Source organism: Pinus tabuliformis, chromosome 3_2 (genome assembly GCF_031772625.1).
Source record: "Pinus tabuliformis cultivar Carrire ecotype Pingquan chromosome 3_2, CPIR1, whole genome shotgun sequence".
Taxonomy (NCBI): domain Eukaryota; kingdom Viridiplantae; phylum Streptophyta; class Pinopsida; order Pinales; family Pinaceae; genus Pinus; species Pinus tabuliformis.
The window spans coordinates 1,076,908,821-1,077,052,999 of NC_142302.1; the positions used below are offsets into that span (position 1 = coordinate 1,076,908,821).

A 144,179-nucleotide genomic window follows, 5' to 3' on the forward strand; every position below is an offset into this window, starting at 1 on the left:
TATCAAACAATAAATAAATAAATAATATCAAACCATAAATAAATAAATAATACAATTGTAAGTTCAAAATATTTGTATTAAATAAAATTTACAATGGTTGTGTTGCCTTGGCTTGTGAGCTAAAATCCCTCAGAATGAGCCATGGGTTTACAGAGGGTATGAATCCAGAGTACAACACGAGTCTGCATAAGAAAGAAAGCCGAGGGCCATGAGCTAGATCTATACAACAAGACTCTGCATAAGAAAGAAAGTCGAGGGCCATGAGCTAGTTCTAAGATTGAATGTTTCACAAAAGAAATGACGCATGGCCTGCTTCATAGAGAGCCAAAAGAAAAAAATAGAGACAAAGCCAAAACACCCAAGGTCGTGGGCCATGAGCTAGATTTAAGACAAAAGGTTTGACAAAAGAGATGAGACATGGTCGGATTCATAGAAAGCCAAAAGACAAAAATAGAGGACACAAATACAGAAGACCTAGTCACGGTGGCTTCAGTATGACAGATATCTCTTCCTTGACATCGCTTATGCTCACAGTGATTTAAAGGTTTACAGGTAACATTAAATGGGGATTTAAAATACCACATACAAATAGTTTTTCCATTAATTTTATCTGATAAGAAATTAAGAATTCTGAATTTTAAAAATTTGAAAATATATTTTTAAATTTTAAATTAATAAAATAACATTCACATTCTAGTCAATGCTCATTTGAAATAGACTAATTACCATATTACTGTTATAGACATTTTTGTGCCTTACAGCTATAAGCATGAAATGTCCATAAACCAAGGGATCCTAAGTCCCTAAAGATGTTGTTCCAGCTCCTAAAGAAACAAGGTCAACCAATGACAGCTTCTCCCAGAAGTTCTCCACCAAAAACCACTCAAAAATAGTCAAATCAGGATCAATTCAGAGGCTCCACTAGCTGCCTGCATTGAAATGCAGAGGCTACACTGGCTAGGTGCACTGCAACGCAGGTGGAAGCACTACCAGGGTGCGCTGAGCGGGAAATGACAAATGGCAAGCTCATTCAACGAGGTGGAAAGACCCTGGAAGCTTCCAGAATCTTCTCCAATGACACTTGCCTCAATGAATTCGACTAGTGATGAGTAAGAGGCTCTCAACCTCCAAGTGGAAGCAAGAACTGACAGAGAGAAGCCACAAGTCAAAACATAAGCTGACTCATCCTCTCTACTTACATCTATATATGGATCTCTCACCCAGAGGTTCTGGAGGCTGGAATTTTGTACTTTGCAGAGAATTGTTGTTGGTTTGAGATTGAGATTAGTACATTGGGTGATTTATGCTTTGTTGGAGGAGAGGAAGGGATTCCTTTGCTGGGAGGTAGATGCTGGATCGGGACTCACTTGGTTGTATCTCCTCTTGAACCTTGTTATCATATCAATAAAGCTATTTGAGTTTCTCATATATGCTTGTATTTCAATGATGTTTTGTTATATTTGCATATTTAGTTTATATCTGATCCTAAACTAGTTATGAATGTGAATCTATGTCTTTTGTGTAGTTTTCCTGTCTTGTGATCTTGCAGGAACTGGGTGAAGCTGGACCAGTGAAAGAGCAGGTAGCGGGAAGCGAACAAAAGGGAGAGTGATTGGATCGACAAACTAGCAGAAGACACCGGTTAGTTACATCCTTCTTTCTCTATTTACATCTCATAAAGAAGAATACTCAGATAGTTTTCCTTGTTTGTTGCTAAGGCACTATCACCTCTTAGAGTGGGATAGGGACATTTCGAATTGGATACTTTTCCCAACAACAAATTGGCGACCCCGCTGGGGAGAGTATCTTGTTAGTTTATTTGTGTTTCTATTGCTATTCATTTCATAAACTCAAGAGTGCCAAATCGAACTGCATTTGCCATTTACAAATGCAAAGTAGAGATCAGCTACTCTAGTCCATTCGCTGGGCCTGTTTATGATCTGAACAACTGATCCACAAGTGCTCTAACAGCCCTTTGTGATAGATCTTAGTCCTCCTTTAAATCATCCTTCTAATTATACCTAATTGATAGCTTTTATCTGGCCAGAAACTGTAGATTAAACTGCAAACCATGACCCAGAACCCAGAAACCATTCTCGTTTCTGCTTCAGCGCAGACTCTGTGAAGAGGTTCTGCATTTCAACGCAGGTCCCGTGAAGGCTACCTGCGCTGAAGTTCAGTTTCTCTGTGCTGAGGGTGCGCTGATCAGTCTTTGCCTTGTGCGGCTGTGGTTCCTTGCTTCCTTTTGCTCAGTTTTATCTCTGTTTTTGCAGCCTGTTATTAGTCAGTGTACCTATCTGAAACCCCTTTTCTTTGCCTCAATTCCGCCCCAGTTGTATAAAGAAACTGTATTTGTTCTTTGTGTATTTGTTACATCATTTGCAGTTTCCCATTACAAAAGTAAACTAGTCATACTGTCGCCCTTAGATCTAGACCTGACGTAAGTGTCGTTTTGATCTTAGGAGTGAGTTTTTTTGCTATTCACAGTTGATTTAGCTTTTACTTTTGTCTTTTGGTTTGAATTTATGCATTTCTAGTGTCGAAACAAGTAAATCATAAAGTGTCGTAATCGTCTTTTTGATTTCGAAAAAGGGAACTTGTTTGTGTTTTTCACTTGAAATCGAATTCAAATTTATACAACAGCTTTCTTTTTAGGCATCAATATTAAGAAAGTGAAAACAAATACATGCATATGTGCATTTGCATTTTGACAGTTTGTATGTTGATTTAGGAAAAGTGCATTACAGTGTGCTCTATGCTCTTTGAGAAAAGATGGTGTCTTTTTTTTCCCCTTGTAGCTAGGATTTTCATTGTTGAAAAGATATAAAAGCTTGCTTATCATCTTTAGACTGCATTTAGGAATTGTATCATACATCTCGTGGTGATCCAAAAAGGCAAACTTCTAAGAAAGATCAACCTAAAATAAATTGAATGAACTTAACAACGCTTTGTAACTTGATGCACAACATAGAGGTCTAGGCTAGAGACGTGTTCCAGCGTCGTAAAACCTGGTCACTGGTCACCTCGCTGATGGTTGGGTGATTCCTCCTGAGAGACGATAAGTGCCAGTACGGATTGTGCTCCCACGTACCGTCGAGTATATATTGGGAGACCCCTATAGGCATAAAACCTTTATCCATAGGAAGCTGTGTCGGGCGCCCTACTGATCGCAATGCACTGAACACAGCATTCAGGAAGATTGACCGCCCGTACCCTAAAAAGTATTCTACGGTTTTGCGATTGGTTTGGCACACCCTCTACCTAGAACTCCAGAGCAGTCCCTTTCATTCCTTTTCAGACTCCTTAACGGAAAAGGTCCATCTGAGCACTTGTCACTTCAGGCTCATTAAAAATCGAAGGAGACTAGAGTCATCTTTTGCTTTTTCTCGACTCTTTAAAATTGAAAAAGCAAGTTGTGTCCAAGCTTCGTTAAAATTTATTTTAAACGGAATAATCATCACCTTTCCCTCGTTGATCTTCGAAGTTAGTCTCCCTTCGTCACAAGTTCTTGTAGAATCGCTAGGAAATCTTTTGGATAGACTAGATATGTCTGAACAACCATCAACATCCAGGACTGTGTCATCCGACGCAGCAGCGGCAGAGCCTCCTGCTGCTACTCCAATGATGTTCGCTGGTATACCATCTGTCCTGGCAAATTGTCAAGAACAAGCTGGAGTCCAATCAGAGACTGTTTCGACGACATGGTTAGTTCCTATTTCTTCACCTGGATTATCATCCGGTATTTCTTATGTTGAAACTCAAAAAATTGATCCAATGTGTCTTCAAAGGCTAATCTACCCTTTAAGTACTGGATTTCCACCATATGGAGGGCAGTATGCCTTTTCATTGTTCCCTCCCAGAGAACAACCATATGAGAGTTTACAACAAAGTTCAGGTCAAACTGGAATTACATCCAGCGGTTGGGTACCAATACTGCCTTAACAACCAAGGGTTGTATATTCAACGCAACCAGTCCACCCTGTGTCGAATATTCCCACTATACCTGCTATGGTGACTGCGTCGCAAGTACAAGCGCTACCTGTTGTATGTCGACCCCAAGTTCCTCAGGTTGCAATACAACAGCCTCTTGTCTCAACGACTCAATCACAACCTCAGGTTAGTGACTCCTTATCTGGAGTGACTCAGGCTCAAACAAGTACTATGACTCCTCATCTTGGTCAATCATCCAGTATTGGACAACAGCAAATGGTCCAAAAACCAGGGCTGGTTCAATCTCAACAACCGCAATTCCAGCAATCATATCAAGGACCTGAGCAACAAGTCTTTGTAAGTAATGGGCAACCGCATTTCCAAAGCGATTATCAACAACCATATTATAATGGTTATGCCCATCAACCTTGTCAAAGTTGCCAACATCAAATACATTATGCTGGTATGCAAAGACCCATTGCTCAGGCAATTCCATCTTATCCTGGGTATGCTTCGCCTAACCTGAATCAACAGTTGCCCTTTGTAGCAACTCTAGAATTACCAGATCTAAACCGGCTGACGAATGATCCAATTGCTTATGCCCCTTGGTGGCCAGCGATTCCGCATAAACTTCCGTCAGATATTCCTAAATTTAATGGAAATCCAAGTGAAGATCCGTCGAATCATGTGATGACATTTCATCTATGGCGTTCATCAAACACCCTAAACGATGATTCGATTAGGCTTCACCTTTTTCAGAGGACGTTAACTGGGCCGGCAGCAAAATGGTATATCGAATTGCCTAGAGCTTCATTTGACAACTTCAGTACCCTAGCCATAACCTTTTTAACACATTTTCAATTACCGATAAGGTATGAAACGGGAACGGAACTCCTTACCAACTTCAAACAAACGACGGCCACTCACATATCTGATCATATACATGAGTGGCGACGTCGTCGTAGAATGGTAAAAACATATGTTCCTGATCAGCTTTTAGCTGAATGGTTTATCAAGTCATTACTACCTTCCATCACGGAAGATGTGGCAAAGTGGGGAGTCGTAACGGAAGAGCAAGTTATAGCTCGTGCACAATATTTGGACTTGATCTATACTCAGTCTGGCACGCTCTACAACAAAATACCTAACACCCCTAGACCGGAATTCTCAATTCCTCCTCCTCCTAAATCAAACAATGACTCTCACGTCGGCGATGGCATGATGGGCACGACAGACGCGAAATCGACAAAGGCTACATCCAAGAAAGCCCGTAAGCTTTCAGATCAAAATGCAAAAGAGGAACTTCTTGCCTCAGAAGTAAATGTCGTGTCGACTGACAAGGGCAGACAACTGAAGCAACCAAGGGGCAAGAAGAAAAAGAAAGGGAGAAAAAGGAAGCAGGATGAGTCATCTCCTGAAAAACCTTCTACAAACCCTTCTGGGCAAAGGAAACCCCCTGCGGGGTGTCATATATGCGATGAGGATCATCGGACGAGAGATTGTCCACATAAAGCTGAAGTTAAGAAACTCTTTAGGAGTTCAAAAACCTCAGCAGTATTGACTGATCCGTTTCCAAGCCCGGGAACCAAACTGGGATTTGTTTCATTTTTTAAATGAGGTTGACACAATAAAAGAACTATCCTCATGACTCCTTGTTTCATTTTTTAATGAGGTTGACACGAGATACGAACCGTCCTCGGAATCCACCGTATTTACAGTATTTGATAGAAAATCAAAAAACTGAAGGATGATTAAGGTTGCTGGAATAATCTTCGTGGTAATCCGGAAGATGGGAGCGATGGTGGTAATCTTCCCATGGTGCCTCTCCTATCATCATTGAGGAGGTGCCATATTCCTTAGACCTATCTATCCAAACACTCGATGAGCGTTGATTTGGGTTTGCCCCCCAAGCCAAGAAAATTGATTGCTACAATATTTATATTATGGCGATGATCCATGCTGACAAAATGTTTAGGAATCTTCCGAATCCATTAGATATAGAAGATTTCATATTGTAGGTTTCCATTGTGGCCACTTCCGCCAGATTACTTGGAGGCGGTAGGGAAAAAGTACCCATTAAGGCAGGGTCTTTTAGGAGGCCTACTCCAATATTTTGAAGCGAATGATCGCTTCCATGGATCATTGGAATGCTTCCCGTAACTTGTGAACTGTTGGGGAGAAATGTTTGTTGGTCGACGATTGTAATTCCTCCTTGAAAGGGAAATGCAATCTTCCTGAAGTATGTTGACACAACTGCAGCCATGGAATATATCCAGGGCCTTCCCAGTAGGATGTTGTAATCGAGGTTTCCATCGATTACTTCAACATCAATTTCTACTGTTTTTCCCCCCAGTTCAACTTGCAGGTTACTTAAAATCCCGTATGGAGTGTATGATCCTCCATCAAATGCTTTTAATGTCGTTGATGATCTCGACAAGGGTGGTGACCCTAAATTTTTCCAGCAACTCATCGACATAATACATGTAGATGCCCCCTCATCAATAATTGTTCGATGAACAGTTTTGTTGAGGGCTTTCACTTGAATAAGGAAAGCTAGTTGAGCTGGTAACTGAGGGTCATATCCTTTATGATCAAAGGCCACAAGATTGGAATCCATTGGGTCAATCCCACCTATTGCTGATAATAAAGCTTGCTCTTGGGAGGGGCAGTTTTGCGGTACCTCAAGTATCGACATAGTGGACGGCGATTGGGCTAGGTCCTCTACTATATTATAATTCTGTTCTACTTTGGCACGAGGATTAAATGTCGATTTATGTACTACTCACTTTGTCTGCTTTATCATTGGTTCAGGAATGATGGGTGGCACAACTTTGGTCAAAGTTGTTGTTGAACTACTAGGTTGTTCATTAGCCTTGTTATTCGACACCTGTGGATTCCCGTAATCTTTATTCCTTGCCAAAGCATCATTTTGCTGCTTTGAGATAGACAACATAAGCACTTGGGACCGGGAAGCATTTTGATTAGCAACCAGTTTGGTTCCCGGGCTTGGAAACGGATCAGTCAATACTGCTGAGGTTTTTGAACTCCTAAAGAGTTTCTTAACTTCAGCTTTATGTGGACAATCTCTCGTCCGATGATCCTCATCGCGTATATGACACCCCGCAGGGGGTTTCCTTTGCCCAGAAGGGTTTGTAGAAGGTTTTTCAGGAGATGACTCATCCTGCTTCCTTTTTCTCCCTTTCTTTTTCTTCTTGCCCCCTGGTTGCTTCAGTTGTCTGCCCTTGTCAGTCGACACGGCATTTACTTCCGAGGCAAGAAGTTCCTATTTTGCATTTTGATCTGAAATCTTGCGGGCTTGGACACAACTTGCTTTTTCAATTTTAAAGAGTCGAGAAAAAGTAAAAGATGACTCTAGTCTCCTTCGATTTTTAATGAGCCTGAAGTGACAAGTGCTCAGATGGACATTTTCCGTTAAGGAGTCTGAAAAGGAACGAAAGGGACTGCTCTGGAGTTCTAGGTAGAGGGTGTGCCAAACCAATCGCAAAACCGCAGAATACTTTTTAGGGTACGGGCGGTCAATCTTCCTGAATGCTGTGTTCAGTGCATTGCGATCAGTAGGGCGGCTGACATGGCTTCCTATGGATAAAGGTTTTATGCCTATAGGGGTCTCCCAATATATACTCGATGGTACGTGGGAGCACAATTCGTACTGGCACTTATCGTCTCTCAGGAGGAATCACCCAACCATCAGCGAGGCGACCAGTGACCAGGTTTTACGACGCCGGAACACGTCTCTAGCCTAGACCTCTATGTTGTGCGTCAAGTTACAAAGCGTTGTTAAGTTCATTCAATTTATTTTAGGTTGATCTTTCTTAGAAGTTTGCCTTTTTGGATCACCACAAGATGTATGATACAATTCCTAAATGCAGTCTAAAGATGATAAGCAAGATTTTATATCTTTTCAACAATGAAAATCCTAGCTACAAGGGGAAAAGAAAGACACCATCTTTTCCTTATCTCGTGTCAACCTCGTTAAAAAATGAAACAAGGAGTCATGAGGATAGTTCTTTTACTGTGTCAACCTCATTTAAAAAATGAAACAAATCCCCTTTTCAAGTCTCAAAGGTAAGCCTTCATTCCAACTACCGAGTTGAATGCAATGAAGCTTGGGGGGCATGCACCTCGATTTGCATTATTATGTTGGGGGCATGCAAACATAAGATCGAGCAGTTTTAGCACATAGTTCATGCTCGTTAAAAAATAAACATAATATCGAGCAAGTGTTTCAATCCGTGTTCAAGCTCGTTAAAAAATGAACTACCCGGTAAATAACCACTGCGAATGTAGAGTTATCAGCCATTAAAGCCTTGGTCGTGTTCGCACCATCACCTCCACTTTTCCATTGGCCGATCATTCACCTCCATTTGATTATTTACCCATTTTGAGGAACAGCTGCGAAGAGTGATTTCACTAGCCATCCTTGTGATACTGTCGTGATTGGAGAATTCCAACCCTTACCTGGAATCAGCTGCTAACCCGTTTTATCACTCGTTCCTCAAAAGACGAGTCTTCTTTAAGCTCTTTTCATCTCACTCGTAAAATATGAAAATATTGCTGAGTTTTGGCCTTCCAGCTCGTTAAAGCGACCGGAAGTGCTATCCCTCCTCTAGATTTTAATCTTTTTGGACCTGAGGGATTATTGCACAAAAAGATCGAGCGCTTGTTTTGTTCGGCTCATTAAAACTATTGAAAATCCATCCCTTCTGTATTGTTTTATACTTTTTTGGACTTAAGGGATTAGATGACGAAAAAGGAACTTTGGAGTTATATTTACGTACCTTTTCAGACTCTCTAAAATTGAAAAGGACTGAGTTATCTTTGTCGTTAGACTCGTTAAAAAACATTAATAGCGACAAACTTGTCTTTAGACGAGAACGAGTTTCACTATCGCTAGGCTCGTTAAAACATAGCGATGGGTTTGCCCGAAGGGAAAATTATAGAACAAGCATATGTTATCCTCCTCAATCTTGACAAAAATAAAGAGGTACTGGTCAGAAATGACTGGGGAAAATTGGGAAGAAACTCAAAGAACTTTTATTGGTAGCAAGTCGCTCTTGAACATGACACTTCCACTTCGTGCCTGAGTCGGGTTGGGTTGTTTCATTCACCGGTCACATCACCATGGTCTCGCCATACCATCCACCTTTGGGGTAAATGCTACCAATCCATCACACAAGTGTCGCCGATATGTTCAAGAGAAGTCATCCAGAGAAGTCAACCGTGTCCCATCCACTACCATACATTATCCTTCATCCTTTCATGACCGCCACATTGAACCATATATCATCAGATCGTTTTCACCTCCATCAAAATCATTTGCTCCGTTCCGTGTCACTGATGTGGGATACATTAAGGCCCTCCTTTGACGGATCGCTTCTTGTCGACATCAGCTCATTATCCAAGAAGTTGATCTAGGAACACCCCCTTCAGTACTTTGAAGCTTGCAAGCCTCAATGGCAAGTTTCTCACTTTCGGCGACAGGTATACATCAATGAACTTCAACCGAAAGATTTTGCGTGGTGTTCGACGCCAAGTCCTTTATTCACACCACGTGAATTGTACTGCAGTACCTTGAGGGTCATTATCATTATCGGTGATTCCTCTCGCGCTTGTTAACAGTTTACATCATTGACTGGTAATCAAGCGATGTCTTTCCATGTTCGACTTCAGAACATTTCTCACATGGATCGACTTGTACTTAAAGTGAAGATCGGACGAGATTGAAGACCCCGGATCTAGTTTCATCCATCCGGGCTGCGATATATATTCAGGAAAAATAAAGACATTGACATGTACAGCATTACAACAGATAATCATCCTACCAAAAGGATGATGATTTCATCAAAATCATCAGTCTACCATCAGACGATTGTCTGTTCTATGTACAGAAAAATGGATTTATAAAGCTGAGCATCGGAATGCCAGCCTCAGCTAGATCATGAAAGCAGTATGAAAAATAATGTATTGTATTGTATCTTATTACAGGTCTCCTCCCAGCATTGGAAGAATTTCGGATCCTCCTAATAAAGCATTTCACCCGATAAACGGCCTCATACTTTAGGGGGCAACTGTTATAGACATTTTTGTGCCTTACAGCATTGAGCATGAAATGTCCATAATCCAAGGGATCCAAAGTCCCTAAATTACTTGTTCCTACCCCTAAAGGAACAAGGTCAACCAATGACAGCTTCTCCCAGAAGTTCTCCGCCAAAAACAACTCAGAAATAGTCAATTCAGGATCAATTCAGAGGCTCCACTAGCTGTCTGCGCTGAAATGCAGAGGTTACACTGGCTAGGTTAACTGCAACGCAGGTAGAAGCACTACCAGGGTGCGCTGAGCGGGAAATGACAAATGGCAAGCTCATTCAACGAGGTCGAAAGACCCTGGAAGCTTCCAGAATCTTCTCCAATGACACTTGCCTCAATGAATTCGACTAGTGATGAGTAAGAGGTTCTCAACCTCCAAGTGGAAGCAAGAACTGACAGATAGAAGCCACAAGTCAAAACATAAGCTTACTCATCCTCTCTGCTTACATCTATATATGGATCTCTCACCCAGAGGTTCAGGGGGCTGGAATTTTGTACTTTGCAGAGAATTGTTGTTGGTTTGAGATTGAGATTAGTACATTGGGTGATTTATGCTTTGTTGGAGGAGAGGAAGGGATTCCTTTGCTGGGAGGTAGATGCTGGATCGGGACTCACTTGGTTGTATCTCCTCTTGAACCTTGTTATCATATCAATAAAGCTATTTGAGTTTCTCCTATATGCTTGTATTTCAATGATGTTTTGTTATATTTACATATTTAGTTTATATCTGATCCTAAACTAGTTATGAATGTGAATCTATGTCTTTTGTGTAGTTTTCCTCTCTTGTGATCTTGTAGGAACTGGGTGAAGCTGGACCAGTGAAAGAGCAGGCAGCGGGAAGCGAACAAAAGAGAGAGTGATTGGATCGACAAACTAGTGGAAGACACCGGTTAGTTACATCCTTCTTTCTCTATTTACATCTCATAAAGAAGAATACTCAGATAGTTTTCCTTGTTTGTTGCTAAGGCACTATCAACTCTTAGAGTGGGATAGGGGCATTCCGAATTGGATACTTTTCCCTACAACAAATTGGCGACTTATTGCTAATCAAAATGCTTCCCGGTCCCAAGTGCTTATGTTTTCTATCTCAAAGCAGCAAAATGATGCTTTGGCAAGGAATAAAGATTACGGGAATCCACAGGTGTCGAATAACAAGGCTAATGAACAACCTAGTAGTTCAACAACAACTTTGACCAAAGTTGTGCCACCCATCATTCCTGAACCAATGATAAAGCAGACAAAGGGAGTAGTACATAAATCGACATTTAATCCTTGTGCCAAAGTAGCACAGAATTATAATATAGTAGAGGACCTGGCCCAATCGCCATCCACTATGTCGATACTTGAGGTACCGCAAAACTGCCCCTCCCAAGAGCAAGCTTTATTATCAGCAATAGGTGGGATTGACCCAATGGATTCCAATCTTGTGGCCTTTGATCATAAAGGATATGACCCCCAGTTACCAGCTCAACTAGCTTTCCTTATTCAAGTGAAAGCCCTCAACAAAACTGTACATCGAACAATTATTGATGAGGGGGAATCTACATGTATTATGTCGATGAGTTGCTGGAAAAATTTAGGGTCACCACCCTTGTCGAGATCGTCAACGACATTAAAAGCATTTGATGGACGATCATACACTCCATACGGGATTTTAAGTAACCTGCAAGTTGAACTGGGGGGCAAAACAGTAGAAATTGATGTTGAAGTAATCGATGGAAACCTCGATTACAACATCCTACTGGGAAGGCCTCGGATATATGCCATGGCTGCAGTTGTGTCGACATACTTCAGGAAGATTGCATTTCCCTTTCAAGGAGGAATTACAATCGTCGACCAACAAACATTTCTCCCCAACAATTCACAAGTTACGAGAAGCATTCCAATGATCCATGGAAGCGATCATTCACTTCAAAATATTGGAGTAGGCCTCCTAAAAGACCCTGCCTTAATGGGTACTTTTTCCCTACCGCCTCCAAGTAATCTGGCGGAAGTGGCCACAGTGGAAACCTACAATATGAAATCTTCTATATCTAATGGATTCGGAAGATTCCTAAACATTTTGTCAGCATGGATCATCGCCATAATAGAAATATTGTAGCAATCAATTTTCTTGGCTTGGGGGGCAAACCCAAATCAACGCTCATCGAGTGTTTGGATAGATAGGTCTAAGGAATATGGCACCTCTTCAATGATGATAGGAGAGGCACCATGGGAAGATTACCACCATCGCTCCCATCTTCCGGATTACCACGAAGATTATTCCAGCAACCTTAATCATCCTTCAGTTTTTTGATTTTCTATCAAATACTGTAAATACGATGGATTCCGAGGACGGTTCGTATCTCGTGTCAACCTCGTTAAAAAATGAAACAAGGAGTCATGAGGATAGTTCTTTTACTGTGTCAACCTCATTTAAAAAATGAAACAAATCCCCTTTTCAAGTCTCAAAGGTAAGCCTTCATTCCAACCACCGAGTTGAATGCAATGAAGCTTGGGGGGCATGCACCTCGATTTGCATTATTATGCTGGGGGCATGCAAACATAAGATCGAGTAGTTTTAAGCACCTCGATTTGCATTATTATGCTGGGGGCATGCAAACATAAGATCGAGCAGTTTTAACACATAGTTCATGCTCGTTAAAAAATAAACATAAGATCGAGCAAGTGTTTCAATCCGCGTTTAAGCTCGTTAAAAAATGAACTACCCTCCAGTAAATAACTACCGTGAATGTAACATTATCAGCCATTAAAGCCTTGGTCATGTTTGCACCGTCACCTCCACTTTTCCATTGGCCGATCATTCACCTCCATTTCATTGTTTACCCATTTTGAGGAACAGTTGCGAAGAGTGATTTCACTAGCCATCCTTGTGACACTGCCGTGATTGGAAAATTCCAACCCTTACCTGGACTCAGCTGCTACCCGTTTTATCACTCGTTCCTCAAAAGACAAGTCTTCTTTAAGCTCTTTTCATCTGACTTGTAAAATATGAAAAGATTGCCGAGTTTTGGCCTTCCAGCACGTTAAAGCGACCGGAAGTGCTATCCCTCCTCTAGATTTTAATCTTTTTGGACCTGAGGGACCTGTTTTGTTCGGCTCGTTAAAACTATCAAAAATTCATCCCTTCTGTATTGTTTTATACTTTTTCGGACTTAAGGGATTAGATGACAAAAAAGGAACTTTGGAGTTATCTTTACATACCTTTTCAGACTCTCTAAAAATGAAAAGGACCGAGTTATCTTTGTCGTTAGACTCGTTAAAAAACATTAATAGTGACAAACTTGTCTTTAGACGAGAACGAGTTTCATTATCGCTAGGCTCGTTAAAACATAGCGATGGGTTTGCCCGAAGGGCAAATTATAGAACAAGCATATGTTATCCTCCTCAAGCTTGACAAAAATAAAGAGGTACTGGTCAGCAATGACTGGGGAAAATTGGGAAGAAACTCAAAGAACTTTTATTGGTAGCAAGCTGCTCTTGAACATGACACTTCCACTCTGTGCCTGAGTCGGGTTGGGTTGTTTCATTCACCGGTCACATCACCATGGTCTCGCCATACCATCCACCTTTGGGGTAAATGCTACCGATCCATCACACAAGTGTTGCCGATATGTTCAAGAGAATTCAACCAGAGAAATCAACCGTGTCCCATCCACTACCATACATTATCCTTCATCCTTTCATGACCGCCACCCTGAACCATATATCATCAGATCGTTTTCACCTCCATCAAAATCATTTGCTCCGTTCCGTGTCACTGATGTGGGATACATTAAGGCCCTCCTTTAACGGATCGCTTCTTGTCGACATCAGCTCACTATCCAAGAAGTTGATCTAGGAACACCCCCTTCAGTACTTTGAAGCTTGCATGCCTCAATGGCAAGTTTCTCACTTCCGGCGACAGGTATACATCAATGACCTTCGACCGAAAGATTTTGCGTGGTGTTCGACACCAAGTCCTTTATTCACACCACGTGAATTGTACTGCAGTACCTTGAGGGTCATTATCATTATCGGTGATTCCTCTCGCGCTTGTTAACATTTTACATCATTGACTGGTAATTGAGCGATGTCTTTCCATGTTCGACTTCAGAACATTTCTCACATGGATCGACTTGTACTTAGAGTGAAGATCGAATGAGATTGAAGACCCCGGATCTAGTTTCATCCATCCGGGCTGCGATATATATTCAGGAAAAATAAAGACATTGACATGTACAGCATTACAGCACAGATAATCATCCTACCAAAAGGATGATGATTTCATCAAGATCATCAGTCTACCATCAGACGATTGTCTGTCCTATGTACATCAAAATGAATTTATAAAGCTGAGCATGGGAATGCCCACCTCAGCTAGATCATGAAAACAGTATGAAAAATAATGTATTGTATTGTATCTTATTACAGGTCTCCTCCCAGCATTGGAAGAACTTCGGATCCTCCTAATAAAGCATTTCACCCGATAAACGGCCTCATACTTTAGGGGGCAACTGTTATAGACATTTTTGTGCCTTACAACATTGAGCATGAAATGTCCATAATCCAAGGGATCCAAAGTCCCTAAATTACTTGTTCCTACCCCTAAAGGAACAAGGTCAACCAATGACAGCTTCTCCCAGAAGTTCTCCACCAAAAACCACTCAAAAATAGTCAAATCAGGATCAATTCAGAGGCTCCACTAGCTGCCTGCGTTGAAATGCAGAGGCTACACTTGCTAGGTGCACTGCAACGCAGGTGGAAGCACTACCAGGGTGCGCTGAGCGGGAAATGACAAATGGAAAGCTCATTCAACGAGGTGGAAAGACCCTGGAAGCTTCCAGAATCTTCTCCAATGACACTTGCCTCAATGAATTCGACTAGTGATGAGTAAGAGGCTCTCAACCTCCAAGTGGAAGCAAGAACTGACAGAGAGAAGCCACAAGTCAAAACATAAGCTGACTCATCCTCTCTACTTACATCTATATATGGATCTCTCACCCAGAGGTTCTGGAGGCTGGAATTTTGTACTTTACAGAGAATTGTTGTTGGTTTGAGATTAAGATTAGTAAATTGGGTGATTTATGCTTTGTTGGAGGAGAGGAAGGGATTCCTTTGCTGGGAGGTAGATGCTGGATCGGGACTCACTTGGTTGTATCTCCTCTTGAACCTTTTTATCATATCAATAAAGCTATTTGAGTTTCTCCTATATGCTTGTATTTCAATGATGTTTTGTTATATTTGCATATTTAGTTTATATCTGATCCTAAACTAGTTATGAATGTGAATCTATGTCTTTTGTGTAGTTTTCCTCTCTTGTGATCTTGCAGGAACTAGGTGATGCTGGACCAGTGAAAGAGCAAGCAGCGGGAAGCGAACAAAAGAGAGAGTGATTGGATCGACAAACTAGCGGAAGACACCGGTTAGTTACATCCTTCTTTCTCTATTTACATCTCATAAAGAAGAATACTCAGATAGTTTTCCTTGTTTGTTGCTAAGGCACTATCACCTCTTAGAGTGGGATAGGGACATTCCGAATTGGATACTTTTCCCAACAACAATTACCTAAATGAAGTATAACTGAATGTTAAATTGAAATAGACTAATTACAATATTACCTGAATGAAAGTATAATAAGGATTGCATGCAATGGTAGTCCCTGCCGATTTGAAAGCACATTTTATGGCCTGTAAAATTTAAATACCATTGGAACAATAATTTCTCAGACATTTTGTTTTCTCCCGAACTGTATCAACTACATTGTGTAGTAGACAGAAAACATTATTTAACCAAACATATCTTACTGCAAAATGTCGTTAATTTGTCCATATTGTAGTAGATATAGCAGGCCACCAGATCCACGTGATGGTGTCCATCTGGTACTTTAAACAGAAGCCATGCACGTGCAGGTTTTTGTATTTCTAAAAGCGACAACCCCATTAATTCTTGGTGTGGCGCTAGGCATGTGCATGTTCACCATGGCATAATCAGATGAGTTGAAAATGCATGCTATGGAACAGATCAAGGGATCGGTTCTATATATTGGATCACTTGCCCTTGAACTTTCCAACGGGAAAAGTCTCTGGCTTTGCAGCTCTGTTCATTTTTCATTTGATCTTATTCAACTGTTATGCAAGTCCTTCATTTCTTTAAAGTAGCTACTATGCATTAAATTGATTTTTCTAAGCGAGGATTCTAGTCATTGGATTGATGAGTTTGTTTGGCTGCAGACTAATGGTGCAGTTACACAACATTGAGCTAATTTCATTGCAGGGATTCCTATGGATGGTTTCTCAAGCTTCTGGATACGGTGGCTGGCAATCTGGCCATGCCACGTTCTACGATGGCAGCGAGAACTATGGGTACGTAGGACATTTGGTTGGAACACACTTCAAAATTTTGTTTCAAAATTTGGTAGATTTGGGAAATTTTGTGAAATTTAATAGATAATTGGTAAATATGTTGGAAATTTACATACAAAAAGACGCAATCTATATATATTTGTAAATATTTTGGAGTTTTGGAATTTGAAGTGAAACAATTAACTTCTGCATAAAATCTTATTTTAAAATATTCTACCAATCTACAATTAAATTAATCTGTCATAAAGAAACTATACAATTCTGGTAAAAAGATTATTCTCCAACCTCAATAAGTAACTATAAAATTCAGGTAAAAGTATATTGTCCAACGTCTTGGACTTATAAAATTCAGGTAAAGGTATATTGTCCAAAGGTATCCTACGAAATCCAAAATGAGATCGTAACTTAGTGGCGAACAAGCAACCCACCCAGGTAGATCTTCGGTTCTGTTGATAAAATCAAATGGAAAATAATTCCCAAAGCTTGAGGCTATAAGTATCATTGTAGTTTGGTTTTAGGAACTGTTTGAAATTCCAATACAGGCTCCCAAATGGATAGTCATTCATATAACGGGATAACGGGATGGCTGAAGCAGTCTCCTAGCATGGCCTAAGTCTACACGACATTCACTTTCTGGCTTCATTCTGGTTTCTGCTTTATCTTTTGAATATAAATTAGTTGTACCCTGATTTTTCATATATGCTTGTTTGCAGGAGGTGCGTGTGGATAAAGGAATATGTACAACCAAGGTTATGGCACTAATTCTTCTTCTTTGAGTATTGTGCTTTTCAACAATGGACTCAGCTGCGGAGTTTGCTACGAAATGAAATGTAACAATGATCCCCAGTGATGTTTGCCTGGGATAGTGAGGGTCACAGCCACTAACTTCTGCCCGCCAAACTATGCTCTCCCAGACAACAATGGTGGCTGGTGCAACCCACCCCTGCAACATTTCGATATGGCTGAGGCATATGGAGTTTGTGCTTGGCTAGGAAGTGTTGACCTTTTAGGACCAAACAAAAAAGACTATGGTATTAGGTACCTCGCTCGAGGGGATTGAATCAAGCACTATAGGAAGAGACCCAGCTCAGGTATTAGGGGTTAGCCCGACCATACACCGTAGATATATACCTATCACCTTCTATACGTCTAGCATAATGATTTATTCAGGGTAGTTTTCTCGCAATTCCGAACTAAACCAAGCCAGGCTGATAGATCTCGGGGAATTAGCAAGATCAAATCTTGATCAACACAACAAGAGATGGTGTTTATCTGGCAGAATCATAACTAGTGTCAATCGATTCAGTTCCAATCCAGTTCTCAGTCAAGCAAGAGAAGTACTAGGTCAGGTAATTAATTAGGTTTTTCTAAAACACACTTGATTTTTTGTGAGCTTCAGTCTTCCCTCCTTCTGTATCCTTTACCAGTTGAAATCAACCCATACACTCTCGCGCCTTTGGTCTTGCATGTTTACTGGTTACAAGTTCAAGCTTCTGCGAATTTTTCTGGAACAGGTTTAAGTTTACGGGTTGCAACATGAGAGAGAGAGCATGAGAGCACGAGCATGTGAGCCAGCTGGAGCCTATTCCCAGAATCCAGTTTCCAAGGAAACTCTAATGAGTGATAGTTGTTGCATTTAGGGTTCTCTAGATGTAAGTCTAAGATCGCCTAGGGAAAGGATCCACCATATATATTTCATTGAATATTTCCAGGCTGAAAACAAAGAAAATACCCTGTGTTTAGCAAATTAGGATATGTTAAAAGGCACAATTGGATATGAAAATAAAACCCTGCAATAAGACCTCCAAAACAAAACTTTGGATAAACTTTTCTTTTTGTCTCTGAGGTTTCTGCAAGTTTCATGATTATGTAGATTATCTTCCGGATACATCGCATTAGGTTTCTTTTTAATCGACATTTCAAACTAGCAATGATGGTTCATCTTCAGGATGTGAAAGATTGTTGAAAGACTAGTCTCATTTTTCCAGATATATAGAGATGTATGAGATGTTTAGCCGACATGTATTAGGATTTGTTAATTATAATTTTAATTGTTTTATTATATTTTTTTAATTTAATTGTATTTGTGAAATTTAGGGTTTAAAAATGTGACATATTTAATTTAATTTTTAAAAAATTATTATAGAATTGCTATTTTTATTAGGGTTATGGTTATGTTAATTGTATTTGTATTAATCATTTCATATTTTAATTATATTCATTTTGATTAACTTTATAATTATTTTAATTATTTATTTATTTTGATTATTTTAATTTTAATTAATTAATTATTTTAATTGTTCTAATTCTATTTATTTATTATTTATTTATTAATTATATTTACTCTAATTATTTGTTGTGGCTAATCCATTCCTCTTATTCTATTTGTTTTCATTAATATGTTTTATTGTAATTTTTTTTACTTTGTCTTTATATTAATTTTAATCATGTTGAATATTAATTAGAATAAATTTTTATGTTTTATTGTAATCATTTTAATGTCTATTCTAGGGTTATGGTTATATTAATTATTTTCATTAGGGTGGTTATATTAATTGAATTTGTATTAATCATTACACATTAGCAACTAGAGCCCTTAGAATCTCTGACAAGGAACACCTAGAAAAAGAAATAGAACACCTTATTAAAGTTTTCCTAAAAAACGGATACAACAAACATCAAGCCATCAAAGCCATAAATAAGGCAAACACTCGACCTAACAAAAATAAAAACTTTGATAACATAATAGGAAAAGTCAACCTCCCTTACATACTAGGGACTACAGACAAAATCTCCCGCATCCTGAAAAATAATGGAATTCTAACTACTTTCAAACCCTTAAACACTATCCGTAACTGCCTTAATCCTGTCAAAGACAAAATTGATCCTAAATGCCATAAAGGGGTCTACTTAGTTCCCTGCTCATGCGGCAAACCCTATGTAGGTGAGACTGGGAGATCCTTCAACACAAGAATCCAGGAACACGCAGCTGACATTAAACACAATCGTTCCAAATCCTCAGCTCTAGCTGAACATTCTGATAAAACTAAGCACCAAATCTGTATAGAAGATACCCGTATCTTAGCTAGAAGTGAACACTACTTCATAAGGAAATTCAAAGAAGCCATAGAAATTAGCAAACACCCTAATAACCTCAATAGAGACGATGGATGGACCATAAGTGAAAACTGGATTCCAATCCTATCATCCAAATCTACCTCTACCTAACTATAATCCTCCTCTAATTAACCTAGAACAAACATAAAAGATCTAATCCATTATAATTAAAATAATTAGAATAAATATAATTAATAAATAAATTAAAATAATTATAATTATAACAATTAAAATTAATAGGTGTTGTGAGGCGATGTTGAGGTTCTGGAGCTCTGTCCGCTAGGGTTTTTACGCTCTCTGCGACGACAGCCTGCTACAGACAAACAGCGCTCTGCAAACTCTGACGAAATCACGTACCTAGGCCTCCTGCCAGAGGGTCTAGCTAACCATGGACCCCCCTCAGGGGGAGGGTGCAGCGCCTCCCCCGCAAGACGAAGCTGCGCGGCAAGGGAATCAAGAAAACGATAAACCGGCTCATCAGAGTGAAGACGGTGAGGATCTGGACCAACAACAAGCAAGACAAAACAATAAACATCCCAAGGTTAGCTCGGCTACATGCAAACCTGTAGCATCTGAGCGTCCAAGGGTAGAACTCCCAGGACACAGGATCAATGCACAGATTCAGTTCATGAGAGACCATGCCTTAATCGGTAAGTTCATTGGGCTTTGGCCGACTGAGAAGGCGCTGAGGAGCTGGATTGCTGCGAAATGGAACCCAAAGGGACATATAACCCTGCAACTGGGACCAAAAGGCTTTTTCACTGCCATTTTCAACTGCTTGGAGGACAGGAATAGAGTGCTAGATGGAGGGCCTTACTTCTTTAATGTCGTCGGTCTGTATCTCAGAGGCTGGGTAGAGTGGTTCAACCCTGACAAGGAGGATCTCAGCTGGGCTCCAGTTTGGATCCGACTTTATTCACTCCCAGTGGAGTATTGGGAGGAAGAATCCCTACAAGCGATTGGAAATGTTCTGGGAGAATTTGTCAAGGTTGCTGAGGAAACAAAAATCCGCAAATACACTTCATTTGCAAGAATATGCGTCTACATGCATCTCAATCAGGCGCTCCCAGATGCGGTAAGTGTCTCTCATGATGATATTGAATGGGTTCAGTTGATTGATTACGAACATGTACCATTTAGATGCTGAAGATGTCATGCCCTAGGACATTTATTCAGGGATTGTCCTTTAGTTCCAAAACCTTCTCCTGTTGCTGGATCTGATTCATCTGGGGCAGATGGATTCACCAAAGTAACCAATCGCAGGAAAAATCACAAGAAACAGGCTTCAAATGCTAGAGCGCCTCCAGCCAGTTCCTCCAGGCCACCAACAAGGAATAGCTTCGAAGCTTTAGCTCAACAAAATGATACGAGCCTGGAAATTCCTGCCCCCACAGAGATGGCGGTGATGAAGGTCAAACCGCAGAGGCAGGCAAATCCCAAAGGATCTCAAACAGAACCCCTGCTCACAGGGGCCTCTACCTCAGAGAAACAAAAAGCCCCAGTATGGAATACACAAGGAATGGACGTGGACAATTTAAACTCAAATACCAGATTAGCAGAAGAGGAATATGAGGAACTCAATGACACTCAGATTATGGAGGAGGAAACAGAGGCTATAGATATGGGGGAACTGGATATCCCAGGTTTAGAACAGGCCTGCACTACAAATAATTTTGAAAATATTCCAGATAGACAACTTGAGAATCTGGAGGAGATCCTAAATCGAGCGTAGAGGCAAAAATCTTTAGGTATTCAAACAGGCGGCCCCTGGGATGGGAAATTCATCACTAAAGATATCAAAAAGCGAGGAAGGAAAACAGACCTCCAGCGAACAATAAGAATAGGTAAAATGCTAGTGGAGTCGGGCAGGTACTCCAAGCTAACTAAGTACTATAACACTGATCACAACCCTTCCCCATGAAGTTAATATCCTGGAACATAAGAGGGCTTAATAGCCCAGGGAAGAGAAGAATTCTTAAAAACATGATGAGGCAAGAAAAACCACAAATCCTTTTCTTGCAAGAAACTAAATGCAATTCACATACAGTGGAAAGTATTGCAGCTAAAATCTGGCCAGGGAGTCTCAATGTGGCGGTGGATGCTCAGGGGGCTTCTGGAGGCCTGGCAATATTATGGGACTCTCGAACTATCAGACTAGACAAAATGCATGCAAACAAGAACTTTATCCAAGCAACATTTCACATCATTGGGACAAATATACACGGGCTCTTAACCAATGTATATTTCCCCCAAGAGGCTCCACATAAAGCAGAAATACTCAGCACTCTCTCTGCAATTAACCACAACAGGGAACATCCTCTATGGATTTGTGGAGGAGACTTTAACATGATTACTAGGCTGGAAGAGAAGAGGGGTGGAAGATGCAGAGGGAGTCAGGAAGGGAAACCTCTAAAAGACTTCATTCAAAACAACTGGCTCATGGATCTACCTTTCAACAATGGTTTATACACATGGAGTAACAGGAGAGCAGGAACTCAGCAGGTGGCTTCTCGTCTGGACAGATTCTTGCTCTCAGATAATGCTATTCATATGGGTGGAGACTTTGCAGCTTCCATCCTGCCTCTGTCGGGATCTGATCACTGGCCCATCTCCCTTCAGTGGTCGCGTCCTGGCAATCTGACCCGGAGACCATTCCGCTTTGAGGAGTTTTGGCTGTCTCATCCGGATTTTCAAGAACTAATCACTTCAGAATGGAACAAGTTCTCCCCCCCAACAGGATCTAAGATGTTTCAATTTCAGCAGAAGCTAAAGCACCTTAAAAGCAAGATCAAAAGCTGGAATCACAATTCTTTTGGTAATATTTTCCAAGTCTGGAGCACCCTGGAGACAGAAATGAAGCAGCTGCAACAGAGGATTATTGATGAAGGCCGATCAGATGATATGTTAGAACGGGAAAAAATTCTTGAAGCGCAAATCACAGAAAGGGCTAAGCAGGAAGAAACGTTATGGAGACAAAAATCTCGAATCAGATGGCTCAAAGACGGAGAGAAAAATACAAAGTTCTTTCATAGCACCACAATCCAGCGCAGAATGAATAATAACATAACTCACCTTCAGAATGAGCAGGGAGTCAAGGTGGAAGCGCATGAGGAGATTGAAAGCGAACTCCTCAACTATTTCAAGCAAATGCACAGCGAACCAGATGTCGATAGATCGAGGGCCATAGACAAAGTTACTCAAAACATCCCTAAAATTGTTTCAGAAGAGCATAACCAACTCCTCCTTAAACCTGTTGACTTACAGGAGGTGGAATTGGCAGTACGTCAGCTGAAAGCGGGAAAGGCTCCAGGCCCGGATGGATTCACTTCTAACTTTTTTCATAGCTTCTGGGATTTGATCAAGTTGGAAGTCTGGCAGGTGGTGGAGGAATCGCGATCCTTGAGATGGATGTTTCCGGGAGTGAATGCCACATTCATTGCTCTCGTTCCCAAGGTAGATATGCCTAGCAAGCCTGACAAATATAGACCTATTGCTCTGTGTAATATAATCTACAAGATAGTTTCCAAGGTCATTGCTTCCAGGCTTAAAATGCTGCTTCCTCTCATCATCTCGCCTGAGCAGTCTGGATATGTTGAAGGCAGGCAGATTACTGATGGTATAATCCTAACTCATGAAATAATTCACTCCTTGAAGCAATCAAAAAAGCCAGGTATGCTCCTCAAACTTGATCTATCGAAGGCTTTTGACAGTCTAAGCTGGTTATATATTAAAAAAGTTTTAATCGCTTTTGGCTTTGCTCCACCCTGGGTTAGATGGGTCATGAGTCTCATCTCATCTTCATTCTTCTCTGTTTTAGTCAATGGCATCCCCTCCTCCACTTTCCATCCATCTCGGGGCATCAGACAGGGAGACCCTCTCTCCCCTTTCTTATTTGTTATTATGGCGGAAGGATTAGGCAGGAGTATTAAGCTAGCCCAGCAGTCCCATCGCCTCAGAGGCTTGTCTTTTCATAATTCTTCAGCCTTCACTCACCAGCAGTTCATTGATGACACCATGCTCTTTGGGCATCCCTCGGTCCAGGAAGCCCGGCAGCTCAAATCTCTTCTATCGGACTTTTCGGATGCCTCAGGTGCTTCCATCAATAAGTCCAAATCTCAGATCTTCTTCTTCCACACCCCGGCTACCACTCAAGCAGCCATAGCACGCATTTTGGGCTTCACCATTGCTAACCTCCCTTCCACTTATTTAGGGGCTCCTCTGATTGCCTCGGCCCTCAAACACTCCTCATGGAAAGTCCTCTTGGAAAAATTAGAGACTCGTCTCACCTCCTGGACTCACAGATCTCTAAATATGGCGAGCCGGTTGGTACTTATAAAAGCAATCCTTCAGGCCATGCCGCTGTATCTTTTCTCCATCCTAGCAGCGCCCAAATGGGTGCTCAAAGAAATCAAGTTGCTCCAACGATCCTTCCTATGGGGCAGCAACGGTCTCAAGCGTAAATGGGCTCTTGTCAAATGGGAAAAAGCCTGTCTCCCAAAGAATGGGGGTGGGGTTGGATTAAGGGACCCTTCTCACAGCAACGAAGTCATGGGTGCTAGAATTTGGTGGAAATGGCTAACTGCACCTCTCACCCCATGGGCTTCTCTATGGACAGCCAAGTATGCAAGCCATTGCCCAGTGGAGGAACGAATAAGAATTTCAGAAGTTAGCATGGGTTCTCTCATCTGGAACTCGGCCAAGCAGCATAGAAGTCTCATTCAGCAGCACAACTTTTGGGAGGTGAAGAATGGAGACACTGCAAAGTTCTGGGAAGATTCATGGCAGCAGATGCCCAAATTAAAGGAACAATTTTCTCACCTGCAACCACCGGAGCAGAATATGCAAGCACAGGATAAAGTTAAAAACTTCTGGAAGCTCTCATCAACTCAAGAATACAAGGAATGGCTCAAGGCGGATCAGTTCTTGAGTCAAGAAACACCACAAGTTCAACAAATGATAGACACAGAATTAAAGAAAAGGAGAATTCTACCTTCCGAGGAAGAGGACATACTCAGATGGGGATATGAAGAAAAAGGTACCTTCAATACAAGAGAGGCTTACAACATCATTATTAAAGATCATTTAGTGAAAGATCCTATTTGGAGCAAAGTCTGGGACCCTTCCCTATGGCCGAAAATCTCCACCTTTCTTTGGCTCCTGTGTCATAACAAGATTCTTACCTGGGACAATCTCAGGAAGCGGCATTTTCATGGGCCCTCAATATGCCCCAACTGCAGACAAGATGAGGAAACCATAGAGCATCTCATGCACTCCTGCCAATTAGCGCAAAAGCTATGGGAAAAGGTTAGTTTCCGCTGCCAGAGGGAAGGAAGAGTTCACGGAGATGTCATTAACACAGTGCGCAACTGGGAGCGGACACCTTACCAAAGCAAGATTTTAAATTTACTATGGAAGCTCATTCCAGGCTTTCTTATGTGGGCCATATGGAAGGAGAGAAACAACAGAATTTTCAAAGATCATTCTATGCCTCTGGAGAATATATGGAAAATAATTTTCCAAAACATTGAAGAAACCATTTCTCTCAAAACCTGGTACCAGGAGGACCTCCCAAACAGCCCCCAAGAACAATCAATATGGGCCAATTGGAACCTTAACTTGAAACAAGAACAGATAATCAGAGGAACACAGCCTCCGAGAAATCAGTCACCTGAGAAATGGTTGCCTCCTCCAATGCATATGTACCAGCTTAACTTTGATGGGGCCTCGAAGGGCAATCCGGGCAATTCAGGCTTCGGAGGGATTTTCAGAGATCATAAGGGTACCCCCCTTTTAAACTTTCTAGGATCCAAGGGATGGGATACCAATAATTCGGCAGAATTGGAAGGTCTCTGGCAGGGCCTTCTCCTTGCGCAAAGCAATGGATTCTTTCCGCTTATAATAGAGGGTGATTCTCAGATCATCATCAATATGATCTCCAAAATCTTGCAAGGAACTCCCTCTCACAAAGTTGGCAATAGCTGGAGGATGGCTAAAAGGCTCGAACTCATTGAATGTTGGCTCTTCTCTCACAGAGCAGTCACGCTGAAGCACATTCGCAGAGCAGGAAATAAGGTAGCGGATTTATTAGCAAACATTGGAGTTGATTGTGGGGTGAACCTTCATGCTGGATCCTTATCCAGGCTAGCCTCTGAATCACAACTCCTGGACTATAAAAATCTTGTGGAAAATGAAATGCATCAGGAAGGAGAAGCACACCCGGATGCGGGTGAAATCAATGTGTAATTATGGTTCAAAGGACAGGTGGAGGTGCTAGGTACTGCCAGACGCAGACCTGCGCGATTATCCAGGAGCTAATTCGGTTGATGGGAGTGATGTTCAAGTGGTTCGCTCGGTTCTTGAAGGATCATTTGCAGAGCAGAAGATTTGGCACGCTCTCTGCATTTACTGCTTGTTCTGTTCAAGGTATGGCTTTGGTTATTTTATCCATGGCGTCCAGGGATTTCATTACCATTGTAAGCGCCCTGCCTTCGTGTCTCTGGTTAAAGCTGGAAGTGGGTCTCAAACGTTGCCTGTACCTTGCAAACAAAGGTGAGTTTCCTCTGTGTATTTCGTTTCTTGTTCATCTCTGGCTTGGGAAAGTGTGGCGTTTAGTTAGCGGTCTGGTCTCTGGAAACTTGGGCAAGCTTTCGATTTCCCCTGCTACTTCTCCTACGTCGCTCTCCCTGCAATTACAGTCTGACCGCCAGTGTCTTAATTTGTTTCATGTGCTGTGTAACCTATCTCTGGGCTCTGCTTTTGGTTTCTTGGATTGTTTTTCCTCCCTCTGGTCTCGGCCTCTGTGGACTCCCCTCAGCATGGTGCGCCACAGCAAGAGGAGTCGTTCCGGGGGAAGTCGGGGAGGGCGTGGAAAGCAGCCGGCTACCAGCTCTGTGGATCCTGTTCACAATCCAATTCTGTATCATGGGTTCCAAACAACTCATTTCACTTTTCAGAGCAATTTGCATAGACCTGTAATTACTGCCAATATCACCATTCTCTTCTCTGAAGAAGAAGCTCCGCCCCCAATTTGGGTGCGCCTGATGTCTGAGCCCTCTCTAGAAGCTTTCCAAGGAGTCAACAGTCAAAGCAATAAACAGGACAATGCAGGGGAAAGTCTGGAGAAAGATCAGGGGGAGAGACCTGAAAGGAGCGAGGCTCCCAGTGCCTCTCGGCCTCCGGAAACTGTTGTCTTGAGGATTCGGGAAGAGATGGATAGTGACACGCGCCCCCTGATGAGGCACCCAGGTGAGGAAGATGCTGGACATGAGGATGCATGGAAGGATAACGTCTGTCCGGTGGTGGAGGAACCTCAGCATGGAGACGATGCATTTTAAGGCCATCTGGGCCTTCTCCTTTTTTTGTTTTTTGAATGACTAAAATGATCAAGCTCAAGCGGTTTTGGACGCGGCTCGGGTCGGCTATCTTCAGACATGCAGACTCAATTCTCTCTGTGTGGCTTAGAAATGTAAAACTCTTCTGGTTTTTTGAGCATTGTAATGGTCTCTGGAATTTTGAGCAATGTAATGGTCTCATGCTCTGGTCACATGCTCTCGACAGACGGTTTTCTCCTCCTCTTCATGTTTCCTTGGTTAATTCCTGGTGGCAATATCTGTTCTCTTGCTTTTGTATCTGGTTCTTCCCTCACAAGGGATAGTTTCTGTTGTTCTGAGTGTCTTCGGAGGATGATTCCCGAGGCCTCGCCCCCTTGTATTTTTACTTTGTTTTACAGTTAATAGAATTAGCATTTGCCGAGAAAAAAAAACAATTAAAATTAATAACTAATTAAAATAATTAAAAGTAAAATAGTTAAAATTAAATAATTAATTTAAAATAAATATAATTAAAACAATTATAAAATTAATCAAAATAAATATAATTAAAATACGAAATGATTAATACAAATTTAATTAATATAACCACCCTAATGAAAATAATTAATATAACCATAACCCTAGAATAGACATTAAAATGATTACAATAAAACATAAAAATGTATTCTAATTAATATTCAACATGATTAAAATTAATATAAAGACAAAGTAAAAACAATTACAATAAAACATATTAATGAAAACAAATAGAATAAGAAAAATGGATTAGCCACAACAAATATTTAGAATAAATATAATTAATAAATAAATTAAAATAAATAGAATTAAAACCATTAAAATAAATAATTAATTAAAATTAAAATAATTAAAATAATCAAACTAATTAATTAATTAAAATAATTACAAAATTAATCAAAATGAATATAATTAAAATACGAAATGATTAATACAAATACAATTAACATAACCATAACCCTAATAAAAATAATAATTCTATAATAATTTTTTAAAAATTAAATTAATTCTGTCACATTTTTAAACCCTAAATTTCACAAATACAATTAAATTAACAAAATATAATAAAACAATTAAAATTATAATTAACAAATCCTAATACCTGTCAGCTAAACATCTCATACATCTCTATATATCTGGAAAAATGAGACCAGTCTTTCAACAATCTTTCACATCCTGAACATGAACCACCGTTGCTGGTTCGAAACGTCGATTAAAAAGAAACCTAATGCGATGTATCCGGAAGATAATCTATTTTGATAAAATATTTTTTAAAAACATTGATTAAATAGATTGGTCCACCCAAATTAATATGAAAACAATCGACTATTGATCGCTATAGTCCCGTGGCAGGGACTAACAAGTTATAGAGTAATTACGATAAGTTATATTTTATATTTATACTTGTTTTTCTGGATGCATTAAATTTGTTACTTAGTTCCAACCAGGCTTAATACCTTGTAGAACCCAAAATGATTAAAGGTTTCTGCATTATTTTTTTTTACTAAGATCACATTAAGACTTTCTGGATTGTTGTGGCGTTAAAAATAATGAGTTGAGATGTGCACAATTGTTGAATCGCTTAATACAGATGCCACAAATTAGGTTTGTTTACAATTTTGTGGCTAAAATCCAATAATAAAAAAGTTTAGAAATCAGATTGTTGGAGTGTTTGAATAGTTTTTAATGACGGAGATAGATTCAGCACAATCAAAAACTTTGAAACACCCAAAATCTTGAAATTTGATAATTGTAATTTAGATTTTCAAAAATTTATACAAATTTTTATATTAATTTTATGGAAATTTGCATTATTTTCGACGTCATTCTCCACTGTTCAATAAAATTTCAAATAACTATTATTATTATTATTTTTTCTCAGTAATGAAGAAGCCTCATAGCCGTATATAGAACCCTTTTTCAGGATTATTCAACATAGTCATGTGTCGTGAATGGAACCTGGGTGGGGAGGTTATCATTAAACCCTCCCAACCACCCAGTGTATGCATCATTGACTTCATATATATATATATATATATATATATATATATATATATATAACTTTTTTTAAAATCGGCACACAAAACCTGTGATCTCGGAAATTATGCTTAAGATTTTAGTACAATGGATGACGCCCATATGCCGCCCCATATAGGGCACAAATACCCAACGTAATTTTCAATATTCTGCATTTTCCAATGTAATTTCAAATAATTATTTTTAAAAATATAATAATAATTAAAAGAACAAAAGTACGATTCTTGCAAATGGATTTCAAACAGCGAAGTTCCAGAAGCAAAACAGCAATTCTGCATCGAGTCAAGAAGTGATAATAGGTATATGGAAATTAAATTGGAACCTTCACTTTTCGAGGTTCTTGATGTTTTTTCTCTATTGAGCAATTCTGCGCCGAGTGAGGAAGTGATAGTATGTGAACCTTCACTTCACCATGTATTTTTTTGTGGGATAAAAAAGTCGGAACCTTCACTTTTCGAGGTTCTCAATGTTTTTCACTTTTTAAGGTTTTCCATGTTTTTTCATTATTGATCACTGGCCACTGCATTATTCATAGCGGTTGTATGGTAAAAAAAATTATTGGAATTGAAAAAAAATAAAAATAAAAATCAGAATGTTGTAATGTTTGAATAGTTTTTTTATAGTGGAAATGGATTCAGCGTTGTGAAGAATTTTTAGGTACCTAGGTTTGACAACTATAACCTAATTTTTAAAATTTTCTGCCAAATTTATCTTAATCTTGTCAAAATTTCTATTATTTTCCCAACTACTTTGTGGATTTCTTTTAAACTACCCTTTATTCATAGATTCCTAAATTTGTAATCAATTCTTTCCCCCATAGATTCCTAAATTTGTAATCAATTCTTTCCGCCACTTTATTCATATATTCCTAAATTTGTAGTCAATTCTTTCAGCTTGGAATTGTAAACTGTGTACTTAGCTTTCCTAAGAAGCAACACATATTATGTCATTGTATCAGTCCATCCCAATTTCTCTGCACAAAATAAATTTGTCTAATATGTAACTATGTACCACATGGTATAATATGCAAGAATATCAACTCCCAACTTTGGGCCATATTAGTCTGCACTGTAATCATCTATTATCTACATCGAAAACACGCTATGTACAGGAAAAGAAAAACAAAAAGTGTCATATGTGTGCTCTTCCAAAGCTTGGATATTATCCGGGAAGTGGAAGTACCCCGACCTCTACCATAGTATAGCCCATCTTAATTTCTATGTGCATCCCATCCAATTCATCCTGCAGCCCCCTCTTAGAAAGACGGGCTACATTTTGATTGAATTCTCGCCCAATATGCCTCATCATAGAGTTCCTGAATGTGGCCCAAAGATTCTAAATTTGCCTAAGCCATCCATGTAGCAATGGCTGATATACTTTTTTGCATCCCATTATATGTTCGATGATGATCTGAGAGTCTCCAAAAATGTGAATGGAATGGATGTTTAGATAAATCGAGAACCAGAGAAGGCCCCATAGTGCTACCGCTTTGTCCTTCATATTCGTGCCCCTGCCAGCACCCCAATGTACCCAAAATTTCTGCTCCTCTCATATAGCAATTCAAAATCCGCATCCACAGTTATTACTTTGAGCCGCACCATCAAAAAATATGGTTGGATACTCAGTCTCAGGGCCTGTCTTTTTGTTGTTATTCTTCTTAGTCCCTGTGTTATGTTGTTTACCAATTGTATACCACTATATAAAACGGTCCTTTACCCGCACATCATTATCCTTGCAGTTATCATAAATTATTTTATTGCGCCATCTCCATATTTCTCAGAAAAAAGCAAGTGGGATGTACCGCCATGAGGGATTTTGATTTCTCCACCATCTTAAGCATTCATAATTATTGTCATATTGGTTGTATGTGAAACCAATGGAACTAGAAATGTAACTCCAAATCTAAACAGTTATAGGACACTTTAGAAAGAGGCGGCCATTATCCTCCTTCGCATTCCTGCACATAATACAAATCCCCGGCCCCTACCAATTCCTATTATGAAGGTTCCCCCATGTTAGATTTTTATTTTTCCAGACCAACCAAAGAAAGAGTATGATCTTAATGGGAATTTTAGTTTTCCAGAATGTATAGAACCAACATACCTCATTGTTGTGTGCCTCCTGGTAGCAGAGGGCATTGTACACATCAGCTACCATAACAACACCTTCCTTCATTTTTCTAGTCCATGCAATCTGGTCCCCGCTTGCCTCACGACAGACCCCAACTAATTTCATTTATGTTCGAATTTGATCCCACTCACGAGCCAACTGCCCATCCAGTCCCATTTCCCATGCCCGTTTCCAAATCGGAACATGACCCCGCCATTCGGATATGGCCAATGGACAAGGCCTTCTGAGATATTATTGTCTATTTCTGTGCCAAGTATATGATCAATCCTGATTATTATCCGATGTCCAATCCCCAGTCTCCAACATAGGTTCTGGAAGATCCATTTATTGATTTTTCGGAAACTAAGCCAAATGGTTGATCCCGATGCAATCCCAATACTTCCTTTGTGCATCCAAGTAGTAAACTCATGGTCCTTTTGATACTTGTGTCTCATGATCTTGCCCCATATTCCATCCCCAAATATACCCCTCCATAATGACTTCTGCAATAACGCCCTTCCAAAACGCCGCAGATTCAATATCCCCCAGCCACCCAAGCGTTTAGGAAGGGATATATGCTCCAATTTAGCCAGGTGGAATTTGGTATGGTGTATCGCACCAAACCAGATGTATTTTGCCATAATATGATTCAGAGACTGGATAATGGTGTGGGGGAGATAATATAAATGTGCCCAGTATACTCCCAGCTGTGTGATCACCGATTGGGTCAGTGTGATACGACCACCCAAGGATAAACATCTGAATTCCCATCCAGTGATATTTTTATAGAAATGGTCCACAAGCCACATCCAATCATTTATCTTGTAACTACAGGGCTTAATATGATAACCAAGATATTTCATGCCCCCCATCAATGTGTCAGTTGCCACCCCAAAAATTCTATGGATGTATGCAATAACCTCTGGATCACACGTACCGTGTAGGATGATAGACTTTTGAAGGTTCATGTATAGTCTGGTTGCACTCCCAAATTTTGAAAAAATATGAAATAAAGTGAGCCATGCAAACCTATTGATCATCCCCATGATGAGCACATCGTCAAACAAAAAACTATGTGATATCCTGATATCTCTGCCCAGGGCTAGTGCCTCAAAGTGTCCTTCTGACACAACTTTTTTGATGTGTAAGTTGAACCCGTCCATTGCTAATATGAATAATAATGGCAACAGTGAGCAACCTTGTCTGAGTCCCTGCCCTGCCCTGAAAAAGTTAGTGGGATAACCATTAATAATAACAACATATCGAACATTTGTGACGCAAGCCATGATCCACTCAGCACACCTGACCTAGACTCCAATTTTGAGGAGAACCATCCTCAAGTATCCCCAGTCTAGGCAGTCATATGTCTTCTGGAGATCGACCTTCATGATAGCAGCATTTAATTTTTTTGTATGAATCGAATGTAAGCTATCTTGGGAAATAGCCATTGCATCATGAATTTGTCTGTTCTTCAAGAACCCAAACTGCTCAGGAGAAATATGCTTTGACAGTGTGTGCTTAATCTTGGTAACATTAGTTTTAGAGATGATCTTATAAATAAGATTACAGAGAGAAATGGGCCTAAAATCTGAAAAGGTAGTCGAGGATGTCCTTTTTGGAATGAGAGCAATATAGGTAGAATTTATATACGAATGAATGTAGCCCCTCGTTCTCGATTCCTCCGTCATATTGAGCAGATCATGTTGAAAGATGTCAAAAAAGTGAGTAAACATTTCAACCTTCCACCCATCTGGACCGGGGCTCTTGTCTCCCTTTAAGGATTTGAGCACCCACGGGAGTTCCTCCAAGAATACTGCTTTGAAAAGGTTCGAGTTTGCCTCCTCGTCAAACATGGATGGATATAAATCCACCCCCCATATTTGGTCCTCAGCATTGACATAATCTCTACGACAATATGCCCTCTCAAAATGATGTACTGCAACACTACTAATATCCTGCTACATCTGAAATCGAATCCCATCTACATCAGTGATCTCCCATATAGAGTTGATCTTCCTTCTATGATTAGCAAATCTGTGGAAGAATTTAGTGTTTCTATCACCTTCCCGGATCCATATAGCTCTACTCTTTAAGTGCCAGGTTGTCTCATTTATTTGTAGAATTTGTTTCCTTTTAAGTTCCAATGATTGAATATGATTCCTGAGTGCATCCGGGGGATTGTGCATTAACATCTGAGGCCGCATAGCATCCAACTCCGCCGAAATATCATTTAGCTCTTTTTTCAATTGACCCCGTTTCCTCCTCTCCCATGCTTTGACCTCCACCTTAAGGGCCCAAAGTTTCAACAGAATATGTGTCATGGGAGAGTTATTCCGAACCTTGTCCTGATTCCAAACTTCTCGCACAAGATTGTTAAAATCTGGGTCTTCTAGACACACACGGTTAAACTTAAAAGGCATCCCACTTCTAAGATCCCCTCGTCTCCAGAGAAGGATAATGGGACGATGGTTTGAGATATAACTATTCACAATATCCTATTGTACATACCTGAGCCACTCAACTAACTTTTCATGTAATAGGAAATGATCAAGCCTTTTCGCCACATATCCGTCCCCCAACTTGCCATTGTCCCAAGTAGGAACAATCAAAGGAGGGCATATATCAACAAGGTTAAAGTCAAAAATGATGTCTTTAATCGGTGCAGCCAAAGCATCCACCTTTCTGAAACTCCCTCATACCTCGTCCATATCAATTGTACAGTTCAGGTCCCTAGCGATAATAAGGGAAGCCAATCCCAAAATATCTGATGTAACAATTTTATTCCAAAAGGAGGTTTCGTTTGTGTATGGTGCATATACATTTAATATATGTATCTGACCTGGTAAACCTCTGATGTAACCAACAAGGAGAATGCCCACAAAACATGAGTATGCCTTCACCCTAACACAACGTGGATCCCAAAGAGCCACCGACCCCCCGAGAGGCCTGCAACGTCAGTGGATGCCATGTACCGATCAGGGAGCATCTTCCTAAAATATTCAATCACATGAAGTGAAAAATGCATAGTTTCTTGTAGAAGAATGATATAGGGACAAGATGAAAGAAAAATTTCCTTGAGAGCTAAATATTTTGGAGCAGCCCCCACACCCCGAATGTTCATTGACAAGATGAAGTTCATGTTAGCTCAGTAACGGGCATCTGTGCTCTAAGGGCCTGAGGGGAGGTAGTAGATGCAACAGGAACGTTAATGAGGGCATGAGAATCGAATGAACCAAATGGAGGAGGCCGTGTGCGTCCTCGGAAGTGTCTACTTTCCCGATTTTGTTTCCGACAGACGGTGATATTGCCCGCCGAGGATGGACTGATGTGGGGGGTCGGTGTGCCCGGAGGTTTGTGCATGGTGAGGGTACGTAGGTCCAAGGTCTTCTTCTAGAGAAGGAAATCTATGTCACTATCCACTGAGTTGGTGGGAGAATATAAGGGCGAAATAGGTGATGTAGGTCGGGTCCTATTCCTGGAGGTAGGTTGAGAGGCACGTGTAGGGGAGGTCGCAAGAATATACATAATATGTGATGTGGAGGGTACGTCATATGACATCGAAGGGGGTGGTACAATATTCGGAAGAGCTGAGTCAACATGAGAGGGAAGGGGAATCCGGTCCAATAGGGGTGGTGAGCTGTCATCAGCCGTAGGAGTACCAGAACCTTTTGGGGTCCAGGGGGAGGAAGGAGAGAGTAAGCGGGAAGATTCGTCGTGTTTCACAGAATGAAAATCAATGGAAGGGAAAGGGTGGGAATAGAGCAGAGTACCTGATAATCGTCGAGCATCGCTCGGGTAATAAGCCTCCCCTTGACTGTTCATAGGAATAGTATAATGAGCATCCACCTTCTCCCTCGAAACGGAACCATGTCTCTTGTGTCGCATACACCTGCCACCCAATCTGCGTGGACACTATGCCATAAGATGCCTAGTATGATGACAGATAAGACACCAGAATGGAACACCCCAAAAATCGAGCTGTTGCACCTGGTGGGTGTTCTCCCATTGTAGCTCAATGTGATCCGTAAATCCACCTCTGTATTCCTTTTCATCAGGATCCATGCAATTCTCTTATCATGTGCACCCAAACAGTGTGGGTCAACATATACAAACTTACCAATTGCATTGCTGATATCCATGAATGCTTGGCGAGTCCAAAATTCAATGGGCAACCCTGGCATTTTTACCCAAATTATTTTTTTGTGGCGTCTCTTTCAAGGGGTTAAACCCAACATACCAAGAATGCAGTGCCAGAAATCTCCTCCCCCTTATCCAAGGAATGACCTTGATCTTTAGTAAATCATCCTATCTAAGGAAATGGAAGTTGTATCAGTGGTTCAATAACCGCACCATCGTAGGCATTAACCCAATAGTGATTTCCATTTAGTTTCCACCCATATCCTCATTTCGACTTCACTTAATTCAATGAAATACCATTTGCCAACAAGTGCCCTGTTCTGTAGACTATTAACCCGATCAATCAATACATCATGGCCAAAACAGAGCATAGGCATCGAGGTGGTAATTTTAATAGATCGTGTTTGTTTCCTGGTTCGACGTCCTTTTACGTCGTGGAAAACCGCATGAGATCTAGACCCAGTATGTCCACCACCTGGTATGTACATCGAGGCGCCCAACGAGCGCCATGTGTCCAGGTCATTGGGACCCCCCCCCCCCCCGCTTCGACCCAGAAAATTGGCGATAGTTTGATTCAGCTTCTAGCATGGCACAGATATAGGCCTCGTGCACTGATGTGTCTGATGCCAGCAGATCCATAGTGTCACAAGAATCCAAGATGTGATGGGAGTGAATATTGAGAGAAGAGAATTAAAAACAACCTTTAAACCCCCTCAGAGCGATAGGTTAGAAATAGGTGTATCCTGCAGAAAATCCCTGCCAGGAATGTCTTGGGATCCATAAACCTCCAGACCTGAAATCAGAACCTGTGGAACATAAACCCACATCCCGCCAAAAGAGATATGTCGTCGTTGAAACTCATCCTAAAAGGGAATGATACGGATGAATTGAAATATAAAATGGAATGCTCGATACGAATTAACGCCAAGAAATCTCCAATATCCAGGATGTCAGTAGACTTGTGATAGAGAATAATGTGTGATGCAGACCCAAGTCATCTCAAAAGAGAGTGATCCAAACAACCATCGACAGAAAATTCAAAAACCGCCGAGAAAGTAAGATCCGACACCATATAAACCAATACCCCCCGGTGCACCAACGCCTGTAGCCGAGCCACCAAGAGATACAAAAACCAACCAGAGACAACGGCCAAGTGACCAGATCTATACTCTTTCACAACAACAGTAGCAACAACACCCCAAACAATTCAACCACCTGTTACAAACCCGAAAACCAAATGCCTTGCAAGGCCTGGAAATGATGAAAGAATTAACCCAACGTTGCCAGAGTGGATAGAAAATTTTTGGACGTAAACAAGATCCCTCTTCTTGGTTATGTTGAGAACAGACAAGTGTGAGAATCTCAGTCCAAATAGACATTAGGACGTCAGAAGGGAGATGTCATGTGAGTCCGAAAAATATAGATAAAAATGTATATAAGAATACAGAGAATCATCAGAATGTGAAAGATTTCCGATATAAAAAGGAAGAGAATGTCATCCAGGAGTATGGGCATTCTAAAGGGAGAGTATGAATGGAAGCCAACAAAGAGAAACCCAAGTTTAAACCCCACGTCCAAGGACGGATATCAGAGGAGAGTGAACCATCCAATCCAAAGGCAAATACCTTAAGCGATTTACCCGGGCTGTAGTAATATCGGTAGATTTACCAAAATGCCTAACAATACATCCACCCCAGGAATGAAAGAATACCAGGAAACTCAAGCAAATATACAGTGACCTAAAGTTATGATAAATCAAAACCAAAATCACATCGTGAGGACCTGTGAGAGCAAACCAGAGAGACCAAATGATTTCTACCTTAGAAATACCGCTATGAGGAGGGTCGATGCTTTGAGGCTGATAGAGAGCCACCCTACCTCCATGTCATCTATAGTCCATTGAATCTACAAATCAACGCGGCCTCTGAGAAAACCTTTTCCTTGCTCAAAGCTGCCACCTCTTTACATGCATATTCTGTTCTGCTCCGCATTTCACATTCATTGCTTCTGCCACATTTTCGCCATTGGGAAATGTCATTTCGAACCATACAGATCCAGTAAGAAATGGGGTTGCAGAGTCTCTTTCCTCTGTTTCGAAATCTACATAGGCCTTGAGATCATACTCGCATTACACATAATTCAGTTCAAACTCATCAACCTTTTTCCCATAATTTGGGAAACCACATACAAATAGTTTTTCTATTGATTTTATCCAATAAAAAAATAAGAATTATGAATTTTATAAATTTCAAAATATATTTTTAATTTTAAAAAATGTAAAATTAATTAAAAAAAACATTCACATTCTAATCAATGCTAATTTGAAATAGACTAATTACAATATTACCTAAATGCGAGTATAATAAGTTATAGAGTAATTGCAATATTACCTAAATGCAAGTATGATAAGTTATATTTCATATTTATACTTGTTTTTCTGAATGCATTAAATTTGTTACTCAGGTCAAACCAGGCTTAGTACTTTGTAGAACCCAAAATGATTAAAGGTTTCTGCATTAAATGTTTTTACTAAGATCATATTAAAACTTTCTGGATGGCTGTGGTGTAAAAAATAATGAGTTGAGATGTGCACAATTGTTGAATCGCTTTTGAGCTCGTTCCCTATTTTGTGGCAGGATCGCTTAGTGTTGGCATTGTCTACAGATTTCACAGAAGTGTTTTGTTGTTTGAATTGGGTAAAAAAAATTAAAATATTAAATGGTTAGAGTGTGAATTATTTTTTATAATGGAAATAGATTTAACATAATCAAAAAAATTTAGATACAAAAAAAACTTAAAATTTAAGTAATGTAAGTTATGACCGCGACATAACTTATTGGTTCAGGCAGCGCTCCATTGGGTCCGCCAATGGCTCAATCATTTGGAGAGGGTTTAAAAAATTGGAGCCATTCTTCAGGAAAAATTTGATATGGAAATTCCAAACTGGGTCCAACATTATTATGGGTTATGATGAGTTTGCAGGTTCAGGTGAATCGATCCACTTCTCCCAACATCTCCTAAGATATCTTCATTGCAGGGGACATTATTTCTGGGCCAGTGTTATCAAAAAATGGGACGGCGCCATCCCAATTTGGAAATCTGCAAATGAGTTACAGCTGAACGGTGTACTTGCGGCCCAATGGAAAGACATCACTCTTTCATTACAAACGCGTGGTCTCTATCGTTCTTTGGACAGGGATGGCATCATTTGGAAAGGACTTAGTGGATCCTCGGTTGTATGTGCAAGACACATATACTCCCAGATTTTACTTACAGAATCTGATACCTCTGATCATATCTTTCCGCCAATTTTCTGGAAATCTGGTTGCCCTATTAAAATCAACATTTTTGCATGGCTGGTATTTCATAACCGGAATCTCACTTGGGAGAATCTCCAGAGGCGTCATTGGTTTGGACCTGCTATTTGCCCCCTCTGCAGATCAAATTCTGAAAACAATGTTCACATATTTCTACAATGTCCCCAAACCCTACTGATTTGGCAGCAAGTATCTGCACACTTTGGATTCACTTATGCCAACTCGCCTACAATCTACGAGGCCTTCTATATATGGAGCAACATGTGTAACAAGAAGTGGCCGATCCCTTTGATCACTATATGGACCATCTGGAAATGGCGCAATCAGTTGATCTTTGATTCCAAAAGGAGCCCGATTAATTTGGTCTTCGAATCTATCCTTCATCTATATGAAGCGCTTGACCAGCCCCGTCTTCCCAAAATCAAGCATGGAGTGAATCAGCGACCCATAGATAAATTCGAATATCCTTATGCTTTTTTTGACGGCGCTGCTCAGCTGGACATTTGCACCTGTGGCTTTTATATTATTCCAGTGGAAGGTCAAGCTTTTGATATTCATTGGAATGGAGGACCTGGAACCAATAACAAAGCGGAAATCATGGCTCTGGCTAGTCTCATCATTTTCTCTGATTTCCTTGGTCTCAAAAATCTTCACATTTTTGGAGACTCCAAAGTCACCATTGACCATGTTTTGTCCAAAAATCGCATTAAAAATATTCACCTATCAGGCTGGTTGGACAGGCTTGAGGCTTTGTGGCTTAACAGGAAGGACTACACAATCTCCCACATCGACAGAGGAAAAAACCAGAGAGCTGATGCATTGTCAAAGCAGGGACTGTCAGCGCCGCAAGGAATATGGAGGCTGCTGATTTCAGTTGACAACTCCTCCCACCAGATCCAAGACTTTTCTATGCAGGGTTCTTCTTTCACTATTTCACTATTTTGTGAGAACTTCACTGATAGGAATTTTGCTCCCCATCTTTTGTCTCATTTTTTGTTGATATTTCACTCATAACTCCGGCTCATGGGACTGTTTATTAGTTTTTCTATATGAAGATATCCCCAATATATATCTTTTTCCTCATGGCTGCTATGAAGCAGATCTGCCTAGGAGGCACATATCCTTTCTCCTGGAGGTCTTATGCCTTCTTTCTTTTCTCGAATCAGATGTCCACATGTTCTCATTGCTGTATTTTTCATGATATTTTTTGGACAAACATAATATAACTATAGAGCTTTTTATTCGTGCTGGAAAAAAAGCTAAAAATTCTATTATTTTCCAAATTAATTTATAAGTTTTTTTAAACTACATTCTTAAAAATAAATAATAAAAAAATTCAACGCACAGTCAGAAACGCTCTAGAAAACTATTCGCGAGATTTTAACACGATGGATAATGTCTATTCTCCACTGTTCAATAAAATTTCAAATAAATATTTATAAAAAATAAAATAAAATATACTAGCATTTGCACCTTATGTTGCAAAGGAAACGCCGTAAGGCATAGAGTGGTAAGGCATAGAGTGGGGAAGAATAGCGACATGTGAATGGGCATTGTTGAAAGCAAGGGTGGACGATAATGTGTATTCTGAAAATGGATATTTTGTTATGGTCAACCTAATGCATTCATTAATTAGATGACAACAAAAAAGTTTCGAGCCCAGGTTGAACCAACACAAATCTTTTCAACCAACACAAATCTTTTCTACAAGACTGAAATTGCCTAAATGATTCCTCAATTAATGGAAATAACCATTTCCCTCCTCTAATACCTAAAATACATTGTAGGGGACCGATTTTTCAAGTAACTTAATATAACTAGCAATTGCCCCAAAAAGTGCAAAGAGAGGTCGATTACAAACAAGTTTTTTTATGTATAAAGTGTTGAGAATGGAGGATCTCGGATTAGACTTTAGTTGGACTCTGTTGGTTTGGGAGATGTATCATGTGTTACCATTTGTGCATATTATGGGCATAAAGTTGGTTATGATGATGGAGATTATTTTCAACCAATTGTGTGTTGGCAACAACTTTTGTGAATTCCTTGGGTAAGATTCGATCTTCTGGATAACGGAAATTCCAGTGTCCATTTAGTCTATACTAGAGTACAATGATTGTTGGCAAAGCTAAAGAAACTGCCATCAATGTATAGAGCCAATGTAACTGGTAGTCATCATTTTTATCCATACAGGGCTATGATTATAGGTACCAACCATTTGAGCAGGCAGGGGGTGTATTTGCTAAATAGGGATCATGTTATCCTCGTGGAGTTATTGGTTGCACTTAGAAAATATAAAGTAGGATTGAGCATCGACTATTTGGCTGGATGGAATTTTTGATAAGCGCTGGCCAATTTTATCTATTGTGTAATCATTTCCCTGATTTAAAGGCTGCTCTGAGTTACTAATAGAGACGGTTCTAAAAGATAAGGCTTCGAGAACCTTACTTTAGTTGGTGGAGGCTTAGTACATTTTCTTCTGAAGCTTTGGCCTCAAACTCGAAAGCTACTTGTAAAGCATTCTCCAAAGCATTTATACTAAGCAGGTCCATTTTTCTTTGGATATTTTGGTTGAGAGTCCTCTGAGAAGTGAGTCGAGGAACTTCCAATTCGTCACCATGGACTTGAAGCCATCAAAAATATTGTTTGATGCCTTTGACTAGGTACTTGCCTTACATGAATCCACTGCTTCATGATTTCCTCTGCTTTCCCCTTCAGGTATAACCTATCTTGTATTTCTTGCTTGAAGCATATCAAAGTTTGTGTAGGAGGTGAATTTGAGTTGACTAAGTCTCGTACAAGAGCCCACCGCCATGTTAAGGGTTGGTCGCTCCATACTGACTTCTTTTAGTATCAACTTCTATGCATCATTCAGTTGTTATATTTGAAAGAAGGCTTCTCGTACAAGAGCCCACCACCATGTTATGGGTTGGTCACTCCATACGGACTTCTATTAGCATCAACTTATGTGCATCATCCAATTGTTACATTTGAAAGAAGACTTCTAGGCTTTGTAATGAAGCATCCATCACTTATATTTTAGGATTAAAAGCTTGATATATAGTTCATATATCAGTGATGTTATTGTCCCATAATACCATAAGACTGAAAGATTCATATCTGGTTGGAATTTCGATGATAATGACGGCCTCACATTCTGCTAGACTCCACATTTTCTGAAAGGCCGGGAACATATTTTTCATTTTAGATGCAATTGTTGGTTGTCAAATATGTCTTATACATTATTTTTATTGGACTTCATGCCTGTAGAGATATTTACTCTTGGCTACTTCCCCAGCCATGATAGAGAAAAGGAGCCCAAACACTTGTGAAGCTTCTTCCTCTGCATAGGTGGTGTGTCAAAATGGGTTCTCTTTTTCGCAGACATTTGAGTAACGGTCTTCCGCCAATATAAGATTCTGGTATGCAAGTATAATTTCAACATAGAATTGCCTACATGAACTTAGACCTGAACATTGCCTGAGAATAGAGACTTCAAAGCTAGTTCTTCAAGCGCATGTAATGTAGATTCATTTAGAAAAAGGATGCGTGAAGACAATTGTAATGTTGAAGACAGACTTTGATCACCATATTGAGGAACTAACATTGTGCCCGAGCCCTACTGGCTTGAGAGTTTTGACAGGGTTTGTGTTCGACTAATATAGTCAACGAAGGTGAGTACTGAATAGGTTCTGATTGGACCACAAAACCATGATGAGTCTCAATGATTCCTCAGCAAGGCATCAACCAAAACAAAGCAGGAATTACATAAGCCTTTCGGGATGCTCTCTAAAGAAGCATGAAACTTCTCATTGTGTTCAGCAACATTTCTATTGAAGGTCAAGTTGGCTCATGTAAAGCAAGGGAAGTTTTGCATCTTCCACAACTTCACATTGTCAAAGACAGTGGTATTCTCTTGTCCAATGTAAGAAGAGAGAACACTTACAATGCAATATATTCATAAAAACATACTAAGAAATGATAGTTATCAAGATAGAATCTGAATTCAAATGTGGATACCGTACAATACAGAAAACAATTGGCCCATAAAACTACAGTTCAGAAAATTTTAGGAGTACTCAGTATACATATTATTAAAGCAAAAACATGCACTTCTTCAAATTTATTGAAAAAAATAGGCATGTGGATAGTCCAGACTAATTTTATCAAAAATTTTAATGATTGTATAACATAAACCCCTACAAAAATGCTCAAAGGTCCGTTGAGCCTTCTGATGCAATCCCTTCAAGAAATGTATTTCCTTATGATACACTATAAACTGTATGAAACCCAACAAAAACTAGAGTAGCAGGTCTTCTCTAAAGAACATTAGATTTATTATTGAGATTATTACAAGTTTGATTTAAAAAAGTTGATAGCCATCACACTATTTTCTTGTGCTTGGTGGGCGTATGTATTTGTTTGCGTGTGTTGTGATTCTACTTTTGATAATGCAAATGATGTAACCTATTCTAGGTGTTCTGGAAGTAAGAAGGATATGCACAGACATTAGGTACACCCTTTCAAGTTGAAAAATAAAAAATAAATAAGCACATATCAAACAGAGAATATATGACTAAATACCTAGTGGAAGCTACTTATTTAGTATGTTGGCTCGGTTGGCATGCTTCATTTGAATGTAACTTTGTTTATGAAGGTCTAAGCAGGCCTTTAAGGTGCAGGCAACAGTGTCCCAACTACAAATGCAGTCTCCTCGAGACTTCACACATGAACAAAATAGACAAACCTCTCTAGGCATCAGCAGCAGCATAGTCTTCTGAAATCTCCCATGGCTAGCTCCTAAAACGTCGTTAAACCATGCACTGAATCATTGTAAACGCTCACTGTATCTTAAAAAATTATTATTACTTGTAAAATTTGTCATTGAAAACAGAATTTTTGTGCGATAGGATAAACAAATTAGTGCAGCACGGACAATCAAGTGAGGATCCGCAGGTTGTTAAAAGGCGAGCCCGTTCGAAAATGCACCTCCCCTTTGAACTTTCTCATTAAATAATTTTAGGTCGAGGGGACCCATGTGAAGGCTTCATAGCAGCACGGATTAAGAGCATATGGATGCTGGTTATATGGATCTTTCAATTTTTGTAACATGTCAAAGGCTGTACTTGAATGGAGTGGTGTTCATTTTTTATGAAATGAAATAAAGTGCGAGGTTGAACTGCAGGGAAAATGGACACCATTTTTTCCAATAGAATTAATTTAGATTTATTTTAAATATAAATCTAACATGAGTTTAGAGGGATTTAATTTATTTAACAAATATTATTTTAATGTTTTGTGTGGTTATTTTTTTTATTTTTGTTTTTGTAAAGTTTTATTTTTTATTTTATTTTGGTGGATATGAGCAAAATTTCAACTTTGATGATGGAGGGACACCCTTACACATCATACTCGATCGGTTTAATGAGACAAGTAAGAAACTTGCAAACTAATGACACTAAGTAAGTTAAAAGACAGGAGAATGGAAAAAAGGGATGCATGGAAGGTGTTGAGTATGAAATGATATAGCCACTCTATTTTAATTTATTTAGGCTTATTATTCTTAATGAGGTTGGACAAGTCCCTATATGGTTACACTTCACTAGAAGGAGGATATAACCACAAAAATGAAATAATGCAACAAGTATAAGTTCCAAGCATCATGATTCATTTCCAACTCCAACCCACAATCTTTACATCCCAATATACTAAATGAAAAATATTCTTATGAATAAATGACTAATGTACCTCATGCGTGTTGAGTCTCCATCATTGGATGAGTACACTTATTTCAAAAAATGACCTGAGCATATGAGAAAGATGCATCACAAGAGTTGTGTATGTGGATAATGTCAATTATTATTTCTATAATGTGAATCATGGAGGGATGATGATTATTATCTCATGATGCCCATGGCTTCTTTCAGCCTGCCCTTCACCAGGTATCACCACGAGGACTCCCAAATGAATGGCAGAACGAAGATGCAATACACGGCCGAGGGGATCGAACCCGCGACGTACATATATCTCCAGTTGCTGGAAAAGTAGGACAGAGCCGGCAGCACTGCTATGCCGAGAGAAAAGAAGTAGAAAGTCGACATGCCAACCGGTGCTCTCTTGGACGGTCCGACGGCTTCCGTCGCCAAGACGAACGACGACAACCCCAGGCCACCATTGCTAATTCCCGTCAATAGACGGAGAATTAAATAAACCCAGAAATTCGGCGACATTGCCGTCAAGAAACCAAAAAATGGCATTGCAGATGCAGACCAACTTCAGGACACCCTCACGCCCCAGCGAAGAATCCGATAGATGCCCAGATATCCCTGCACCTGTATCAAAAAATAAATCAGAAACTGAAAGAAAATCTTAATGGCGATCAGCCGTCAGATATAAAAGCGCACAGGGGCTGAAAATATCAATTACCGAGCAAACACCCGACAAAGAACGCAGACTGCAAAAACCCAACTTTGTATTTCTGGCCGCAGACGAGATCCCATCCGCAGACCGTCGAAACCCCGGGGCCTCCGTCCCAGTCCCATGAGGCCGGGTCCATGGAGCATATAGATCCCGTCGGGCTGCAGGATTCGAACCTTGGCTTCACGGAAAGGAAATCCTCTGGAGTTTTCCCTCCATTGCAATGCCAATGGGGTTCATAGTCGGCGAAAATCATGACCATCGTAGGAAAGGCCTCCAGTGTCCGTGCGAGGCTCGACAGCAAGAAATGCTTAATCTGCCACCGCCCGAACAATAACTCAGAAGACACAGAGGCCATTGGGTTGGGAGACAAAAGCACAATGTGAGGATCAACGACCAAACTTCCTTCAATCGTCTAACACCACAAATCTACGGTCAACAATAAGACACGGCATCGGCTAGGGCAATTCATTTCAAAGGGAAATGCCTTACGGCGTAATGAATTGAATTTTGTATCCCAAACTCGGTCAACAATAAGACACGGCATCGGCTGGGGCAATTCATTTCAAAGGGAAACGCCTTACGGCGTAATGAATTGAATTTTGTATCCCAAACTGTTTTCGAAATTATATCCATATGGATTAACTGTTAATAGTTGTTGTGAAGATCTATGATAAACACTTCACTGTTTTTGTGGAGATCTATGATAAAGATCTATGATAAACACTTCATTGTTTTTGTGGAGATCTATGATAAACACTTGCACTAGTGGATCACTTTGAAGAATACCTGCAACCAGGGCAAAGCCATGTCCAAATGAGTTGGTCAGCTAGCCAAATAATGCTAGAACATAAATTATAAACTAATGAATATATTCTCTATTCTCAGGAATCCTCTGCTTTTTATATTCGGATCATATAGATAATGAGATCAACATATATGAATCAGAATAAGTGATTAATAAACCAACACAAATCCACAATACAACGAAAGTCACCTTCCTGATCTTAAAATGACCTTGCATTCTGCCACCAACCAGCGTTTTCTATTAATTAATTTAACAAGAGTTCTCTCCTGTTTATTTAAACTGCATGACTCCATTCCATTAGGCCTGCACAAAATTTAATTTGAATATTATTAAATGCAGGCCTGCTAATGGTGATGGAGTAGTTGATGGCCACCATTTCCAAATCTTATATTAAGTCGTAGAGATGGAAATCGTGCTATAAATATATATATATAGTTAGTCACATTAGCAATTATAATTCAATGGTGCTGGCTTGGGCATTGATTTTGAGAATATCATCATTCAAATTCAAAATTCAAGTAAGCAACCTGCCTACTACTGCCTACTCTTTCCGAATCAAAAAGGGAAGTTATTGGTTTTTTCTCATTTCAAGGATAATCTGTGTTATGAACTCACAAAGAGTTTATTATAGATAATAGAATTTTTCGTCCAATTTCTGTGTTGCAGGGTTTTTTTCTTTTCTTTTCTTAGTGTTGTTCCCTGCAATTGGAAGTTATATTGAGTGGTAGATTCATCGTAACTGCTATGTATTAATCATGGATAGGGATCATTATGAATAATATGTACATGTGCATGGGAAATGATAAGCTCTTGCTGCTTGCTCTATTAATGATGAAGGGAAAGCATGAACTTTCACAGGAAGTCCTCAATTTTTGGAATATTTGATGGCGTCTAAGCTGGCGGTAGAGGATAACTTTGACTTTCTCCATCCATGGCACTGAAATTCTATCTTCGCACAGATTTTCCTAAAGCTAGAATCTCATCAGAAAGCCTTTTCAACCTTAAATTTCCGATAAAACTTTAATGCTCTTAAACTGTTTAGGTGTGCGTATTATATGACTTGGAATTCTGAAACTGAGTCTAACTTGAGAGATTTTGAACCAGAACTCCTTGATGTGTCAGTCTTAATTATTCAAAATCATTGAAATTGGTACATCCAGGAATTTTACAAAGTAAAGATGGAATTGTACCACTAAGTAAGATAAAACAAGATGGATTTCTGCGACGAATTAATAGATCAAAACATCATAATGAGAGTCCATGAACTCATGGGTATCTTAACGTAGATAAAACTGAGTGAATGAGGAAACTTGCAGGCATAAAGTAGAAACCTGAGCTTAGAGAAGCCAAAAAGCACAGTAGATTTTGGAATAGAAATAAGCTTTCCTATTTTGGGTATTCTAAGATATCTGTTTTTGTATTTGAAAAATCAGGTGACGTGGCAAATTTATCTCGACACCAGACTTGTGACTGAATTTTGATAATGTTGGTCTGTGATGAACAATTGAAAGGCTACAGTCCTTAATGTGAATAACCTATGCAAAATTATCTTTAACTGCTTCAATATAAATGAGTTCCATGGCCTTACAAGAAGGAAAAGTGTCTGATACCAACTTGACAACTTCTGATAAAAACAGCATACATGATACAGTACAGAAAATCATACAAAATATTAAGAGTTCAAAAAGAGAATTTGTTGGTGGAAGTACTCTGGTAGAGGATCTCGATGCTGAAGGTGCACTCAAATATCATATAAGGAAAAGCAATTGAAAAAATCCCAAGTACTTTCAGAAAAGAAAACTTGTTGCTGGAAAGAGCAAATCTACATCTTCAAGATCATTCAAAATATACCAGGGATTTACCGATGAAAACCATCCTGCAGCTCTGAATTCCTTCCATGAGTTTACACTGCCTGTAGATGAAGATGATTTTTCATTGATTAGTTCTCCCGCTAATACTTGCAAAGAAGAAAGCTTCGAACTTGTTTTAGATGACAATGGGGCTTATACTATAGACCCTTACATTGGGCCTTATGATCATAAAACTTTAAGGGAGGAAAATCTGCAAAACAACATCGACATACAAAGAAATGTTGAAGAGTTTGGGGGTTGTCAAACAATTTCAAGAAATGGATGCAGACTTCCTTGGTCCTGGTCTGGAAGGCGAAATGGTAGAGGTAAAAAATTGAAGGGCATCAGAGGGAAGAGGTTTTCATGTGGTGTGCTGGTTGCCAATAGGAGAAAATCACTCTCTGATTCTGCTAGTACTCTGCACTATCAAGAACCTATTCAATTTGAATATGTTACAGATTTTTCTTCCTCGGATTGCTCCTATTCAAAGGATGAAACCCCATTGGTCAGATCCCCCCCCACACGAATGTTTTAACCTTGGACTCGCCTCTGGACGATTATGGTGATTCTCCCCATGTAAACAACAGACGTTTCAGTGAGCTAGATCTCCATCCTCTCATCAAAACTCATCACAGGACTAGAAAGTCAGGGATTAGTGAATATGAGACAGAGGAGGAATCCTTACAGATGAGGACTAACGAAAACATGTTAGTGAATAGAAGCTTGAGTCAAAAGTACAGTCCCAAGTCTTTCGAGGAACTGGTTGGGCAGAGCATTATTGCTCAAGCTCTTTCCAGTGCAATTAACAAAGATAAGATTGCACCCTTTTATCTTTTTCATGGGCCCAAAGGTACAGGGAAGACATCTGCTGCAAGAATATTTGGTTTTTCTTTGAATTGCATGGCTGATTGCAATGCAAAGCCCTGTGGAAATTGCAACGGGGGAAAGAATAAGAATAAAGAATAAGAAAGCTTTCGCCAACAGAGAACGAGAATGCCGAGGAGCCATGAAATGAGTGACCACAAAATAGAGCGATCAAGTGAAGAACTGGTGTGAACTGGTGTGAATATTCGGCTCACTGTGTACCATGGGTTTTCTGTCACCTTCTTCACCGCCGAATGGATGGACGGCTCTCCTCACCACACCCTGCCATCTTCGTCAAGGGACATGATCCGCTTCATAGAGCTCCCTGATGTTCAGATCGAAGGGGATCGAGGCGCCTCAGATTGCTGTCCTCTCTCATCCATCCACAGACGCTTGGCCTCTCTTCGGTGACGCTTGGTTTCTAAAAAGGCCGATGATCTAATGGTTGGAGTTTATTCCATTGTCTAACAATCGATCTAAGGGCCCATAACCAGACACCGCGGCACGGAGGGGAGTTCCTCTCAGAGGGAACGCCTTACGGCGTAATTACGGTATTCCAACCACTATTTTCTGCCATTTTGGCTCCGAAAAATGACATTTCCTAAATTTAAGATCAATTTTCTTTCCTGATTAAAAAATTGAATGATATAAATCAAGTACATTGTTGTAATAATTATTTGCCATTGGTATAAATTTAAATAGTCTAAAAGGTTTGGAGACTAATTGAATCCTATGAACTTGGAGTTTGACTATTAAAGATAACACATGAATGAACTGCCAATGAACTGTGTTCAGAATCTTCCTTTTAACCTCTGAAAAGTAAAGAAACTTTACACTGCCAGGAAACAACACGGGTCCCAAGAGATTTCGAAATTTCCAAAAAGAATAAAATGATAACTCTATAATATGACATTTGGCTGTCAGCGACCTGAAGTTGAAAAAAAAATGTTATTTAAAATGCATTTATGTTACAAATATCCATCAAAGACGCTAAGCGAGATGAATATGCTAACATTACAGATAAAATTAACAAGATCCAACCATCCGCCAAAATGTAGAGAGACCAAAAATACAATTCGCAATATTTTAGTATATATTTCAGTTGTGCTGTAGGGATCTCCCCTCAATAATAAAGAACCAGCCCAGAGATGCTGCATAAAGCTACACTCGCTTAACAAGTTGATATTCCAGATTCTCCTGTAATGTACACTTTTGAGAAAAGCACAGCCTTTCTCTAAAATCTATATACAGCTTCTAGCCATCACAACTTGACGACATGGCTCTCTAAAACTGATAAACTGAGATCTTCTCTTGATTGTGATCGTCGACTCTGCAACCGCATTTGACCTCTGTGAGGCGTCCACAAGGGTCCAGTATCAGTTTGTATTTGCCCCAAATTGCTTGGAAAACACAATCCAACTGACACAGTTGACTGGTGCTTGAGAGAATCAGCATGTAAGAGGTTGGGGAAAGTTAAGCCTAGATCACACGGGAAACACATTCAACTTGAGTTTGTCACCATGTTGATGGTTATCCCCTGGATTAACTACCTACGAAGGTGCACTGTCTTCGATATCTCTTGCATGTAAAATTTTCCCTCAATTTCCAGGATCGAAGAAGTATGCATTGTATTAAATTATAACCAAAATTGGAATCAAACTATTCTAATGTTAAAAACTTCTTCTGAATGTCACTCATCAGAAAAGGAATGCATTGCCATGGATCAGTGGCCAATGAAGAGGAGCATAAAAAAAATAGTGACAAGCATGATCTGCAATGTTACAATTGATGTTATAGCTCAGATCTTTTTGACACATTTCACAAGCAGGGAACAAGGAAAGAATCCTGAGCATATGACCAGAAACAAGGGTCAACTAAGATGCCCTAAGGCACATGCCAAGAAACGTGTTGGTGTGAAAACAGAACTAGAGAGGACACTCCTTTGTGACCAGATGCTGAAAAGAGTCATGGCTATGCAGGTTAGCCCAGTAGCAAATTTAGGCACTATGGATCTGGTCTTGAATAGAAAAAACGAAATAACTAATTGCTAGATTAATGTTTGCATATTAAATACAAGGGGTGAAAAACATATCATTAATAATTTCTCAGTACTACAAGGTACCTCCAGGGAAATACACTTGTTGTTTCTTCAATTTGGTCGCTTCTTTAACATAGTTACGACACATACTAATGACCACACAACATTTCAAATTCAAGTTAGCCTCTTTTCCTAAATGACTATCTCGTCCATAGAAAAGATCAGCTCTATAAACTCTATTATAAGGTTTATTAAGGAACACACACATGGTATGACTTCTACATTTGAGAAATATATGTGTTTTATAATTAAACAAGCTTTGGGAAGTATCCTGTGTACAGTGTTAAATCTTTTATATTTGCTTTAAGGAAGGCATGCTTTTTGAAATTCATGGAATCTCCAAATGTTTCATTGTCCACTTTGACTGTTTGACATAATCCAACAACGTCAATGATATCATGTAGAATGTCATCGAGTATCCCATTCTTCATATCCACAGTTCTTGACTCAGGCAAATGGTGCATCAAAGGCACTTGGTTTCATCCTTGTGAACAAAGCATCCAGGAAGGGAGGCACCTCAGCTCACTTGGAATCCCAGAAACCTGATTATGAGGAAACATTAGATGCAGCCACAATGCCACATTATAATATACCCATTTTCCACACAATACTGCCATAGGTGTTCCCAATCATCTGAAACACTTCATAGACTTTAAACCTGTTCTGCATTTAATTGTGTAGTAATCACAAAAATGAAAAAGGTGGAACAGCAATAGCCAAACATATCAAGAGCCCATGAGCTTTTAGTCTTGAACAGCTCATGACCTGAGGATGCCTCTTCTGTGGTTTTACCCTTGTTGAGATTAGTGGAACATGAGAAAATTAATTGACATCCTCAACGAGAGTGAGCTGACTTTATTCCACATACTACAGGTTCACATGTACAGATCCTTTGTTGTGTGTTATTTTTTCATGGAACAAATCATCATCATGAGTATAGTTACAGAAATTATAAACTATTGCTAATACTCAGCTGAGCACTAGTCCAAACTAATCGTATTAATCTTCTCAAAACCTTTGGCAAACCAAAGACAACCAAGCATGGCACTCAAGCAACAAACACTTGTAAATTCAATAAGAAACTTAAGTGAAAATTTTATGCAAAAACAGGGGAATCAACATTTCTGTAACCACGGAGGTTAAAAACTTGACATAAGCATAAGATGCAGCGAAGAGTAATAAATGCATAGCCTCTGAAAGAAAAGAGAATTAAAAGGCAACATAAACACAAACATATAGAGGCAGATTGTCAAGTGAGTGAAGGAAAAGAAAAATGATCAATTAAGATTATTCAATTGGTAAAATAAGTTTTTTCTGAGTTAAGGATTCTGTGATGTGAATAACTTTGATTAATTTTTTTTGGATCCATCACACTGAGTTTTTTGAGTTGATATTTGGAGGCTTCGAGCCAGCAAGTGTTTTTTGAGTCCTGATGGTGAGCCACTCTGGCTGGATCAAAATGTCAACTCAAAAAACTCATTGTGATGGATCTGGAAGAATTTAATCAAAATGGCAAAAAAACTGTTGAAGATGAATAATTTAAAGTTTCAGTTACAGAGCTTACCAGAACGACTTGGAGAAATTCCATTACCGATGGAACAATGCAGCACCTAAAGTCCAAGTAATGCTACCAGACCCCACAACTACTTGTTGCTCCTTCAATTGCAAACCATCTCTCAGGAGTGATACTATATATGGAGCACGAAAACAATATTGTTCTATAAAAGGCTGTGGAACAACACTCCGCTCAGCATCTTGCCAAGTTTTAGTGCAGAACTCCCGACCCTTCTCTAGAACATCATTAAATGAAGCAGCAGCAGATAGATTAAAAAACTTGAACACAACAAAGAAACCTGACATAGCATAGAATTGCCCTTGAGATTGTTGCTGCTGATCACTGATAGCACAAGGATGTTGTTTGCAGTCTGTCCCTGCCCCCGAATGTGACCATTCAGAGGCATTTATGGTTGATTTCGCTAGAGCTTCACATTCTTCCCAGTTGGGCTCACCAATCAACTCAAGCCCTACTCGAGATTCTTCTTTACTTATGTCTCTTCCACCAACCAGAGGACTTCCATTCTGGAGTAAGAAAGAACACTGAGAACATGAGTATTGCTGTCTATAACCAGCATGTATGCAAGGATGATTGAGATGCAACTGACCACCAGAGAATTTCCCACTGTCAGTTTTTAAATTTTTTCTGAGTAGAAGTACAACGGACTTTTCAACGGCATCATTTAGGCCATAACCTGTAAGAGAATATGCATTTAGATGGCGTTCCATTGTTCCAATGGTCAGATTCAAGCCATATTTAGATTCAAATGTCACCTGTAATGAGGAACCCCCTAAGTCAAGTGCACCAAACGTCTCCAGAATCGGCATATTCTGCAATCTACCCATCATATAATTAAGAGCTACCCATCCATAGTAAGCCTCTTCTACCCCAGTAATTATCCTAACCCAGTTTCTTCGACACATAAATGGAGATTCTTCTAGAATTGACCATGCCTTGTCCAGGATCCATTCTGAATCTGAACTTGGCATCCTGCGAAGCCCTGTTGTGGCCAAAAGGAAAAGAGGGCTATTTTTATGAGCATGAGCCGGTATTTGCTTTTCAGCCCACTGGAGCAGTGGTTCCATGGCTGACCTCAACCCTGATTCATTGTGTAAAAGTTTATCAAAACCAGGTTCAGTTTCCATGCGATGATAAGCTCGACCATTCTGTTGCCTTGACTTGCCATCAGTACCTTCAGGAAATGGGCGCAGCACCATTGGAAGACTCCCTTGATGCTTGCCATCATTCCGCACCCACTCATACACATAAACTCGGGTACCAGTGCTCCCACAGTCCAAAACTATAGAAAAATGTGATGCCTCTGTACTCCGATAAGATTTTAACCAACCAAATCCCGCAATGATCAGAATTAAAAGCATTAAGAGAAGTAAAAACCCAACAGCCACCTTTAACCAGCATTGTTTTCTCAATGGTGTTGAAGGTAGGCCCTTCTCCTTTGAAAAGCTAGTGCCTCCTCCTGTGCCCTCCCTTATCGATGAAGGTTTTGTTCGAAGAATACCAGCACCGCTCAAGGCTAAATCCCCTTCTTCAGAACCAACCTTGCGGTATGTTGAGAAGTCTTGGAGAGACGATGAAAGCCGCAGGCCACCTGTCTTTCCATAACCTGCCCATGCAGACCTGAAGGGTGAAGCTAAGGGCGGCAATGCAGAAGATGAAACAGAAGAGCCAGAAGCTGATGAAGATGCAGAGAAATGACTCGCCGATGATCTAATGGTTGGAGTTTATTTCATCGTCTAACAATCGATCTAAGGGCCCATAACGAGACACCGCGGCACGGAGGGGAGTTCCTCTTAGAGGGAACGCCTTACAGCGTAATTATATATAACTTCTTTAGAAATCGGCGCACAGAGCCTGTGATCTCGGAAATTATGCTTAGGATTTTAGCACAATGGATGACGCCTATATGCCGCCCCATATAGGTCACAAATACCCAATGTAATTTTCAATATTCTGCATTTTCCAGCGTAATTTCAAATAATTATTTTTAAAAATATAATAATAATTAAAAGAACCGAAGTACTATTCTTGCAAATGGATTTCAAACTCTGGGCCTGGAGTATGCCCTAAAACTGCTTCTGCTTGGCTAAGAGCTCGTCTTCCTCGGACGTAAGGAAACAGGTTAACAGCCCAAGACCCAGAGGCATCTGGCAGGAGTGAAAGCCTGCTCCCTTACGGACCACCAGCGGGTTATTTCAGGTGGCGTGGTTTTCCTTGATAACAGTGATGGGTCAACTGACATTTGCGGATAGCAGCCAAAGATGGCTGTCCTCACTGTTGGTTTGGCAAACTGAGTTTGATAGGTTTTTCCACCTTTTGAAAAAAAAAAAAAAATGGATTTCAAACTCTGAAATTCCAGAAGCAAAAAAGCAATTCTGCACCGAGTGAGGAAGTGATAATAGGTATATGGAAATTAAATCAGAACATTCACTTTTCGAGGTTCTTGATGTTTTTTCTTTTTTCGGTATGAAAAAAGCTTGATTGTATTTACTAGTTAATCATATAAAGTCTAAAATACATTTGATATAATTTGATATGAGATATAACTTCAAACCTCTACAATACTGTAGAAGAAACAGAAGTAATTTTGATATGACTGATAGCCAATATTCCGCCATAAACTAGTGAAAAAAATGAAGTATATGTGCTACCAAAAAACTATCAACCAAAAAAAGACAAAATTTAAAACAGATAAATAGTCTAGAAGAGTCAAAACCCCCCTAAGAGGCATCTTCTACCACCTGAGAGAAGATATACATAATCTACTATTGAGATAGTATGTGAACCTTCACTTCAGCATGTATTTTTCTGTGGGATAAAAATGTCTGAACCTTCACTTTTCTAGGTTCTCATGTTTTTCACTTTTTAAGGTTCTCCATGTTTTTTCATTATTGATCACTGGCCACAGCATTATTCGTAGCGGTTGTATGGTAGAAAGAATATTGTTGGAATTGAAAAAAAATAAAAGTAAAAAACAGAATGTTGTAATGTTTTTCACTTTTTAAGGTTCTCGATGTTTTTTTCATTATTGATCACTGGCCACAGCATTATTCATAGCGGTTGTATGGTAAAAAGAATATTGTTGAAATTGAAAAAGAAAAAAAAATAGAAAACAGAGTTTTGTAATGTTTGAATTATTTTATTTTATATTAGAAATGGATTTCGTTTTTAGATATTCAAAATTTTGAAGCTTAATAACTATAACTTAAATTTTAAAATTTTTTATCAAATTTATCATAATTCTATTATTTTCATAACTGCTTTGTAAATTTCTTTTAAACATAGATTCCTAAATTTGTAATTCTTTTAAACATAGATTCCTAAATTTGTAATTAATTTTCTCACCGCTTTATTCCTAAATTTGTAGTCAATTCTTTCAGGTTGGAGCTGTAAACGGGCACGCTTGCCTTACAACTGTGTACTTAGCTTTCCTAAGAAGCAACACAGATTCTGTCATTGTACCCGGTCTCTCTTCCTTTATTACAACTTGTCTTCGAATCACAAACCGCCAGGTTCTTGCTCTGTTAAAAAATATAGTAACTGTATTCCAGTCGAACCTCAATTTCTCATCATCCATTGAAGCTCCCATTGCTTCAATTAGGAATTCCACAGCCATTTCCCCATCAATGGCTGTGAGCAATTCTGGAACTTCAGATGAACATCGTTTTTCCAGGTTTGGATTTCGATTATCTTTATCAGAAATCGAGAGATGGCTGGACAATCAGCTAACGATTTCTACAACCCATCTCATTTCTTACCTCAGTTCGCCTGAGGGGCTTCATATACTGAGACATATAGCAGACAACCGTTCTCTGTCGTCTCAAATTGTCATCAAATTGGCCAAACTTGTAACTAGGGATGATATAAGATGTAGCGTGGCAAGGTTTGATACCAATAAAATATACGGAGCATTTCTGGGGTCGGCTTTTCTCATACAGATTCAAGCCCATGTCGGAGCCATGATGGAGCCGAAGCCCAAGGATTTATGGCCCTTTCTTCATCTTTTGGAAGAGATGCAGAATCGAACAGAGGATGGATGGAGGTTCTTTCCAGCTGAGACTCTCAGAGAAGCAATTAATGAGATTCCAGAAGGCGCTGAAAAGTCTAAACTGTGTCAGCAATTTTGCAAGCTCATTGAATATCGAAATAAAATGAAAAGGCTTCAGCAACTTTCAAAGTCTGAAGAGCAATACCAGGTAAGAGTCATTCTAGTGATCATTGAATACCGTGTTCACTTCATGGAATCAAAATACAGTACACTATCATGGATCTATCATCCTTCACCTCTATATATAAAATTCTATTTTTAAATCAATTTAAGCTTTAATGATATCAAAATACACTCGCACGGTTTTATGTTTCTATTTTTAAGCGGATAGGATAGACTTGGTGTATTTCTGAATAGGCCTGTAGAATTTTTATTTTTGAAAAAATGTATAGATAATTTAGATTTACCAAGTTAAAAATATTCTTTGTCCAAAGCTTTTTATTCATATGATCTGTTTCAAAAGTGTTATTGTTTCTATACAAATATTGCTATAAGTGTGTGAGAGTTGTTTTTTTTGTTTGTTGTGAATTTTGTTTTTGCAAGTGTGAGATTTCTATGTGTAAATTTGGAGGTTGTGATGTGTGGAGTGATTCTTGTCGGCCAAACTTCAAAAAATTCCTCTGACCACAAGTTTTGAGTGAAAATGGCCACTATGAGGGAGAAAATGCAGAAGAGATTGGAGGATTATTTCAGATCTCACGTTGTGAAAAAAGGGATCGAGTGTCTTCATAGGAGATCAGCCAACGACATCAATGGTTCACCTTAAAAGGGAGGCCATCGTGGAATTTCTAATGATAAGAGGTGGAGACAGAACCGAATTTCATGTGCCAGAGGTCGAGATCTGAGAGATTTATTTTAGAGCTAACGAAGAAATCTCGTGTTTGGCTCAGCTCCTTACCCACAATAGAGATGGAAGATCGTGCACATGATGTGGTCGCTCTGTGTTTAAAATGCCACTTGGCCATTCGGTCATTCTGTGTCAAATTTCTAGCTTGATTAACGTTATTTCTCCCTTATTGCTTGCTTCCTTATTATCGCTATCTGCCTTTCAAATTCCTACTTTGCCCACGAGTCGTGTATCACCTCTTTGAAATATTGGAAGCGCGAATTTTCTCTATTTATCGTTTGTAATATTCTTTTTTCTTGATGTGGTTAAAATGGATGAAATTTACTTATGGTATTTTCCCATGGGATCTATCCATAGTATTTGCTTCTGTTTTTCGAGGAAAAAAACTCCATAAATATCCAAATTCTAATCCATCAACTTGGTCAACGAGCCTGTAGTCAAAGCCTTGTTGCCACATACAGGGTCGCTTGCCAACCTGGGCCATTCATCATTGTATGGTCTAAGGTCCTGGTTTATTCATACATCAGGCGACAGTCATTAGGGCTCGATTGTCGGAAGCCACGTGTTGGCTTGTTGGGGCCTAACCCAGGTTCGGAGGTGATTTACCCAAACAAATCCTAGTACTACTAGCCCTTTTGGCAACAGTCCACGGAGTGCGGACTAAGGTCTCACCTGAAGTAGTATGGGAGGGTGCTAGAACCAGGTTTCCGCACCCTGGAGATGTCTGATGGGTTCCAAGTGGTCCGCGGTTTGCCCTGCACGCACGTCGCTACGCGCACTTATCAGTACCTCGCAGTCTGTGATGTTGTCTTCACGCAATCCTACTCGGGGGCCGAACAATGTTATTACCCAAGTCCTTATCAGTAACCCGATATTAGTATATTAACTTAGCTTATATGTATGCTTTCAGTTATACTTAACAATATTCACCATTCATACAAATGCGTGTAGTAAATAAACAGTATAATTGCAAATGATATCAAACAGGAAATAACACAAGAACAGATACACAGATTTTAGATAAAACTTCTCTTTATTATTCTTCTTCCTTGGTTATAGACTCGACTCCGCCCTACGCACTCAGCTGCAAGGGTCTGCGCACTCAGCTGCGGACTCTACTAGGCCTCTGCGCACTCAGCTGCAAAGCCTCTTCCTACTACTACGACCCAAGATACTTAGACTCTTACTCTATGCTCGCTATCTTATTCTATTCATCAGATTCTATCCCTTCATTTGTTTCTTTACAACTTAGAGCCTCACTCTATTTATACAATCCCATGGTCCACGGACCATGGGTAGGCCAACACTACATTCAAAACTTAGGGTGGACAACCCTATAACTCTAACATACAATTCGCGCTCAGCACCCACAATTCGCGGAGTCTTTACAACAATATTACTCAAAACTTGGGCTTTGAGCCCTAAACCATGCTATGGAGGGATTCCATGCCCAACAGGCCCCCAACACAAACATCGTGACTCGCCCTCAAGTCACTCTGTCTGTGCGGCAATCTTGGCGCGGAGTCCCTCCAACTATTCCCGTACGGTGCTGATGTCTGCAGCACACTGAGCTGCTGCCTGCTGAATTCGTTCCTCCGTGTCTAAATTGTGTCCTTACATCTGTACCGACATCTGCTGCGTATGCTCATAGTCCCGCGCCCTTGTCCGACTCCTCGGGTCGCGAAGACTATGCTTCGGCTGCTTAGTCAGATAGCCGGCCCACCCGTGTAAGGCTTCAAGCGGCTATCGTTTATTTTGCCTGGGAAGGGTTCTCCATTTAGTTTGACTAGCTGGACCGTGCCTCCATCTGTGACCTCCTTAACCACGTATGGTCCCAGCCAGTGCATTCTGAATTTTCCCATAAAATTTTCAAACTTACTATCATACAGCAGCACTAAGTCATTTACCTTGAAGGTGCGCAACTTGATATGGCGGTCGTACCAGGGTTTTTCACACTGTTTTTGTACCTGCTGATGAAATCCAGCCAAAAACCGTTCTTCTTCGAGTTCTTCTAATTGCACGAGCCTTTCCTCAAGAGCTTTGCGGTCCGTCATGCCTGTAAGCGTTGTTATTCGCAGACTAGGTACGATATATTCCATCGACATGACAACTTCCACACCATAAACTAACTGGAAAGGTGTCTGCCCGTCAGTTTCTTGCACATTGTCCTGTAAGCCCATAGCATGGCAGGTACGTGCAGGTCCCAATCGTTTCGCTGCGCGTTGCACACTTTGGTTAGCGTAGTCTCCAGTATTTTGTTGAATGCCTCTACTATCCCATTAGCTTGTGGGTGGTACAGTGTACTTTTCTGATGATACACCTAGAACTCTTCTGTGAGCACGTTGATGGTTTCATTCAGGAAATGTGTTCTGCGATCACTCATTAAGATTTTCAGACAGCCAAATCGGGTCAACACATTTTCGAACAAAAACTTTGCAGCCATAGCGGTCGTGAAGTCTTTGACCGGCTGCACTTCCGCCCATCGTGTCAGGTACTCTGTCGCGGTGATGATGTAGCATGCGCCCGTCTTTCCTTAAGGTTTGATCGGTCCCACAAATTCGATTGCCCATTTTTCAAATGGCTGCAACATCATTTATGGATTTAACGGCATCTCGTCCCTCCGTGATGGTTTTCCAGTCCTTTGACATATATCGCAGGCCTTACAGTGTGCTTTTGAATCCTAGTGCAAGGTTGGCCACCATAACCCTGCGCAAAGAATCTTCTATGCGGTCACGCGTCCTGCATAGTGTCCTCCTGCAGCACCCCCATGTGCTTCTGTGAGGATCTGACTTCGTTCGAATTCAGGTATGTATTTTCGCAATATCCCATCATTTCCCATTTTGTATAGGTGCCCCGTGATGACAGAAAAATCTGCCGCGTGCACCACCAATTCCTTCTTCTGTTGGACAGAGTATTCCTTCGACGCAGTCCCTGTTGTCAGAAAGTGGATTATATCCTCGAAGTGCCCATCTGCGACGCGCACCACAAAGAGTTGTGCATCAGAGAGTCCCTCCTCCAAATTAGTAGGTTCCTAGCCAGTCTCAGTTCGCGACAAGTGATCCTGTCCTGCGTTCAGGCGTCCCGACTTTACTATGACCTCAAAATCATATTCCTGGAACAGTAAGAGCCACCTACATATGCGCCCCCCCAACACAAGCTTATTGACTAGATATTTCAGCGCGGAATGGTCAGTATACATCTTGAAATGTCCTCTGAGTAAATAGTGTCGGTATTTTTGGAGCACGTACACCATTGCCAACCCCTCGCGCTCGGTAGTGGAATAGTTCTTCTCTGCTTTGGACAACCTCCGACTTGCAAACGCGATAGGGTGATCCAAGCCTTCCCCGCCCTACTATGTGAGCACTGCTCCGCGCGACACACGACGCATCAACATGGACATGAAACTCCACATCCCATTTTGGGAAGACCAAGATTGGAGCGGAGGCCAATTTCCCCTTCAAGAAGTCCAAACTTTTCATACAGACGTCATTCCAGCAAAATGTAACATCCTTTTTCAATAATTTTTCAATCGGCGCGGTGATTTGGGCATAGCTTTTGATAAAATTTTTGTAGTGTCCGGTGTGTCCCAAGGTAGCACACAGTTGTTTAACACTTCGCGGTGCTTCCAAATTTAGAATAACGGAAATCTTCGCAGGGTCCACCATCAGTCCTTGTTTGCAAACCACATGTCCCAGCAGGTTTCCAAAGGGAATGAGGAATGTGCACTTCTTAAGGTTTAGTGCAATCTAATGTCATCGACAAGTATCCAGCATCAAGCGTAAGCTTGCTACATGGTGCTTAACTAATCCAAAGACAGTCCAATCATCCAGATAGACCTCCAAGAACTTGTGGACGTATTCTTTAAATGCAACAACAATGATGTGCGAAAATATGGTTGGTGCATTCTTCAATCCAAACGGCATAACGGTGTATTGAAAGCAGCCCCATTCTATTGCGAAGGTCATTTTGATCCTGTCTTCCGGCGTGATCTTGATCTGATGGTACCCTGAGAACCCATCCGTGAACAAGTATGCTTCCTAGCTGCCAACATTTTCCAGTACTTCATCTGTGAGCGGTGTCAAGAATGGATCGTGTACACAGGCGTCATTCAGCTTCTTGAGGTCCACACATATTCTTATTTCGCCCTTCTACTTTTTCTCCTGCACTACCATAAGACTCACCTAGTCGGATTCTTCCACTGGCTCAATAATTCCGGCTGCAAGCATTTTGTCTAATTCTTCGCGGACCTTTTCCTTGTACTTCGGATTCAAACAGTAAGGCTGCTGCTTAACCGGCTTCACGTCGGGTTTTAGGGTGATCTTCATCATCCCTAAGTTGCCAATGATCCCTTTTAAGTTTGTAATTTTGGTCGGGAACAAGTCTTGGTATTTGTGGAGTAACTCAATGACCTTATCCACCGTGGCATCATCCCAATAGTCCCCAAGCGTTGCATACTTTGGCTCCGCCTCTGTTCCAATGTTTACCTGCTTTGTTTTTAGTGGCGTGGTGATGTCGGGATCCTCAATCGATGGTCCTCGAACCTCACAACAACCTTCCATTTCTGGAATGTTAATATTTCGTGGGTCCTCATCATCCTCCTCAACATTTACATGGTAACACTCCAGCACACAACTCAGCTGTGTCGCCCATTCTGGCTGAAGTACTGCCATTGGCTCCTGGGGTATTTTGAAGATAGCTGCTTTTACTGCCTGTAGCGCATCGTCAACAGTATCCCACCAACGATCTTCAAACGTGAAAGTTAACAGAAATCCCTCGCACAAGACATCCCATTCTCTCGTACCATGGCGGAGATCTGTCTCAGTATACCAATTCATGGGTATGACATCCAGGGTATGATAGAACAAATGTACCCATTCAGGCTATGGATCTTACCTGTAGACCTTGGTCCATTTCGCGAGGTGTGTACATGGATCATCCCGTCCATCATACTTGTCTGCTAGCCGCATCTGTGGTTTCCCAAATCGTAGGCGCATCATCCTTCTACATCCGTGCCAATCCTCAAAGCTTCTCTAATGTGTACCCAACCACCTTGCAGGCGTCGCGCGCAGTGCCATTTCAGAGCATCGAACCATTGTTGTTCTGGAACTTCGCTTTCAAATTTGTTCAGGAATTCATCCACCGTTGTCAACCCGTCATACATAGGCAGATCCCTTACCTCTATTGTCACGCAACACAATGATTTTACCATCATGTTGCAATTAAGTGTGGTTACCTCGTGTAACTGATTCTTCCATCGTTCTGTTTCCTCATCCGAATCTGATGTGCAGGAGCTTTCACGCTCCCACAAAATTCGGTCGTCCGCTGTAAGATTCACCCAATCTTGTTCCCGAGCAGTTATCTTGTAGATATAGTCTAGCTCCTAGTCGCTCTCGTCATCATGCACTGGCTCTGTGTAGCGTGCTCCTTCCACAGGGTCTAAAGGCACCACTATGCATAGTGACTTTTTCTCAAAAATCATTTTGCGCTTCTTTATATTTATTACTCCGTTCATATCAATGGCCCAGTCTATTCCCAATAGCGCGGGATAGGGATTGTTGTCATTGACAATCTCTATCACCTCAAAATCTGCGAACGCACTCGCACCTTCAATGTCTGCTGTTATCCCTTGCAATCTTCCCATCGGCAGGATCTTCTGTCGGTTCACCATCCGTAATTGAATAGGGGACCATTGCAACGTGGGCCTACCCATGCGCTCCCATGTTTTCTTTGGCAGCACATTCGCGTCCGATCCTAGATCTAGAATTACTTGATCCATTTCATACTCCCTAATTTGCGCAGCCAATCGCATTTCCCTTCCTGTTCGCGATGTATGTTTCCCGAGCTTCCAGACTACGCAAGGTTCTCCTGACCCAACACACCTAGTGATAAGTTCCCACAGCCCTTTCACAACCTTGCTGTCGCGCAGCAGTGTCATACATGTCTCGAGAAAGGTAGTGATGATTGAAGGATCCATCTCTGGCTCTAGTTGATCCTTACTACCTGAAGTGGAGGCCTCTGTGAATCTCTTCTTAGCTTCCATAAATGTCTCCTTCGTGCGCTCCAAATCAAATTCAGGTTCCTTTGTAGGAGCCTTGCGAACCCACACACTTTCTTCAGGCTACTTACCTTTGTCATCTCCTGTCATGATACTGCTTCTGAGCACTATGTTTACATTCGGGTCCTCTTTGCGCGAATCAGACCTCATCATTTGCAAATTCTGAGTCAGGGAAGACTGGAGTATCCCTTTATCGCACAATCTCGCTATTAGTGTAGGGCAGTGCTCCGTCTCATGATCAAACTAAGTACAATATAAACATGATGTTCTCGTTGGATTTGTACAATCGCGGGCATAATGCCCTAGCCCTCCGCAATTGTAACAAATTAGTTGTCTGTGACCCCTTCTTGGTCCCATTCCACCTCGACCTCGTTCGCACCCCTGAAATCCAGCGCACAACATCCTTGCATTTGGATCGAGGGCTCGTGTTTCGGTATGTACTCTATAGGTAGGAGTCTGATCCATCATCAGCTCGTAACTTCTGCAGGTGCGCTCATCATGGCCTACCGACTTGCAGAAATTACAAAACAGTTGTTGGGACGTCTGTGTATACTTTTGTAATAGATGACAATTATCCGTAGCGTGTTTTCCTCCTATCTGACAGATCGCGCACCATAATGTAGGCGCCGCGCTTGATCCTACTTGTGCCTCTGGTCTTAATGGCATCGGCCCTCCTCCTGCCAAGTAATTCACGAAGACTGGAAAATGGTCCTTGTCATGCCCCTCGCCTTTGCACTTTATGCAACATACCTCTGCGCACGCCTCTGGCCGAGTTGTCCTGTCCTGTTTCAAACTCTGCATTTCCAGACACAAATTTTGTAGTTGCGCGTGGATTTGTTGGACTCCCAGGCTAGGATCTTGTATTGGGGTCTCGTGCAGTCTCATTGCAATCTCCAAAGCTTCAGCCTGGGTGGATAACTTCTGCTACAACAACGTCGTCCTTAGATGTGGTGTTAGTGACGTTACAAACCATGCGCGGTGCTTCCCATCTGTCAAGGTCATGTTGGCTTCGCAAATCATCCTCTTCAGTCTTTGATCTAGATGCCATGGGGTTTCGCCTAGAAGCATCGCAATCTCCTTAAACCCAATAACTGATTGTGTCTTCGACTTTGGCCTGCTAAATTCCCTATTCAGCGTGGCCTGGATATCGGCGATCCCTACATTCGGATGGTCATTAGAATGCTTAATGTACCACATCAGTGCGCGATCTTACAACGCACTCACCAATGTTTCCTTCTTTATATTGTCATCCACTACTCCTTGTGCTTCCCATATGGCCCTTACCACAAACCAAAATTCGTCAGGATCTTCGTTCCCTACTCCCCTGAATACCGGCAATTTTGTCGCGCTCACCATATTGAACTGTGGTGGTGGAGGAGGTGGTGTGGGAAGAGATGGAGGTGAACATGGTGAGACTGGTGGCGATATAGGTGGAGGTGGTAGGCATGGAATTCGTTGCCTTATCAGACTGACCGCACTTCTCGAAGAAACTTTCGCAAGCTCTTCCTCACTTTCCCGCTGAGGCGAAATCAAGGAGTTATTTTCTATCTCTGCACTACTTTCATTTCTATAGATCCTTCCACTTCGCGTAGCCCCAAACATCAATTTATTCACATAACCCGCTTTTCACACAATAACACCTTAATGCAAGTGTTCAAAGATTTAATGTACTTACTTCGCGGTCCTTTGAGGAAGCGTCGTTTCGCCTCGCTGTAGCTGACTGTCGTGTCTACCGTGAACTCAGTGATAAACCCCCTTGTAACTCGATCGAGCTAATTGTCCACAGCGCGTGTGATCTTATTTTCCGATGCTTCTAGTCTGCACACTAATTTTGGAGTCCACACAATCAGTTTGTCGAGCCTACACCTTCCCTAACTATCTGCTAGCTTCGCGATCCACTCATACAACTCATAGGGAAAGGATGCAAAGAAAATTTCGTGGATTTCCGTAAAGTAGCGCTCCAACCACTGTTCCTTTGATACTTGTGGATTCCTGTTTTCCTGCGTCGTGAACTCATGAATCTTTCTGTCTAACCACCCTTCAATTTCTTTCTTTGTTGGATTCTAGTGACACGACATCAGACATCCTTTATGCAGATCCTGGTCTCGACAATGGAACCATTTGTTGGCTTGTTGGGGCCTGACACAGGTTCAGAGGTGATTTAGCCAAACAAATCCTGGTACTACTGGCCCTTTCGGCAATAGTCCGTAGAGCACAAACTAAGGTCTCACCCGAAGTAGTATGGGAGGGTGCTAGAACCAGGTTTTCGCACCCTATGGATGTCTGATGGGTTCCAAGTGGTCCGCGGTTTGACCCTGCGCGCACGTCGCTACGTGCACTTATCAATACCTCGTAGTCTATGATGTTGTCTTTGCGCAGTCCTACTCGGGGGCCGAACAATGTTATTACCCAAGTCCTTATTAGTAACCCGATATTAGTATATTAACTTAGCTTATATGTATGCTTTCAGTTATACTTAACAATATTCACCATTCATACAAATGTGCGCAATATAATTGCAAATGATATAAAATAGGTAATAACACAAGAACAGATACACAGATTTCAGATAAAACTTCTCTTTATTATTCTTCTTCCTTGGTTACAGACTCGACTCCACCCTGCACACTCAGCTGCAGGGGTCCACGCACTCAGCTACGGACTCTACGAGGCCTCTGCGCACTCATCTACAGAGCCTCTTCCTACTACTACGACCCAAGATACTTAAACTCTTACTCTAGGCTCCATATCTTATTCTATTCATCAGATTCCATCCCTTCATTCGTTTCTTTACAACTTAGAGCCTCGCTCTATTTATACAATCCCATGGTTCGCGGACCATGGGTAGGCTGACACTACATTCAAAACTTAGGGTGGACAGCCTTATGACTCTAACATACAATTCGCGCTCCGCGCCCTCAATTCACGGAGTCTTTACAACAATATTATTCAAAACTTGGGCTTTGAGCCCCAAACCATGCTGTGGGGGGATTCCATGCCCAACACCATGCCCATAGTCACAGGTTGTTAACACAGCTTGCATATGGGAATCACAACAGAGAATTGAGACACTAAGGTCATGGGTGCCATCTGCCCATCTGGCCGTATTACAAGGTCGTAAGCCCATTTTTTACTACCAAGTGTACAGCTTCAAAGACAGGGCCATCAATTTATCGCAGGAGCTAGGCCAAGCACTCACTTTGAAGTCGCTCAGATAGTGGTAAGGGCCAAGGAACGATGTATCATCCTCTATCACACGAAGTATACAAGCTACAGTCCTGATCGATCCATAAATATTTGGTGGCTAGGCACATAGTAAAGTTGTCGGGCCACACGATGACAGTATAGAAGAAATCAAGGTCGAAAGGCTTGTAGTTGACGAAGGGAAGTTCTAAGGGCCATGAAGTGAAATCATGAAATCAACCAGCTAAAGAAAAGTTCACTTCCAGGGAATCGACTTAAGAAGAGGAGAAGTCAATGGTTGGAGGAAATCATCATGAACAGAGGAGTGATGAGTGTTGGAATAATGTAGAAATGATATGTCTAGATAGAGTTCATGAGTTATGTTCTCCTAGTTAGTGTTTGAGTCTATTTGTCATGAGTTGTGTCTTTGTAGTTTGTGTTGCGAGTTGGTGATCCTAATTATTTGGATCTAGATTGTTCTAGAAGTTGTCTATGTGTGCCTATATAATGTACTAGTTGTCCAAGCAGTTTGATCAATGAGATTTGATTTCATTCTTATGCATCTTTTTTTTTCTAATATGGTATCAGAGTCAGATAGGGAGATCTGGTAAGGCTTCAGATCTGAGAGCAAGAGGGCCCAGATCTGTGAGGTTTGTCAAATAGAGAGCTGTGAGATCCTGTTGTTATGGTGTTGCTCCCAAATTTTTTATGTTATTTGGTTGAGGAATATTGTTGAATGGTGTTGTTTGAAGTCATTTTGTTTGTATGTAACTACAGTCTCCATAAGTGAGAAGCCCGTGGAAGTATATAGCCTTCACAACCATCATAACTGTACGAAGTCTATTGGCCGGAGTCACAGTGTGTAATTCATCGTGTTGGAGGGTGTGGATTACATTAACTGGAAACTGAATATTTTATTTACGATCATTCGTGCTACGATGTTGCCTAAGTTGAAAGGTATGGGTTGATTTTTTAAATCAAGCCAAGCCATAAGTTTAAGGTTAATTTCTCATGGAAGGGAAAATTGGAGTAATAAGGAGACCTACCAAAGACCTAATTTCTTATCAGGTATTCACTTATTTCAATTGAGAGAAAATTGTGGATGAAGTATGGAGGCATAAGGAGTTAAAAATTTGGTGAAAATTTTGCTTTTATTTATTGGTGAAAATTATTTTAATAGTTATTTTTGGTGAAGAGAATTAAAAAGGTGTTGGGTGTTTTTTTGTTGGGGTGAAAGAATTTATTTAAAAAAAAAAAAATTGGGAGTGTAAATTGTGTTGGGTGAAAAGGAGAAATAAGGAGTATTTTTGGCTTTGTTTTTTATTTGAAGCAAGATAGAGTCTTGTGTTTTTTAGATCCTGTGCACTTGGTTTTGGATCTGGTGAATTTGGATGTAGCTCTAGTGAATTTGGGTGTAGATCTAGTGGATTTGGGTGCATTTTGTTGAGTGGGGACAAATTTTTTGTCATTATGTCAAATTTTTTCGCTGAAACTTATTTGAATGAGTCCACAAGGCTTGATGGAGGAAATTATGCAAATTGGAAATTGCAAGTATTAACAGTTTTAGAGGCAAATAATTTTTGGCCCATGGTGAGTGGGGTGGAGCCCAAACCCACTACCGCTACAACTATTCTGGATTGGGAAAAAAGGGAAACAAAAGCAAAGTTATTTCTACGAATGTCAGTTAAGGCATATTAGGGACTGCAAAACATCCAAAGAAACATGTGATGTTCTCAAAAGCTTGTATGAAACATCTAATACCAACCGGATTTTGTTCTTGAAGACCAAGCTTTTGTCAATTAAAATGGAGGCCAATGAAAGTATAAGCAATTTCATTTCTCGTGTCAAAGAGCTAAGTGATAAGTTAGGAGACATTGATGAAAAGGTGTCCAACACTGACTTGGTCACCATCACATTAAATGGCTTAGTGCAAGATTATCAAATTTTTGTTTCAAGTCTTTCAGCTAGAGAGAAGCCTCCTACTTTTGATGAATTGATAGGTATTCTTGTACAAGAGGAAGAGAGGATGAAGAATTTCAATTTGGGCTCAAACAATTCAGATTTGGAATTGGTAGCCAAGGGTAAGAAACCACACAAAGGCAAGCCATGGGACAAAAACAAAGGACTAAAGTTTCAAGCAAAGCAAAAAGGTATGGCACAATCTAAATTTCTAGTTCATGATAAGAGAAATGATGATTGTTATTATTGTGGCAAACATGTACATCATGCTAAAGATTTTTATAAAAGAAAATATAATGAGTCTAAACAGAGAAATAGAAGCCATAATGGGAATTTTGTGGATGAAGACATCTCAATCAATGATAGATTTAAAAATCTCAAATTGGTTGTTTCTAATGTTGCATTGTCTGTTGAGACTGATGATGTGAATGCTTGGTTCATTGATTTTGGTGCATCACTCCATATGTCTTGTAATAAAGATTGGTTTGATGAATATCATGAGAACATTGATGGAACATGTGTTTATCTAGGAGATAACAGATTCCTTCAAGTTCAAGGTTATGGAATAATAGGTGTGATGTTACCTAGTGGAAAAGAGAGACAGATCCATGATGTGATGTATGTTCCTGGTATCAAAACGAATTTAATTTTTGTTTCTACTATTGTTGATCAAGATCTAAAGGTGGATTTTTTCAAATGATAGTGTGTTGTTAAAGATATCCAAGATCGCTACAAGGTTATTGCCATAGGTGCTAGAGTCGAAGGCTTGTATAAGCTGAATGTGACGAGGACAGGGAATCAAGCATTGGCATCTACAACAATGTCAACAAAAAAGTTATGGCATCAAAGGTATGGGCATTTAAATCATAATGATTTAATGTTACTTCAAAGAAAACCAATGGTTGAAGGTCTTCCTATTATGAAGAATAATCATGTTGAATGTGAAGGATGTGCACTTGGAAAACAACATACAGAGGAATTTCCTGTACATGAAGAAAAAAGGCAAAGAGAAATACTTGAATTAATTCGTACTGATATATGTGGACCTATGCAAACTAGATCTCTTGGAGGAGCATTGTACTTTCTTATTTTTGTTGATGATAGATATAGATACACTTGGGTCTATTTCATAAGAAATAAAAATGATGCTTTTGAGTACTTTAAGGAATTCAAAAACATGGTGGAAAAACTAATTGGGAAATACATCAAAATTCTCAGATCTGATTAGGGGGAATACAAATCAAGATCTTTTAATCAATATTGCAAAAGTCATGGGATTCTACAAAAATATATAATGTCTCATACACCTCAGCAAAATGGAGTTGCTGAGAGAAAAAATAGAACACTAGTGGAATGTGCACGTAGCATGCTTCAAGGTAAAAATATCTCTAATGGTTTTTGGGCTAAAGCCATTAATATTGTTGTTTATTTGAAAAATAGGAGTCCAACCAAAATTTTAGATCTAAAACACCTTTTGAAGCATTTTATGGATATAAACCAAAAGTGAATCATTTAAGAGTTTTTGGATGCAAGGCATTTGCACATATTCCAAAAGATGAAAGAAGAAAACTTGATGCAAAATCAATTAAGTGCACATTCATTGGTTATTGTGATGATCAAAAGGCATACAAGTTGTTTGATCCTAGTTCACATAGATTGCTTGCAAGTAGGGATGTGGTGTTTCATGAAAATGTAGATGAAGGTGATAAAATGAATAACACGGGTGTATGGCATGATATTGATGATTATGTCAAAATAGAAGCAAGTTTTGATTAGGGATAGGAACAAGTACATCAATAAGTACATGAACATGTACAGGTTCAAGAGCAGGAAGCATCCAACAATCATGACACTCCAAGAAGAGAATAAGAGACTCCACAAAGCAGAAAGAAGTATGAAAGCAGTAAAACTCTAAGGAGGTCATCACGTCAAAGTCAGTGTGTTATGTCTTTTATATTTGTATCTCTTGTGATCAATAAAACAACGAAGTGTGATTGGTTATGTGTTTTAATTTCTCTATGCTCTCTCTCAATTTTTCTAACAAAAACTAAAAGATAAGTGTGAAAAGTTTGATACCAATAAAATATATGGAGCATTTCTGGGGTCGGATTTTCTCACACAGGTTCAATCCCATGTCAGAGCCATGATGGAGCCGAAGCCCAAGGATTTATGGCCCTTTCTTCATCTTTTGGAAGAGATGCAGAATCAAACAGAGGACGGATGGAGGTTCTTTCCAGCTGAGACTCTTAGAGAAGCAATTAATGAGATTCCAGAGGGTGCTGAAAAGTTTAACTATGTCAACAATTTTGCAAGCTCATTGAATATCGAAATAAAATGAAAAGGCTTCAGCAACTTTCAAATTCTGAGGAGCAATACCAGGTAAGAGTCATTCTAGCGATCAATGAATATTGTGTTCACTTCATGGAATCAAAATACAGTACACTATCATGGATCTATCATCCTTCACCTCTATATTTAGTATCATGTAAAAATATATTTTTAAATCAATTTAATATTTAATGACATCAAAACACACTCACACGGTTTTATGCTTTTTATTTTTAAGCAGATAGGATAAGTTTGGTGTATTTTTTTATTTTTGTTAAGTTTGGCAGGACTTTCATTTTCTATTCAAACATAGGCAAATTTACACCAGATAGATTGGCTAGGTGACCTCAACTTGTCCCAGAGAGAAACCAAGTCAGTTGGCCACCTATCCGCATTGTAAGTTGGCCTGGTGTATTTAGGCTTGTAGAATTTTTATTTTTGAAAAAATATATAGATAATTTAGATTTACCAAGTTAAAAATACTCTTTCTCCAAAGCTTTTTATTCGTATCTGTTTCAAAACTTTTTGTCAAGAGAAAAAAAAACAGACTCTCTTTTATTAAGGATCAACGTTAGCTACATTTTCTTTAGTCTCTCAATATTAATGCAACAAAAATCCGGTGGAAAGAAAACTATTGGAAGTAATGCTTTCGTATGTTGTTGTGAGTTGTTCTTGTAAGTTTGTGTGTTGTTGTGAGTTGTTATTGTAAGTTCCCAAACGTCAAATTAGAAGTTGTTGAATCCTATGTTATGAGTTGGAGTCATAATCTAAATGTGTCGAAGTGAGTGTGTTATGTCTTTTATATTTGTATATCTTGTGATCAATAAAACAATGAAGTGTGATTGGTTATGTGTTTTAATTGCTCTATGCTCTCTCTCAATTTTTCTAACATGTATTAGAGTTGGTACTGGCGTGGCTCTCTCAAGGGAGAGCCAAAAATATGTAAGGGATCCTAAGTGTTATTGTTTCTGTACATATATTGCTATAAGTGTGTGAGAGTTGTTTTTTGTTTGTTGTGAATTTTGCTTTTGCGAGTGTGAAATTTCTATGTATGTGTAAATTTGGAGATTGTGTTGCGTGGAGTAATTGTTGTGAGCCAACCTTCAAAAGATTCCTCTGACTGCAAGTTTTGAGTGAAAATGGCCACTATAGGGGAAAAAAATGTAGAAGAGAGAGGAGGATTATTTCAGATCTCGCGATGTAAAAAAGGGGATCGAGTGTATGGATAAGAGATCGGCCATCGTGGAATTTGTAATGATAAGAGGTGGAGACGGAAGCAAAAGACAGAAGTGAATTTTGTGTGTCGGATGTTGAGATCTGAGAGATCTATTTTAGAGCTAAGGAAGAAATCTCGTGTCTCGCTCAGCTTCTTCCCCACAACAAAGATGGCAACTCGTGTACATGATGTGGTCGCTTTGTGTTTAAAAGGCCATTCAGCCATTTTGTGTTAAATTTCTAACTTGGTCAACATTATTTCTCCCTTATTTTTGGCTTCCTTAATATTGCTCCACGCCCTTAAAATACCTACTTTGCCCACTAATGGTGTATCACCTCTTTGAAATATTGGACCCGCGGCTTTTCTTTGCTAGTTGGTTGACAACGCGAGCTAAAGCCTTCGGATCAAAGCATCCACAAAGTTTATTAAAAATTTCACAGAAGAAGAGAGGTTAAACACTAATGAATGCGACCGACAATTGCTAGGAAATCAAATTAGAGAGAGATGCGTTGATTCCCTCCTGATCCATGTGAGAGGTAGATCTGATCAACGTAGGTAGCTGACGGTATTCCCCTGTGACATCGATAGCGAAGGCAAAAGTAAATTAATTTGAATGAAAGGCCAACTGATCAGACCTAAGGTGAAATCAACCTGCGCATCATGAAACCGTTGATCAAGATCTAGTAATTGGTTGCTAGATCTGAGATCTAGTTGTTCTCATTCTAGATATGAAGTCATAAAATATTTGTTTATCTAGTTTGTATGTTTGTGGTGTGAGTTGTAGTAGTTTTCTATTTTTTCAGTTTTGATTATAAAATAATTGGTGGTTTTTAAATTGGAAGCCCCGGTGCTGATCCGAATTGGATCCTAAAACAATTCCATGATTGTTAAGAATGAATGACAGACTTCAAGAAATCTTATAGCTATCAAAAATAACCTCTGAATAATGACAATTTGAAGCCAGCACGGAGCAACGAGGACCTTCAGTCAAAGCGCGCTGCCTGTTGGCCCATGGAGACCGCGCATGGCACAAAAATGCCAATTGGGAAGCTCAGATCCGGAAATGGAGGTTGTTTCTGATACGCGATTAGCGTGAAACCTCTCAAGAAGGAAAGGCCTCGAGCGCTCGGTCACAAGGGAAAACCAAAAAACCGTGGGAAAGCGCTAAAACCGACAAGGCGGGTCCCGTGCTCAAAACCGGCAAAATATCGAAGGCATTTCGGGCGGTAAGTGGGTTTGGCCGAGGACCCAGCGATTCCATACACCGAGTGACGCATGTCCGACGGGGAGAGAGAGAAACTGCTTATATCACAGATTAACGGTCGAGCAACTCAACCACGCGATATAAGCGAAGACCGTGGGATATGGGGGCTCCAGATCAACGGTGGAGGTTCAACTCGATGGATGACCAGACCTGATGGAGAAATAAACTGCAGCGCATAAGATTTGAAGTCCGATTTGACCAATGAATCGACAGAAGGATCCGTTTCACAGGAATCTAGGAAAAAAAAACGACCATTCAGGAAGAACTGACACTCAGTTCGCAAGGAGACAAGTGGCCACCTCTCTACGAAGCTTTACGCAACAATGATGATGCATGGTAGAGGGGTCCCAGTGGATAGTGACAGGTGATCCAGAGAGCCGGGAAGCCGAAACAAACAGTCGAAGGAACGAACTAGCTTTAAAGCCACGAGCTGACAGAGACAGGACAGACAGTGAGGCAGAGAAGCAGTGAAGAAGCCGAAGGCCGAGAGACACAGAAAGAGAGGAAAAGTTACAGAGGACAGAGAAGCCGAGCTGACCATCAAAGTAAGGGCAGCATCGAGCAGACAGAGACCAATTGAGGTCGAAATTCGGTAAGGGGAGTCTGTGAACTCTAAGGACTTGGGAATTCCAAGTGCCATCCTACTGATCATCCTCTGTCAAGTGAGACTCAGATTGAGCTCCTTATTGTAAGACTCTGCTTTAAAAACATAATAAAAAGGCCACCACTGAAGGTTGGACCAGGAGACGTAGCCCAGGAGGATTGGGTGAACTCCTTATTAAATTTTGTTGTGTTTATGTTTGCTTACTGTGATCTCTTACTGTTTCAAGTGTCTGTGTATTTCGCAATCTTATCAATCCATTGCACAAGATAACATAGACACACACACTAGCACATGAGTCTGTAATACCTTCATTAATTTCCTAAGGTCACCGAGGGGTGATTTCAGATCAAGTGGTATCAGAGCTATAGGTTGTTAAGGTTAGATAAGCTTGTGTTGGCTTTAGCTATTGAATGCTAACTAGATCAAAGCTCAAATTAGGAGAAGGAGAGTTGGTCGAAGCTAATCCTGAAATTGGAAGAGTCTATCCTCAGAAGAAAATGTCGGAGGAAGGTTCTGTGGGCCCAGACCCTCAATTTATAGATAGTTTCCTGGCCATGAGATCCATGGTAGAGGAAATGTATAAGGACTTTAGAAAACATAAAGATGAGGAATCATCAAGCTCCAAACAAGATAAAGGAGAAGAAGAATCTCTCCTCCATGACCGCTCAAAAGGCAAAGAGAAAGAAGAAAACTTTCTCACACATCCTAATAGCCCTGAACATAAAAAGAAGACATCTTTGATTAAACTAGATGTTAAATTTGATTTATCAATATATGATGAAGAGTTGAATGCAAAAAAGCTGGACAATTGGATCAGACAAATTGATGTTTATTGCAGAGTGCAGAGTATCGACTCAGACAAGAGCAAGATTCAGCTGGCCAGCCTACGCCTTGGGGGCACTGCCTTGGTTTGGTGGGAAGGCAGGACCCAAGTTGACATGAAGAGACATGGTAAGACTCTTTCTGTCTGGAGTGAATTTGTTTCTGCAATAAAAAAGCAGTTCTATCCATTGGCCTACATGCAGCAAGTCACGATGAGCTGGAAAAATCTTCGCCAATTGAAAGGAACAATGTAAACTTCGAAACGGGAACTCATACTGTTACCCATTTTGTAGAGATAGCAAAAAAGTGACCCGATTTTGAAAAGGAGTGATGCAGAACACACGTGTTTTTTAGAGCTTAGTTTTTGGCACTATAATTTTTTTTTATGTACATTGCGTTTTAGAATGGTAGTGTTTTTTATGCTGATTTAAAAACGTAGTAATTCTACACCAGGCCCTTTTTTAAAAGGCTTTTTTTTTTTTTTTTTCCTTTTTTTTTTTTCTAATGTTTGAAATGTAAATAATTATTTTGTAAATTTAATAATTTTTGAAGTGGTCTTTTTCTTCATATTTTCTTGTTTTTATTTTAATTTTTTTTTGTAGTGAGGTTTTTATTGTTTTGCATATTTAAAGAAGAAGGTCGATATTTTGAATTTTCGATATTCTACATATTTATACATCGTTAATTAATTTTTCAATCCACAATAAATAATTGTTTCTAAAAAACAATATTTTTTAACAGTGGACATAAAAATAGCCATTTTTAACATAAATATAACTAAAAAACTAAACGTTTTGATAATTTTTTGCTACAATTGACATGCGAAAATCACAATTTTTATACGAAAATTTTAACTAAAAATAGTTAAATAATAGTTTTTTTATAAATTTCATATCAAAAAAATAATAATAATCATTTTTTTTTCAAAAAATAATGATTAATTTAAAAATTAATGTGAAAATCACATATTATAAATATTGAACGCATAACAACCTTAATTGAGTGTATATTCTTCTCATAAAATGTCAAAGTCAAAACATTGCAAGTATAACTACTTAATAGTTATAAAAAATGAGCTTGATTTCCAAACATAAATTTAATCAACAATGTCACATAATCCAAACTCTTCGTCCTCTGGAGTTTCATCATTGTTTTCTTCCACAATATTTTCTGCTTCCTTTTGCTCATTTTTGTCTTCTAATGGATCTTTGATGTCTGCGAATCTCCCAATGTATGTCTTTCCAACCATCCCATGTAATGGTGGTTGAGGTTCCTTTGCTTTTTTTGCCACACGTGATTCACTAAAGTCTCATTTCTTCAACTCAATTTCTTGCATTGCATCTGGAAGAAATTGAAGAGCATTAATTCTTTGTTGAATGAAATTGCACTGTAATGGATCTTTTTCAATTGCAATGCAATTTCTTCCTTTTTAAAGACAACATGCTAGTGTTGTACCTAATTATCAAACACAAAAGAAATAATGAAGTAAATTAGTACAATGACATATTAATTAAAAAATAACATATTGAAATTCAATTCCATATAATAAAGCTTACATGAGCCAGAAAATAAATCCAAAACCCAATCTCCTTCATTTGAACATATGTCTATAAGATAGTTAATCAATAATTGTGGTTTTTGATAAATGTTAACTATCTCTCCTTTTGCTTCTTTGTCTTCATATGTTAGTTTTCTCACAACAGCATCATAAGTCAGTATTCGGCTATGACTCTTTCTGTCTACCCGATTAAAAATCATAGACATATAGCTATCATATTTTACCCACCTATCAATATGAATGAACTCACAATCATTTATAAATACTTGATCTTCACGGTTAAGAAGATTTGACTTTTGCGTGTAACATGAAACAGTAAAAGTTCAATCAACTTGTACATAAATGAATTTTTCAACATTAATTAAATATACATTTTAAACGTCTTACCATGTAAGTTGCATCCTTGAATTTGTTTTCCCCTTGAAGCTTGACAATATCATTGCCAATTGTGTGTCTGAATGAAATATCACAAATCTCCATAATGGTGATGACGTGACTTCTACAAATCCCGCAACCACTTTACTAAAAGCTTGATAAGTATAAGGGTCACTATCATAGTCAATGTTTGGAATATTGAAACCATGGGGAATATCTGCAATAACTAGGGCATACTCCCTTTTAGGTATGAGTTTAGCAATGTCTTCACAGTCGCCTTGTATTACTTGATATTGAATAGTGTCTAGCCCATTCCAAATGAAATGAGTAAGAGTTGGATCAAGTTCAACATTCTTAATACGTTGCTTCCTCAGTCTTTCGATCTTTATTTTTTCAATAAAGGTTCTGAAGCTACTTGGCGGTCCATTATCATCCTTCTTCATTTTTTATAAAATAAACAAATATATGTGTAAATTATAAACTAAAAATAGTACACAGATGAATAAAAATGAACGTGTAAATCAAGATACTTTTTAAAATGCAAAATAAAAAGCTTTTAATGTTGATGTAGAACTTGAATCTGGATAGTTGCATACAACATCATCCCAACTATCTTCATTCAACAATTTAACCATTTGTTCTTGAATTTTCATGTAAACTTTGTGACTGCATAGATAAAGTAACAAAAAGTTAATATAATGATATGTATAACAAATACTACCAAGAACAACATGTTTTATTTAAAAGAAAATTATAATCTAGAAATAAATAAAAATAATTCAACAAACTTACTTTTGAAATTCCTTAGACATTTCCTCCAATGATAATTCCCCTAACTTCACACGAGATAAGATTGTTTTGACAATTTTTTCATCTTTCACTCCTTGCATTTCTCTCCAAGGTGTGATAGTCATATCTTCTAGAAGCTGCTTCAATTCAGGAGCTGATTTATTGCTGCCACATAACAATGGCTTAGACTTTTTGACCTTCTAGTTTTTAATGCCAATGTTTTCCCACATGCTAAAAATATCATCAATCAACTTCCAAACATCTCCAATGCTAAATGCCAATTGGAAAATGTTATCAACACCTCTGAATATATCACTAGGAAGGTTGCGTTTTCCACCTTTTGAATTGGGTTTTTCTTCGATTTGATACCCTATTTCTAGACAACATTCCCTTCAGAAATCTGCAGTAACATTTATCCTATCCCCACCACATTTTTCTTGAAATTCACTATGAATAAATCTAACCCTTTGAATGAAAGTCATAGACATCCTATATTCATTATCTGAATTATGATCCCATGCCACTAACTTTGCTTCTGTATCCGATAAACCAACATTAATGATACATTTCATTGTTTCAAAACATGGGTTATTGGGATATTCCTCCATCAATTGTCTTTGAGCTTCTACATAATGGTTCCCCCCAAGCACATAATAATTGTAGTCAAAACATTTTGACTTATCAAATGCTTCTTTGTTGGGAACTTGAACTGGATCAACAAGAAGCACATAATTAACCACATGAGCATATGGATTGTACCTCATCAATGTCTTCAAGTTGTGAACATGCAGATGGTGTGGCTTTTCGACTTGATATTGACATTGTCCTTCACTTGCCTTATAGGTTTGTCTGACATTAAGCTTAAATGTACGACCACCATCAATTAAGTTTCTCTTTGTCAAATTCTGTCGAATGGCATTTTGTTTTGTTTTCATAATGCCATCCTCTAAATCAGTGCCTGGTGTAACGATTTCTCTGCTTTCTTTTGAAGTTTCACTAGGTTCTTGACTGCTGGTAATAACTACTTCAAAATCTTCAACTTTACTTTTCTTCGTTATAACATTCTCAAAAGATTTATTCTTGAGCATTGTTACTTTTGGTCTTTTACGGCTCTTCTCAGTTCCAATGTTATCTTCAGTAACGGCAACATATGCTTCACTGTCAGTTTCAACTTCATCTTCCTCAAAAGTAACTTATCTACCCTTGCTAAATTTATCCACTAGAGGCCTTTTTTTTTATCCTTTGGATGTAGTTTTGTAGCATCATCAATTACTACATTTTTCTTGTTTTCCATATCTTCTTCTGACATTGAGTAAAAACTGCTGACAAATTTCATGATATCATGCTCTATGAAATCAATGCCTCCCAACCTAATTGAACAACTTTCAACAAAATTCTGCCAAACAAAATATTATATGTCAATAAAAACAAAGTTAAAAAAAATATAGCAAGACACTTTCAAAAACACAAAATACAAATATAAATAACAATACTTACGATGTTTTGTTTCATCTCATTTACGATTTGTTTACACAACTTTGTAGATACCTCTCTCGTGTCATACAATGAATATGATAGTCGATATTTAATCCTTTCATGTGACTTGGGAGCTTTTGTAAGTATGTAAACAACTTTAGTGTCCAATACCGAACACATATCTATGACTCTTCCCATCAGCTCAAAAATTCCATTATCATTCGGTATATCAATATATAGATATATATTCACATTTTGGCTTTCTCTTTCTTTCACATACCAGATTCTTGATGGGAATTTCACCTCTTTTGAATTCTTCCAGTCTGAAATCATCTTCTTATCATTTGAGGCACTTGAAAGATTTGTAGCCATGAGCTCAAGTGGAGTTCGTTCACCAATGTTTTTTGAAGATGCACCTTTAAGAGTCTTTGGTCCAGAAAGATTCACAGAAATCTTCTTTGATGCCATTTTCCTGAAAAATAGAAACACATAAATCAGTAAATAATGAAAACATATTAACTTAAATCCACAACAAAAATATATCATAAATTTTTAATTTGTATAATCAGATAATTGAAATTAAAAAAATATTAACACTAAGAAATGGTAGAAACCCACCGACACCACCCTATCCATCTGCGAAGTGGCGGGTGATTTCGAGAATCGTGCAACCTCCGCAGGCAGACGGGCAGGCCGCCATGGTGGTGCAGGATGGGGTTGCAGCAGCTCCTCACCGCACCACCCAGGCGACCCGACTGCCCCTTAGGCCCCCACACCCCCTCCCTACACGCCCACTCCTCCCCCCTCACGCCCGCCCCCTTTCACCACCCCCTCACGCCCACCCCTTCCACACCCCACACCCCTCACCCCCCTTCCGTCCGCCCCTTCCCCAACTCCCCACATCCTCCACCCTACCTGCCGCCTCCGCCGACCCTCTCACGCACCCCTTTCCCCTCTGCCACCTCTCCCGCCACCCCCTCACAGCCACCCCTTCCACCCCCTGCACCCCCTCACGCCCACCCCTTCCCACTTCCCCACTCCCGCCCCTTTGCACCCTCCTTCCCCGACCTCGCCCCCTCCTCCCACACTCCCCTCCTCACCCCCTCACGCCCCACCCGGTGCCTCCCACCCTCACTCCACTCCCTCACTCCCACCCCTTCGCACCCCCCTCTCCCTTCCCTACTTGCCCTCGCCCGCCTCACCCGCTCGCCCGGCCCACCCCACTTGGCCACCCCATCCACCCCCCCTGCACCCCTCATGGCTGCCCCTTTCCACCTCGCTTCCGCCACCCTACCCATCCCCTCTCCAACCCCCCACACTCCCCTCACGCCCCTCCTCACCCCCGCCTACCCCACGGTGGCCACCCACCCAGCCCGGCGCCCATCCCATTCGCGCCCCCCTTCACCCCTCACTGCACCCCCTCACACGTGCCCCTTCCCACCCCCCCACTCTCACCCCTTGCCACCCTACCCGCCCCCTCCCCCCACACTCCCCTCCCCATCCCCTCACGCCCCTCCTCACCCCCGCCCACCACACCCGGCGCCCTGCCAGGACCCGCCTACCCCACCTGCCCTCTCGGTGCCCCACCCGGCGCCTCGTCCCACCTACCCACCTCACCCACCTGTCCGCCCCACCCAGCCACCTCACCCTGCCCCACCCGGCACTACACCCACCCTCCCCGTGGCACCCCGGCGATCCGCTTGCCCGCCCGAGGTGGCCAGCCAATTCCAGCCCCGCTCCACCCAAGCAACCCACTCGGCCACCTGGGCGAAGGGCGGGGGGCAGAGGATGGGGGTAGGCGTGGGCGAGGGAAGGGTGCGGGGCCGGGGGTGGGGGTGGTTGGTTGGGTGGGGTGGGCGAAGGGGGGCGGAGGGTAGCGTGGGGTGGGGTGGAGCGGAGGGGAAGGGACTGAGGGCGGCAGTAGGGGTGGCCAATGGAGGGGGTAGGGTGTGGTGTGGTGGGGTGGGGTGGAGGGGAGGGCAAGGATAGGGGTGAGCAAGGGAGGGGGTAGGGGTGGCTGGTTGGGTAGGGTGGGGGAAGAGAGGGCAGGGGGTAAGGGGGACGTGGGGGGTAGGGTGTAGGGGTGCGGTAGGAGGGGGGTTGGGGGGCAAGGGGTGGGGGAGGAAGGGTGTGGGGGGTAGGGGGTAGGGGTGGAAGGGGGGTAAGGGTGAGTTGGGGTGGCCAGCCGATTGCGGGGTGGAGTGACGGAGAGGGGAGAGTGGTTGGGGGGTAGGGGGGAGTCGGGGGCAGGGGGCAGGGGGTAGCAGTGGAAAGGGGGGGGTGAAGTGGACGATGGGACAGAGTGGGGGAGTTTGGGGAGGGGGCCAGTAGGGTGTGCGGAGGCGGCGGGTGGCCGACCGATTGCGGGATGGGGGTGCCCAGCTTTACTAGGCCCACCATGCTCATGACAGAAGTATTGGTTAATTTTGCTGATAAAAAGTATTAATCTTAAAAATAAAAATAAAAAATAAAAATCTAGTTCATTAAACTAATTTAATATGAAAATTTTCAAGGAAAAAAGTTTAACTGACCTTTCAATTGCGATAATTCTTCGTTGAATATGTTGTTGAAAGCAATGTAGCTGCTCCACAAATTCTCTCCATGTCTTTCAACGAACCTTAGAAAACCTTGATGTAATGTGAGTAATAGTGATTATGGAATTTAGTATATAGGTGAAATTACAGAGATGTTTGACCGTATGGTGAATGCAGGATTAATTAGTTTTAAAAAATTTAACATGTTAATTTTTTTATGGCGATGAAGGAAAATATGATAAAGCGAATATTATGGAATTTTTTTATAGCGGGGTGAATCTGGGATTAATTTGTTTCAGAATGTATTATAAAAATTAAAAAAAAAAACATTCAATTGTTTAGTAAATATTATATACTTTGACTATTAAAATAATTTAGGTAGAAGTTGTAGTTTACAATTTTAACTTTAATGATTTATTTCATTAAAAAAAAAAATAGTTTACATTTTTCATTAAATTATAGAATAAAATAATGAAGAGAAATAAATCTCACAAACTTTTAGGAGGGAAATATTTTCGCGAAACTTTTTGGGGGGGAATTTTTGGAGGGAAAATTTCATTCTCTAAGCTATATAATATCTTGATGAGACTCTCCATTTGTATTATTCAACATCTTCTATTTGAAAGGGATGGATTATCCTAATAGTGAAGTTTCGATTTATACTGCATCAACGTCTTCATCGCGTAACAACTCTATTCATATGGATGAATATAGCGGGAATTCTTCCACTATGAATAAAAAGTCAATTCTTCCACTTAGTCCTGATCCTAAGGACTATGAGAGCAGCACTGATGAAAGAGGGGATGGATAATTTCAAATAAATAAAGAGTCACAGATTCCACTTAGTCCGAATTGGAAGGACTATGAAAGCAGCAGCGATGATGAGCTTGATGAAAAATTTCAAAAGAATGGAGTGTCACGGTGTCCACTTAGTCCTAATTCTAAGGACTATGTGAACAACAGTGATGAAAAGCATGATGGTGAAGTTCAAAAGAATTGAGTGTCACGGTGTCCACTTAGTCCTAATTCTAAGGACTATGAGAGCAACAATGTTAAAGAGCATGATGACGAATTTCAAAAGAATGGAGTGTCACAGTGTCCACTTAGTCATAATTCTAAGGACTATGAGAGTAGCAGTGATGAAAAGCGTGATAACGAATTTCAAAAGAATGGAGTGTCAAAGTGTCCACTTAGTCCTAATTCTAAGGACTATGAGACCAACAGTGATGAAAAGCGTGATGATGAATTTCAAAAGTATGGATTGTCACGGTGTCTAGATAGTCCTAATTCTAAGGACTATGAGAGCAGCTTTGATGAAGATCGGGATGATGAATTTCAAAAGTATGGAGTGTCCAGTTAGTCCTAATTCTAAGGACTATGACAGCAGCAGTGATGAAGAGCGGGATGATGAATTTCAAAAGAATGGAGTGTCACGGTGTCCAATTAGTCCTAATTCTAAGGACTATGAGAGCAACAGTGATGAAGAACGTGATGATGAATTTCAAAAGAATGGAGTGTCACAATGTCCTCTTAGTCCTAATTCTAAGGACTATGAGAGCAGCAGTGATGAAGGACAAGATGATGCACTTAGTCCTAATTCTAATGAGTATAAAGGTAGCAGTGATGAAGGACAGGATGATTCATTTAGTGCTAATTATATGGACTATGAGAGCAGCACTGAAAATGCACATGAGGAAGAATATCCAATAAACATCGAGTCAAATTTTCCATTGAGTCTGAATTATAAGGACTATGACAGTAGCACTGAAGAAGGGGAAGAGGAAGAATATCCTCCAAGTCAGTATTTGAAAATCACAACTGATCATAGTGTGGATAACATTCCTCTTAATGATAATGAAAATCCTTATACAAATGATGATCCAATGATGGAGATGTTGCCAAGAAATATTTTATCAAGGAGTAGGAGCAGATCTTTTCGTATCAATGCAAGATGTTCTAGTTATACAAGGAGTAGAGAAAAATATCTGACAAGAAGAAGTTCTATTAGCGCACTCACTTCAAGTGAATGTTGCCAAAAAGATTGTTTGAAACATATGGATTTCAAATTTGCATTAGAGAGAGGGAAGAGATATTTGTCAACGAATAAAAGCATGCAAAATTCATATTTAGTTGGGTGCATGCAATCTACATTTCCAGGTTATGATTATCATATTAGGACTTTATTTATCTGTAGAAAAGCTTTCAAAATGTTTCATTCGATTGGGAATTTTCGTCTCTCGAGAATTCAAGAAAATTTGGAAAAGGATCCCACATTTTATTTTAAAGTACGTCACAAAAGACAGTTTGGACCATTACCAAATACTGCAATGTCATGGATAAAAGATTTCTTTTCAAAGCATAGAGAGTGTATGCCAAATAGAGAGACAATACATATTCCAGATAATTTTTCAAGACGAGAAATCTACAACTTATACAAAGAATATGCAGAAGGTGCTGAGGGACATGGCCGGTTTATTACATATCAATATTTTGTGAAGGTATAGAAGAAAGAATTCAACAATGTCTGTATTCCTAAGAAGACAAGGATGGGGATTTGCAGTACATGTGCGTCTCTTAAATAAAAAAAGGACAAATGTGAAGGGTCAGAAAGATGTAAGCATTCATAACTTTAACTTTTAAAATTGTATATTTATCAAGTATGAAAACATATTTCTTAATGGCTTTCTTTTATGTTGTGTAGATTCAATTGTCAAAGAACTTCAAGAGAATCGCGAACAACAAACAAATGAAAGGAAAAAGTTGTACAAGCATCAAAAGAAGTGTTATGATAATCCGAATAAATATTTGGGTTTGATAATTGATGGTATGGACCAGAAGAAAACACTTTTACCACATTTTGTTCGCACGCCCAAAAATTTACAAGAGAAAAATTTTATTCAGTATCACTTGGTCGGTTGTATGGTCTTCAATGGAAAAATGTTGCGAAAGGTGTACTTCACAACTCCAAATATTCATAATGATGCAAATCTAACCATAACCATAATTCATGATGTGCTTTCTCATTGGTCTGATAATCTTCCTAAGGTTTTGTATCTACAATTGGACAACACTTGCCGTGAAAACAAAAATCGAGTTGTTTTTGGATACCTAAACATGCTTGTTGAATTGAGAATTTTTCAGAAGGTAAAGGTTGGTTTCCTTCTTGTTGGGCACACTCATGACCATATTGATCAGATGTTCAGTCGTTTTTCAGTCACATTGAGGAGGAAGGAAGTTGGGAGCTTGCCATCATTACTTGAATGTATTAATAAATCATACATGCCAGAGCCTACTTTTAATGTGTTGGAAGAAAGTGTTGACATGCAAAGGTATATTATGGGATCATATGGTGAGGGGAAATGCATTGAACAACTTAATTACATTAGCTTCCAATATCAATTTCGTATCAAAAAATTGATGGGAAAACACTAACATGGGGCAAGAAGTATTCAACTACTGCAGAATGGGCACCGTCATTAGGTTTGCAATTTTTGAAGTTCATTCCAGATCATCCAATATTTGCATCAAAAATATTGTTATTACAATCAGTTGGTGAAGTTCATAATGCACGCAGACAAAATAGAGACATAAATTATTCTGATTGCCTAGAAGAAATAAAAAAATGTATTAGATATACATACGAGTACTTTGACATCACTGATTTAGTTTGGTGGGAGTTATTTTTCAATAATCAAAGTGATATCATTTCAACAACAACAAATGAAGATATACCTTTGAAAAATCCATTTATTTGGCCACAAAATGTGTCAAATGCACATGAAGAAATAAACATTGTTGAACAACAACAATCTCAAAGTATTATTAATTCTTCACAGGCAGAGGAAAAAGAGATGTACATTGGTTCTAGAAGATCTCGTGCACAACGTGAAGCCATGGAAGACCTTTACAGGGGTTCAGTACAGGATATTAAGGAGGGTTGCATGATCGCAGTGCTAGCAGATGGAAATCCCAATGGCTATCCATTCTGGGTTATAAAGGTCTTTACAGAAAATGAGGATGTTACAAGCGTTGAAGTACATTGGTATGCCACAAATACACACCCATTCAATGGTGTGTATAAGCTAGAGAAGGTAGTTGACAAAAAAATGGCGGAAAAAGAAAAAGAAAGGGTACGAATATAAATCGTCGCTACACAAACATATTAAACTTGGAGAATGTTGACATACTTGTTTATTACTTCAATTTAACAAAGAGAGGAACTCTTCGCTTCAAGATGATAGAGATTCTGAAAAGGTTGTTACCAGAAGGAACAGTGTTGAGATGGGAGTCTGCTGAAACCAGTCGTAGATCTAGAAGAATTTTGAAACCTGAAATGATGGGCATGCATGTGGACTCAGATGGGGCACTAGTTGATGAAAGAGAAGAATATGGAACATCTTCGTCAGCATCTAGTCACTCATCTGAAGATGTGAATTCTGATGGTGTGCAAGAAAATATGAGTGATTTTGAATAATTGTTTAAGACAATTTATCTAACTGATGTATGCATCGTATCTTGAAATAAAATTTTTGATTTCCATATGGTGTTAAATGAGAAGTTATGAGTCATTTTTATGTTGTTGGATCATTTTACTAGCATTTTTTTTAAATTTTGAAGATTGACCCTAAAAAAAAAATCATCGTTCTAGTATAATCACTTTTTCGTTTTCAAGCTGTATTTTGCACGAAAATTTCGTTTTCACTGCCATTTTTAAAACATGTTCAAAATTGTCCCTAAAAAAAAAAACCATCGTTCCAGTATACACACTTTTCGTTTTTAGCACTGTTTTTGATGTTTTTTTGGCGTTTTTTGGCCAGAGTTCCCATTTTGAGTTTATAGTTCCCGTTTCAAAGTTTACATTATTAAGGGCAAAGTCTACACGGTTACACCCAAGAATTTAGAAACAGAGCTTTGATTCTAGGAATCTCATTAGACTCACTTGAGACTGTTGAAGTACATTGGTGGTCTACATAGCTACATGAGGCACACTATCCTCATGTTTAATCCCACTCGTATAGATGAGGTATCTATTCAATCTACACATCTAGAAGCTAAAGGAAAGAATGGGAACCCAGAGGTTGGAGGATCATCCAAGCCCATTGCAAGCAATAATAAGGAGAAAAGAAAACCGAAATGGAAAGAGAAGAAGGCCAACACTGCACAGAAAAGCAAGTCTTCATGCACTCACTATAAGAAGGATGGGCATGATGATGAGCACTGTTGGATTCTGCATCTGGAGCTGAGACCTAAGAAGTTCGAGGGCAAGAAGAAGAAGACTGTTGTAGCTATTCAGAAAGATTTGGGGTCGGACTCAGGAGATGAAACAACCATTGCAGCCACAGGTATAAAAGGTTGTCTGCTTTAGAGAATGCAGAAATCAAGAAGCAGGTGCAGGAGTTGCTCGAGAAGGGGTTCATCAGACCTAGCACATCACCATGTGGGTCACCAATCGTTTTGGTGAGAAAGAAATATGGCTCGTGGAGAATGTGCATTGATTACCGAGCACTGAATAAAATAACAATAAAAAATCGTTATCCCCTTCCTCGCATAAATGATCTATTAGATCAGTTAAAGGAAGCTGTTTATTTTTCCAAGTTAGACTTGCATAGTGGATATCATCAGGTCAGAGTTGCAGAACAAGATGCATGGAACACTGCTTTCAAAACAAAGCAGGGATTGTATGAGTGGCTGGTTATGCCTTTTGGCTTAATTAATGCTCTTGCTACTTTCATGATAATAATGAATGATGTGACGAGACCTTTTCTTGATGATTTTGTTATTGTATATCTAGATGACATTCTTATATTTAGAAAAGCATGGGAAGAACATTTAAAGCATGTTAAGCAGACACTAGATGTTTTGAAAAGAGAAAAACTTTATGTTAAACTCTCAAAATGTGAATTTGGCAAAACATCTTTGAATTATTTGGGACATATAGTAGGGGGTGGTGAATTGAAGATAGATCCCTTTAAGGTGGCAGTCATTGTAAACTGGCCTAAACCCAAATCTGCTACAGAAGTTAGAAGCTTTTTAGGAGCAGCACAATATTGGAGAAAGTTCATTTCTAACTTTTCCTTAATTGCAGCTCCCTTACATGCTTTAACATGATTGAACAAGGTGTTTCAGTGGGGAGGCAAACAGCAGAAAACCTTCGACACTTTGAAAGAAAAGATTAGTACAACACCAGTACTAGCACTGTCAGATCTTCAAAGACCGTTTGAGATCCAAACATATGCCAGTGACTATGCCATGGGAGCAGTGTTGATACAACACAGTAAACCCATATGTTATCATTTTGAGACGTTTAACTCTGCAGTAGTTAACTATCCCACATATGATAAGGAATTGTATGCATTAGTACATAGTGTGAAAAAGTGGAAACATTACTTAATGGGCAAAGAAACTGTTATCTATACTGATCATCAACCACTTCAATATTTACACTCCCAAACTAAGTCGCAGCAATCAAGACACTATAGGTGGATGGAGTTCCTACAGCAGTTTCATTTAGTCATCAAATATAAAAAGGGCATACATAATAAAGTTGCAGATATGTTATCTAGACCCATTATAAATGCATCTACTATGCTTACGCATAATTCTGTATTACATGAAAGTTACATTGAACAATATGCTGAAGATATAGACTTTAAAGATGTATATGCAACTTTAAGTCAAGGAAAACAAGTAGAAGAATTGGATTATCATATTAAGGACCAACTCTTGTATCATTGTGGGAAGCTATGCATTCCAAAAACTGAAAGAGTGAAGATAATTCGAAAAGCACACACTTCTCTAATATCAGGTCACTTTGGGGTAAGCAAAACAGTTGCACAACTACAAAGATTTTGTTATTGGCCAAAAATGAACAAGACAGTTTCTAGATATGTAAGAGGGTGTACTATGTGTGCTAAAAGCAAGCCCAGCAATAGGAAACTAGGCTTGTACACTCCATTGCCAGTTCCTTCTCATCCTTGGGAAAGTGTTTCCATGGACTTTGTTGGAGGACTGCCTAAATCTAGGAAGGGTCATGATTATCTATATGTTGTTGTGGATAGGTTCAGCAAAATGTGTATCTTGATACCTTGTAATAAACAGATTACAACTGAACAAACTACAAAACTGTTCTTTCAACATGTATGGGTTCATTTTGGATTACCCACTTCCATTATATATGATCGAGACACTAGATTTGTGGGGAAGTTTTGGTCAAGTTTGTGGGAACTGATGGACACCAAACTGAAGAAAAGCACAACTTTCCATCCACAAACCGATGGCCAGACAGAAGTAGTCAACAGGACAGTGATCCAGTTGCTCAGGGGATATTGCAGCAAACATCCCAAGCTTTGGGATGAACATTTGTGTTATGTGCAGCATGCTTACAACCAAGTCAAACATTCTTCCACACAGAGATCTCCTTTTGAGACTTGTTTTGGTTTCACACCAAGGTCTCCCTTCGATTTTGCCTTTGGTAAGGACACAACAGTTGAGGGACACATCGATGTGGACAAGGCAACTAGGTTCATTGAACAAATTCAAGAGATCCATCAGGCAGTACAGGAACAGCTGGAAAAGAGCCAGGCCAAATACAAGGCAAGGCATAACAAGAATTGGATGGAGCATAGTTTTCAAGTTGGTGATCAAGTCTAGATGTATATCAGCAAGGACATGATGCAAGGTGAAGGTAAAAAGCTAAAACCAATAAGGTATGGACCTTTCAAGATCCTTGAGAAAATTGGTGAGAATGTTTTTCGCCTTGATTTGCCAGCTTATATGCACATCTACTCAGTCGTCAATGCAAACAGCTTGAGACTATTTGAACCTTCGTTAATTGAAGATCCTGAAGAGCAGAGTCAATTGCCTTCTATTGATGACCTGTTACCTGAATATCTTAATGAATTGCAGGAAGATACAGTTCTGGACAAGAAGGTGAGAACGACGCGCAAGGGAGATGTTGAGTACCTCAGAATTGGGCTCAGGGGTTCAAAGCCAAGCAGTGCAAAATGGATAGAGATTGGATAGGTGAGAAAGTTGTATCCTCACTTAGTCGATGCTTGAAAACCAACTTTTGGTAGTCCAAAAGCTTTTTCAATGGGAAGGTCGTGATCTGAATTGGATCCTCCAACAATTCCATGATTGTTAACAATGAATGACAAACTTCACGAAATCTTATAGCTATCAAAAATAACCTCTGAATAATGGCAATTTGCAGCGAGCACGAAGCAACGAGGACCGCGCATGGCGCAAAAATGGCAATTGGGAAGCTTAGATCTGGAAATGGAGGTTGTTTTTGATACGCGATTAGCACAAAGGCAAAACCCCTTAAGAAGGAAAGGCCCTGAGCGCTCGGTCACAAGGGAAAACCAGAAAACCGCGGGAAAGCACTAAAACCAACAAGGCAGGTCCCGTGCTCAAAACTGGCGGAATATCGGAGGCATTTTGGACAGTAAGTGGGTTTGGTCGAGGACCCAACGATTCCATACACCGAGTGACGCGTGTCTGGCGGGGAGAGAGAGAAACCGCTTACATCGCGGATTAACGGTCAAGCAACTCAACCGCGTGATATAAGCGAAGACCGTGGGATCTGGGGGCTCCAGATCAACGGCGGAGGTTCAACCCAATGGATGACCGGACTCGAGGGAGAAATAAACTGCGCGCATAAGATTTGAAGTCCGATTTGACCAATGAATCGATAGAAGGATCCGTTTCACAAGCATCTGGGAAATAACAGAAAAAAACGACCGTTTAGGAAGAACTGACACTCAGTTTGCAAGGAGACAGGTGGCCACCTCTCTGCGAAGCGTTACGCAGCAATGATGATGCAGGGCAGAGGAGTCCCAGTGGACAGCGGCAGGCGATCGAGAGAGCCGGGAAGCGAAACAAATAGTCGAAGGAACGAACTAGCTTTAAAGCCACGAGCTGACAGAGACAAGACAGACAGTGAGGCAAAGAAGCAGTGAAGAAGCCGAAGGCCGAGAGACACAGAAAGAGAGGCAAAGTTGCAGAGGACAGAGAAGTTGAGCTGACCATCAGAGTAAGGGCAACATCGAGCAAACAGAGACCAATTGAGGTCGAAATTCGGTAAGGGGAGTCTGTGAACTCTAAGGACTTGGGAATTCCAAGTGCCATCCTACTGATCATCCTTTGTCAAGTGAGACTCAGATTGAGCTCCTTATTGTAAGACTCTGCTTTAAAAACATAATAAAAAGGCCACCACTGAAGGTTGGACCAGGAGACGTAGCCCAGGAGGATTGGGTGAACTCCTTATTAAATTTTGTTGTGTTTATGTTTGCTTACTGTGATCTCTTACTGTTTCAAGTGTCTGTGTATTTCGCAATCTTATCGATCCGTTGCACAAGATAACATAGACACACACACACACACACACCAGCATGAGTTTGTAATACCTTCATTAATTTCCTGAGGTCACCGAGGAGTGATTTCAGATCAGGTGCCCGAAACATTAATTCTTGTGTGTTTTTATTGGTTATAAAAAGGGTTGGTGGTTCTTAAACTGGAAGCCTCGGTGTCCGAAACATCAATTCTTGTGTGTTAGTAATGTCAAGTTGTTTGATCAAGACCTCCCATCCTAGCAATTAACAAATAGACAAAAGTGAAATATCCGACGGATGGTGGTTGGTCCATAGGATGGTTCATTACTTGGCAGCTCTTATTGCGAAAGCCCTGACAAGCCGAATTGTCAATATTGTTGATCTTGCAAAGTTCATCAACAATGGTTAGAGGCAGTTACGTTTTAAATGGAGATCAAGTAACAGCTCGAAGATGTGGTGGTGAAAGAATGGTGTTTGCGAGATTCCAAAGTGGATGTGAGTGTTGATGAAGACCAGTGAGACATATTTTCCTTGTTGTTGTAATATGTGTTTTTCATGTAAGCATTAAGGGAGGGTGTTGGAAGTAATGCTTCCATGTGTTGTTGTGAGTTGTTATTGTAAGTTCCAAAGTGTCAGTCTAGAAGTTTTTGATTACTAAGTTATGAGTTGGAGTCATAATCTAGATGTGTCAAAGTCAATGTGTTATGTTTTTTTATATTTGTATCTCTTGTGATCAATAAAACAGTGAAGTGTGATTGGTTATGTGTTTTAATTTCTCTATGCCCTCTCTCAATTTTTCTAACAAAAACTGAAAGCAAGAGGAACAGGCGAATCACACATAACTACTATGTGACCTCAATCTCTATGTCTGCCCAACGCATAAACCTTCTTCTATGTGCTAATGAAATGATACAAAAATAACTGCCACTGTGGTAGTAAAGGCCTATAAATGCACAAAATAAAAACAGAAAACATGACTAATTCCTAAAAGACCAAAGCATAGAATGCACTAGTGCTGTGATTAGAGAAAGGACCGACTCTGCGACCTCTATAAAGAGAAACTCCCAACCCTGCAGAGTGAGCCTTCAACATAGTGTTGGAACCTGACTACGCCTGGTTGGGAGGATAAACAACGTTTGGAGAGGGAATCGGCCACCATGTTTGGTTCTCTGAAAAGATGGGTGAATGTGATGTGATTGAATTGCACCTGCAAACTTATGATATGTTGCATCCAGTGGAAAAGAGAAGGACTCCCAAATCTGGAATGTCCCTAAGCCCACTCAATCACCGATTTGGAATCACTAGCAATCACAATCTCTTTAATTTCCAGCCGGCTAACCCATCGTAAAACTCCCAAAGAGAAAACATCTTTGTCATGTTGTTTGAACCTATACAACAATACTGGCAAAACTGATAAGATTAGCCCTACTTCATAACTATATAAGCCTCGCATCTGCATTGCCCACCAGATGATGCCCCATCAAAATACCCCACTGACCATGACAACACAATTACCCAAAATGAACAAATATTCCCATTAGGCTTCAGTCTGCAGGCCCAGTTCCCTGAAAGGAAGCCAAAATCTTCGAACATGTGTATCGCACATCAGGGACTATTTGTTCCAAAATTTTAGCATACCTACTCTTCTATATACCCCAAAAAGATGAAAAAATGAAGCATCAAATATTCTTTTTGGCCCTCAATCCATTGAGAGAGACACATGGCAATAGAGGTGCAGTGCAAGTCTCTTTGAGATATCAGAAAATAAAACTCACATAGAGAGGTTGACAATTGCATTCTAATGATTGTAATTTATACATAAACGAGTTGGAGATTCAACAGTAAATTTCACTGACTTTCATTTTTTTTAGCTAAACTTGCCAACTGTTGCAGACCAACGATCATCACCGTAGCATGAACAAAGTCATGATTATTATGATTATTATTCTAACACCTCCCCTTAATCACGACCTAGACATTACTCAAATATATTATTGACCTATACGTTAATTCGTTTTGACTTTCTTTGCTATGGATTAAACTAATATTCTTACATGAATTTTGAGAAACACTAATACCTCTTGCCCATATAGAAACAACAAATAGGCAAGCAAGAAAAAACCCTGTCTATATGACCATGATACAGCTAATATTCTTACATGAATTTTGAGAAACACTAATACCTCTTGCCCATATAGAAACAACAAATGGGCAAGCAAGAAAAAGGTGTGTCTGTATGGCCATGACACAACTAATATTCTTACATAAATTTTGAGAAACACTAATACATCTTGCCCATATAGAAACAACAAATGGGCAAGCAAGAAAAAAGTGTCTGTATGGCCATGACACATCTTTTGTCTGCCTAGCCTGTTAGTTATCTCTGGACTATCCATTTTCATTAGATGTATATACTTGTCTTTTTACTAATATAAAAAAACAGGGTTTTTTCTTCTGGAAAAAAAAAAAAATGTCACCTCTTCATTCGCCCAGCCACACAGATAGCAAATACCCACCCCTAAAACCCCTACGAGCAAGGTGATCATTCTCCCACCGTCACATTCGAATTATCCAGGAATCAGTCTTTGGAATCTTTCGCCTCTGTGTAATATATGAATATGCTTCTTTTACAGAGATTTGGCCCTCTGTCACACGCCCTTTCAAAACTAATTCAGCGTTTAAGTTACAAATTCTCGGGTTACCGATTGGGTTTGATTTATTCAACAAATCCCTCATATTTATGTCAATCATGTGTCTCGCGGCCTTCAATTTTTCTGAGACTCCCTTCTTCGAACAGCCCTCAAATTGCATAAATTCAGCGATTTTTTTCCAATACCTGGAAAATCTGGGGGCCCGCAGATTCCATTGTTAGACGCTTGAGTGAAGGGAGGAATGGGGTTCTGCTGATCTGAATTGCCGTTGAAGTGGTCCTGTTACTGAGAAACGTGCACATCAAAGAACGGACAAATAACTGGTTTTTCAAATGGTTTTTTTTTCAGAGGTACTGGTTTTTCAAAATTACTGGTTTAAATAGTAGATAAATTATATGGTATATAATTAATTTTATTTATTAATCATTTAATTTATATAATTATAATAGTATTATTTTGAATTAATTTGGAAATTATTCTACATTAAATTGTTTTATTTTCTTGTGACACTAAATAAATTATTTTAAATAAATGTTATGCAGCGCTTGCGCCTAATTAAATTGATTACAAATTTTGAAAATATTTATAATGATTGTAAATTTTAGAAATAATTATTATTTTTTATTAAATTTTAGAATGGTAACTTAAAAAATGGGATCAATTCATATTAAATCTAATTTCTATATTTAAAATAGATCTATAATTCATATTAAATCTATCTCTATTTAAAATAGATCTATAATTCATACTAAATCTAATATCTGTATTTAAATAGATCTATAATTCATAATAATTCAAAGATTAGCCATCAAATTCTAAAATTTCACGAAGATTGGTTATAAATTTGCTTTACATTGTATCCAAGATAATTTTAAGAAAACACTCATCGCTAGATGGTTATGCACAGGGATCGACAGACGTGGCGAGTTTCCCAATTTTACCCACTGAAGATGAAATATCTTCCCAGAGTCCACAACCATTGCCTATCAACCGAATATGCCAGACTTACAACAGTATTGACGAATACTTGTCCACCCACTTTCGTCTGCTTCGTGAGGATTGCTTCGCCTCACTTAGACGTGCTATTCAAGGTCTCCGCAAGAACACAGTTCCAGATAATATCACTATATACGAGAAAGTAAAATTTACTGGAATCCAATGTGGGAATCAAGGGCTGGAGCACTGCATGCTTTTAAAAACAACAAAGGAGAAGGCAGCAGATTCAAGCTCATCCAAAGAAATGATGTCTGGCTCGCTGCTGTGCATTTCCTCCGATGGATTTCGGAACTTTGTATGGGGAATTGTCAAGGACGCAGACAGCAAAAGCCTCGAGAAGGGAAGCGTTGCTTTGAAGCTGATAGAAGGTAACTTTGAGAGTTTGGAAAAGAACAAAACCTATGAAATTATCCAGTCAACTGCATACTATGAAGCCTATGTCCATGTTTTGAAATGCCTTCAACGGCCAGAAATGAAAGAGCTTCCTTTTTGGGAGCACTTTCTATCATTAGAACCTCAGCCTATGGAGCCAGGTTATCTGAAACAGAGGCGATTAAAGGATGCATATAATCTAGAATGTGCATTTCCAAGCATCCAAAATTATTTGGGCAGAAGCACAATCCACATCTTGCAGAAATGGCCTCAGTGGAATTCCAATCTAGATGAAAGCCAGATGGAAGCCGTGAAGCTGGGCCTGACAAAGAGGCTGGCCATTATTCAGGGCCCTCCTGGAACTGGGAAAACCTTCGTCGGCTTAACCATTGCCAGAATCCTCCTATCTAACATCCAGTGTGGTCCTATTCTGGTCATCTGTTATACCAACCATGCACTGGATCAGTTCCTTGAATCCATTTATTCCGTAGAAAATAATATTGTTCGAGTCGGTGGTGGATCAAAAAATCAAATTATGTTGAAGCGAAGCTTGAATGTGCTCAAACGTGGTACAAGTACTTCTGGAGCACTTCGTGATAGACACGGAGAACTAATGAGTACTAAAAGGAATGTGGAAGAGCAGATCAAAAGGTGTACAATTTGTCTGAGAGCAACGCAAATCTCCAGGGGGATGCTATTGGGTATAGCTTCAGAACAGCAAATTGTATCCCTCTATAGCAGGGATTCAGTTAATGATCAGACAATAGAAGAGGAATGGTTGCAAGGGACGGGAGATGAACTAGTAACTGATAAAGACGGTGGGAAACGTAAAGGGAAGCAGAAAGTGTCGAATGAATCTTCTTCAGCAGATGCATCTCTGGACAGCATACTTAGTTCCCAGGATTTATGGCTGTTGCCCCAAAAATCAAGGATCAAGCTGCATAATTACTGGTTGCAGAAAGCTAAGGAAAGGGCTGAGGAGGAACTGCATCCTCTATCTGAGAGATACAGAGAAGTATGTGATGGGCTACTTCAACATGGTCATAAGATCAGCCTCAAAATTTTAAGAGAAGCAAAAGTTGTTGGAATGACAACCACTTGGGCTGCTAAAAATTATGACCTTCTCCAGGCATTGCGAGCAGAAATAGTGGTGATAGAAGAGGCTGCCGAGGTTTTGGAGGCCCATGTTCTGCCCTGCATCAGCTCCTTCACCCAACATCTCATTCTCCTTGGCGATCACTTGCAGTTGCGTCCTTCTCTTACCGAATATGAATTAGGCACCAAATACAAATTGGACGTCTCCCTGTTTGAGAGATTGATAAGCGGAGGGATCGAGCATGTGACCCTAAGATGCCAAAGAAGAATGAGGCCCGAAATTTCAAGATTAATATCTGATATCTATCCTTCATTGCAGGACCACTGTAGCGTGAGCAAGTATGAAAACATCAAAGGAATTAAATGTGATGTGTTTTTCTTAGATCATCAAGCCATGGAATCCCAGGTCCCAGATACCACCAGCAAGATTAACGTAAGCGAAGCGCGGCTTGCAGTGGAACTTTGTATTTATCTTCTGAGACAAGGATATAAGAACACCGACATTACAATTCTGACAATGTATAAAGGCCAGATGACTGAAATTCAAACACATCTCAGTGACCGCCTGTGCCCCAGGAAAAGCCAAAACGAGAAGTTAGATGATGTCACTTCACCTACTCCTCGAGTTTGTTCTGTGGATAATTATCAGGGAGAAGAATCCAATATTATAATATTGTCTCTGGTGAGGAGCAATAAAATGCTCGGAATTGGAGGGTCAAGAGGAAATATTGGGTTTCTCAAGACAGTGAACAGGGTCTGCGTGGCACTGTCGAGAGCCAAGAAAGGGCTTTACATCTTTGGCAATGCAGAGCTTCTAGCATCTAAAAGTACTCTGTGGGAGTCAATAATTCAGAAATTAGAGAATTCCAATTCGATTGGACCGGCATTAACACTGACTTGCCAAAGGCATCCACAAACAGAAATAAAAGTCTCTGTAGCCGAAGATTTCAGACGAATGGAGGACGGAGGTTGCAGAAGACCATGTGAATATCAGTTAAAATGCGGCCATGCTTGTCCTAGGCAGTGTCATCCACCTGACCATGACTCAATCATATGCCCCAAGCCTTGTCCGAAGAAATTCGAGACATGTGGTCATCAGTGCCCGAAGATATGCCATTTCCCCACATACTGTCCTCCTTGCCAGGTCCCTGTCTCGAAGAGTCTTCAACCTAGATGTTGCCACCGCATAACTCTTCCTTGCTCCACTCCTCTCAGGGGAATCATCTGCAACGAATTATGTTCAATTCGACTTCATTGCGGTCATCCATGTAAACAAAAGTGTGGAAGACCTTGCGGACCCTGTAAAGTAAATGTCATCAAAGCCTTGCCATGTGGACATCAGGCAGAGTTGCTATGCTATGAAGACCCCTGTAAATTCATTTGTGACCAGCCCTGTGGTAAGGTCCTGAGGCCAGGATGTGAACATATTTGCAGAGGAACATGCAAGTCATGCAAGCAAGGTACTTCACACATTCCCTGCATGGAACGGTGCTTCAGGTCTCTTCCATGTGGCCACAGATGCATGGCCGATTGCTCTGAGATCTGTCCTCCCTGCAAAAATATTTGCCAAAAAAGTTGCCTTCATAGTAACTGTGGTCTTATATGCGGAAGCTTATGCACGCCTTGCATGGCAAAATGCGAATGGCAGTGCGAGCATCATACTTGTGATCTCCCCTGCCATGAAACATGCACCAGGCCTCGTTGCAACCAACCCTGCCCAAAAACTCTAAAGTGTGGGCATCCTTGCCTAGGTCTATGCGGGGAGCCCTGCCCCAGGTTTTGCAGGGTTTGCGCTCACAAGAGTTCACATCACAGTACGCTGGTGGCTCTAGACAAGTGTGATCCATCTGCCAGGTTTGTGGAGCTCGTAGAATGTGGACATATATTTGAAGTTAGTGTGCTCGATACTCATATGGACATGGACAATGCAGGTGCTACTGCAGTGAAGCTAAAGCAGTGGTAAGTTCTGCTATTTGTAATATAAATATGACAATTAAATATTTCTTTTGTGCAATGGCTTTCTATTCTAATTAATATATGAACCTTCTGAATTTCTTTGCTACGCAGTCCTGAATGTAGTTCGCCTATCAGAAGAACGCTGCGATATTCAAACATTGTGAAGACAAAGTTGCAACAGATTGAAGAAGTGAAGAAGCGAGTTATTGGATTCCAAAAAGTGAAGCGAGGGAACGATATGCTAAAGGTGAAAAAATATTTGGCAGCGAGACAAGAGTTCATGGAAGGTCTGAGCAGCAATCCAGGGCTTCTTGAAGCTCATCTTGGACAGGCGTGTGCTCTCTGTGGGTTGCGTGCCGATACGGAAGCAATACCACATCTCAGATTTATCATAGAGCAGAGCACCTATAAGAAAATCATGATGGCAAAGCTTCCAAAACTTGGTCTGAAATCTGATTCAACCAACAAAAACCTTGATTCTAAAATAGCAGATAATGAGTTAGCCATTGACGCACTTCTCCAATGGGTATTGGTCTGTTCTGTTCAGAATGACCTGGCTACTGGGTTGGCGATTTGCGACCTTATTCTGCGGAGAAACCCTGGTCATGAAAAGACTGCGGAAATCAAAGGGGATCTGATATTCGTGTATCATGCTAAACGACATGTAATTGATGTTAAGGGTAAGGAGATGGGAGAAAGAGGGCACTGGTATAAATGCCAGAATGACCATTTTTACGTGGTGGGTGAATGTCGAGGAGCAATGCAAACATCTGAATGCCCAGATTGCAAGGCCATACTGGAAAGAATGTCTCACAGTTCGGAAAACAGTGATGCAGATGCTACAGGCAATCGGTGGTGCTCTGTAATGTAAACTGTTACTATTTAATTCCCAGCAGTTTTACTATTCTGCTAAGACGGTGGTGGTCTGATGTACTGTACTCCTTAAGTGTCCTGCAGTCGTTGTGATTCGGTATTTTGGTTGAAGTGCATATATTTTTCGTACAAACCCATGTGCAGATGTACAAAAACCACGGTAATTTTTAACTTCTCATTTGCAGGGTTTTGGTTTTGGTTTTGCTATTTTTGGTCAGTGAGTTTGGTTTTTGTATTGCTATCTTTTTGGTGAGTGACCTTGGTTTTAATTCCAACAAATACGTTTCCACGAGAAGGTGCAAATAACACGCGGATAGCAGTATGGTTTTTTTGACCTTTTGAATATATATAATAATATTTGAAATAGAGGGAAAAGAATATGCGGTCTCGATAGTAAAAACCATACATGACATATTTTGGTGGAAAATATAAAATCATGTAGGTATTATGTGCAATAGTTAGACTTTCCTAGTTTGGATTGTATTATGATCAGGTTAATAATTGTTGGAAATAATATTGAGAGGGGGTGAATCAGTATTAGCAAATCAATAATTTTTTCATTTTTATAATTAGATTCATATACGCTATTTTAGTTAAGGGAACCCGCATGTACACGCAACTGTGTTTAATGCAACTAGCGTATATCCAGTAAACTTATGATTCAGTTAATTCATCATATGTTGATCTTTAATCAGTGCATCAGAACTTCATTAACCATATAAACAGTAACCAGGTGCAGTAAAAACATAACAGATCATCACACATAAGAAACACACATGAACACCATGATATAAGGTGGAAACCCAATGCGGGACAAAAACCGTCTGCTGCCGTCTTCCTTTAATATAAGAAAAACTTGTTTACAATCTTGTACTAGCGCACTCATGTCAGTATGCAGAGACCCACCTGTAGAAAGCTACAACCTTCTTTCGTTTTCCAACTACCACTGGAAGGGAGCTACAATCCCCTGGCTCTTGTACTAGTCGATATGTTTACTAGTACGTAGGCGCCAGCCTATTGAAGGCTCCAACCTTCACTCGTTTTCTAGCTGCTACTAGAAGGGAGCTCCAACCCCCTGGCTCTTGTACTGGTCGATACGTTTACCAGTACATAGGTGTCGGCCTACAGAAGGCTACAACCTTCTCTCTTCCTTCAGGGACCACGTTTCATAAACTTTCATATTGGATACCCCTGAAGCACAACACCATAATCTGAAGGCCACATTTCATCCAATTTTCATACTGGACACATCAACAACATTGAAGCACAGAATCAATCACCACCTGCATCATCAATCTCTGAATCACCCAACACTGAATCACTGAAACCCTGTCAACAAAACACAGTCACCATAACACAGAGCAGAACACAGAACTTGCCCACCTTGGCCTAATGATCTTCTCCTCCTTATATAGGTTTAGGCTTCTCTCAATACCATGGTCCAAAACCACGTAGGACCAATACCTTGGACCCAATACCTGGGGTCAATACCTCATACCAAATACCATGGACCAAATACCATAGAACAAAACTTAGTTTTCCAACATGTACGCGCCTTTCCTTCTGTGAAAGTGCGTGTGTACGTTATATGCTCCTTTTGGTCTACTAACCCGCGTGTATACGCTACTTTGTCACGGTGAACCTGCGTATACCTCTCTCTGATCATTAATTCTTTGCTATTGACCTGTTGCACTATGATCTGTCATCTGAGTGAGTTGCCATCAAGGACAACACCTGTATCATACCTGTATCATAATGCCAACAATCTCCCCTTTTGGACACCAAGTCACTCTCCCCCTTTGACATCAAGGGCAAAGGGCAGACCAAGATATTCTCTCCCTAGATATACATTATACTGTCCATACTCCCCCTGAGTACATGCTGAAATCTCTGATTGAGCTCCCCCTGCTGAGATGCACTAAACCGTCCATGCTCCCCTTGAGCACATGTAGAGTCTGCAAAAATATATTCAAAAGAATAACATGACTCTACAACTCAACTAAGTGAGTATGACCTTCCTATCACCAATGATTCATTAATCTCCCAACCAAGTAGGGATACACCAATTTTGACTCATCCACCCAACCAAGTGGGGATATACCAAATGTTTATACATGACTGAAAATAGAAATCATTACATCATCTTTCCCATGCCTAGTGGGGTTACAACTTAGGTCTTTTCATGACCTTTACATCAAATGATATACATGACTTTTATAACAAAGACCAGCAATCTAAACAAGACCATGATAGTCATTAGCAACTATCATACACCATATATGATTTGCACCATAAGCATCTAGACTTGTAACCTGCGATACCATTTTCTTGGCCAACCAACAATAATATGCCACTTAAGTAATCATCCATGAATCTGATCTGAATACCAACAATGCGACCCCACATGTCATAGGAAAAGGTATCATTTAGTCATATACGCATCATCACCAAAGACTTTTAACCAAAATGCCAACAATGCATTATTCAAAGCATATGCTCCCCCTGAACCTGTTCCATCTGTTCACTGTCAGATCTGATCATGCATATATCAACAAGAAGTATCAAGGCATCATCATCAATCAGATATACATAAAGTTAACTTGTGAGGATCAATAACATCTTATGAGTACTAACACATTTCCACACATCATCAACAGATTGTAACAATCATCAAACATAACAAATAATTGACTAAACCATATAAGACCCTTTTTCTTGAGTCTGTCCCACTGCTTTTCCTCAAACCAACATATACGCGACTGTGTAGCTTCGAACTCGCATATATACGCGACTTGTCTTCATGAAACTTGCGTATGAGATTTAGAACACTGAAGTTTCACACTTTCAGCTCCCTCTGAGTCTGTCATGTCTTTATACTCTACTATGCCACATCTTTCTGATTGTACTTCATTTTTCTTCCATATCTTCGACTGTGATAATGTTTTCTCCTTTTGGTATGGTTCCCAAAATCTTCTCCTGCATTCCTTTGCTATATGTCCAAGCTTGTTACATGCATAACATCTTACATGTTTCATATTCCTTCTATAGCAATCAATGGCTTTGTGACCAAACATATTGCAAGCAAAACAATATCTTTTAAAGTACCTGGAATGTGATGATCTTTCTGTGTGACGATCTTGAACCATTCTACTGCATCTGGCTACAACATGTACAAAATTATGACATATGAAACATTCAATATTATTCATCGGAGGAAATAACCGTCTATCACTTCCACAGTTAGGAGTAAAGGATTTTCTTTGAAGGATTTCTTTCCTTGGTTGTTGATGAGGTTGACCTCTCATCTCCTTGTTGATCATTTCAGATTTTGCATTAGAGTTCCTTGCCTCACCTTGTGAGTTAGATTCACCTTCAACAAATTCATAAAAACCAAGACCAGTTTTGATAGCAGGCGACCTTTTGACTACTAAGAATATCATCCAAAATCTTAGTATTGTCTTGAAATCGTAATAGTTTATCTTTTTCTTCTAATTTACCTTTCAAGATATTTACCTCAACTTGATGTTGTTCTTCCTTTTCCAGATGTTGCTTCTTCAAGATTTCTTCTGACTTTCTTCCTTCTTCCACTTGTTGCCTTAGTTTGAAAATCTCATTTTCTTGTTTTTCATTCTGCTCCAGTAGCATTTGCCATACTCTGAAAGCACACTCCCATTGAGCTTTTACGCTGATAACTTCTTCTTTGAGGGCACTCTCCCTTTTGTTAAATAGATCTTGTTGATCTATGATTTTATCTGATGCTTCATTTGCTTGTTCATCTTCAATATGAGGGGATTCAGAATCTAAATACTTGCTTCCACCTAACGACAGGCTGTCACTGTTCCTTTGAGCTATCTTCTTCTTCTGACACTCTTTCTTTCCCATTGTTCTACGGATCTACTTCAAGCGATCAAGCTTCTTCCATAGGACCTGTTACCAATTGTTGGAAATAATACTGAGAAGGGAGGGTGAATCAGTATTATCAAATCAATAACTTTTTCATTTCCATAATCAGATTCATATACGCTACTTCAGTTAAGGGAACTCGCATGTACACACAATTGTGTTTAATGCAATTAGTGTATATTCAATAAATTTATGATTTAGTTAATTCATCATATGTTGATCTTTAATCAGTGCATCAGAACTTCATTAACCATATAAACAGTAACCAGGTGCAATAAAAACAGAACAGATCATCACATATGAACACCGTGATATAAGGTGGAAACCTAATGCGGGACAAAAACCACCAGCTGCCATCTTCCTTTAATATAAGATAAACCTGTTTACAATATTGTACTGGCGCAGACTCATACTAGTACGCAGGAACCCACTTGTAGAAGGCTACAACCTTCTCTCGTTCTCCAGCTACCACTGGAAGGGAGCTACAACCCCTTGGCTCTTGTACTAATCGATATGTTTACTAGTACATAGGTGCCGACCTACTGAAGGCTCCAACCTTCACTCGTTTTCCAGCTGCTACTGGAAGGGAGCTCCAACCCCCTGGCTCTTGTATTGGCCGATATGTTTACCAGTATGTAGGCACCGACCTACAGAAGGCTATGACCTTCTCTCTTCCTCCAGGGACCACGTTTCATAAATTTTCATACTAGATACTCTTGAAGCACAACACCATAATCTGAAGGCCACATTTCATCCAATTTTCATACTGGACCCATCAACAACATTGAAGCACAAAATCAATCACCACCTGCATCATCAATCTCTGAATCACCCAACACTGAATCACTGAAACCTTGTCAACAAAACACAGTCACCAGAACACAGAGCAGAACACAGAACTCTGCAACAACAACCAGATCCAACTGCAACTTCAAACATCATACTTCATACTATATACGCTACTCTGATGAGCCGAACTAGCGTGTATATGCGATTTTACCAAAGTGAACCCGCGTACAGATCTGCAAATATCTATTCATAACTTTGCAACTATTCCAGACATCAATGATACCCATATCATAACATTGATATAATAAAACATTCATCAATAATTCAGATCTAGTCTATTCATGATCAAACCACATAACGATAATACATTCCAAGCCTTATGATCTCGATCCATCATTCATCATCATCCACATAGGTGCATCCTTGGTTTAGATCAAGCAAAGCATCACAAACCCATAACCAACATATTGGATCTCACACTTCATCAGATATTCAATACTTGCACCACTTGCCCACCTTGGCCTAATGATCTTCTCCTCCTTATATAGGTTTAGGCCTCTCTCAATACCATGGTCCAAAACCACGTAGGACCAATACTTTGGACCCAATACCTGGGGTCAATATCTTGGACCAAATACCATAGACCAATACCATGGATCAAAGTATCATGGATCAAATACCACAGAGCAAAACTTAGTTTTCCAGCATGTATGCGCCTTTCCTTCTGTGAAAGTGCGTGTGTACGTTATACGCTCCTTTTGGTCTGCTAACCCATGTGTATACACTACTTTGTCACGGTGAACCTGCGTATACCTCTCTCTGATCATTAATTCTTTGCTATTGACCTGCTGCACTATGATCTGTCATCTGAGTGAGTTGCCATAAAGGAAAATGCCTATATCATACCTGTATCATAATGCCAACAACAATGCTTTCTCTAATTTAGATTGTATTATGATCATGCTAATAATGCTTTTTCTAAGAAAGTATTGAAGAAATTCACTTTCTATTTTCAGCGTCCTTTTTCCATTAACATAAGATCATAAGTTTGTTGGTGCTTGAAGAAATTCACTATTATCTTCCCATTTTAAACTTCTTCACAATGAAGGTTAAAGTTTTCAAAAACCTTCTGTAAGATCTGTGTTGCAAACAATGGAATGCCTTAAGATTAGGTGTGCTTGGTACGAGAAGCTTTTGTTACACCAAAATCACTGAGAATTGCATGTGCTCTTATCCCCTTTAAGACTCATGTCAGTATCGATTATCTCTCCTTACCAATAAGTTCACATGAAGTAATTTATAACAAATCAGTTAGTTCCTATGAAGTAGGTTTTAGAAAATTGATCTTGACATACCCTAGAGATTCAGCCTCAGCGGAAGGCCCTTCAAAGTCGAATGCTTTTACATCTACCATAATTGGAGGCTCTTCTATCGTATTATTATTCAAATATCTATGTAGAATTATATGGAGAATGGAAAATTATGTTAACAATTTTCTGCACAAAAAACACACACACACGCACACACACACACACACACACACACACATATATATATATAGAGAGAGAATACATATGATTTAAAAGAGAAAATATACATGTGCACCAATGACATAAAGTGGCACAGGTGCAGAGGCATTCTTCAATGCGTTGAAAAAACTCAACTCCATATCCTGAGGAAATGCGTCCCTTATGGGCTTCTATACATATAATTATTTCTTTAGCTAGTGGATGTAACGAAATGTTATGAAACCAGCTCAAGAAAAGATAGAAAAGATAGATCAACGCCTTAGAATTCAGCCTCTTCAAGGGGGCAACCTCCTTTACATTACATAAATGAACAATTCTTGGATGATACAAATGACAAAACCTCCTTTCTATATATAGGAGTCTAAGGAGTCACAATATAATCCAGCCGACCTAACAATAATAATATAAAGCCACAAAAATAACAATAGAAGGATTCTATGGGGCACAAAAATAACAATATGGGGGTAATAGGGGCACAACAATATAAATAAGGGGTATAACTACAATAGTAATGGGGTAATCACTAGTATTATAGGGACCCAACATGCCCCTTTCCTTCAAAAAAGTGTTGTCCTCAACGCTTGAGTAGTTCTGGATACTTCTGCATAAAATTCTCATCCTCCCATGTGGAATCTTCAGCGGATAAGTTCTTCCACTTGATAAGATACTCTGAAATTGATCGATTTCGTAGCTGTCGAGTTCTTGTTTCTGTGACTGCTTCCGGTTCCAATATAATTTTTCCTTCCTCGTCAAGTTCTGGCAATATTGTTTGAATTGGGAGCTTGTCACCTATAACCTTCTTTAAACATGAAACATGGAAAACTGGGTGCAATCGAGAAGCTGCAGGAAGCTCCAATTTGTATGCCATAGTACCAATCTTTTGCAACACCTTGTACGGACCATAATACTTTGGTGATAATTTATTATCCTTCTTAGCTTGCTTTAGGGACATTTGCTTATATGGTTGTAGCCGTAGGAATACCCAATCACCTACATCAAAACTTCTTTCACTGCGATGTTGATCTGCCTGTTGTTTCATTCTATTTTGTGCCAACACGAGGTTATCCTTTAAGAGTTGGAGGACTTGTTGTTGATGTTCGATGTGATGTTCCACTGCCTGAACCTTAGAATTTTCTCTTAAATATGATGTGATGGATGGTGGTTGATACCCATAAAGTGCCATAAATGGGGTCATTTTTGTTGCTGTATGGAAGGAAGTGTTATACCACCATTCAGCCAGAGGCAACCATTTGACCCATTGTGTCTGTTTATCAGATACAAAGCAACGAAGATATCCTTCCAAACATTTGTTTACTATCTCAGTTTGCCCATCAGATTGAGGATGATAAGATGAGCTATGAGCTAACTGAGTACCAAGACAAGAAAATAATTCTGTCCAAAAATTTCCAGTGAAAATGGGATCTCTGTCACTTACAATAATCTTTGGGTTTCCATGTAGCTTTTGAACTGTTTCCATAAATGCAGTAGAAACTGTACTGGCTTTAAATGGATGTGATAATGCACAAAAGTGTGCATACTTGGTAAGTCTGTCAACTACCACCATGATGACACTCTTTCCCTCAGACTTGGGTAAACCTGTGATAAAATCCATTGAAACCTCCTCCCAACGTTGGCTTGGAATGGATAAAGGTTGTAATAGACCCGGTGTCTTAATTGTTTCAACTTTATTTTGCTGGCAAACCAAACATTCCGCCACAAACTTTTGAATATCTGATTTAAGGCCATCCAAAAAAAATTCCTTCTTAACCCTGTGGTAAGTTTTTAAAAATCCTGAGTGCCCTCCTAAGGGAGAAGTGTGCAATTCCATAAGAATCTTTTGTTTTAGCTGGGAATTCTTACAGAGGTATAAGCGATCTTTGTACCATAACGAATCATTTTGCCAGCTAAATGTATCAGAAGTACTGGAATCTTGTTGTAGCTTTTGAATAAGTGCCCACACTTCTTCGTCATTCTTCCATTCCTCCCTTGCTTCGTTTATCCAATCTGGTTGGATAATAGAAATGGCACACAACAATGCTTCCACATCCTCATCCTTTCTTGAGAGTGCATCTGCCACCACATTTTGCTTCCCTTTTTTGTAGATGATTTCAAAGTCATAACCCAACATCTTTGTGACCCACTTTTGTTGCTCTTCAGAGGATAATCTTTGTTCTAAAAAGTATTTAAGGCTATCATGATCCGTTTTTACCTTGAAGTGTCTTCCCATTAGGTAGGGTCGCCATTTCTTAAGTGCATGGAGTATTGCCAACATTTCCTTCTCATAAATAGCTTTGCTTAAAAACTTTCCCTTGATTGGACGACTTTCAAAAGCAATGGGTCTTTCATCTTGCATTAGAACAGCACCAATTCCATTTCCTGAAGCATCACATTCCACAATAAAGGTTTTTGTGAAGTCCGGTGTAGCTAAGACCGGTGCTTGGCACATTGCCTCTTTAAGATGTTCAAAGGCCTTTGTTGCTTCCAGAGTCCATGAAAATGAATCTTTCTTCAATAATGTTGTTAGAGGTGCTGCTATTCTCCTATAATTCTTAACAAACTTGCGATAATACCCTGTCAACCCAAGAAATCCTCGCAGATGCTTTATGGATGTGGGGATTTTCCATTCCTTAATGGCTTTAATTTTGCTAGGGTCTACCTTAACTCCTTCATGAGATACAATATGACCCAAATATTCCACCTCCTGGACTCCAAAGAAACATTTGGATCTTTTTGCATATAATTGTTTCTCCTCCAATAGTTGTAGCACCCTGTCAACATGTTCAACATGATCCTTCCAAGACTTGCTGTAGATTAGTATATCATCAAAAAATACTAACACAAATTTTCTAAGGAATGGTTTGAAAATTGAATTCATCAAACCTTGAAATGTTGAAGGTGCATTGGTAAGGCCAAAAGGCATGACCAAAAATTCATAATGACCCTCATGAGTTCTAAATTCCGTTTTCGGAATGTCTTCAATCTTCATTCTGATTTGATGATATCCCGAACGAAGATCCAACTTGGTGAAGTAAATTGATCCATGCAATTCATCCAGTAATTCATCAATAACAGGAATGGGGAACTTATCTTTAATAGTGAGCTTGTTGAGCTCCCTATAATCTGGACACATGCGCCATGATCCATCCTTCTTGTGCACCAATACTACTGGAGCTGAGAAAGAACTTTGACTCGGTTGAATTATACCAGCCTCTAGCATTTCTGCAACCATACGTTCAATTTCACTTTTTTGGACATAGGGATATCTGTACGGCCTGATGTTTGGAGGAACACTTCCTGGAATCAGATGAATAGCATGATCATGATCACGCATAGGTGGGAGACCTTTTGGAGTCTCAAATACCTTGGAATGATTGTCCAGGACTTTTTGGAGATCTGGAGAAATAGATGATTCCAATGTGGAAACATCTAGCGAACATAATTGTGCAATTACACCTCTTTGCTCCTTTTTTAGAAGCTTTGTCATGCCATTAGAGCTGATTATCTTTCCTGGTTTCCCTGCAATACCCCTTAATTCAACTTCCTTTCCTTCCGTAGAAAATTTGATGAAAAGTTCTTGAAAATTAAAAGCTATTGTACCCAAGGATTGTAGCCATTGGACTCCTAGTACAACATCAGCACCTCCCATTGGAATGGAAAGCATTGGGCTAGTCAATACATATTCTCCCATGGATAGCTTGATATTATGGCACTTTCCAGAGCAATTTATTGTTCCTCCATTTGCAATCATCACTTGACACTCTGGTGCTGGATATAGGAAGCAATTCAATTCTTTTGCTACCCTACAATGAATAAAATTGTGGGTGCTTCCTGAATCAATCAACACTATTACCTTTTTCTTCTTGATTTGTCCTTCTATCTTGATGGTTTGAGGAGTGGTAATCCCGCCAATGCATTACAAGATATGGTCAGATTTATTTGTTCTTCATCTAGGCTTTGTTCCTGGAGTATATCTTCTTCTTTTGACCTTTCTTGCTCCTTTTCTTCTTCCTCTTCACAATCTATGTAGAATAATTTCTTCTCAGCACACTTATGACCTTTAGTGTATTTGCTATCACAACTGTAACAAAGCCCTTTTGCTCTTTTTTCTTCCAATTGTTTTGGTGTCAACCTTATAGGTTGTGGAAGACTAGGGGCAACAACACTTCCGTCTTTATAGTTGTGAGTGGTATGCTTCCTGGTTGCCATAATTTTGCTTTCCATTTTTCTTGCTAACCTGAATGCCTTCTCTAATGAATCAGGTTCCCAAAGGGAAACATCATGTTGGATATTATCCTTTAAAGACCCTATGAACACATCAATCCTATGCTCCTCTGGAATATCTTTTACCCTTATGTTCAATTTTTGGAACTCCTCAATGTGCTCCATTACTGAACCCTTTTGTTTGAGACTTATCAATTGGCTAAAAAAAGTGTTGCTTTTTGTATCTTCATAATGTGCTATCAATTCTTCCGTAAAAATTGCCCAAGTGATAAATTGTTTACGAGAGCAAAACCATTGATACCATACAAACTGATTTGGTTCCAAATATACAGTTGCCATACGTACCTTTTGTGCGTTTTGCACATTATTGAGATCGAAGAATTGCTCCATCTGTAATATCCATGTGGCGGGATCCTTGCCATCAAACTTCCTCATATCGATTTTTGAAATATGGTGATTCTTCGATCCAACATTAGCGTCTATGGAATCATGATTAACATTTCTTTTGTTCTCATCATGAGTTTCCTTTACTACCTTTTCACCATTAGTGACCCTTTCTTGTAGCAACTTCTTCAATTCTTCTATGTCTGTCTTCAAATCTATCTTCAAATCTGCCATGTCTCTCTTCAAATCTGTCTTCGAATCATCCATCTTAGCTTCCATGCCCTTTATCTTAGATTCCATGCCATTTATCTTAGATTCCACGCCACTTATCTTAGCTTCTGTTAGCTTTTGTGAGCGTGACATTTGTTGCACTTGTTCTTGTAATTTTGATATATCATGTAGCATTTCTTCCTCTTCTTCATGAGTCATGCTAGAGCTTTCAGGTTCCTTACTAGGTGTTTGCATTTTCTTTCCTCGGGGCATCAGTTACCGATAATAATGCTTTACTATGCCCTTTGAATTCCGTTAAACCAAGCTTACACAAAAATTTTAAAAAAACTACACACTTTTTTTTCACTTTATAGAAGCCTGATATTGAATCTGATGTATCTCTGTAATTTCGGATCATCCAGTTCTGAAATTTCTACCTGTAGTAGCCTTCTACGTCCTCTTTCCAATGCCACAAGTCTGAGCCAAATTGGATTCTCCAAGGAAGAGTTATGTGAAATCTCCCACAGTGACTTGCTTTTAGACTGGTTCAGTAGAGCAAACTTGTACGACGTGCCACGAGTCACTGTTTCAACCTTTGAATCTGAAACACACATACAAGAAACTACAGTCCATCCTCTTTCTGTACCTTCTTATGAAATTTCAATCTGATCCCCAGAGAGAAAGTTATGAAGATTTTCCCCAGGTCACCTGTTTTGAATGTAATTCAGGAGTCTGCAAAAAGACCAACTTCCTCAGATCATATTTCCGCAAATATCGTGTGAAAAGTTCTGAAATTCGGACCCAAGGTTCAGCGCGATTTCTTCTCAAATGGGTTTTTGTTTGTGACTTCTGAAACGTCACAGAAAAAAAGTTATAGCGAAAATTCCACGATGACCTGTTTGGAGCAGCGAAACCCTAGAATCCAAAGCTCTGATACCAAATGTTATGAAACTAGCTCAAGAAAAGATAGAAAAGATAGATCAACGCCTTAGAATTTAGCCTCTTCGAGGGGGCAACCTCCTTTACATTACATAAATGAACAATTCTTGGATGATACAAATGACAAAACCTCCTTTCTATATATAGGAGTCTAAGGAGTCACAATATAATCCAGCCGACCTAACAATAATAATATAAAGCCACAAAAATAACAATAGAGGGATTCTATGGGGCACAGAAATAACAATATGGGGGTAATAGTGGCACAACAATATAAATAAGGGGTATAACTACAATAGTAATGGGGTAATCACTAGTATTATAGGGACCCAACACGAAACAAAATAAAATGCTATGTGTCACTGTAAAATTCCAAACATCAAAATTTCTAACAGATCTGGTACACTCTAGATGTTCTAAAAATTCTTGCAGTGAAAATACCGAAAAAAAAACAGATATGAAAATGTAGCCTTTATTTATATTAATAACTAAAGAAATAGTACATGCCCATACAATAAATTTCAAGCCCTTGCAATAGCACGCACAACTGCTTATCAAAGAGAAGACAAATGCACTTAAGCACAATCGTGGACCCTGGATGGATCCACTAGACAAAATAACACCCATGGGGTTTTCATCCTTGGGATCAAACTGGAACTGGCCACGCCAAGTTCTATAAAAAACATAACAAGATAGATAAACCTGAATGATCCCAATGCTTAACTTCTATCCCTTTTTATAGGCTTGATGGCCTTTCTAGGGGCCATATTTTATTATTTTCCTTTGAACACTGAAGGCATATACCATAGGTTGATACCATGTATAAATTCTCACTGTATATCAACAGATTATGCAATATACTAAAGCAAAATACAAGATCTACTTCTACAACAAACTTTGCGGAAGCTTAATTGAATATGAGCAACATCAAATAGAACACATATAACTGAGAATGAGAAAGCAATCACACATGAACATAGAATAATACTCTGGGGAAAGCCTTAGCCTAAAACCCCGATCTCTGTAATATCATACAGGTGGAAATATGTTCAGATTACACAAAGCTTCAGTTCACAAGCCATCCAGCTCTTAGCGCAATCAAACAATACAACTCACAGACTGAATAGACACAACATATGTCTTCCTCCAGCCCTCCAAGCCTCATATTTCCTTGTGCAGTTTCTCTTGGGGTCCAATGCTGCCACCTGTGTGAATTGGCTTCATCACACAACCATAAACCTCAATAGTAACTGTGTAATCTCCAGGGAATGAATTCCTTCTGCATGCAAGAGATATCCTCCAAGGAATATTCCTGCAACTGATAGTACATTGTTCCATCACCTAATCTCAACTGGGTCTCTGACTGAACTGACAGGCATGAGTTATTTATGAAAGAATATTCAGTTATTTGAAGTGCAACAGTTACATGCATGTATGCATTAACTAACTGAACTCACAATTAGTTCAACAAACTATTTGAACTAATCTAACTGGATTTAATTCAGATAACTGAGCTAACTAATTACAACTCAAGGTGCAACTCATCTTGATCTCCTTTAACCAAGGGATAACTTCCTCAATCAATGGAGAAACTGTTGCATGTCTTCACATAGACTTCATGTTTGATTTTCTACAACTAATTAACTCAAGATGAATTAATTAATTATTTTACAAACAACTGCTAAGATCAAGTTCGAATTTTACTTCTTATTTTAGTTTAGGGACTAACTAAAATAGGAAGGTATCCTGAAATGCTATTTATAGCAATGCTATTTTTAGCATTTCTTGTTGCTATTTTCAACACTCCCTCTCAACAAGAAAGAGATTATCAGTAACCCCAATCCTGTCTCTGTGGAACTCGAACTTGCATTTTGACAATGCCTTTGTCAAAATATCTACATCATGTTCCTCAGTCGAAACATACAACAACAACATGATCCTCTTGACCACACAGTATCGAAGATGGTGATACCAGATATCAATGTGCTTGGACCTATCATGAAAAGCTAGATTCTCAGAAAGTTTGATACGACTCTGATTGCCGCAGTAGATCACTGTAGGATCCATCCTCTGACCAAACAATCCCACTAGAATCTTCCGCATCCAAATGGCCTCACATGCAGCCTGACTAGCAGCCATGTATTCAGCGTCTGCTGAACTAAGTGCAACTGATCTCTATTTCCTGTTGTACCAGGAAACTGCAGCTGAACCAAGGTTGAAGATTCTTTCAAGAGTGCTCTTCCGGTTTGATGGGCTCCCTACCCAATCCGCATCTATGAAGCCTTGAAGCTTCACTCCCTCTGTCCGTCTGTACCACAATCCAAACTAAGATGTGCCTTTGAGGTATCTCAGCACATGCTTCGTTGCCTTCCAAAACAGCGTGGTAGGCTAAACCATAGCTTGAATCAGCCGGTTCACCGCAAAGTATAAGTTGGGTCGTGTGTTCACCAGATACATAAGTGAACCCACCAGATATCAATAAACAATAGCAACTACTACCTCACCTAAAGTAGCATTCTCCTTCCTCTAGTTCCCAGCTAGAGGAGTCTACATGGGTTTGCACTTCTCCATATGGAACTGCCTGAGGATCTCGTTTGCATACTTGCCTTGAGACACAAAAACTTCTCCATCTCTCTGCCACACTTCCATGCCTAGAAAGTAGTGCATAAGACCCATGTCTTTCATTTCGAACTCTCTTGCAAGGTCCTCTTTGCAAGATTGGATCAACGAATCATCACTTGTCAAAATCAGAGCATCGACATAAAGAACAATGATCAATGGCTTACCTTCTACCATGATGTGGTAAAGGTTCGCATTTACTTCACTCTTGGTGAAGCCCAACCTGGTGAAATAGCTGTCGATTCTGGTGTACCAAGCACGGGGTGCTTGCTTCAGACCATGCAAATCCCTCTTGAGTTGGCACACATCTGACTCACGACCGAAGGTCTCGAAACCTTCTGGCTGCTCAATGTACACCTCCTCTTCATCTTCTCATTGAGGAATTCTGTCTTCACATCCATTTGATGGATCTTTCAACCCATCTGAGCTGATAGTGCCAACATCAATATGATAGATGAGTACCTTGTTACAGGAGCAAAGGTCTCATCGTAGTCGATCCCCTTGACCTGTGAGAAACCATGGGCAACAAACATTGCCTTGTGTTTCTCAACACTGCCATTAGCTGCCTGATTTACTTTGTAAAGCCATTTGTAACTCACCACTGACTTGTCCTAAGGTCTTGGGACAACATCCCAAACATAGTTCCGCATGATGGAGTTGTACTCCTCCACCATTCCATCAACCCACACTGATTGCTGCATTGCCTCCTCGAATGAAGAAGGCTCAGACTCTACACACTGCCCAACCAGGGCCATGTAACCAGTATACCGCTTGAGCGACCTCCTCTTTCTGCGCTGAGAAGATGGTTGTCCCACATTATCTCGCGCATCCAACATCAACCTGTCAGCTTCCCTTGAGCGTTTCCGCCCATATCTTGAAGACTCAGCATGAGTGGATGTCTCCACTCCTGGATCCTCTGCATGTGGCTGCTCCGCATCAATTTGAAACTCCTCCTCCTTGGGAACTAAAAGTTCCTCATCTGGATGCAACTTGAGCTCCCTCTCAAGTGATACTTGCATGGCTTTCTACTCGTCGAACTTCAGATCTCTACATACCACAGTCCTCTGATTGGTAGGCAGGAACACCTGATAGTTGTGGGGTGTATCCGTGTACCCCACAAGTATTCCCAACTCAGTTGTTGGATCTAGCTTCTTCTGGGCATCTTTGGTCACATGGCATTAAACCGATAATCCAAAGATTCAGAAGTGACTAACATCTAGTCGCTTCCCGGAAAAGGCCTCCATAGGTGTCTTCATTCCCAGTATACGGTGCGCACTTCTGTTCTGCAAGTATACCACTGTATTGCATGCTTCGGCCCACAAATGAAGTGGTAGGATTTGGTCATGCAACATTGCTCGAGCTACTCCCACAATCGATCTGTTCTTCCTTTCGGCCACCCCATTTTGTTGTGGGTTATGGGGTGTCGTCAACTCTCGTTTAATTCCTTTTGCAGCACATAAGTCCTTAAACTGCTGGAAGACATACTCTCCACCATTGTTGCTACGCAAGGCTTCTATTTTATTTCCAGATTCTTTCTCTGCCAAGGCTTTAAACTCGCAAAACCTCAAGAAGGTCTGATCCTTCTTTTGCATAAAGTAGATCCGACATCTACGAGAAAAATCATCAATAAAAATAACATAGTACCTTTGTTTAGTAGTGGAGGCTGTAGAGAATGGTCCACAAACATCTGAGTAAAATCACTCCAGGATTGCTCTAGCTCTACTGTCTCGATTCGGAAATGAAGATTTCGCATACTTACCCAAGATACAACCTTTGCATGTATTCATCTGCTCCAGTTTTCCCTTGGGAAGTCCGCTAGAAATCTACTGCATGATCTTCAGGGCTCCATGGTGCAAGTGGCCCAATCTTCTATGCCATAGATCGCCAACATCTTGGCTCTACACCATCTCAACTTTGGAACTCAATGCAGCACAATGGTCTACCTCTAGCTTGTAGATATTCTTAACTCGAATCCCTATCCTCTTGGTCTTTCCAGTGCCGGTATGCTTCAGGAATACTTTCCTTTACTAAAGACTACATCATAGCAATGGACACAAGATTCTTCTTCAGACCTGGTACATACTTTACATCAGTCAGGGTGAGGGGAGCTCCATGCTCCTTCTGAAACACAACCGTACCTTCACCTGAAACACGGTACTTTCCATCATCGCCCATCTCGATCCGCATTTGGAGATCCTTCTCCTCCAAGGTATTGAAGAGATTATTGTCACCTGACGTGGAATGAAGCTCCATTGTCCAGGTACCAAACACATCCCACCATGGATGAAACCATGCATGCGATAAGAGAGAAATCCAACTCAAAATGTGAGGCCAGTGCCTCACCATCAGATCCCTTCAAGGATCCCTTCTTGGATTTCCTCTGTGGATGATTCGTAGCATAATGGCCCACTTCATGACAATGAAAGCATTGCACTTTCGATTTGTCAAACTTCTTCCCACCATGGGAAGAACTCGATATGGATTGGGACGCCTTCCCTTTCCCTTTCCTCGCCTTACTCGCTAAGGCTAGATTTTCCTCATCATCTTGCTTTGATGAGGATCCATCTTTGGTGCTTCTTCTTATCTCTTCCTGCATCAGATCCGACCAAAGTCGTTCCCAATCTGACAATTTTTCTCTTCCATTTACCGAGTCTTGGTAGCTATGCTAGGTCTTAGGAAGACCGAGCAGCGCAAGACTCACCATGTCATCATCGGCTATCATGATCCCTACACTTCCAAGCTCATCCCTACAGGTGGTGAGCTTGTTTAGATACGTAGAGATCATGTTGCCCTTTTCACACTTGATTTTCTGAAGCTTAACTTTCAGCGCCAGCTTCCTTTGATCGGTACTGTGTTGGTATATATCTTTCAATGTTTTCCACATCGAAAATAGTGTCTCCTTCCCATGGAGACTTGACACTGTGGTCTCGAACTCCCTCCATAAGGATTCTCCTTGCTCTAGCCACACATTTCTTCCATTCCACCAATTTTTTAGCATTAGCCACTAAAGGCTTGGGGACTTCTTGATCAATGAAGTCCTTTAGACCGTTATCCTCTAATACTGCTTCTATGCAATCCTTCCAGGCTATATAATTCGAGCTGCCATCAAGGGCATAATCGAGTCTTAAACCGTTGAACGCCATTGGTGAAATTGAGATGTGATAAGAACTTGATTTCTATATTCAGGAACCTCAAACTTCGAACTTCTCCCTTTTTGTATACAGTTCTCTCCTTTGATCACCTTTGCTCTGATACCATGTAGAAATTCTCACTTTAGATCAATAGATTATGCAATATACTAAAAGAAAATACAAGATCTACTTCTACAACAAACTTTGTGGAAGCTTAATTGAATATGAGCAAGATCAAATAGAACACATATAACTGAGAATGAGAAAGCAATCACACATGAACATAGAGGAATACTTTGAGGAAAGCCTCAGCCTAAAATCCCGATCTTTGTAATATCATACGAGTGGAAAAATGTTCAAATTACACAAAGCTTCAGCGCACAAGCCATCCATCTCTCAGCACAATCGAACAATACAACTCACAGACTGAATAGACACAACATATCTCTTCCTTCAGCCCTCCAAGCCTCCTATTTCCTTGCGCAGTTTCTCTTGGGGTCCAACACTGCCACCTGTGTGAATTGGCCTCATCACACAACCATCAACCTTAATAGTAACTACGCAATCTCCAAGGAATGAATTCCTTCTACATGCAAGAGATATCCTCCAAGGAATATTCCTGCAACTGATAGTACACTGTCCCATCACCTAATCTCAACTGGGTCTATGAATGAACTGACATGCATGAGTTATTTATGAGAGAATATTCAGTTATCTGAAGTGCAACAATTACATGCATGCATGCATTAACTAACTAAACTCACAATTAATTCAACAAACTATTTGAACTAATCTAGCTAGATATAACTCAGATCACTGAGTTAACTAATTACAACTCAAGGTACAACTCATTTTGATCTCCTTTAATCAAGGGATAACTTCCTCAATCAATGGAGAAACTGTTGCATGTCTTCACATAGACTTCATGTTTGATTTCCTACAACTAATTAACTCAAGATGAATTAATTAATTATTTTACAAACAGCTGCTAAGATCAAAGTTGAATTGTACTTCTCTATTTTAGTTTAGGGACTAATTAAGATTTGGGTTGTATCAATGCAAGCACGGATGGCTTGAGAGCCCAACTGAGTTTCTTCCAATTTGGCTGCCCCACCCTGGACAAACATGTACCTAATTCCTCCAACTTATGAAGCTCTATGTATGACTTTGTTCGTTGTAATTCAGATCCAAGCGTGAAGAGATACATACTTTTTACATCTTCCTTGCAGATATCTTTTGACTACTGAAGGATCGCATGGACCTTTCGAGAGAAAGACTTGTTGTTTTGCTCTTGCTTATGATCTGTGAGTTGTTGCTGTTTCTCTGCAGAAGTATTGTAGCCCAAAGGACCCGCTGATGTATTACCGGGTCGATTCCTGAGGTGTTCCCAAAGTAAAATGATGACATTGATGGTCTCATTCGCCTTGTGATTGGTCTCTTCACACAACTGCCCTTCCTACGATGATGGATCCAACCCGTTCTTCAATGAATGCAACTATGTCATCGTTTACCTCCTCACAGTACTTGCCTCCTATGTTGAGCAAGAAGCATTAAATGAGGAAGGGTTTGTAATAGTTATGGAGTTTTAATTCATAAATCCCACTGTAATATCCCTTTATCCAATACTCATTAAACCAACTAGATGATGGTCAACCTTATTGAGTCATATTCAACCCGTCTACATATACTTGGCGGCTCGATGAAGGTAAATAGTGTGAATCAAATGGATTCACAGTCCTGGTCCTCTGCTAATCGACATATGCAGGTAGCAGCCTCTGCGATTTAAATAAAGACCCACCTCAATCAATTAAGACCATCCACCAATTTGCTACAATGGTCGGCTTCAGGCAACAAGAGTGCTTAGTCCTAGCCTGTAATGAGGTTGTTGCTCATGGTCACCCAACATAATAGTAATGCTCGTATCCCCTTTTGCAATGACTCGTAATGCGGCCCCGATCAAGCCAAATGAATCTCGCTGAAAAACCGAGATCTAGTGCCCGGACACCCAGAGCACTAAACCCAGAAAAACGATAATTATTATTATTATTATTATTTGTTTTAAGTGAAAATTTTTGCTCCAATGTAGATCTAGATTCAATTCTGGAACTGGCAGTAGGAAATTTCAAAATTAATTAATTGAAAAGTAGGAGACCAACTAGTGTAATATCAAATATCACCGAAGATGGAAAGTGTCAGCTAGGGTGAGAAGAAATCCCACCGAAGTTACGACAATCCTGCAAACAAAAATCTGTTAGGTTGGCAGGATGTACAACTCTGGTACCACTGTAAAATTCCAAACATCAAAATTTTTAAACAAATCTAGTACACTCTAGATGTTCTAAAAATGATTAAAGTAAAAATACCAAACATAAAACATATATGAAAATGCAGCCTTTATTTATATTAATAACCGAATAAATAGTACACGCCAATACAATAAATTTCAAGCCCTTGCAGTGGCACACACGATTTCTTATCAAGAGAAGACAGATGCATTGAAGCACAATCGTACACCCTAGATGTATCCACCAAAAGAAACAACACTCATGTGGGTTTTCGTCCCTCAGATCAAATTGGAACTGGCCATGCCAAGTTCTCAAAAATAAACATAACAAGATAGATAACCCTGAATGATACCGATGCTTAGCTTCTATCCCTTTTTATAGGTTTGATGGATTCTCTAGAGACCCTATTTTATTATTTTCCTTCAAAAACCAAAGGCATTTACCATGGGCTGATACCATGGGTAAATAGCATGGACCAATTCCATCCATTTTGACCAGATCAAGGAAAGGAATATTACAGTCACTATCCATACAAGAAGATGGTGTAAACCGTATGTTTATCCTCAACACAAATATAGCCTAGGCTTCTTGTATACAAAATATTAGTTAAAGTTTTGTTGACAAATACACTATTAAATTTTAAAATTTAATGTATTAAATTTGTTATAATATTAATCAAGGTTTTGTTGTGGATGTTAAATGTCTTACAAGACTTTATTTTAAATGAGAAGAATGCATTGTTAATAAGTAAGCAATCGTTTTGTAGACATTTTGTTAAAAAACCCAAATCATTATAATATCAGTTAAAGTTTTGTTGCCAACAACAACATAAAATTTAAAATTTAATTTGTAAAAATTGTTGTAAAGTTAATTGAGGATTTGTTGCCTATGTTAAATGAGTTACAATACTTTTAAGTAAGAATAATGATGTAGTCTTTCTGGTTTAACTTGTATAGAATCTGACATAGATTTCTTGGAATCACAAGTTTGAGTTGTAAACTCTCCACAAATTTTTTCAGGGTGTTGAATCCATATATTTAGTCAAAAACCCATTTCAAACAAAACAAAATTGAGATTTGGACAATCAAATTTTTGCCCAAATTCCACCCAAAAACTCCAAAAATAAATACCAAGAATAAATGCATTTGATAACGAACACACAACTTATTTGTAGACATTTTGTAACATGGAATAAGAGAGAACATTAGTAAATTGCATAAACTATTACGACCTCATGGAACAAGACATTATGTAACATGGAACAAGAGAGAACAATGGTAAATTGCATAAAGTAATATTGTCAGGGCTTCAAGTTGGCGAGCGCCTAGGAGAGTTGAAAAACCAACGACCTCGGTTAAAGGCATGCGGGTGTGCCCAAGATGTGTTACGGGTGCCCATGTTCGGTTAAAGGTGACTAAGGTGGATGCGTCCAGTTAAAGGCGACTTGGAGGTGGACGTTCAATTATGTATGACCCCACCGTCAGTTAAAGGCATGCATGGGTGTAGAGGTCGATTAAATGCGACATATGGGCGAGTGCGTTGTAGCGAGCGTGCCACATTGGGTGGGCGCATGCCCATTGTGAGAAGCGACCAAGTATAGCGGCAACACGGGCGACACGAGTCGGGTGAGCGCCTCGGTAGGCGAAGCGACAAGTTGGGAAAAACATGTAGTGGTGAACGATCGAGTGATGGGCGAGTCGTGGTGGGGTGAATGAGTCGTGGGTGAGTTGGCCGGTAACATGGGTGAGCTGACCCACAACCAACCCAAATGACATAACACTTGTCGGGCACATTCCATAGGTGGATAGGTCGGCTGCATAATTAATATGGGCGGGCCAACCCATATGAAAATCCAAAGGACGTGATCCTTGGAGAATGGTGGCGTATGGAAAACATATAAATATGTGATGAGGATGAACCACTTAGGCATCAAATCATCAAACCATCAGAACAGAATTTCAGAGCTTGAACAAAGAACGAAGGAGGCTGAGGTATATGAGCAAAGGTGTGGCACAACTACAAGATTGTGTATTGCTGACGGGTGACTTTGGGGCTTCCGTAGGTCGGATGGGACACTGCACGCTAAGGTGAACGAGCCGTAGGGCAGCGTAGTAATCGATGAAAGACTCGACACACGATTGTGCAGTAGCAGTGCGGGTGGGGCACAATACAGGCCCACGGCACAAGTGTTTGGGCAGAGTTATGTTACGATGGGACACAGTTGTGTAGAGAAGCACGATGGGCCAAGAACTGAGTGGGCGGATTGTCGACAAGTTGAACGAAGTTTGTTTTGCGGCACGATGGGGTGGCATGGTAGTGCGGGGCAAGAGCTACACGATGGTGGTAACGTTCGGGCAAGGCGTGCAAGAACTACACGATGACGAAGGTCAATGGGTAGAACATGCAGGGTTGCACGGTGATGTGGTTGGGTGCACAACTGGTGCACGGTTTTGAACAACAAGTGTGCAAGTCGTTCAGTGGTTGCACGAATTGGACATATTTGTAAAGTTTTGTAATATTTGTACATAGTTGAATAAATTGAGTGGGCAGACTATTTTAGGAGTTTCCCCTCCCATTTATGATATGTGTGTACACCGTTGAGTTATATTTATTTCTGCTGCATATGAAATATTAACTGATAAAGATAAATGAAATGATTTTTGTTGCATGACAACACTTAGTGAAAAATTGGTTAAGTGTTGAGTAGGCGTAGCCCTTGAACTCAAGTAGTGGTGAAATGAATAAGTTTTGCAGTGCCACACCAACTTATGTGTTGGTTGGAAGATACCACTAGTGTAGGGGTGTGACAGTTGGTATCAGAGCACCTCTTGCAGAAAGGGGTTTTGACAAAAAGAAGGAATATGACATACAATGGTTGCAGTTGGTATTGAAGTTGAAGCATTGTGTAGTTGGTCACAGTGCAACATTAGGGAATTTGGCAAGGGCAAGACAACAGTTTAGGGCCGAGCTGAACAGGGAAGTGTATGGTCGTGACACGTTCAAGAGAAAAGTTGATGGTAGACAATATGGAGGAACCACGTGTAACAGGTGAATCTAGTATGAGTCCCAAGACAGTTTTCATGAACAAGATGTTGGATCATATGGATGAGATAACTTCAAAGATGAGTGCATTGGAAGTTGAGAATGTTGAACTTAGAGATAAGTTCACGAAGCAGGAAGAGGACCATGAGAACCTCAAGGTACGATATGAGTATCTTGAATGGCAGTATGGGAAAACTGTGAATGAGGTAAAAGACTTTGAAGATGCGAAGGATCAAGGAGTAGAGGAGATCAAGAAGTTGTAGAAGAGTCTTGATGAGGCTTTGAATGAGATTGCTATCTTGAAGAAGACAGTTGGGGAGGGACCAATTAGAGGAGATGCCCACATCAAAATTAAGGAACCCGATTCTTATGAGGGGGCGAGGATCACGAAGACACTTGGAAACTTTCTATGGGATATGGAGCAATATTTGGAACAATTGGGCCTTTATAATGAAGAGGCCAAGGTTAAGGTAGTTTCTCAATTCCTTATGAAGAATGCCAAGATGTGGTGGAGAAGGAAAGAATACCAAATTTCTCATGGTGATGCTGAGGACATCTCTACTTGGGAAGAAATGAAGGAAGCGTTGCAAACTCACTTTAGCCCACAAAATGAGACTTGGGATGCAAGGACGAAGATCAAGTACATTAATCAAACAGGGTGTTTGTAAGAATATCAACGAGAATTTGCGAGTGTGGTCTTGGAACTACCTGATATGGCAAAGAAAGAAAAGGTGTTCAACTTCATTATTGAATTGAAACCTTGGGCGCACAATGAGGTGAAGAGGCAAAAGATCAAAACACTTGAGGAGGCATTTGTTGCACTTGATAGGTTGTTGGACCATTACGATGAATGGACTGAAGAGAAGAATAAAAAGTCTCAAAAACCAAAAGAGAAGACTACAAAGGAGGACCATGCAAGAGTAGGTGGCGAACCGAAGGAAAAGAAACCTCTGAAGTGTTGGTTGTGCGGAGAAGAGCATAAGATGAAGAATTGTCCTTCAAGACCGATAATGACAGCTTTAGCACAATCTGATGGAAAGAAAAAGGAAGAACCAACGGTTTGGATGATGCAGATATTGGGTGCTGCAACAGCAATGGAGGCTATCCCAAGGCTCGGTCTTGAGTGGAACAAGTTGGAGTATGTGGACATGAAGGTTGGGCAGGGCACATTTCTCACTATGGTGGATAGTGGTGCAACCCATAACTTCATTAGAGAGGAAGCTGCAAGGAAAGTTGGGTTGAAATTTGTGCCAACCCAAGCTTGTCTTAAGGCAGTGAACTCTATAGATTTTAACCCCGTACAGAAATTACCTACATACGAATTCTAAAACACAGAAAATAAACAATGCGAGATCATAACACATAAAACACATATACACAGAGATTTTCCCCTGGATCCCAAAATTGGGACTACCAGCTTGATTTTTCATTATGTTCCTTTAAATGTTACAATACATATTTATACATGCCGAAGCATCTAATACCATGGACCGAAAACCATCGCGTCCAATAAAAAACATGTGCGAAAAATCATGCACAAAACCATAGGTGGGTCCGCCCAACCTAACATAAGGTCCAAAACCAAAATTTTCCGGGGCGCTACCCCAGACCCCATAAAATGGGGTTACAGGTGCCCTTCAAATCCCCTGTTAACTACGTCGAAAGAATATAACACAACCCAACAAACCCTCCACCAGACAAAGTTATTGGCATTGCAGAGAATATGGAGGTATGCATTGGTGAGTGATCTGGGAAAATCGACTTCATAGTGGTACGGATGGATGACTATGAGGCAGTTCTGGGGATAGAATTCATGAAGCAGTATGAAGCTATGATGGTGCCACATATGAAGAAGTTGTATATTTATGATGGACGGGAGGATGAACCATTGGGGGTACCTACTGTGGCAGCTATGACAGTTGGGTGTAAATTGAAAACAATGAATGTGGAGGACATCAAGCGAGATGAAGAGGTCTATGAGAGGTTGAACCGTGCGGAGGCAAAACTCATAGAGTAGGAAGAGATTATGAAAGAATTGTCTGATAGTGTTTTGGACTTGACAAGCAGACTAGAGGTAGTGGAGGATAACGGAGATGTGAAGTTGGAGACTCATCAAGAGGAATGTTGAGAAGCATACATGCAGATATTGGAAGAGGAGGATCCTGATAGATGGATTGAGATGTTGGAGAAGGAGGATGGAGGGCCTTCAGCCTTCCCATCCCCTCCCTCTTTCTAGACTAGCATGGGGATGAGGCTCATTGTCTTCTTCTCATGGCAGTGAGTCCTCTTTGACATAATGGGCATACACTTGGGGCAAGATAGATGTGATTGACAACAGGATGCAATGATAGTCATGACGATTGTTGAGTCCCAAACTTGCATCTTCCCGATACATCTTTCTAGCCTTTTTTTTTTCCATTTACCTGGACCTCCTAAGCTGACAAATCATTGCATATTAGTTTAAAAAGAGCATATAAAATGGTTTCCTAACTATGTCTTATGTATGTTGTTTGATATATATTTTTGCTTATTCAGCTGTGGAATCTTGTCACTTTCCGCAGCCAGTTCAAATTTCTGCAGCCTTTTTGTTAAAGTCTATGTTACAGGTGTCTTCAAGCGAATCCAGCTACATGGGCAAGTTACAAATGACGTGGACATGGACTGTGTCCTATTGGTTCAGCCGAATCCCTCACAGAAGGCCGTGGTCAAAGATAGTCAAGCGGTGGTCAACTTAAGAGTCCTACAGTGGCAGAAATCTGTTTTTCACCACGTGAAGACTTGCATGGCCGTTCCTAAATCTCAGGAGACGTGTTAACACCTATGGAATGCTCCATGAACCGAATCTAACAGCCACCCTCCTTGGATTTAATCTTCACGGCTACCATAATGCTAGATTTCTAGACATGGTTATTCACGTGTCTTTTTATCAGCGCAAATTTTAGGAAAGTAGTTATGTCATCATTTGTTATAAATAAAGCGTTCTCATACGCATATTAGCTAGCTATTTGTATGTAATTTTGATTGTTTACAAGCCCATTGTCCCGTAACTTTATTTCTGTGTTATGACTGCATTTTAATACATGAGAAGACACTATTTATAATCTCAATTCGTGGTTGATTGCTGATTGGCCGAGGTTGTGCAGAGGGCCCCTGTACACACCAAGGTTTTGTTAATTGCTGTATAGTTTCATGCTTTATTTCTTTACGTTCCTGATGCCATAATTTTTTACTTGTATATATTGCACTGCTTATGGTATTCATGTTGATTGTTGTCCATAGCTTTTACGCTTTCTAATGCTGTTAACTGATCAGTGTCTTTCTTTCAAATTACAATAGGCAGCCCGGGCATTCACACATGGTTTTATAATGACTAATGACATGGAATTATTCTTGTCCTTCTGCTGATTTATTTTTCTTAGTTCTAGTTCCAACACTGTTTTATTTATTTCAGTTTTGCTCATTTACTTTTCTGCAAGATAGATATTAAATTACTCATGTCATTTTTAGTTACCTCCTAAAGCCAGAGCGAGACGAATGGTGAGGGATTGAAGTATGGATGCGTAGTTTGATATTAGTTTATTTTTCTGCAAGTTAGTTATTGAATTGCTCATGTCATTTTTAGTTACCTCCTAAAGCCAGAGCGAGACAAATGGTGAGGGATTGCAGTATGAGTGTGTAGTTTAATATTAGTTTCATTTTCTGCAAATTAGATATCAGATTGCTCAATTTTTTTATGATTACCTCCTAAAGCCAGAGCGAGTCGAATGGTGAGGGGTTAGAATATGAGTTGATGTAATGTGATTTTAGTTTACTTTGCTTGCAGTTTTTGAATTTATTTGAGTTCGGTTTCTTTTTATACAATAGCAAGGATACTGGGTTTCATGGTCACTAGCTCACTGTTTGTTTAATTAAAATAGTGGTACATTTTCATTCTCTTTTAGGAATTGATTTCACAAGTTTTAAAACCTTTTTGAAAATTTTGAAGTTTGGAAATCATTTTAAAGGTCACCATTTCCTTGAACACTTATATCCATACTTGACTTTTAGAATTTCCATCTCACATTAGGGAATCAATGAAGATAAACCCAAAAACAAACTAAAAATCAAAAACGACAAAAAGAAAGAAATCAATTATCTTGCATATATAGTGCACCTCACTTCAGCAGTTTACGACTTCCGGATTGACAATTAATATAACAATTTGGGACACTCTAAATTTGACCAAACATTTTGGCGCCGTTGCCGGGGAAGTGAAACTAGGTAGCCCATTTCTTAAAAAAAATAAAAATAAAAATTTCAAGGAAGGTAAAATTGATAACTTCTCAAAGCATGCTCTCCTCTTGCACCTAGTGTGATCTGGAGGATCAGAAAAGAGAGTTATTGGTTCAATAATTTCTTGAATATGATCTCTTCTTGCACCTAGAGTGATCTAGAGGATCAAAAAGAGAATTATTAGCCCGACTTGAAGAAAAAAAAAAAAAGACATGCATAGAGCAAGAGATTCTAGGGGAAGGTTTATAGCTAGGGCCAAAAGTTCGATTTTTACAACTCCATCTACTTCAAGGCATAGACAAGATACACCTCCATCATCTCCAACTCACACTCCTAGCCTTAGGATTCCTGGAATTCAAGGGGCAACAGCTGAATTAGGAGACTCTCCCACATTATCCACCGAATCTAAGTTAGGAAAAGACCCTTTCTTTACTTCTACAGGAAAACAAATTGTAATCAAGGAAGTAGAATCACCTGAAGAAAAAGAGGGAGAAATTCCTCCTCGTTCGCCGTTAGTAGAAGAACCAGAGGACTCTAAAATCTTTGAGGAAACTATCATGACAGAGGAAGTAGTAAACGGATTTGTAGGAGGAGGTAGAGGTAGAGGTAGAGGAGGAGGAAACAATGGAGGAGGTAGAGGTAACAACGGGGGAAACAGGGATGGAGATAACTCATTTGGATTTCCTATAGTTGATGATGAATCTTGTACAGCAATGAAAAACATCTCACCATCTGTCCTCCCAAAATTTTATGGGTTGTGAAGTGAGGATCCTGAAACATTTCTATTTGAGTTTGAAGTCATGTGCCTAACTTATGATTATATGGAAGACTCTCAAAAACTCAAATTGTTTCCTTTAACATTGAAGGGAGTTGCTCTAAAATGGTTCATGGGATTAGTCACTCAATCTATTAGGACTTGGAATGATATGAAACAAACATTTTTGGATAGATACCTGGACTATTGTATGCCCACCAATCATAAGGATGAGGTATTCAAAATGGTGCAAAAAGAAAATGAAAACTTGGAGGATTTACTTGAAAGATTTCAATACAACCTGAAAAGAGAAAAAATGAATAACCTAGATGAGGAAACCTAAAGCCCTTCTATTAAAAGCCATTAGAGATGAATGGATAGATATTTTAAACATGATGGGAAAATGAGATATTTCTGAACTTCCACTACATGATATAGTAGAACTATGTGTCCATCTCTCAAGGGGAAAATCTAAAACTGGAAAAGGGCCTAGAGATCCTTCTCTCATTAGAGCAAACAAATCTGCAACTGGATCAGTAAGTAGGGTTGAGATTGGAAACATGCTTGATGAGTTCAAAACTGATATTTTAGGGACACTTAGTGAGCAACTAGACACCCTTAAAATACAAAACAAGCAGAAAGCAGAAGCTGAAGCTTTGGCCATCTTTTGTCCAAAATGTAGGAAGAAACATGCTCTAAGGGAATGCCCCTTGGATGCAAAATTTGTAGAAACATGTATGATTTGTTCAGAAAGCCATGAGACCAAGGATTGTCCTTCAATTCCTGGGCTCAAAGTTGTCTTTCAAGAAGATCCAAATTTAATTGAGTCTCTCTGTTTTGTTTCAAGGAGACCTTGGCAAGGGCAACAAAATCAAGGGTTTAACAACCCCACAAACTTTCAACCCCCACCAAATTGGAATCCTTGGCAATAACCTTGGTCCCAACCTCAAAATCCATTTCAATCATGGGTACAAGGTATGCAAAATCCTTATGGGAGATTTGCTCAATTTTACCAATATCCTCCGTCTTTTCAAAATCGACAAGCTCCACAAATTCCAAATCAAAATCCACAACTTTCATTGCCATTTTCACAACAACAACAACCTTCTCAACAAAATCCAAATTCCCAACTCTTGCTTCCATTCCAACAAAAGACAAATCAACTACCTTCCCAGCCATTTCCAAATCCCAATAATAAAAATCCTCAAAATGCTTACATGGTAGAAGGACAACAATTTCCTACCTATATGATTGTTCCTCTCAATGATGTACAACTCAGATCTGGTAGAGTTTTAGAAAAGCCTTCTATAGATGCTCAAAAGCAAAGCATTTCTGAGGAAGATTCTCTTGAAGCCAATAAAGGTTCTGAAGCATCTCTTCAAAACCCAAGCACTCAAAAAGAAAAAGAAAAAGAGTCAACCCCCACAACTCCTATAGTTGACCAACTTGCATCTTCATCCACACCTCCTTTTCCTGAAAGATTACAAATTGACAAAGGAGTGGAAAAACAAATCTTGTTGCCTGACTATGATTTTGTAGATGAATTAAAGAATGTCTGTATCAAGATTCCCTTGCTACAAGCCATTAGAGAGATTTCTATTCTAGCAAAAACAATAAAGGAGTTGAGTCTCAAAAGACCAGGAAGGAAACCAAGAGATACAGGAAGAATCCACCTGGTAGGAAAAATTGCAGATATCATGATGGGAAAAATTACATGCAAAAGTATGTAGATCCCGGTAGTCCAATTGTCAAAACACATATCAATGGGGTAGAAATTCCAAATACTTTGATTGATTTAGGGGTTGCTATCAACATTATGAGTAGACAGACTATGGAACAGCTAAAACTTCCTAATCTTCTTTTTACACCTACTCTACTGCAACTTGCAGATTGATCAATTATCAAACCAGATGGTGTATTAGAAGACATTTCGGTCTCCTTAGATTCTTGGGAATATCCAATAGATTTCATGATTTTAAATCCCAAGAGTAATCTAGGAGGGCACCCACTCATCTTAGGAAGACCTTGGCTAGCCACAGCTGATGCTTTCATCAGTTGTAGATCTGGGGATATGTACATTTCTGATGGTAATTCGACAAAGAAATTCAATTTGTATCCTCTAGCAAAAGCAATTATAGAAGTAGGAGATAATGAATGGGTCGATGATGAGGACACTATACAACCTGTCTTTACCATTTCTGAAATCAGTGAAGATAGTGAAATTCTGAACACATTAGAAAATTTTGAAACATCTTCGAAATATGACCACACACAATTTCAGTTAGATTCTGACATTGAGTATCTATCATCTAGACAAATTTCTCTTTACTCTATGGAAGAGTTTGGAAGTTCCGCCATTGAGATTTTTCTGGGTAAAACATTGAATATCAACAAAAACTTGGAAAAATCACAACAGGGAGAGCTAACCAAAATCTTACAGAAACATTCTACTGCATTTGCATGGGAGTATACTGATATGAAAGGTATTGACCCTAAGACTTGCATTCATCACATCTACATCGAGGAAAATAGTAGACCAATCAGACAGCCTCAGAGAAAGATGAATCCAAACCTTAGGGAGATAGTGAAAAAGGAGCTCCAAAAACTACTCAATGTAAACTTCATTTATCCAATTTCAGATAACCGATGGGTTTCTCCTTTGGTTATAGTACCTAAAAATAATGGTAAATGGAGGGTATGCATTGATTACAGGGAATTAAATAAAGCAACTCTGAAGGATCACTTTCCTTTGCCCTTTATCGATCAGGTATTAGATACTCTAGCAGGCAAAAAGTACTTTTCATTTTTGGATGGTTTTAGTGGCTATAATCAAATTCAGGTAGCACCTAAAGATCAAGATAAGACCACATTTACCTGTCCATGGGGAACTTTTTCTTACCGAGTGCTTCCTTTTGGATTATGTAATGCACCCGCAACATTTCAAAGAGCAGTACTATGAATTCTTTTCTGATCTAATCCATGATTGTGTAGAGGTTTATATGGATGATTTTACAGTTTATGGTAATTCATTTGAAGAGGCATTAGAGAATTTGGAAAAAGTCCTTATAAGATGTAAATAAACAAACCTTTCATTGAGTCATGAAAAATGCTTTATGATGTTTACTGAAGGTATTGTTTTGGGACATCACATTACATGGGATGGGATTAAAGTTGATAGATCAAAAGTTGAAGTCATCTCCAAGTTGCCTATTCCAAATTTTCAAAAAGATGTTAGAAGTTTTCTGGGATTTACTGGGTACTATAGAAGATTTATAGAAAACTTCACCAAAATAGCATCTCCACTCTTCAAATTTCTTACAAAATACTGTGAATTCAAATGGGATCCTGATTGTCAATCAGCATTTGAAACTTTGAAAACAAGAATATCTGAAGCACCCATCTTGAGAGGGCCAAATTGGAAACTTCCTTTCCATATTTCTACAGATGCTTCAGATACAGCTCTAGGAGCTGTGTTGGGTCAAAAGGATTTAGTTCCTGATGCCATTTACTATACCATTAAAAATTTGACTCCCACTGAGATGAACTATACTGTGACTGAAAAAGAGTTCTTAGCTGTTGTTCATGCAATCAATAAGTTTAGACATTATATAATAGGCTATGAAACTTTTGTCCATACTGATCATTCTGCGATTAGATATCTAATGAACAAACCTGTTACTAATGGCAGAGTTACAAGATGGCTCTTACTTTTACAAGAATTCAATATTACTGTGTTGGATAGACCAGGGAAACAAAATACAGTAGCTGATTTCTTGTCTAGGATCCAAAATACTAAAGAAGATTCTCCTGTAGAAGATAAGTTTCCAGATGAATATTTATTTGCAGTAACTACTAAGACTCCTTGGTATGCAGATATTGCTAACTATTTGGTTACAGGGAAACTACCTCCACATCTATTTCCTAGTGAAAGAAGAAAGATTATTCAGGAGAGTTCAAAATATTCATGGATTTCTAACGAATTATTTAAAACAGGGCGAGATTTTGTGATCAGAAGATGTGTTAGGGAAGATAAAATGCCTGACATCCTCAAGGCATGTCATGATGAACCATGCGGTGGACACTTTTCTGACAAAAGGACGGCCTATAAAATCATTTCTTTAGGATATCATTGGCCTTCCCTCTTCAAAGATACAAAAGAATTTGTCAAAAGGTGTGACAGCTGCCAAAGAGTAGGGAAACTGACTCTTTCAAATGAAATTCCATTACAACCACAGGTATTCATCGAACCCTTTGAAAAAAGGGCTTTAGATTTCATTGGACCCATTAATCCACCATCTAAACAAAAGAAGTATATATTGGTATGTACTGATTATGTCACTAAATGGGTAGAAGCCAAAGCATTACTTTCTGCTACTGAAAATTTAGTTGTTAGTTTTCTTTATGAGGATATTTTTACTCGCTTTGGTGTCCCAAGAGAAATTGTGACAGATCAGGGAAGTCAATTTACATCCAACATGATGGAGAAACTGATGGAAGAATACAAAATCAAGCACAGAAAATCTACTCCTTACCATCCGCAAGCAAATGGCCAAGTGGAGTCTACAAACAAAGTTATTGAAAGCATCATCACCAAAACTGTTCATCTACACAGAAGAGATTGGGCAGAAAGGCTTCCTGAAGCCTTATGGGCCTACAGAACTACATGGAGGAATACAACATGACATTCTCCCTATGAACTTGTTTATGGGAAAGAAGTCCTGCTCCCCATTGAGTTTGAAGTCAAAACCTTCAAGATGACAGTTCAGTTGGGGATGGATCTATCAAAAGCCAAAAAGCACAGAATGGAGCAGTTGAATGAGCTGGATGAGATCAGACAAGAAGCAATCCTAAGAACTGATCTAGTTCAACATCAAAGAGCTAAGTGGCATGACAAATACATCAAAGAGAAAAAGTTTCAAGAGGGAGATTGGGCATTACTATTTGATTCCAAGTTTAAAGACTTCAAAGGTAAATTTCAGACTCATTGGCTTGGGCCATATGAGATTGACAAAGTCTTTAGCAATGGAGCGGTAAGAATCAAGACCATTGATGAATTTCAAACTCCTCTTATTGTGAATGGCCACAGATTAAAGATCTATCATAAGCCACTCTCAAAAGAGGAATTTGTCAAAATGTTTCAAGAGAATTCTGCAATAAGGCTGGTGAAGAAGAATCTTTCTTCTCCACCAGCCTAGCCTTTGTTCCTTTCTGTCCAAAAAAAATAATAATAATAATAATTTTGTATAAGCTTGAAAACCAATCACTGATTGGCAGTCTTATACAGAAAATATAGAGTGAAAATCAGGAACACCTGACACCCTATATTTTCCAAAAAAAAAAATCTCCCTTTCTTTCCCATTTTCAATTCACTTCACTTCATTTTCATTCCACTCCATTTTATTTCCATTCCACTCCACTCCATTTCATCCCACTCCATTTCATCAATAAAAGTCTTTTTCATGACCAATTTCATTCAGTTAGTTATTATCTAACTATCTTTATTCAGCCAAGTGGTTGTTGTGTCAGTTTCCGCAGCTGGAATCAGTTTCCGCAGCCAGAAGCAATTTCCGCAGCCACCACTCTGTTTTTCAAATTGACAGTCAAGATGTTAGTTCAATAATCATGAAAATGCAGGTATGACTGAGGATATATTATGAAGACATGGAGCATCTAAAGGCATCAATAAGGAGCAATTGATTAAGGGCTAATGGACAACAAATGGCAAAGATTCCAAGGTATGAGTAAAAATTTCTTTCAAATAGCAATCAAAAGCACAATTTTGCATAGTTATTAAACCATAAGCTCCACTATATGCAATGATTACCACGATAGCTCCATTACCATTCCACGACATTCCTCCACGAACCATGCATTTATTCCCTAAATGGTCTCATGATTAATTCTCGGGTTTAACTCGTAGTTGACTGCACTTTCACACTCCACTTGTAATCATGAGATGTGACCCATTTAATTACGGCTCCTCTCCACCGCATAATTTCCGCAGCCATTTCATAAACGTGTTAACATCTCCTACGCAGCCGTTCAGTTTAAAAATTCCGGGTTCACTTCACTCCCCTGCCATTTTATTAAAGCCATGGCTACATTACCACCTCGTTCACATACGTCTCCACTCCATTTCGTGAACTCACCTCGGCTGCATGTCCTCTGTTTCTCCTTACAGTCCCTGAACACTCCCGTTACCTGTTCTCCAGTTTCCATTTTCAGCCACTGTTTTCTTCTCCATAAACCCCGTAACCTAGCCGTCTTAGTAGACGAATTTCAAACAGAAGAAAGGATGGGTCGGTTATTGAGGGCAGAACCGGAAGGGCCCAAGTTCTTAGAAGGATACCCTCAAGTAAAAGACTTGCTGAAGAAGGAAAAATGGCTACGTTTCATTCAAAAATTTAAGGGCCACAATAAGGAGATAACAAAAGCTTTTGCAAGGTCTTTTAACGGCCAGGTGGTGGAAATTGGAGACCTTAAGTTCACAGTCACCGAAGCATCCATAGCAACTGCTACAGACCTGCCCCAAGAAGGTAAACGTTGGTTCAAGAACAAGAGTTTGGACGAGCAGGCTTGGAGAGTCAAATTACGCAACCCAGGTATGGACGTAACTGTATTCACAAGAGGAATTCCTATTCATGCATTAAAAGAAGAGTGGGCCAGCTTACTATTAATCATTCAAAATTTCATTACTTCTGAAGGTCGTTTTGGAGCAATGTACATGTATCATACTCAGTTATTGATGAACTTTTTAGAGAACCAAACCCTCAATCTGCCCTACTTCTTATTGCTGAGCTTGAAAAAGATGTGCACAATAGTCCAAAAGAACATAGAAGACATAGAACCTCATTTATATCATCATGGGCTTGTGAGGATTCTAATTGAAGACCAATTGAAGAAAAACAGGGATACCTGGGAACGATTTTTAGTAAGAAGCTACTTTCAAAAGCCATTCGAGGCACCTGAAAGCAGTACACAAAAACACCAAGAAGGAGTAGGAGAAAAGAGAAAAGTGCAATAATTCAAGACTCTCCTATTAGCAAAACTAAAGAAGTTGATCAAAAAGAAGAGGAAAGAACCAATGATAGAAAACAGAGAAAATTGAAAGGAAAAAGAAGCATAGAGGATGTCTACCAATCACCAGAACCATCTGTAGAGGAAGACTATCAAGTGTTGTCTGAAAGACTAGTGCATCTTCGAAAACAAGCGGCTACAGCCAAGAAGAAAGAAAAAGGAAAACAGAGTATGGAAGAAGAGAGTACTAGCCCACAACATTTAAGAAGAAGCAACAGGCTTAGAGGAAAGTGGAGGAAAACACAAGTAAAAGGACCCCACTTCATTGACTTGGGTGGGGAAACACCCGAGAAACCTCCAGCTGGCCGTAGCCCACCTCATCCTCAGCCAAATATTGAAACCAGTCCTCCAGATGTTGATATAAGTCCTTCTCGGCCAGAGTTAGAAATCAGTCCTCCTCCTCAACAAGACTTTGAGGTCAGCCCAAGGAAAACACCCGAAATAGATCCAAATCAGCAAGAGGTGTATGATTATCTAGAATCCTTAGAGAAGACAGCTGCAGGCCTGAGCACATCATCCACTCTACCTCACACAACACAAGAAGCACAAGTCCAATCATTGAAACAAGAAGTGTTTGAATTGGAGGTCTTAAACAGACACATTAAACAAGAAAATGAAGCATTAAAGGAGCAAAGAAAAGTGGACAAAATCATTCATGACAACACTATGTTACATCTGGGACTGTGGCAGAAAAAGAACAAGAAATTAAAGAAAAAGTGCAAGAAGTTGAGTAGGGAATTAATCAATCTCAAATTCAGATGTTTGATAAGGAAGCCCAGGATGGTAGTAGCACCAAGGAAGAAGAGAAGAGGATTGGATGTACTGGCAGAAGCTTCAGAACACATGGACTAAAGGGGGGATGATCAAAATTTTGGTTGCATGAGGACATGCAACACCTTCACAGTGGGGGTATGTTGAGTCCCAAACTTGCATCTTCCCTATACACCTTTCTAGCCTTTTTCCATTTACCTGGACCTCCTAAGCTGTCAAATCATTGCATATTAGTTTAAAAAGAGCATATAAAATGGTTTCCTAACTATGTCTTGTGTCTGCTGTTTGATCTAGATTTTTGCTCATTCAGCTGCGGAATCTTGTCACTTTCCGCAGCCAGTTCAACTTTCCGCAACCTTTTTGTTAAAGTCTATGTTATAGGTGTCTTCAAGCGAATCCAGCCACATGGGCAAGTTGCAAATGACGTGGACATGGACCGTGTCCTATTGGTTCAGCCGAATCCCTCACAGAAGGTCGTGGTCAAAGATAGTCAAGCAGTGGTCAACCTAAGAGTCCTACGGTGGCAGAACTCTGTTTTTCACCACGTGAAGACTTGCGTGGCTGTTCCTAAATCTCAGGAAACGTGTTAACACCTATGGACTTCTCCATGAACCGAATCTAACAACCACCCTCCTTGGATTTAATCTTCACGGCTACCATAATGCTAGATTTCTAGACGTGGTTATTCACGTGTCTTTTTATCAGCGCAGATTTTAGGAAAGTAGTTATGTCATCCTCTGTTATAAATAAAGCGTTCTCATACGCATATTAGCTAGCTTTTTGAATGTAATTTTGACTGTTTACAAGCCCACTATGCCATAACTTTATTTCTGTGTTATGACTGCATTTTAATACATGAGAAGACACTGTTTATAAGCTCAATTCGTGGTTGATTGCTGATTGGCCGAGGTTGTGCAGAGGGCCCCTGTACACACCAAGGTTTTGTTAATTGCTGTATAGTTTCATGCTTTATTTCTTTACGTTCCTGATGCCATAATTGTTTACTTGTATATATTGCACTGCTTATGGTATTCATGTTGATTGTTGTCCATAGTTTTTATGCTTTCTGTTGAGTCTTGAAAATGTCATTCATTTGCATTATACTTTCACTATTATGTCCATTATATCACCTCCATTTCACTACTATGTCACCACATTCATCTCACTTTCATTATCATTGGGCCACCTATATGTTTTTCCAATATTTATTATTTCTAAGCCTTTTAAGTGAATTTGTGGTTAAAAATTTCCCGGATGCGGGTGCCTCGAAGGTTGACGGCATGGTGCCACATGACAAGCACTCGATGCCACGTGAAGAGGACGGGGGTATTAAATACTCAAGCCGGCGGATTTCTGGTTCAAGCGAGCCGCCCCAGAGCATCCTTAATGGAGCAGCTGAGGACGATGGCAGGCCTGCGTAAGGCATTCAATGTGGTTATCTTATCAAGAAATGGGCAAGAGAATAAATATGAATGCTGGCCGGCAAAGGAATTGCATTGTGGTTCAGGGAATGTTTATTGTTCATGTTTCATTAGAGTGGCGAAGTGCAGGGGTGAAAACAGGTCCCCCCCTGAGCACCTTTGCCTGTGTCTACGCTCTCCGGAGCTCTGTCTGGCTGTATCGAGGAAGTGGCAAGAGACGGAGGGTGTTCGCCTACTGTTTAGGGGAGCCGGAGTCACGATGGTTCGGGAAAGAATGCCATGCAGGAGGGGAAGTGGGAATGGCCAATTCCCCCGCCCACCCGCAGCAAACTTACACCATCACTGCTGTCGTGTTTATTGCCATCGCCGGGGGGGTGCCAACCCAATTCCTGCAAGGCAAATTCTGGAAGTTGGTAATTCTGTTGAGATGGCACCCAGTCTTCTAGCTTTTGGTTCGGTTGTGTTTTCACTGGGCAGCTCTGAGGGCTCTGCAGGGGTCAACGCACACATCTCTGTGCTTTTCACCAAATCTCCTGAGGTGGATGATGATGGGTCTTCGCTGGTTCTTATGGGGGAAGTCGCAGGGCAGGAGAAGGGGAAACTCCCTCTGGGGGAGTCGTCAACGATGGGAGCCCCCTCTGAGAAGGGTAAAGGAAAAGCTGTGTTGGGGGAGTCATCCACTGCTGTGGGCACTTCTGGAGGTGCATATCTGCCGCCTCACCCCCAATCTCCATATCACATTCTGTCATCCCCTTCGCAAAGCACACCAGCCACGGGAGATAGCGAGGCTGAAGGAGACGGAGGCAGCAGAAGTATGGAGGAAGAGACCGAGGATTAAATCACACCATCGCTCTCCTGTTCTTGTCTTCTTTGCTCAGGTCGAGTCCTTTCATGCTGGGTTCGGGTGTCAGGTTAATTTTCAATCTCATGTTTCTGTTATGTTAATCTTGTGTCTAGGAGCCAAGTCCTGTGGGCGGTTTCCACTAACGCAGCAGGCGCGTGGTAATGTTTCGAGTCTTTGTCAATTTCTGTCACAGTGTGTCTCGGGCTATAAATATGGTGTTAGATGCCCCTGGGCAGGCCATCAAAGTGTTTTTAGAATAGCTCTCAGGGTCAAGTATTTTGTTTCTTTTGTTAACATTGCCCTGCGCGGCAATTCCATGAAACGGTCAATGTCACCCATGGTTACGCCTGTGGCCATGGGCAGCCAGCATATCAAGATGTAAATTATTTTGCTGTACATATTAATATATAAGTAGCTAGTTTTACCGATAAAAAAAAAAAAAGAATTTGTGGTTAAAAATTAGAAAATAATGTGCATATGCTTATACCTAACAAATGGGTTGAGGTTGTTGAGATGTGTAGGTTGAAAGGAGACTTCTAGAAGACCCTTATGTGGCACCCCAAGGCCAAATTCGAATTTGGTTGGAAAGAATCATGGGATCATGAGGATATGTGTCACATCTCCTAATTGTATTGTAACTCTAAAAAGACATGTGTCTTATCAGTTCCTATTTTGATTAGGACTCTAGAGGTAGAGGGAGAGATTCATGGATTCTCATTAATGAGATGACTCTCATCTTTTTGTATAAATAGGAGATCTCTCTCCTTCATTTGTTAGTCCTTTTTTAGTCTTTTAGTTTCTAGTTCTCAAGTTTGTAGTTCTTCCTTGATGGCTTTTGAAAGCTTTTGTACTTTGTACTTTTGAAGAATTTGAATAAAGCTTTGATGTTCTCAACATGGAAGGAGATGTGAAGTAGATGCCATGGAACATATTAGGATGTAAGGTAGAGTATATTTCATTTTGTAAATATTGCTTTGTAGAATGTAAGGTAGATTAGATTTTTCATTCATGCAATTTTAATTCATGCAAGTGTGTTTAATTTTGCTTTGATTTCATGACTAGTGGCATGTGTGATCATCTTGTCTATGTTGCTGACCTTTATTTTTCGGTAGTTTGATTTTCATTAGTATCATTTCTTTAACTTGCATTTTACTTTCTGCTCTTAGATATCAAGTTGTTCATCTATTGATGGTTCTTTTTCCATAATCAAATAACTTTATTGGAGCCAAAATATCACTTAATACAGCTTGGTTTAGTTTGCTTTAAGACTCACATTGCTGACTTGTTCATAACTGTTCTCACATGATAAATCTAGCTGAAAGGCAAAAAGGTTAAGAAAAGGTTAAAGTAGTGTGATTTGTCTCCTTTATGTAGTGTCACTTAGATTTCATTTTCATTTTAAATCAGCAGCAGAGATACTGGGCCAGTGTTATTAGTCCTTTATTTGATGTCTTTATTTTCCTTTAAGCATTTGATTTCATAGGTGGTAGGGGGCCCCTACCTTGTATAGTTGTCATTTTATTTTTGCATTTTATTTCACCATGTATATTAGCTATACATAAATTGCTTTCAAGTTGATTGTAGATTAGTGATGCACATAGCCTTTTAATGAACTAATGATGTGATAGAATCATCTTGTCCTTTTGCTGAAGCAGCAAGGATACTAGGTCTCATAGTCATTCTCTCATTATTTGATTATTGCATTTTATTTCGATTGAACTAGTTGCATTAAACACTTTAGAAAAACAACAAGAACAAAACCCCAAAAACAACATAAACTATAAAACAACGAAGTAAGAGAAAGGTTAACTAAGCACATATGGTGCACCACACTTCATCAGTTTACGATACCTGGATTGATAATTTATGTATAGCAATTTAAGACGTTAAATTGACTAGACATTTTGGCGCCGTTGACGGGGAAGTGTAATTAGGAGACCTTATTTCTTACATCTGAAAAAAAAAGGTTAATAATTCTTGAGTATGCTCTCCTCTTGCACTTTGTATGATCTAGAGGATCAGGAAAAGGATTATTAAGTAAAAAAAAATAATAATAATTCTTGAGTATGCTCTCCTCCTGCACTTTGTGTGATCTGGAGGATCAGAAAAGGAATTGTTAAGAAAAAAATAGGAGACAAAATAAACTTCATCACTTCAATTGATTCAAGAAAAAAAAAAGAAGAAAAAAAAAAGGAGAAAAAAAATAAACTTCATTTGATTTCCATGCCATCCATTTCATCAATAAAAGTTATTTCCCCATGATCATTTCCATTAAGATTGCCTAACTATCTCTATTTAGCTAAGTGGTTGCTGTGATACTGGTTTCCGCAGCCACCACTCTGTTTTTCATATTTACAGTCAAGATGTTAGTGCAATAAAATGAAAATGCAGGAATGACTAAGCAATATAGAAATTCAAAAAAAAATTCAGAGAAAAAAAAATGATATCATTGCCCCAGTGCTTCATCCCTGTTATCATATCTGTGTCATACACTTGACAATAAAAGAAATGGCAGGGAAAAGTTGTTTTTTTTTTCCTTGTAATTTCCATGTAACCTGTAGCCTTTTTAGGCCAAGAGCTTTTAACTTCATCCAAGAGACCATAGACGTCTGTGGGCTTTCTCTGGGAAGCAAGCCAACTCTGCCCACCCAATTTGATCTATCTTTCTCTCCTGTTACTAGTTAGATTGGAGCCGACACAAGGAATTGGTTGATGCAGCCAGATTGAAATGTGATTAGAGATGCGGTGACATACACAGAGCATGCGAGGAGAAAGACCGTAACAGCTATGGATGTTGTTTACTCCCTGAAGAGACAGGGCCGAACCCTTTACGGCTTCGGAGGCTGAGAAGGATGAAGTACCATTCGTTCCTCCTGTTGCCAGCCATTTATTTGCTCATGGTGTCTGTTGACACCACCCTTGTCTATTCGGGAATGGTAACCTTGAAAATTATCTGTATGTTGAACGGATTGTGGATGCTCTGTTTTAGCATGGAAACAGAATTGTCAATTGTCGTTGGTAGTGGGAATGTTTGGACTTTTGATGTCGATAATGCTGCATGGCGTGAGGTTCAGCAAATAAAACCACCATTTCAAAGGCCGAATGCAACAATTCAGAACAGTAAAAAATTGATAACTCAGAAAAACGTAAACACAGAAAAAACGTCAAACTTCAAACGTTCGATTTGACCAAACAGAGACGAATTTAGAAAAACTAAAACATGGGTTTTTTTGCCAGGTGGGTTAATTAGATAACCCAGAAACCGTTCGAAGAAATTTGTGGCGGTCTGGGAGAAATTCTCGGTTCTTTGGAGCCTCTTTTTTGCCGCCGCGTGAAGAAAAACGTGAGTTAACTGATAGTCTGATGTGTGATTGAAATCGGCGTGCCTGAAGAAGGGGAATTCAAATTTGGTTCTATGATGCCACCTCTACCACGTCCTCTGCCCATATGCCACCCATTGCAATTCATTAAAACTCGTTAAACAGTAGTTTCAATCCAACACGGCTCTCCATTACGTGATCTGGTTGGATACGGCTCTTCACAGCCGATTGATAGACGTGGTGTGAACCAAGTGACTAGTTTTATTACGGCTCTTCTCCACCGCATAACTCCCGCTACCTATTATAGACTGGGGTTTAACCATTGTTGCAGGGTTTTCATCTACAAACATATTCTAAAGCCCGATATCGGTGTACATGCTTAGCTTGCTTGGTTGCATAGATGGTGAAGGGCATCCAGAACTCTGAGACGCTGGACCAAGGTTATGGTTCCAATAAGCGGGAGTCTCAACTTTAGATTCTCTTTGCCTAATGCCTTCAGAAGTCCTGCATCAGATACCTACATAGTGTTTGGCGAAGCTAAGATTAAGGACTTGAGTTCAATTGCAGACAAAAGTAGCTGAGAAGTTCAAGGCGCCTGATATGAGTCATGTAATGCTAAAAAAAAAAAAGGAACATCTACAGCTGCACAGGAGGAAGATGAGGAAGTAGATGACACTGGAGTGGAGCCCAAAGACATTAAACTGGTAATGACCCAAGCTGGAGTATCGAGAGTTAAGGCAGTTAAACCTCTAAAAGCTGCTAGTGGAGATATTGTTAGTGTGATCATGGACCTTACAACATAGGTGTATGAACTGATATAGGCAACGAGAATGGAAAAGGCTATCATATGGAAGATCAGTTCGTTTACACCTTAACTTTCTTTTGGCTGATGCTATAAACTATTAATGTCACACAGCGTTTCCGCAGCTGAAAACTGTTTCCGCAGCTCGCACCAGTTTCCGCAGCTCGCACCAGTTTCCGCAGCTGATCCCGGTTTCCGCAGCCAATCCCGGATTCCGCAGCTGTTTTCTTAAATGCTATGTTCCAGGTGTCCTCCGGGTAGAAGAGCCACATGGGCAAGTTTGTGGGATCAAGGACATGGTGTGTGTCCTTCCAGCTCATCCAAACCGGTCATCAAAACCCGTGGTCAACAAGGAGGCAAATACGGTCAAACTGAACTAAAGGCAGAACCGGAAGGGCTTAAGTCTATGAAAGGGTCAAATAGTCATGATAATGGTTATAGACTGTTTTTTTTTTCATCAATAAAACTATTTTGCTCTGCAGACAATATAAAAAAAAAAAATTCAAAATTGATGATCAAACTGTTTTAGCCACTTTCCGCAGCCAGCCCAAACTTTCCGCAGCTGTTTTGTTAAACTCTAGGTTGCAGGTGTCATCAAGCAAAACAAGTCACATGGGTAGCTGGGGGAATGTTAGTACATGGATGGTGTCCTATTCATTCGATCAAATTTGATGAAAAAGACCCCGGTCAAAGGGAAGTCAAATTGTGTGTTATCACTAAGTCGCCACACTGAGTCGCTGCATGTCAAGAAAAAAATAATAATTTTGAATCAATGAAATGAACAAGTTATTTTCTCACTTTTCTGAAGGTATTGATTAATTTTGGATTGATGATGAAAAATGAATGGCTAACTTTGTATCCAAGATTTTTAGCTACAGAACTGTGCACATTCCGCAGCTAAAGTCCAATTCCGCAGCCAGAAAAACCTCATTGTTCAAATCAGCCTATCTTTCTCATACAAAATCAGATTTTGATGATTTAAGTATCGTTGGAAAGATCTCAACAAGATCTATACAATGAGAAATCTATCATTAGAGTTTGAAATGGCAAATAATGAAATAAATTGCTGGAAAGAAGAAACATTCAACTTGGGCACCAATTCCAAAGCAGGTATAAATTCTTTTGATTTTTCCTTTGAGAACTTGTTTCATTAATACAAATTCTTAGTTTTGTGTGTAAATATCATAACTAGAGAAATTGATCACCTCTCTCCTTTGATAATCTTACATTCCATTGCAGAAGAAGTATTAGTTTTTTTTCCAGGTTTCAGGAGGAAGGACAAATGACTACAAGAGAATGGTGTCTCTCTAAGAGACCAATTTGTTTCATAAGAGGATGATCAACAACAAAGAAGAAATATGCTGATGCAAAATCAGATCCAAACACTTGAAAAACTTTCAGATACTATTGTCTCCATCATATCCATCCATCACATCCAGACCTCATCTCATTTTCCTCCATATTTTCCATTTTCATTCACATACACTTTCCATCTCTTTTTGTCCATTCATAACCCACAAATAAAAGCAAGAGGCTCATTCACATGCTTATTGCCATTGCCATTTTCCATTTTCATCTTCCATTCCTTGTCATTTTCATTCCGCAAATAAGCCCTGCTTCAATGCAAATTATTGAGTCCATAGTCCTTTGAGTCTAAGTTCTTTGTAAAAACACCTTGAGGCTTGCATGCCTTAATGGCAAGTCCTCATGCTGACAAACAATGGGAATACATTAATGTCCCTTGTTCGTTAGATCTTCTAGGTGACTCGACTTCAACAAATTCATTCGTACCTAGCAAGATGTGTTTGGGCATCTTGACTCTCATTGTCATCAATGATGAGAGATCTCGTGTTGACTAGTGGCATCCATTAATGGCCACTAAGCCAACAATTTCCTACTATGTTCGACATCAGAACATCCTTTCACATAGTAGGAATTGTGCCAATGAGTTTTGAAGACATGAAGACTATTATTTTCAGCATTTTGGAGCAGATTCAGCAAGTTTTAGTAGAAGCAATAAAAAACCATCTTATCTCTCTATCCATGACTCCTCTTGTTCAGCCACTTGAAGAAGAATATGATCAGAATTTTTCAGCCACTACACATACAACTCATCCATTCCAAAAGGGTAAGTGAAGGTACGTAATTTTCTAACTTTTGACCATAGAATTCCATAAAAAGCTAGAATGATAATTGTTGGAAAAACATTTCTCTTCCTCATTTCATAAAATTGCCAATACCATCAGTTGTGGGGGGGATACATTCATATTCATATCTTTCCATGTCCATATCATATTCAAGAGCTCACATACTTCCAACATATATTAATTATTACATTGCTATTATGAGCATACAATGGCTTTTGAAAAAGGGCTTAAAGGATAAATTGGATACAAACAAAATCATGGTTGTCACACAAGAACCAACCATCATGCAATCCAATAAAGAAATACTTTGCAACAATAATCAAAATATCATTATGCAAAGTTCAAAGATCAAAATAGAAGGCAACAATAAAAAAAATTGGTTGTAACACAAGAACCAACCATGTTGCAATTCAAGTAAAACACTTTGCAGAAATATGAAGTTATCAAATGATATCATGCAAAGTTAAGCGAAAGCTCAAGGATCAAAAGAGTTAATGTAATATATATTGCATGAGGACATGCAATAGCTTCAGTTGGGGGGTATGTTGAGTCTTGAAAATGTCATTCATTTGCATTATACTTTCACTATTATGTCCATTATATCACCTCCATTTCACCTCCATTTCACTACTATGTCACCACATTCATCTCACTTTCATTATCATTGGGCCACCTTTATGTTTTTCCAATATTTATTATTTCTAAGCCTTTTAAGTGAATTTGTGGTTAAAAATTAGAAAATAATGTGCATATGCTTATACCTAACAAATGGGTTGAGGTTGTTGAGATGTGTAGGTTGAAAGGAGACTTCTAGAAGACCCTTATGTGGCACCCCAAGGCCAAATTCGAATTTGGTTGGAAAGAATCACGGGATCATGAGGATATGTGTCACATCTCCTAATTGTATTGTAACTCTAAAAAGACATGTGTCTTATCAGTTCCTATTTTGATTAGGACTCTAGAGGTAGAGGGAGAGATTCATGGATTCTCATTAATGAGATGGCTCTCATCTTTTTGTATAAATAGGAGATCTCTCTCCTTCATTTGTTAGTCCTTTTTTAGTCTTTTAGTTTCTAGTTCTCAAGTTTGTAGTTCTTCCTTGATGGCTTTTGAAAGCTTTTGTACTTTGTACTTTTGAAGAATTTGAATAAAGCTTTGATGTTCTCAACATGGAAGGAGATGTGAAGTAGATGTCATGGAGCATATTAGGGTGTAAGGTAGAGTAGATTTCATTTTGTAAATATTGCTTTGTAGAATGTAAGGTAGATTAGATTTTTCATTCATGAAATTTTAATTCATGCAAGTGTGTTTAATTTTGCTTTGATTTCATGACT

The 144,179-nt window shown here is 39.7% G+C and overlaps 1 protein-coding gene and 1 pseudogene across 1 annotated transcript; one reads left to right on the forward strand and one right to left on the reverse strand.

The window, feature by feature from the left end:
• Positions 1-52,027: 52,027 nt before the first annotated feature.
• Positions 52,028-53,775, reverse strand: LOC149184404 (putative apyrase 7 pseudogene; annotated as a pseudogene).
• Positions 53,776-55,595: 1,820 nt separating this feature from the next.
• On the forward strand, positions 55,596-98,554 carry LOC149184405 (uncharacterized). The gene is made up of 3 exons (XM_089417463.1): positions 55,596-56,248; positions 94,001-97,515; positions 97,624-98,554. The coding sequence occupies exons 1-3, from the start codon at positions 55,679-55,681 to the stop codon at positions 98,381-98,383; spliced, it is 4,845 nt and encodes a 1,614-aa protein (XP_089273589.1). The 5' UTR covers positions 55,596-55,678; the 3' UTR covers positions 98,384-98,554.
• The last annotated feature ends 45,625 nt before the right edge of the window (positions 98,555-144,179 follow it).

Excerpts from the sequence above, each read along its gene's own strand:
- LOC149184405 (XM_089417463.1), top strand. The coding sequence starts at position 55,679 with ATGGCTGTGAGCAATTCTGGAACTTCAGATGAACATCGTTTTTCCAGG. Across the intron at positions 56,249-94,000 it reads AGTCTGAAGAGCAATACCAG|GGATCGACAGACGTGGCGAG; the intron begins GTAAGAGTCATT and ends GGTTATGCACAG. Across the intron at positions 97,516-97,623 it reads GCAGTGAAGCTAAAGCAGTG|TCCTGAATGTAGTTCGCCTA; the intron begins GTAAGTTCTGCT and ends TTTGCTACGCAG.